Below are 110,442 nucleotides of genomic sequence, written 5' to 3' on the forward strand. Positions count from 1 at the left end.
CAGAGCTTCACTGCCACTCACAATTATTTATTAGGCTACATATTCACTCTCTATCCATCACTGTATAGCCACCCGGTCCGGTCACATCTCTTTATGTTTATTACAGTGTCCCACCTTCCCGAGGAGGATGATTGACGTTTTCGGAGAGGACCGAGGTGGGACTTGCGCGCTCCTTCTTCTCCAATCGTGGCTCGAGGGGCGGAGGCTTTCCATCCATACTCTGATTATGAGTCAGTTACCAGACATAAGCGAAACAATAACAGTTGGTGGTTACTTTGTATCCAAAACCTTCAAAGGCAAGTTGAGTCTTAGCGCGTTTTAGCGCATCAAGCTCTCGAGTATATCGGAGGTTTCATAAGAGGAGCTCAACGCGCTCCACTTTTAATCAGATTAGGAGCCTTTAATGTTCAATCCTGTTTTTTCTTCCCTACAGTAGCGGTGCAGGAGTGGCCAAAGCCAAAAGCAGCGATTCAGATCAGATTTCACCTAAACCAGCTGGGAGAGAGAGAGCGAGAGAGAGAGAGAGCGAGAGCGAGAGAGCGGTTTGTCAGTCTCCCTCCTCCCAAATCCAGAAAAGCTTACCAAGGAAAAAGGAGGAGTGTCGGGGCTGAGAGAGACGCAGAGGAATCCAGAGGAATTTCCGAGGATATTTTCTCTTCTTTTTTCCCCTCTTGATATTCAAATTTAAAAGTTGGAGGCGAGGCAGCAGGGACCGTGGTCAAGGATGGACGAGCAGCCTCGGTTGATGCACTCCCACGGGGTAGGCATGGCCGGACACCCCGGCCTGGCGCAGCATATGCAGGATGGCACGGCGGGGACGGACGGAGAGGGAAGAAAGCAGGACATCGGAGACATATTACAGCAAATAATGACCATCACAGACCAAAGCTTGGACGAAGCACAGGCGAGGTGAGGCTGGATACAAAAAACACTTATATCATTAATCAGAGAGCGAAAATATTAGCCAATGTTGTTGTGGATGAAAGGGGGGAGATAATAACATTGTGGTTTGTACCTCTAAATGAAAGCAATTACGCCCAATGAAGTGCCGTGACTGCGCGAAAGCGGAAAAAAGACACTAAAACTTGTCACGATTCATATTTGATCACCTGAAACAACTTTTGGCTTAATATTTTTTTATCAAAACTATTAATTGTTGCATGATTATTGCAGATTATGATAATCTGCTTGGAGTTTTTTCTTCAAACTGTGCAGCAGTTGGCTCTCCAGTTTCTCAGACACTTCTCTACCTTGTTACAAAGGAGCTGACATAGGAATCCTGTACTATGATAACATGTTACCTATAGTTTTGACCCATTCCACTATCAGTTATAATAAATACTGTAATGCAAAATACATTTCAGGCATGTTACAGGTCCAGTGTAACTGGGTGGATTTTGTTGCAAACGATGTTTTAAGTTTATGTTTTATTTCTCCAGTTGTTTATATATATGACCAAAATAATTAAATTCTATCACTATGGATTCAGTCTAAATATTACATGTATTTTTCTTTGTTTTGGCTCCTGGATACATTGGCCTGCTTGTTACAGTCGAAACAGCAGGACAATCTATGAAAAAAAAATATTAGATGATATGTTGTGATTTAAGAAGGTCCCACTCTGTGAATCGGCTTTGTTTCTATTGACACTTGTTTGAATATTGATCTGGAAAGGGATGTCCTGTCCTCTTTTTAGGAAACATGCACTGAACTGCCACAGAATGAAACCTGCTCTCTTCAACGTCTTGTGTGAAATAAAGGAGAAAACAGGTACGTTTATTTTTATTTTTATAGTTACTTCTGTTTGCTGGATTTCTTTTTCTTTCTTTTTTTTTTGCTTGCATTTACTAAAACAAATATGAATATTGTTAAATTTATGGTTTTATTAGTGTGGTCCTAGTGTCTTAACATAACTTTTTTGAATTTATCAATTTTTTTTAAATTTAGATTTTTTTTTGTAAAGAATATAGATCATGATCATCATGACATTCCTCTTAAATTTGCTGTAAATTTATTTGGCATAAAACAATATTTTTCTTATGATTTACGACACGCTTTCCCTGACAAACGTCACACAGCGAGCATGTAAACAGCACTGGCCCCAGATGAGGTGCTGTCATTGGACAGGAGTGTTTTCATGCCGACATTTGGGACCTTTTACTGGGGCTGGGCTTTCTCACCCCTCTCTGTCTGTTTTCCTTGGCCGAGTTTGATGGTGTTTGCTAAGTGAGCCGTTTTAAATGCAGAGGCAGGTCAGAGGGATTTTCTGTTTATGTTTGCAACAAGGGTCAAAGTCATGAAAAGGAATGTGTGAATTATTACTCACTTAACAGCAGATTAAAAGAAGAGCGGCTCACATGATGAAAGCCTGTGAATATTCTCTGAGGGCTTTGGCAGAGCGCTGGTTAACAGGAGGCTTTTCAAGGGAGGAAATAAAACAAAATATCCAATTCAGCCTTATCTCTGAACACAACTTTGAAGCTGTCTTTGAGGTTATTGAGAGAGCCTTGTCACTCTGTCTGGTCGGGCTCGTTCACAGCCGTGACAGTTAAAAATAAACACACAGCTGGTATGGAGGCAAAACCATTTTCCTTAATTTTACATAAACTCTTATTCACCGACATTTCACTCGTATGAGTCAGAGTTTGGCACAGGTTTTTCAAAACAAAACAGAAAAGGTAGAAGGGAAGCTACAGACACTTTGGGATTTTCACCACATTTAAAGGTTAAAGAGTGCTGTCTGTGTGGAGGAAGCTACAGTAAGCTGGGGCCCTCTTTCTAAATTGCAAGGCTTGGAAAAGTGAGAGAGTAATGCCTGGCTCTTTGTAAACTGTCTGGCGTCTCCCTGGGTTCAACCAGAGTTCGTTTCCAAAAAGAAGAACAAAGTGACTTGGACCTTTTCCTGGCTTTTCCCCCTGCCTCTCCTCTCTTCCCACCGTTCTTGGCAACCCGAGATTTCACAGAGCTTGTGACGAGAGAGAGAGAGAGAGAGAGAGAGAGAGAGAGAGAGAGAGAGACAGAGAGAGAAAGAGACAGAGACACAGAGAGAGAGAGAGAGAGAGAGGAGAGAGAGAATGGCTCCCCTCGGCCTGCAAATTAGGACCAAGTTTGGAAATGAACATATTTCACCACAGTTTATATTCTCTTTTCTTTTTATGTATTGAATCATCTATTTATACTCAAAGTGCTTTTGAAAAACATGCTCCACGCCACAAATCATCAAGCCCTAAATAACTGCGTTGTTTTGATGAAGACAGAAACGCATTTAAAAGTTAAGAATAACCCAAACAATTTATGAGAGAGAAACGAGCCTTAATGGCTGCCTTTCCTCCCTGTCTGCGTTTGAAGAGCTGAGCTGCGGCTCATCTTCGCCCATAGGAGGTTTGTGCAGACGAAACTGAAAATCCTTTCACTGCAGTGACAGAGAAAATGACTCAAACCTTCACCATGGCATTTACAGCCAAATGTGCTGAGTGCAGTGTATGCGAGCGGAGTACAGCCTGTAATTTGTCAGGTCTTTTTTATATTCTTTATAAAGAGTCAGCTTCTCCTTGCTTTTTACATTGTTGCAGTCAGAGTGTCTTTGAGAAGAAGTGCGAGCAGGAGGAGACGAGTGCAGCAGTTCGGATTCTGAAGCAGCCCTTCTCCTCGACCTTTTGCTGAAGAGAGGAGACATTTCTTTAGATCGTATATCATTTGTCGCATGTAGTTTTTTACATGTGTGTTGCATGTACCTCTTCACAGTATATCAGTGGCGTGTGAGTGTTGACAGCAGCAATATGGGACATTGCAGCAGCGAGGTGTCCACTGGCAAGCAGCTGACAAACAAGGCGGGAGTGCATGCCAATAGCAGCTAGAGCAGGCCTTAACTGATGACCCCACCCCACCCTGCTCCATGTATATTTGTGCCGGGGTCGGGCCCGTGTCACGACGGGAGAGTATTTAGCAAGCTTAAACAAGCTCAGGTTCGCATGGTGGCTTATGGAAAACCAACGTAGAGGTTTGTGTTACCACTTACAGACGTTCCTTTTGGCCGCCAGTGTTGTATTTCATGTTTGCCCCGACTACCGGCCCCCCAACACTCGTTTTCTTTTTCTTTTAAACTATCATCATTGTTTCTACAGTTCCTGAGAAGCACTTAGAATTTGTTTTCCTGTGCTTGCTTCACATCCTGTGAAGAGAGTTGGAGAGTGTCTTTGTTTGTGTGGAACCATTACGGCGAGGGAAGCTGGCACGTACAGGTTGACTAAGTAAGAGAAGCCAGACACCAAGTCAGTGTTTCTGGGTGTCACATTTCAGGCCTCCTCTCTCCCCCTCGCGCTCTCTCTCCCTCGCTGCGTCTCTCTATCTGCATGCCTGGGACTGTTTCGTCAGGCCACTCTGTGTCAGCAGCCTCACATTACCCCCATGCAGGCTCGGGTCAGATGGAGAGCTCCTGCATGACTAATGTGATCAGACGGATAATGCATTACACCGCTTGAACTTATCAAAGCCGGAGACCTGCTGAATCAGTCACATATTAGATATTCACAGTGGTGTTGCTTTGGTCACTTTCAAAGCTCCCGCCATGAATGCTGGGAGAAGTAGTTTTTCTGTTGATAACAGTCCTGAAAGTGAAGAGTTGTAAGTAGAGTTTCAGCTAACAGTATATTGTTGTTGCTATTCTTTTTTATTTTTTATTTCAAACATGTAAAGCATAACAAAAATAACAATATAATGGGAAAAAGAATAAATGGATACAAAAGTATGAACTTATTTATTCCTAACCCTTTATTATGTTTTATTTGGGCCAATATGATTCATCTTAAGGGTGATTATCTTTGCCTTAAAGATGCGACTCATCTGCTCCTCTCATCAGTAAATACAAACTGTTATCAATTTTTTAGGTGGACATGTAGCCAGAGCTTGAGAGCAGCAGTTACCAGATCTTAATAGGCAACAATTTAAGAAAATGGCAACCACTTTTTAACTGAAAAAAAAGGGGCAAAGAGCAATACATGTATCCCAAAAATAAATTTGTTTCAGTAGTGATATTAAAATATTGCTGTTACAGGCAGAAGAGGAAAGAGAAAGCGAGCGAAGCAATTAAAGTTGTTTGACTGTGGTGTGAAAAGTTCAACTAACATGTCAACATCACAAATGAATGTGCAAATTGATTCAGCTGATAAATTACCTGAACAAAAAAAACAAAAAAGGAAATTCAGGAAAAAAATGAGGTGACTAAAAATGGCAATAATATTTCAGTTACAGCAGCCAAAAGCTGATGCCTGGTTACCAGCCTGATGACTGCTTTTAGAAGTTAGTGTTGAGTCCTGCACATATCAGACATGTATAAATGTGTTCACATAACTCAAGTCTTCCTCAGACATTCACTCATAATCCACAAGGGCTTCTCTCAGTTAATATTTACTGTTAATACGCCGTACTATCTCTACAATCAACATCCACATTATGGTTATGAAAATCTTAACTTGTAACATAAACCTATTGTTAATTGTACGTACATTAAAAGTTTTGTGTTACTGTTAAATCTTGTAACTTTTATGAACAATACAATCTTTGTTTTTATCCTTTCTTTAAGTATGACAATTTGTAATTACTAAGGTACATTTTTGGCTTCTAACCTCTCTTTCACTTTGAACATTGTCTTTGTTATATACATATATGTGTGAAAATACACTGAAATCAAATTATTTTCATTATGGATTTGTCTGCTGATTACTTTCTTGATTAAATGACTAATCGTTTTGTTTATAATCTCAAAAATGTCCAAAGTGGCGCCTTCAAATTTATTGTTTGTCTAACCAGCAGTCCAAAACTCAAAAATATTCAATAAACAATAATATTCAACAGAGGAATCCTTAAATCAGAGTGGCTTGAAGCAACAAAAGTTTTGCTTCAAAAATGGCTGAAATTATTAATTAATTAAGTTGCAGATTAATTTTCTGATTACTGATGGTTTGAGCTCCGGTAGGAATTCTTGAAATAAATATAAAGATGCATGGTGATAAAATGTCAAATGGCTATTTATGGTATTTCCTGTAACATTAGCATTAAACGCTGACGGAGGTACCAGTTGAGCTCCCATGAAGCAGTGGATAGACTGGTCACTATGGCTCCCAGTGCTGCTGTTTTTCAGTATTTAATTGACATGGCTGTCCATGATGAGTTCAGGGGTTAGTGTTGCCTCTCTTTGTTACTCTCCTCTCATCTCCAGTGACAGATGGAGGCATTAGTCTCCAATGTGGCGCTGTCCTGAAACTAATGGCTATGTCCTTGGTTTCCCCGCGCTAGCTGGGAGACTGTATATCTGTCCCCGGCTTGGAAGTGCCGAAGCAGCAGTTTATCCCCCCATGTTTTAGTTTCCACGGAAATAAGGCTGAACAGGACTCTGTCTGTTCTCTCATAAATGACTTCAAATAAATAACTTACGAAGTTTGCCTGAGAAAATGTTGCTGGACTTTGATTTGCGAGTTTATAGGAAACTATTCCTCCACTTAACCAGACGTTCTTCTTAGTGAATATTAATAAACATGTAATATATTTCTCTAAGTAGTCCGAGCAGGGATGTGCTGATTGTGAGTTTATCTTTGCTTTTAAGTATGAGTTATATCAAACATAAATAGACTGGATTCCATTTTATCCACTGACATTTTTTTGCTTTATTCTTATTTATATTCACTACATTATCAGTGCACTTCAGAAGCAACAGCGTGTATTTTTGCTGTTCCCTGTCCTCTGATATAAACTCACTCGCAATTAGGACAGCTAATATATTATGCAAATGTTGACTGGCTTAATTGAGACATGTTAATCATGTTTTAAGAGGCTAATTACAGCCCTGTATATCTGAGGTGGGAGTTGTAATTAGCCGTGATAACAGATCTGGCTGTAGAATGGTCATATTCTGTGTGTCGATGTATGGCGAGGGAGTGTTCGTGTGTGCGTGTGTGTGTGTGTGTGTACGAGTGTGTACGAGTGTGTGTGAGCATAGCTAGGTTGTAAGGTGTGTTTTGTGTTTGTTTTTGCTTCTTCTATTTGGAAGTTGTAGCATCTGTTTTCTGCCCTTTTCAACCTTTAAACAATTGAAAAAGTTTTCCTTCCTCTTTGGCGTCTCTAGAGCGACAACTAACTATTTTCATTGTCGATCTATCTTTTGATTATTTTCTCAATTAATCGATCATTCAAACTTCTTTTTTTTTTCCAAGACAAAAAGATATTCAGTTCACTGTTATAGAGCAGTAAAGAAACCAGAATATATTCACACTTAAAAAGCTGAAATCAGAGAAATTTTACTTTTTCCTTCTTAAAAAATACACTCTGGGTGTTAAATCTATTATAAATCTATTATCAAATATAGTTGCAGACTATTCAAAAGTTGCTCACTAATCTATTAATCTTTGCAGCTCTAGTCTCCACATGCACATAACTAAGTGTGTCAATATTTACTTAATGTTTCAGATAACTATTGTTCCCTCCTAGTTCATTTTTCACCTTCATTGAAACAGCCAGAAGGACAGAGAAACGGTCTATCAGTTCACCTATTCAACAGAAATGTGAATACGTTGCATCTCTATATCTATAGTTTGTTTCCTGCACTTCTCAATCTGGTTATCTGATGCAGCAGCAGTACTGGCCATTCTGCAAACCGGGCTTTTATACAAGGCTGTGTTCTTAGTTTTCTGACAGAGATCATATTCAGATCCATTACGCTAAGAATGCCTTCCCACTTATCGAATATAAAATTGCTTTAGAGAGGAAATTTGCTCTATGGCGGAGTGGAGTTTCTTTTTTATCAGATGTTTGTCTCTGGAGCAGCTTTTAGTGTCTACAAAACAGCTCTGGTGACATTATTGCAGTTGCAATTGCCTCAGCCATTGTTTTTCTTATTGGTGCTGTTTGGATATGATTGGATTTTCCACAGTCTGGTAGAATTGCCTCACGCAGTAGGACCGGTGGCCGCGTATATCCTCATATTGTTGGCATTGAAACACCTGCAGATCTTATTACTGATATGTTCATGGGGCTCCAACTGTGTACTCCAACTACCTCTGAATAACGCTGTTAAGTCTCTCATCTTTCATCGTATTAAACCTGTTTGGTTACATGCACGTCACCCCATCCCCTCTCTCCTTTCTCATATCAAAAATGTAACTCATACGTTGAGATTTTTTTGGGTGCTTTGATGGAGGTGGTTGCCCTGGCAGTTGATAACCTTTAATTCGAGGTGTGGGATCTCATTTCTCTGGCACCCTGCCACCACGATATAAGTGGCGCGTTGGCAGCATGCTGAGGTTGTACAAAGGAACCCCCCCCCAAACCCCCACGCCTCCAACCCCAGACTTCGATGAACAGTCAAACGTAAAATGGCAAGCGCTCTTCCCTGGCTGACTTAGTAAAAATGACATAAATTAATACATGCTGCTTAAACAGGACCAAGATTAATGGTTGCCTTTCGCAGCGGCTTAGATCCACTGTCAGTCGCTGCTCGCTGCCCAGATGGAATCAACACCAATCAATGAGGCTACCCAACTCTCCCTGGATCCCTGCTTAGGATGTTAAGCGAGACACACACACACACACACACACACACACACACACACACACACACACACACACTCTGAAATACTTGTACATTCAGACACATATATCATGCAAAAAAAAACATGGATTGCACCCTCGTTGATGCAGCATTCCTGCTCCTCTCTTCAGCATTTCTTCTTATAAACTCGTAGGCATATCCTGTATTACTTCCCATACAGTGGGATGTTCAATCAGGTGCCACAAAGTCAGATGGGGAAGAGCAGTGAGGCTGATGGCTCAGTAGTGATTGGATGTTTCAATTACTGATAGTAATGCCATGGTGTAGTGAGTCATGCAGTGCAGATAGCACCATTTATTTTAATCAGGACAGGGGAGAGATGGGTGTGGATGTGTCTCCCTCGTTTCAGAGTAGTTTCACATTTAGATGCAGGGGAGTGTGCTCTCTCTCTCTCTCTTTCTCTCTCTTTTTATTTCACATACAAACTGACACACACACACACACACACGCACACACACACACACACGCACACACACACACACACACACACACACACACACACCAACAGTCAGGTGGATTGAGAGCGGAGGAGAGGTTGCCGTGGGTAACGCATAGCGACAAGGTACTCTCTCGGTGAGCTATTCTAATTTATGTTAATAAACCTTGCTGTTGCTGTGAGAGACAAAGGGGCCACAGATGAGCCTTGGTAACCTCGGCACCTTCAGTGGAAGCAAAGGCGCAGCAGACAAAGAACAATGCAGACACACACACTCTGAGAGAAAAAAGAGAGAGAAGAGATATCGAACTGTAGAGAAAGACACAAATACTGTGGCGGAGAGCGATGATAAATTTAGCCACACAAAGAGTTGTTTTTGTGGCTGCAGAATCAAACAGCCTCATGCTGGCAATCTTCACTGTGGTGTGTGGTATCTGCTATTTCTGCGTGTGTGTCAGAGTGTGTGTTGGAGGGGCAGAAATAGGCAGGCAGGCAGTCTCTTGGGATTGTTGCTGCTAATTCTGTGGGGGCCTATAGAGACACGGGGTGCTGCAGTTTTGGATCACTTCCCGGGGCAGATGTGACACCACAGGTAGCATTTAGCACAGTGGGGCGAGAGCATGAGTGTGAGCAGAGGTCAGCACTTGGCCTCGCTGCCTGCCTGGCAGTGGAAGACCATTCTAGAGAAGCAGATAAGGGCCCTTAAATCTGCTTCTGATGTAGTGTCGGCGCATTTGGCCAAAAAGGGAATTCCTCAGCTTTGGCTGGGTTTGGGAGATTGATCTTTTCGATTGATTAATGTTGATTTTGATCGATCTTTTAATGTACGCCTTTTCTTGTGGATGCGCAAATCTTTAACCCTGTTAATCTGTGCAATTGTGAAACTTTGTGTTGCGGCTTCAGCTGGTAGAGAGAGGCTTTAACTTGTGAGAACTGGACATCCACAGCAATGGATTTGTACCTGAATCTTTTATGTAAACGTTAATATTTTTAATAATGCACCAGGTTAGAGTATTCTTTGTGCATTTCATAGCATTAGATATTTGAAAATCTCTGTTATATCCTAGAAAAAATGCTATTGTAACTGAAATATTCCTTATAGTATATTAAATCAGTATCAGATTGGAATTCAAACTGAAGTGGGACTAGAACTAGAACTAGAACTATATGGGATTTTTGAGACTGATACTAATTTTACAGGGGGGGGAAATTTACCAATGTGGCAGCTGATATAGTGAGTTTTTTAGTTGGTAGGGGGAAAAAAACCGACGTTCTCTATGTGGATTGTGCACCAATTTTGCACCAATATGACCATGCAAAGGCACTCAGAAAGCTGCTTTTTTGAACAAATGAATAATATTAAACATTATTATGCATTTTGTTTTGCTGTAAAGCGTCTTTGAGTAACCATAAAAGTGGTATATATCTAATGTATTATTATTGTTATTATTATTTTATTGGCTATTTTATTTTATTGTGCTAATGCACATACAGTGTATTACATTGCTTACCAATTTGGAAATGGGAACTGTGAAAATTAAGAATAAATAAAAATAGAATGAATAGCTAATACCATTTCTAAATCACCCCAAATTGTTTTCTGCATTATATATTTGTCTATTTTGTGTAATGTCATATTGGTGCATACTGGATAAAATATATGCTGATACCGATATATACAGATATGCCTTCGATTGGCCAACATCGATCTGTTGATAATATCAGTCAACCAGTATATCGGTCAGGCTCTAATTTTTTGATGTGGAATTGAATTGATTCGGGAGATCAGTGGAGATACCAGCTGTACCCTCAGCATGTATGAATCAACAAAATAAGCAAAAGACTCAATCTAATATGGATCAAAACACTTCTTGTTTGCTCTGTCTGCAGTAATGAACTGTTAAAGAAATAGGAAGTCAAAACTGCCATTAAGGTGAGATCATTTCACTATTTTCCTGCATCAGTTTACATTATTGCAACTTGCATCATGAAAATTCTCATTAAAGTTAAATTGCATCAGAAACGGTGTTGATTTTCTCAACCACCAGCTGCTTCGACTTGTTATTATGAAAAATCTACTTGAACTACTACGTATATATTAAATGCCTCATTAGCAGACTATTATTTGTTTCAGTGTGACAGAAAACCAAACCTTATAGTCTCAATTCTGATGTCTAACAAGGTATAATATGTGAGGTATTTTTCCCAGTAACAGCGATGAGGATTGATAATGCAGTGACGCCTCCTTGCTGCTTCCCTGTACTGTAGATATCAGTATCCCAACCCAAAGAGTGAAAGCTGTGGGTTTCCTTTGTGCCTTCTGTCTGCCAGCTTGCCTTTGGCGGTGTTAGTTCTGGACAGTTAACTCCAACTGAAATTATGTTAATTGCTGTCATTTTCTTTTTTCTACTTGAGCATAATCAGCAAATTATATACTTCTGTTCATTTATTACCAAGCCACTTCTAACTGAGTTTTTACCCTTCAAAGATCAAAAGTTAGGAGGCAGTTTGCTCTTATGATGTGTGTGTATACATGTGGGTTTATGTGAGCAAATGTGTGTTAGTGACAATTTGTCATTTTGTGTAATAGTTTGTCATTATAGCAGCAGTATGGTGTCATAAAATGTCTCTGAAATGTTGGATGGATTTGTGTGTGTAGTTTTAGAACAAAAATGTGATACGACAAAGTACAACTGCTGTAATATGCATATTAATTCCCTGAATGTCATTTTTAATTGTTGAAACCAGTCTTGCACAATTAGTTAGTTAATTGATAAGTCAATCGGCAAAAAAATATTTTGATAATTGATTCATTGATAAAGTCATTTTTAACGCAAAAATGGCCAAAATTGCTGTTTTCATCATGTCGAATGTGGAGATTTCCTGCTTTTTACTGTTTTGTATCATATCACACTGAAAGCATTCACACTAAAAGGATGCAGAAAACCTCTGTAACGTCTATAACATTGAGTTTTTGGTGCCTTTGTGTCCAAGATGTCTCAGTTTCAGCTCTCTTAGGTCTTATTTTTGTTATTTTTTAGATGTTTTGGGACAGCGAATGACAGGAGCCAGTTAATAAACCAGCATTAATAATGCTTGCCATATAAAATTAATAAACATTAAAAAAGGCCCATAACTCGTCTTTCTTTGAAAATCTTCCTTTTTTTAAAATTAACTGGCTTATTAACTAAATGAATTAACTAAATTAACTTGGCACAAGGATAAATCGTCTTCTGGCACTTTCTTTTTTTAAATAAACAAACTCTAAATTGATGTTTTATGTGCTCTCTGGCACCTTATTTACATTCAGAGTACCAAAAAAAATCCACTGTGTGAAGCAATCACTATTGAGGTATTTTCAAAATTAACACTTTTTTTAGGATTAAGGAAAATGCAGAAATCCTCCCCAAAGTGTGCTCCACTTTTCCATATTGTTTGTAACTTTCATTTGTATCTCTGACTGCGTGCTGAAACCCTCCTGCAAACCCGTCACTTAGTACTTCTACGTGTGTGTTTGTATGTGTATTAATAGATAGCAACTCACTGAAAAGTGAGAGGTGTGCTATGGAAATGTCACTCACGAAAACATGCATATAAACATAAACATACGCTGTGTAGTTTTTATGTGTTTATTTTTTATTTAACTTTTAGTTAAGCAGCATAGATCCCCTCAGTGACTTAAATTACTTATTTTCAAGAAACTCAGGAGCACATATCTGGTAAACACAAGACTAAAAGTAGTATTTGTTATGATTCTTGATGTAGAAGTCAGTTTTACAGGTTTGACGATTAAATCAACTAATTAATGAACAATTGGCAATTAGATTAGACCTATTAGATGTATAACAATAACTTACATAATAATAAAATTCACGGCTAATTTTCATAATAATAGCTTTATTTTTTAAAATAGACTTATTATGCATAAGGAGTTATCCTGCAGAGGAATCTTTATTTGTTCTGTCTTATTTATTAAGACTGACTGAGCACACATGCAGCTTCGATATTTGTTATAAAAATGGGAGATACTCTATAGTTTTTTAGCTTTTCCATTAAAAGGCACCTTCACTGCAGCATTGACTGTGTGTGTGTTTGTGCCTTGTTCAAGTTCACTTTCAGCCCTGTTGTTAAAGGAGGCTTTTAGTGTTCCTTATTCATGCTTTCACCATTCGTTCACAAGATCCAAACTGACGACCTCGTGACACCACACATGCCTCAGTCTCAACGCCTCCAGGCGAGGAGCTCTTCTTCTCTTATTATATTTTATTTGGCTTGCTGGCACCACCTTGTAGCCTGTTTTATTGGACATGTCCTTCAGCACCATGTTTAGCTGTCTCCTCCCCTAAACACATAAAATTCCTTTATGTTCCTATTACTTGAGTTTATGAAGAGCGTCTTCAGCCCCCTCCCTGCCGATAAGATCATATTGATAGATTGATATTGGGAGAGCTGTAGTGTGATAAAGGCACGCGGGTTAAGAGCTTCTTGGATAGTTTAACCTTGATAAAACAGTTGTTTCAGTGAGTCTGATTTTGCCCCATCCGTCTTCATCCGTCACGGCCCCGCTGAAGTATGCAAATGAAGGCAGTAGAGGGAAGCGCCGTGTGCGGTTAAATGGGGCGTTGCGAATGTGCAGTGTACCGCGCCAACGGGGTGATACTACTTACTGTCCAAATTTAGTGTGTCTCTTCTGAAACATCCTCCCCCCGCTCTCCCTTTTTGTCTGCATTTCAAGAATATATACAGCCCTGAGAGGAACTGTGGCCTCTCGTAAAATGATTACAGCTGTGGCGGCAGCAAAGCAGTTTATGCTTGTACATGTGTTACAGTATTATAGATTTAAAAAGCTTGGATTTAGTGACTGCAGAAGAGTGTGTTATCCCGTTATTTGTGTCTTTGTGCGTGTATTTACATGTTGCAGCGGGTTTTATTGCACACTCTAGCCATACATTTTAGAATATGGCTGTTTATTGCGCTAATTAGTGAGTCTGGAGGTGTAAGGGTAATAATCTTTATGATAATAACTGTTTATGCCTCAACACTGCTCTCCATTCACAGTTTACGTTGCTCGGGCAGCTTCATTTGCCTGATTAGTTTTGTACCTACTCAGCAGCATTAGGGATGTTTTTTTTGTGTGTGTGTGTGAGTGTGTTTGATTCTCTCATTTATCTCATGTGTCGGCATATTGATTGATTCCCCTGCTCACTCATTATTTTGTTCTGTTCTTCACAACTCATTTTCAGAAAGAGGGCCAGCACTGAGGCCAGAAACAGATACCATGTCTCCTCTCTGCTGTCTGACTCGCCACCACACACATAAAGCTGTCAATCAGGAGCTTTCCTGCCTGCCCTTTGTTATGGAACGCCAGCTCTGTGGGTGGGTCCTCTGGGTGATAGATGGCTCAGAGAGCCTATCGGACTGCAAGAAGCATCCATCTCTGTCTGAAGCCTGTTAAACAAGCTTGGGAAAGCAGCCATGTAGTCCTAACCACCACTGGCCTCCACTAAAAAACCCCATTAACATTAATGAAGGATAGCTTTAAAAGTTCTCCAGTAATAGGCTTGAATTGGATTTATGAGTCAGATAGTTTGCCAGAGAGTACGTCATGAAAAATGTCACTGGCAGATGAATGGAAATGAGCATTTGAAAGGTCTCGGGACACTGTTTCAGAAAGGATTTCAGCTCAGCTTAGAAACATTTTTTTTTTATCTTGCCCCTCAATCATTTTCCCTCCAGGTCTAAAATCAAGCAGCAGCTTCAGAGTGGCTGTGAGGGAAAGCAAGGCGTTTGATGTTTTAAGTGACTGCAAAGATAAAGCTGCTCATCTTACACACAGTGCCGCTGCTTCGAGAGAAAAAAATAAGTTCTTAATACTTTTTTTAAAGGCCTTTCATCCCAGGTGGCACTGGCCATTTCAATATCTTGCAACTACCACTTTACCTGTCTGCAAGGTCCCTATAGATGGCTGATGTGAAACTGCCATTAGCCAGCCAATTCCTCAGCCACAGATTACTGTGCCAGTACGTGGTAATCACAATGTTGAAAAAGGTCTGATTGCACTCCATCCAACCTACAAAGTGTGGCATAAATGGGTTTTTCGAAGGTCTGCAGTCGGTTGTTGGTATGTCATCATAGTGCATTAGGACTGTCAGAGGCAAAATGGCAGTTTTTCAAACCTCTTTCATTTCGTGTGAATGTTAAAAGGATGCAGAAATACACTCAGACCAAACCAGGAAAACAAGGCCTCAGTGTTCAGTCAGAGCACCTCACATACGAGCTGCAACACTTGCTTCCATTTAAAAATATATTTATACTTAATATTTCTAATTTCATGCACCCCACCCCCCACACATACCCCCTATCTCTCTCTTGGTTTCTCCTTCTGTCTTCCCTCCTCTCGCTTCTGCTAACCTCTGATGTCATTAGCGTTGGAGGGAGGTTGAAGGGAGAGAGGGTTGCTATTCTTAATGAATTCCGCTGTGTCTTTGCACTCCCCCACCTAGTTAACCCTACCCCCCTCCAATGCTCAAGGTGTCAAATTAGAGCAGCTGGAAAAGGGGAGAACAAGGAGATGGACAAGGTACATCTCACCCCACCTCATTTCCTCTCTCCTTCAAATCAGCTAATACAACACGGTATTCATGAATAGTATCCATGAACAACTATGCAAAAAAAATTGGTTGGATGCACTCCACGTATTCACTTTAATGATTAAGAAGCTGGTACTGCAGTTAATAAAATGCAACTCCTGCAGCGATGCACTGAAAATATAGTTAAAGGAATTCAGCATCAGGTACTTTCGCCCTGTTGCTTTTCAGTATCATACATACTAGTGTTGGAGTAATATCTTAGCAAAAGTACCAATGCTGCAATGTAAAAGTTCTCAATTGCAGGTAAAACTACAGAAGTTTTTTAAACATAATGCATATAATGAATCGAAAGTAAATAAAGTCACTCTGCAGAAAAGCTGCTGTTAATGCTTTATTACATTTGTAAATCATACACCTCTATGGAAACAGCACAATTGTGGCTAGAAGTAGGGAGAACTCAAAAATGTCTAAATATTGCCCTAACACAGCCACAGTTACTTTTTCAATATTAAATATAGAAAAAAATAGAAATATGATATTGAAAATAGAAAAATGATATGAAAAAATGTATATGATAGACATTTTTAAAATAATTCTGCAATATATACGTCAACAAATTGCCTAATATAAGGAAGACATTAATAATAAATCAGATTAATAAAAAGGTGCAAACGAGTTTTAATATTTCACTTTAAATTAAATCTTTTTTTGTCCTTTGATTGTTTATAAAGCATAAAGTATAATTTATCACCCAATTCTTACACACCTTCATGGCGAACTTAATGTGGCAATTAGGTGAAAGACACCTAATTGTCTGATACTGAACCAGGTTAAATTTGACTTGAGGACAGCAGGAAGGTTAAGAGTTGGAACAAAGTGAAACAGTAAAAGTGAAACAGTAAATATATATATATATAGATATATATATACTGTCAGAATTAAATGTGCTTGAAGGGAAATAAACGGGGCAAAGTGTATGTTAAGAGTGTGCCTTAGGTGACTTCATTTGTTTCAGTTTGTGACTTCCTTCTATCCGCGTAAGTCCTTTCTCCACAGAGGAGGGCATGAACTTGTTGCATTCACTGCCTCGTATTGCAGACTGATAGTGGTAGTGACAGTGGTAGCATATCAGACTCTTTGGCAGCTCTGCAGGAAACACCTCTGCGTGATGTCACATCCTCTTCGTTTGGCCGGCGATCCTCAGGAAAAATCACACCACAGCACGGCCGAGCAGCCACAAAGATGCAAGCTACATCGCCGGTAGCAGTTTTTAACGATGTTGAAGTGTTTCAGGGTGGATTTTTCCCTGTGAGTCTTAGCAGAGTTGTTGTTGTCTACTTCACCCCGGCGTTAACGGTTGATAGTCCTGACTCAACAGAGAGCCGACATCCCCCCGTGGCTGTGCTTACTCACTCCTGAGCCCGGCGTTTAGTTTTCCTTGGCAGACCCAGGCCACAGCTCATTAGACTAAGAGAATGTGCCTGCCTTAATTAATGATATGTAAATATCCTTGAATTGGCCACATTTGCATATTAAGAGAGATTTGTGGAATCTGTGGAGTAATATATTTTAATTAGGGATTAATTAAAAATAATGGGAATTTCATTTCGCCTGGCAGGTTGTGTTTGGTGTGAAGCGTGCGCCGGGGCCCAATCTTTGAACGCCAAGGCAGCAACCAACATGTGATGGAAGCTCTGCTCTTCCACCCCGCTATCTGTGCTGCATACAAACATGTGTGCGTGTGCCCTCAAACACACACACACACACACACACACTCTGGCATCACATTCCTTAAGATGCCAGAGCCTTCCCAGGGGGTCTCCACAAAGCGCTGTAGCTTTGAAAGGAGGCTGGGGTGGTGGTAGTGGTGGTGGGAGGGGTGGGGGGGAGGGGGGGGGGATCCAGTTTGAACACCCACAATATGTTTTTGGGGATGGTCCCAGTTTGGCTCAATTTCATCTCCTCTCATCTTTCTGTTTTTTTTGTTTTTTCTCGTGTGTAGTTGGGGAATGGCTCTCAGACACGGAACACTAGTTATGTTGGCAATTATGTTAATGGAATGCCATTAGGCCATGATTGTGTATGAGCGAATGGGGAGAGAGGGCACGTTTTCAGAGACCCAAGTCAATGTCTGCTGTGATCCACTTCTAGGGGACGCTTTGCCAAAACATTCTCCAACATATTCTCTCTTTTTTGACTCGATACATCTTCGGTGCAGAAAACAGTTTGACCGTCATGTCAGGGGTTGCTTCTTTTCAGGCTATTTGTACTGGGTAATGATGTACTCAGTGTGTTTTTCTCTGACAGCTGGGAAAATAAATCTGAATAGAGACAAAGAAACCATCTGTCATCAGCATCGCTAATAGCACTGATAGCACGGCCACTATCACGGCATCTCCTAGGTGGAAATCATCCCCATTACCAAGCATCAAGGCTGCTTCCTGCTTCCTGATGCTCCTCTCGCAGCAGCATCACACACAAACACGCTCCCTCTAAACACGATTTTTTGATGCATTCGGTCATTTTCAGTCATTTTCGTGGAGCGGAAGGATGCAGTAAATGTCTGTTTTTCTTCGGGCTGGGCTCAAGGCGGAGAGCTCCTTTGGCATTTGTGATGTGTCGTCAGCGCGCTGATGTTATTGATCCAGGACCTTCCGAATTCATTAGGAGATCCAGCACAACTGTGCTGCATCTTTATTTATGTTGCTGCCCCCTCCCTGGCCTGCCTCTCTCTCTCTCTCTCCCTCTCTCTGCCTCACTCCCTGTCTGCCTTCCTCTTTCATCCTCCATGCATTATTCTTTTATTATTCTTTTACAGCTGCCTTATCGCCCGCATTTTGGTGAGGATAAGACCTGTCATCTTTGGGTCTTGTCTGGGGGGATGATGGGAGACTTCAAGGGGGAGGAGGAGGCGGGTGGGAGGGAGGAGGATGGGTGTAAAGAATGCCTGCTGTCCCCCTTTCCCCCCGCCTGAAATGGACCTCTCTCTCTCTCTTTTTTTCCCTCCTCTACCTTGCTCTCTTTCACTCTCGCTCTTGCTGTCTCTCTTTGTAATGAGAATCTCTCCCTAATTGAGGGAGCTGCAGCGATCTGGCCGAGGGCGGCAGGGTTAGATTGTGATACTGGCTACGTGACCGTTATGCTGATAGAGGTGGCGGATCAATAATTTAGGCCCTGACCTTAATGGTGGTGTTAAAACGCTCATTCCTCTGGAGTCTGGAGGCCTTAAAGGTGCAGAGTTGGATAAAGGCAATGAAGCTGGCTGGATGTGGAGGTGGGAGTGGGGGATGGTGGGAGAAGCAGATAAGAGGAGAGGTGGAGAAAGACGGAGAGGGATATTTGCAGTCAGCCCCTCGGTCTGTGAAAGGAGGGATCATGAGTGATGTTTTTCCTGCTTCTACATTCAGACACTCACATTGTCACCAACATTCATCCTCTTAGTATCTATATGAATGCAATAAGCTTTTTTTTTCTTTCTTCCTTGCCTGTATTTGGTATCTGGTTGTAATCCGTTTTTATAAGAAATCCTCCACCCATTCTCACTGATGCACTGAATGCATCACCAGACACCAGAAGTGAACAAAGACTGCAGTAACGAGTGGGTTTAATCTGGTTCTGGGCTTGTCTTGTGCTTCTAGCTTAAGGCCATGCACATTGAGGCTTCGGACAGCCATCGATTTGATTCTGAGGGACATTAACGTCACGGCCTCATGCGTCTCTCTCTGAATCTCTAAGACCGGACTCATTCCCTGCTGGCAGGATGCGACCATCTCAGCTCTCTCCTGCTCCTCCCCACCCACCCACCCAGCCAGCCACCCTTAGGGGATGATATATTAGATATAACCAATTCAATTTTATGCAGCCAGGACAGACGCCCTGGGGACATAAACACACACATTTTTAATACACTCCTCACCAGGAAGCCCAATGCGCCAGAGCCTGCGGCTGCCCTGGGTCTCCTCTCACACTCAATTATTAATGTAACGGCCGTAGTGGCTTAATTAAATAATAAAGACAAGCTCACTGCAAAGGAATGGGCCAAGGACAAGTCACAATGGAGAGATGGCTTTTCTAAATGTCTGATGTTGACATATATTAGGATGCAGTGCTGTAAATATGTGATATTGCAATAACGTTTGGCTATACAAAATGTCACGTCAATCACCAAATATACATTGATAGTCAATAAATCTTTTTATTGGGTCACTGCCATTGTTAGACAAGCGAATCTCGGTTTCTAAAAACCAATGGATCATTTCGTTTATGCCCCTAATAGTCATCCATATTTTCAAATTTTTCTTTCCAAATATAGGCTAAAAGCCAGTATGTGTGATATCACTGCCGTGAGGTCATGTGGTCAAATTTAAAATTTTTACAACCCTGCTTCTGATTTCAATAACTGAAACGGTCAATCATTGACTCAAAATTGAAATCATGACACTCCTACTTCTACTCTTTTGTTTGTATTAATTATGGGTGGGGCAAAAGATCGACAGAATAGTATTATTCTGATATTAAGGGTTGTAAAATATAAATATTTTCTCACATAAATTGCTGATATTGGAAATACAAATGATTGTTTTGCGTTTTAAAATAATAAAATTAATTGTCTTTTCAGTCCGTTGTTACTGAGTTAAGAGGTGTTCTTTTATTTTGCAGTCAGAAAATTAAATAACATTAAATATCTATTAATAAGTAAATAACAAACAATAAAAGAGTGAAAACTTTTTTGATTTCCTTTGAGGACACTATGGAGTTAAAAAAATAAAGGTAACAAATTGTAATATATCATAATATATCACAAAATGTTTAATATCGCAATAATATCTGAAAGTATTGTTATAATATTGTATCGTGGGGCCTCTGGTGATTCCAATCACTAATATTAAATGTGGAGTCATTTAAAGGAAAAGAGGCCATATTCTGTCTAAATTGCTTTGTGAGAGTGGTTGGCCTCGTAATTTTTTTCCCCCCTTTTAAGAAAAAAAAAAAATCATTTGAGGGAGAGGTGTAGACTTTTGGCTGCAAGTCCCAGATCTGCTCATAAATCAACTGTCTTGAGAGTCGGGTCAAACAGGGGCTTGTGATACCTCAAATACATAAAAAGAATGATTTCCTCAGATTATGGATTCCTGCCACCTCAAGGGCAAGCCAAAGGAAGCACTCTGTCTCCGATGTGATGAAATGTGGCGTTATCTTTTACTTTGTTTCATTAGATTCACTGGAGATTACACACTCTATCCTCAAAGACCAGATTTCCCAGCTTTCTAAGATGAGCGATCTTCCGGCCTCGGGGCAAAAAAAAATATTTCCAGCTCCCATCCCCAGCACCATTTCTCGGGGTTCATGTTCTGTTTTAACTTCCAATTAATTATTCAAATTCATTTTGAAATGCTGGGTTACATTTTGAGTGGCTTGTTCAAAGGCAAAAGCTGTTTTTTTTCACTAATGGCAAGTAAGCTCCGCCATTAGATTGAAAAATAGGCCCATTGTGTGTGTTGACTTGGTGGCGCACTGCGATGAAGGATTGCGACAAACTGGAGTGTTTAAATCGGCGAATTGAAATTAATGCCCTCTCAAAGCCAGGCTTGCTGACGATACATTAAAGCTAATACTCCAGTGAGGTCGAGCAAATGTTTGTTTATATACATGAAATACGCTCGGAGAGAATGAAGTGATTGGATTTTGCCCAAGTAAACACTTATATTAAAGAGGGAGACAAAAGAAACAAATTGTGATGCAATGAGGTGCAGTCGCTTTCTATGTTTATTGTTTCGTCTGTGCTTTTGAGTAGACTAATCCTTCCTGACACGTTTCATTTATGGCCCTTAAAAAAAAATTCAGCCTTTTTTTTTGCCACATACTTAGAGTATTTCTTTTTGTCTACTGACACATTGAGACACTTCCAAAGGTCATGCCTCAAGTCTGTCTTGTCACATCACTTATTCAGGCTGGTTTTATTTATTCATGCCACTTTTTGATTTTAATAATTTAATGCAGTGAAATGTTTCTTTCATACAGCTATAAAGTGCTCACAAGGAGTGTTGACGTCTCTGAGAATATGGTTATATGGCCTCTTTATACGGAGCGGACAATCCTCCATGTAAAGTGTGAGCTGTTGCTGTCAGTTGAAGCTGTAATGTGTATCGATTGAAATGATCCTCCTCCTCCGCCGCAGCCAGAGGACCTCTCAGGTGCCGAGGCGAAGAGGCAGAGTGTGGAAGAGGCTCTTTTTGTACTTTTCTTTTTTCCTTTAGAATTTAATGCCAGCGGCTGAGAGTGGTATTTATTTTCCTCAGACTCTGCTCTGCTATCCCGGAGTTGGCAGAGTGATTTTGTAGAATAGAAACATTATAGACTGTTAGTGTCAAAGTGTTAAATGTGATGTATAGAGCTGGGGGTTTCAGAGGGAGGAGGGTGGATGGGGTTGAGGAGGAGGCGGTAAGGAGGTGAGCACTGCCAGCCATAACTGGAGCAAGGTGCTCATGGGAGAGAGGAGCCATCCACCATGTGAGGGATGGCAGGGTAATGTGGCGGGAGGTAATGGCTTTTCTCAGTCCGCTGAAACAGAGGAGAGATCATTAGGGGCTGCCGTGCCGCACCGCGCCGTCCGTTTACCCCGACTCTGCCAGCGTCTCCTGTCAGAGCAGGGATGTGGAGACACTCATTGTGTTTGTCTGTCTGTTTTCTGTGGCGCTGGCAGCATTGCTCCAAAGAGGCAAGAGTGTTTGATTATTATTTTGGGCCTTTCTTACTGGGATGGATAGACGCTGACACTTTGGCTTACAGCTGCGCTCAGATATTTCTTTACCAAATGCTTCTCCAGCTGTGAAATCAAATCAAAGAGCAAGGCAAGACCTGATGACAAAAACACAACTCTGTGACTTCCCCTTTGCTGGTGTTTAATTGTGTTTTACTTCTCCACAAGCACTTCAGTTATAGGGTCATTTAAAAAAACAAGAAAGATTAAAAAGTGGTGATTGAAAGCGATTACTGCTTTGTTTGATCAAGGTTAGGTTTGACTTAATTAAAAAGATCACAGTTGTAGTCACAGATGTTATGCTACAAGCACAGCACATATCTTTTATAGTTCAAAACTCAAGTCTTAATCAAAAGAGAAATTGACTTCAGACGGAGGTAGTTTGAAAAGCGTGCAGACAAAAAGCCTTCAGGTCTCAAAGTAAACGTCTATGGCAAAATAAAGATGCCTCCTTTTATTTTCTTCGAGGTTATCGTCTGCTTTCTGTGTTTGTTTGGTTTACAAATCACTACAGCAGTTGACATTTATGTCTCACTACAGCAGGTGCGATGAAAAACATTATAACTGCACGTTTTTATCAAAAGTGAAATTGTCTTCAGACCAAACGTCTTATTTTGAAATGCTGCGTTTCAAGCTTCACACTGCTGTGTGGTTGAATTTTTGGGAATCTATATTTGTTTTCCTATATGCAGCATGAAAGTGTGGTGTTTAATTGTAGGGAAAGACAATGATGGGATGCTTTTTGCAACCTATGTTAGAAATAAAGGTGTGCTTTGTGCATCAGCGAGGAGTCCTCAAAACCGGTTAACAGCACTTTGAGCTGTCGGTCGATTTTTGCCCTGGTGAGCCTCCAGCCCGGCGTGACAGAGAAGATTGGACGTCATTAAGGCCTACACTTTCTGCTGTCTGGGGGGTGTGTGTGTGTGTGTGAAATGGGCTCTGCTGCTGACAAAAGCACGGACTGTTATTGTGTAGCTCCATCGTCGTCCATGTGAAATCTCAAAAAGGATCTCTCAGACCTGCAAATTCATCTTACAGTGTCATTCACCTGCACTGTACTGGTTTTCCAGATGTTTCTGTCTGTCCATTTTTTACGGCCTTCTGTTATAGTTGGAGGTTTGTGAGGAAGTCACATCTCTAACAAGAAGATTCTCCTCATGTCGCTGTCAAGACTCATTCACGCCGTATGAAAAAAAGCTTCAGAGAAATATGATCGCGCCTGTAAAATGGACCAATTACTCCCCATTGACAACCTTCAAAGCCCACTTTTATTGGCAGATTCAGCCAAATAAAAGTTTATTGCACGAGCGGAAAGGGACGCCGTCATTTTTGCATAGCTTTTCCAAGCCCAGCGTTTATATGATCCCCGTTATTACACCTCTGTGACATTTAAACTTTATTGAACAAGACTTTAAAATCTGTAGGCAGTATATAAAAGATGGTGGAATTTATTTCTTTCAGATGGGAGGAGAGTCCCCCAACAGTTGAGACCCGAGTAGAGCAGATTGACGTGGTTTTGTTAGATCAAATAATTGTAATGTAAAAGAGAGTCGATTTTAGAATAGATGTCTGTTCTCTTTTTATAGACATTGTCTCAATTTTAAAATAAGGCTACAACAAATCATTATTTTATTTGATTAATTTAATTAATTTCCCAATCATGAAAAAAAATGTCAGAAAGTGGTGAAAAGTTCCTATCACAGTTTCCTTAAAAAAAAGAATAAATATGAGCGATGATAGCAATAACAATAATAATATAAGGAATATGATTATATTATAAAATATTGAAGACCTAACCTGATGAAGGTCTCTGTACCAAAATGTTGTCGGAGTTTTGTTCTACTACAGTCAACCCACCTTTGTTTCCGAAATACCTGTAAACCCACAGGTGTGACAACTGCTTTTTAATCGATGTAATTGTAAAATTTGTCCATCATAGTTTGAAAAAAAATGTAAAGCCCAAGTTGACGTCTTCAAGTTATGTATTTTGTCTGAAAAACAGTCCAAAACTTAGAAATATTTTACGTTTAGGATCACAAAAACTATGAAAAGCAGCAAATCCTTAATACTAACAATTGCTTTTTAATCAAAGTAATACCAGATTTTTTTCTGTAGATAAACTGACCAAAAGTGTCACCTATCAACAATATCTGTGATCCAAGGTCGCTTCAGTTTAACTTTGAGCTTTATTTGACGCTACATATGAGCTCTATCTTTTAAAATGAAACGTTCTTTCCCGACAGGCAGACGGAGAGAAGCTGCAGCCGAAAAGGGAAAGGCACTGGGAGAAAGGTCCTGCCCCCCTCCTCTGTGTAATTAAAAGGGGGTGTCTGTCAGGGGCTGCTGCTGCTTTGTGTGGCCCCATATGTTTGGGCGCTGATACAGGGAGGATTATTCTGTTTGGAGGCCTGATAACAGCCTGTTTATAACCTTGGCACAGGCTGGAGCCTAATCTGGCAGCAGCACATCCTTCCCTACCTCCACCCCCCTAAATTTTCACAGAAAAACCATATTGGCCATTTCTTTCTCCAACTGGGGGGGGAACAGTCATGACCCAAAAAGACTCAAGTGTTTCACCTATATCTCACATTTGCATGTATGGTTCTGCTCAACTGTCAAATTGGATGTGAGTTACAGTATCAGCATCATTCAGATTCTCAATGTTAACAGGTGTAAAATTAGTGCAGCTTGCTTTGCTATTTTGGAATATCATCTATCACCATAAAGTCAGCGTGGAGCGTAAATACTGTAATGTTTCCTCTGCTCAACATATTCCTCTTTCCCCTTTCAAGGTTTTTATGTGGCTGAGTTGTAGTGAATCAGTCCTACGCTCACCTTTCCTCTCCAACTCCCGACGTCAGTGTTCCCTTTGTCGCAAACTCCATTTTCATTTTTTTAATCTACAGGCTGATTAGTTTGGTCTTTTGTTCTCGCAGTATATTGCCATCGTACTGCCTTTCACACGACTTGAGTGTGCCATGATTTTAATTCTGCCACTGTGAACTGCTTTGTGATTTTAAGTCCTTTGTGCTTTTCGAATAACAGCTCCAAATTGTTTCTTTTGAATGCCTAAATTATGCCTTTCCTTGACTAATTGCTACATGATTGATTTTATGCAATTAATTGAACAGCAGTTTCCCAGTTTGGAAGCTGTATTCTCAAGAAAATAAGAAAAAGTCCTACTGGTATATGGTGAATCAGTGTTATATTGTCAAACTCTTTATAATGAAATCTAATGAAATTCTGAAAATATGACTCTGTGTTGCCTTTTTCCGACGATTAGTGCTGGAATGTGAATAATAAGACATTTACACTTTACATTTCAAGTACTGTACTTTAACTTTTCTTTCATACTTCTATTTTATGCTACTTTATACCTTTGCTGCATGACATTTCAGTGGGAATTATTGTAATTTTCACTTCACTAAATCTCTTTATCAGCTGTTACCGTTCAAAAAGTACTACATACAAAACCTGAAATCAGCTCTTACAATATGTCGTATAGTCGTAGATTAAACTACCCAGCAGTAACAGTAACAATAAAGGGGCCATAATATGCTCATTTTCAGGTTCATACCTGTGCTTTGTGTTTCTACTAGAACATGTTTACAGGCTTTAATGTTCAAAAAAACACTGTAATTTTCTCGTACTGCCCATGGCTGCTGCAGCTCCTTTCTGTCTGAGACCCTCCATTGTAGTGCCTGTCTCTTTAAGCCTGAAAAAACACCAGTCTGCTGTGGTTGGTGAGTGTTTCCAGGTCTTTCGCATTTTTGCTCTCGCTGTCTCTCTCCTGTCCGTCATTGCAGCCTGAGGAGTGACAGATAACATCACTTTCCACCATGAAAAATCAGCAAAATAAGCTTCTATACTGAAAAAACAACAACACGTTCCAGCAGGAATGAGATCCAACATCGACAACCAAGAGATTTCCTCCACGTTATATAGCTACATGTAGCAGTGTATGTAATAGAGGTCAACGGATATATCGTGCCGATATTATCTGCCGATACTACGTGCATTTGCCGATCAATTAGCTCATTTCACTGAGCCAACAGCAGGCAAGGTTCGGTGCAACATCTGCCATTCACCAAAAGCCTGAACGAACTGATGTCAACCTCAGACGACAATAGAAATAACTGCCGAAAACCTGAGATTTTTGCACACAGGGATCCCTTTTAAAAAGCAATATTTGAAACATTGACGACAGTTAATATGAACAACCAACACTAAGGGAAATCATAATAGGTCCCTTTAAAGTACGGTATTTGACCATTCTGTATAACGAGTATGTTTACATTTTGTAAATTTTGTTTTAATAATTCCGTACTTTTCCTCGTAATTGAGTATTTCTACACAGTTTTTTTGCTACTTTTATCTAAGTGAATAATGTGAGCCACCGGAGATGACTGAGTATGAATGTGAGTGTATGAGTGTATTTGATTATTTATTTTTGGTATTTTAATCAAGGAAAAACGAGTAAATTTCAGCTCATTGCACACTTCCTGAATCACATAATTCTCTGCAAGTCTCGCCTTAAATGTCCATGTTAATAAGAGGGTTCCATCCTGGCTGATGAGTTTCCAGCGCGGCGAATAAAAGTCACTCTCGGTAATGCACCGTTCCATGGCGAGGACCCTTACCCGGCACACTGTGGGGAGAGGGAGTGCTCGGAGTGGCAGGCAAAGAGAACTGTCAACCTGTCACATTTCTCCCTCCTCTTCCCCCTGATAAATTAAAGTTACACAGTGTGCGTGTTGTAGCAGCGGAAGGCTGTGCAGAAAGCCTGGCTCCTCAGGTCTCAGGAGATAGCTGGCAACTAGGTCAGACTGATAATGTAATCCGCTGACTGGATCCTCAGCCCACTACATCCAGGGAGAAAAGCATGACAGGAAAAAAAAACGAAAATGTAGGAGGAAAATAAGAACTTTTATGTGTCGTTGCACTTACTTTGCATTAAATCTCTGGGTCTTGTTAATCAAGTTTATAAAGTAGTAATGTCCACGCAGCCTTTTGTGAGGAAATATCCTCATAACATATCCAGCTGGTGTTCATCTGTATGTGTGTGTGACTGCACACGTGATTCAAAAAGTGCAATCCATGTCAATATACCTCACACTCCTCACAGGGGAATCTTATTTACACAGATTCCTCTTTACGCGTTATCTTTGCACCACATACTGCACCGCACATCCACAACAAAATAGTATCATGCAAGTCCGCGGGGAGAGAGTGACAAGAATAAGTTTCTGCATCAGCAAGGTGCATTTTCATTCCCATGCAGTATTCCAGAGAGGCTCTGTGGGCCCACTGTGACAACTCTGCCTCCCTGCAGGTGTGGAAATGAAACAGGGCCTATAAATAGCGCAGGCAGCTGGGAGTACAGCGCTGTAGAGCAGGGGGGGAAGGAGGGAGGAGAGGGGGGAGGATTAGAGGTCCAGCTGGGGATGCAGGTGTGTATAGAGGCTGACCGACAGAATACGACTGCTGTCTCACCCCGGGGGCCGGGAGGGAGGAGAGGCAGCGGAGCCGCGGCTCCATCCACTTTGGAAAGTGAAGAACTTGAACATTATATAAAGTTAAATTTAAATATATGATAATACTGATATACCATTGCAAAATTAAAAAATAAACGTTTCCATACTAGTTTTTATGGCAACATGGTAACGTTATTGTTTGAGGGCTTCAAAATGACCTATAACACTATGATTTACACAAATTATATTATTGTAAGTTCACAACTTTGACTTATTTGTTACTTTTTTTGAACACAACTGATTAAAAAAATCATATTTTTTAATGTGCTTCCAGGTGACATTATAATAATTAAACAGAGGAAAAAAAGAAAAATCTTTGTTGACAATATTTGAAAAATAAAATCATAGTGATGTACAGCTGGAAAAAGAAACAGTCTCAAGAAAGCCCGACTGCCAAGTCTGAATGTGAAAATGTGTCTTTAGGTCTTTTTCCTCTTTTTTTTTTTTAAAGGAATATTTTTATTGCAAGTTATTGAAAAATAAGATTGCTTTTATGTGCCAAAGTAGACGGTCTACATTGGCACATAAAAGCAATCTTATTTTTCCATTTTTCTTTCACTAAAGACGTTATAGAGGTTTAAAATAAGGTACAATTATAATTTGGCAGATTCTCTTCACATCAATTTGTGAGGTGGCTAAAAAGCAAGAGAAAAATTATAAAACAAAAAAATAACATAAAAACCAGCGACCACTGTTACAGGGTTGTTATTGTCCATCACTCTGGGTTTTAAAAAAATCCTAATAACTTAATAATATTTTTAACATTAAACTAATAGTAAACAAAGTAACCTCACTTAAACAAGAGGAGCACATAGGAAACATAATGGTTTGGTGCTCTGGTGTGCAGTCCTCTAGTCTATATGTTTCTCTCAGCACCAGTTTGGTGAAGTGGTTGAAAATGAACTCGGCGGAGTCCTGATGGATCGTTTGACGCTGTTTCCATGGCTACGGCTGTCTTGACTGTTGAATGTTCGGCTGCAGACTGCGACTCTATCTGTAGCCATCCTTCTTCCACTTCTTCTTCTTCTCCTTCTTCTTCTTCTTCTTCTTCTCTTCCTCAGTATCTCAGTGCCATCTGCACAGGTTCAACCCCTGAAGGCAACATTTGGAATTCCAGCTCACAGAACAAACTGAGTGAAAAATAGCCCACATTTTTCTTCCTCTCTGCATTTAAATCAGTATGCAGTGATATGGAAATTATGGGTTATTGTGACGACACTAATGTTAGACTAAAGCAGCTGTTATAACATGCATTATATCCACTGTAGTACATTCCAGGTGATTTCATTAGGTTGTGGTTTCATCTTATGTGTGGTTTTACAATTTCATTGACTTATTTTTATGAACACATAGTATATATTATTTTATTGATCTTTAAACACAGTATGACAGGTACAGGCCTTACCTCTGCGTTATGCACTTCACTATATTGACCGAGCTGACCACAGCATCAATGCAAGTGCTGCATCTCTTCTGATTGGTGGATATAAACACAGGCTCTCATGTTGGATACAAAAAATTTGAATTATTTACGAGAACAGGCTTATTTTCTTAAATACTATATGTCATTAAAGACACATTGAAAGACAGTCACATCAGTGTTGTTGGCACTAAATTTGGGTTGGTTAATATTTGTGTTTCAAAGTCCAAATTGATATCAGTTCCTTTATCTGACCGACCACAGTTACACAGGTTAAACCCACATTGGTCTGAATGGGTCAGCATGTGTTTCTGTGCAGGAAAATCTTTGGAACTACAGCTGCAGACTCAAGTGTTAGTGAACACTGATGACAGCGTATTAACCTGTAAAACAAGCACGAACAAAATGGGTCAAACATGCGTTCAGTCGCTCCACGTCTCTTATTTGAATAGGATCTTAGTGTGTTTGGAGTGTGCTGCTGATGCCACAGGGCTTTCTGCATAGTATAGTAGTATGCTGCGTTACAGAGAGCAGTGTTGTCGTTATTTTTTAAAATCAAACTTCAGCTTTTAGGGCAGAAAATGCTTTCATTCCCGATGGATGACTCGATATGCTTTTCATGTAAATGACGTCTAGCACTTGCACGCTGGTGTTTGCATTAATGCATTAATTCCTCAGTACTATATGCTTTTTTTTAGCTGGAGGCGAAATGACACATTCCCATCAAAAAAATACTCCCCCGCTTACAGTCCCACTCCACTCAGACACACACACACACACACACACACACGCATGATTGACAGCAGGAGCTCCCCCTGACCCAGTATTCTGCTACAGTGGGACGATCCCACAGGCCTGTGATTAATGACTAGGCTTTATCCACTAGTGGTGTGGTAGGCCTGCCAGCCAGGCCACTTAGACTGCCTGGACCACTACCTCTTCTGTAAACACACTCTCTCTCTCTGCCTCTGTGTTTCTCTGTGTCTCGCTCTCTGCCTACAGGCATCGCATTGTCATATTCGTTGTTACAGCTCGAGACCTTTGTCCCAGTTTGACCCCCTTCTACACACACATGCATTCTTAGAGCATCACCATGAATTGACATTTTTTTAGCTTTTGTCCACTTCAAACACTGCAGCTTCTCACTGCAAGCATTAGTCAAATATTATTTGCATAATTTCTGCAATTGTTTCAGTAGTGTTTAGTGACCTATCATGCACAAGGAAGAGCTCTATTTTCTTAATGCACAAAAGAATTTCTGGCACTGAGTTTTTATCCATAACAAGCCATCAGCTCTCTGCTACACCGAGCAGATTGAAGAGCGGATGTTAAGAAAGAAACTAAGAAATACCTTAGTTTGTATGAGCGGGGGCTGGTCTCACTAACGGACAGTGATCCCTCACATTGTTTTTCCGTCCTGACAGCTAGGGGCAGACTGAGCTTCACCAGTTTTTTGAGCAGCAGGCTTCAGCCAAACAGTAAACCTCACAGGGATTTCCGTAGCTGTGACAGCATCCAAACAAACTGTGCACACGCAGCAAAACAAAGCCGGTCCGACTTAGTCTGCCTTGATGGGAAGCTCCCTGATAAATGCAGGGAGAGACTATATTTCCTGCTGGAGCAAATCTCTCAAGTGTTACAATATTAATGGGCCCTCAAAGCCCATCTAACATTTGGATGGCAGCCGTCCACCTGCCAGATCCTACGCTGCTTCTTTGTGCTGAAGTTAGGGGTACATTTGAGTTGAGTGTTGATGACCAGTACATATCTAATCGGGAAAAAATGCAGTTTTCCTTTCAACCAAGAGCACATAGTTACTTGATTAATTGATTAATTATTTAACTTAATCATCAAGGAAAAATGCCAAAACATTTTCTGAGGAAACATGAGGGTTTGCTGCTTTTCTCTATCTCATATGATTAGAAACAGATCTTTGAGCTTTGTACCAAACTAAAGCCGAATCTATTAGTCAAACAATGGGTTGATTGCAATAAATAATAAACAATAAATTGTTATTTCAAGAAAAAAGTGCTTTCATTTATAGCCTCTTAATAGCTAATGTTACTATATAGATGAGGTCGTACCAGCCCTGACAAAGACCTGCATGGTCAAAACATGTTTGCTTTTTTAAAGAATTTAGTCACTGTAATAAAGTCTTTTTAATATTTACATTGTGGTTTAATATTTTCTCACATTCTGGAGAATATCCTGTGAGGAATTGACACTTTTTCAGTCTCACATATGGTCACAAACTTAATATCTTTGTGTTTTGGACTTTTGGTCGGATAAAACAAGCATTTTAAATGCACCATATTGAAATTATAATTAGCATTGTTTGCTATTTTCTGAGCTTTTATAGACAAAACAGTCAACTAGTTCAGAGGATAATCTGCAGATTGAACAATAACGGAAATAATTAAAGCTGCAGCCCTTGACTAAACAATTGAAACTAAAACAAATCAAATATCAAACAAAATACTGTGATTATCAATCTGATCAATAATTTAAAAAAACATTTGCAGCTGCAATTTAAGTCTCTCAGTCTTTCTGCAAGAACCACCACACTGACTGTATGTTGATATTTTTGTGGACAACAAAAGTACTCTTTGTACTTTTGTTGCAGTGTGATCTGAATTTGTGGAAGGCTTCGGGGCCTCTGCTGTATGACTGCCATGAGGGAAGCTAAACACTGAGCCAGCGATCTAACCCAACAATCTATGAGTTCATCTCAAAATATAGGAGCTAAGTAGAGGAAAATCACAGCTGACCTTACCTGTCAATTCATATTATTCATGTGGACGGATGTGTATGCTTCCTGATGTAACACTTACTTGACCTGAGATGCACAGATACCGTATATACGTAGGTGCTCAGTTTGGATCGTATCTATATATAGAAAAGACAATCGGATCATATCTATTTACAGGAGAGGCATTGGCATATGGCTAACAGCATTATCATGCCATTCAAAGCACTCAGTGACCACTTGTGCTTTATGGAGAGGAGCATTGTCATCATGGAAGACATTGCTCCCACTGGAAATAAAATGCATCATGGGATAATCTAACCACTCAGAATCTTTTTTAATATTATAGTACGGACTGAACCATGTGACTCTCAATGTTCAGGGTAATAATAATGAACCAGCAGCATGTGTGTGTATGTATTCTATCCTGTGTGTCATTTTGTTCTCCCAGAAAAGCAAACTGCAAGCCAGGCTTGCTATCTAGCGACGTTGTGTAAAATGCATGTTCACATGTTGTCAAGTGAAGCCGAGCACAGCGAAGCAGAACCACCAGCACTATTGTCTATGAGCGGCCATATGGTGGGTGTCCTTGCGTGGTAGCTTAAGGGAGCCTTTCTCCCTGAGATGAAACAATTTTGTTCAGAAATGAACCTCCTCTCTCCGCCCTCCGTGTTCATCAGACCCTGCCCCATCAGCCACCTCTGAGACCGCACCGTGTATCACGGGTCCCAGCAGGCAGCCGGGAGCGCGGATGGCAACCCGGACATCCCAGGTAGACCTAAACAATCTCTGTCACGTGTTTGCTGCGTCTCCCCCTTGTCAAAAAGCCCACCCCTACTTGTCTAGCCCTGCTCCATGCCTCCAGATGTGGCTTAATTTACTGCGACTCTGCTAATTGCTGTAATTAAGGATTAATTACTGTTAATTACCTTCGCATAAACTCATCACCAGTCAAAGAGCGGAGCCTTATGAAATGTGCCATGCACAGGAACACACACCACGGGGACTTGAGGAGGATTGTGTTACTGGACCTCTTGTTTCATGTCTTGTCCTGGTGCGTAGGGAGGGCTTGTAGGGCAACAGTTAGGGCAGGACGCTAACTGTCATGGACCATCTCCTCCTGGCTCCCAACGCTTCACACGTCACCTCCTCACCAACTGTTGCCCAGGACAGCATCACTATGCTGGCTGTCATTTGATCAGAGGCTTGCATTTGTTTGCTGACAAATTTGATACATTAAGAAAATGTTGGCAAGATTTCTGCAGTCATTTGTAAGCAAGTGTATGAAGCCGCAATACATACTGAGAACTGACCAAAATATACCCTGTACCCTAAGCCTTAACCTTTAACAAAGAGGTCATGTTTTCGAGTTCACTTTATTTGTTTGTTTGTCAGCAGGATAACAGAAAAACTACCGGCCCGATTTAGATGAAACTTGGTGGAAGACAAGGCAAATTGATTTATATAGCACATTTTAGCAACAAGACAATTTAAAGTGGTTTACATAAAACAATAAAAGCAAAAGCAACACATTATAAATGACAGTAAAATACAATTAAAAACAGTGGGTGGAAGGGTGTAGCAGGGGCCAACAAAGAGCCCATTACATTTGGAGTGAATCCCCATCACAGGACAAATAATTATGATAAATAAAACGAACAGCTACAGCTGGCCTTCATACATGGGAAAAGTGACAGAAATAGTTGTGTGAATAAAAAAAGAAAAAAAGAAACATGGCCTGAAGATGAGTGTGAATGTTCAGTTGACTGGCTGGAAAGTTATAGAAATTTTCCAATTTTTCTGGAGCTGTTTGACCATCCAACAAGAAGTTCTGAGACATACAAGCCCCTCAGCGTGCTGACCACAACAATATGTTCTCTAGAACAAAACATACAAGCGTTTTCTGATTTATTGGCCGGATGACATTTGACATTTGTCTCTGCCCTCCAGAACTGTTACTAATCACTATTGAAAAATAAAGCATGATGTGACGATGCCATGGTTAATATTGGATTAAGGTTTAGGCACAAAAAGAACTTTTTGGGGGAAATATCACAAAAAATATGTATGCAGTGTAAAAGTAACAGAAACATTGACTTCTTCTCGAAGGTTATTGGGGCATCATTATCAATAAAAAAAAGTCTTTATGAAAAGATTGTGGTGATGCTAAAAAAAACTGGAAAGAAACAAGTCTCCAGTTGGCGTTCTGTTGATTCATTCATTCACTCCAAACTCCTCCGTATGCAGACTTGGTCGCTCTATAACAACATCAACTGACTTCCTCTTTTGCTTGCGTCATTACTGCGGCTAATAGGGGGCTTTTTCACTTGAACTTGTGGTTTCAGGGCACTTTCTGAAACAACTGATGCTGTTGTTTTTCTTTGGAGGACAGTCTTGAGTTCTCCCAGGATCAAACTCAGTGGTCTTTATTGCCTAAAAAAAGAAAACGCAGTAAATGTGAAATGATACCAAGCCCTCTCAAAGCTTGAACAAAAAGTTAGTGTGACCCGTCATTTGTGTACTTTTCCTCTCTCCATAGATGTCTTTGTCTCTCTGCTTAAAGGCCGACTGTGCAGCTCGCTCGCTCCGAGAGCTTGTGACTTCTCGTCAGCTATTCAGCCGCCGTGGTTTCCGGTGCAGCCTGGAGCTGTGAAAACTGCATGGGCTGAGCATGAGTTTGATTCAATCAAGAAGATATATATTTTAAGACACCTTAAGAAAGACTGACAGCCAGGGGGCTAATGTATTGCCTATTTTGAATAATGAATTATTTTAATGAAGGCTTTTAAATGGGGGTGCTCTGCGTTGGTGGCGGGGCGGCGCTCTGAATGGTCTTCTCCTCTGGCGCTGGCTGCCTCATTATCAGGCCAGCCCCTCAGGCCTCAAACTGGCCTGCTTAAGCCTCAGATGATGACGATAATTACCGTTATTAGGAGTAGCTGCAGGGGGAACTTGTTCTGAAAAACACCAAGCTGAGTTTTTGCCTCGCTTGCTGCCGCCACCACTGCCGCATGAGAAACTACCGATCGCCAGTGGAGGAAGCGAGAGGGAGCGAGACAGAGGGAGAAAAAAAAAGGAGGGGATGAGGGTAGCGGCCACCAAATCCGCCTAATGTGACGCCTGTCAGCTCGTCTCCCACCAGCTGTCACCACCCAAATGCACTGGGGTTCATTTTTTTAATTGACACCTCGCTTTCCTATTCCATTTCTATTTTTCGCCTTTCATTTTCCCTCCATCACTCTCTTCCCTCCATGCCTGTACCATCCACATCTCCTCGTCTCGGCCTGTCCCTCCAGTATTTCTTTGGCGTTTTTCCTTGTCCTTGGTATCTCCCATCCCCCCCCAACCAGTGTCAGATGCAACACCCAAGCTCTGCCCCCTTTCTGCACATGATACTCGAGATGGCTGATAAAACATAAAGCTGTTTTAGAGGTACTTTATGACTATGCCCTTGTGTACTGAGGTTGTACAGCTTCCCATTATGTGGTGATGGAGAGAACATTTTGGGCCTGAGAAAGTTTCCCATGAGTTCACAGATAGACCACAAATCTCGCTTTCAACTTACACTACACAACATTTTAAACAACACGACATTTAGATTAAAACAATACTTTTCACTGCATAGACTTAAACTATAAGCTGTAATTTCATAATGATTGTTTTTTTCTTTCAGTCCAAATTCTGTTCAGTAGAAATGACCACGTATAGTAAACTGGGTGTAATGTCATTAATGATTATTGCGTAAGTTAACACTGTCCCTTTTGCTTTGTGAGGCAGTATATGAAATATGGCAACAATATGGCATTTTATGGCTATTGTATTATGAATAGGGCTGTTTTTTTAATTATTTTTTATCTTAATGACTTTTGGTACCATCTGAAATAAGTCTGTAGCACATATCTGTAGCACATATTGAAATAAATTGATCTTACTAGTATTTTATTGAAGTAAACCTTTGTGGTTTGGACAACATTTTAGGGGGGGACACTGAACACATTGTGGGTTCACAGATCTTAGGGCAGTTCTACTTTTCATGTGAATAAACTTGTTTTTTAAAGACTTCTGTGGCTCCAGAGGGACCATGTGAGAAGTCTGATTTATAGAGTGAATCACAATGTTCTCTTACAGTCACTCTGGGTAGAAAACTACCCGTTGAACCACAGACTAAAAGAAAAGTACTCTAAGTTCACTCCAAACTAGTAGTTAGTCCAGCTGGTGGTGCCTTTACGCTGTTGGGTGGATTTGGTTTACTAATTATGTCCGTAAAGCAACACAGTACATAGAATAAACACCAGACAGGTCAAACCAACGTGTTGAATTCTATATCTTTAAATGTTACAGGCATGGCTCAAAATGACAAAAGATTGAAGAAGTTTGCTGATTTAACATATTTCTGCAATTCAAATTAACCTCCAGATGTTATTGGTCTTCTGCCTGACTCAAGGGACATCACTGACTCAAGTTACATCTTTGCCTGACTGAAGTGTTGTCACCTCAGAACAACAACTTATATAGTCGGTGAAAATTTTTGTACACAACTTGCCATGTTGACATCACATTATGCAGAAACATGGTGTATGACAGTAAACGATGGGTTAATAGTAAGAAACCTCATTTGTTCATCTATTAGGCATTAATTTTTGCCCACATGTCATTTGTAATATGGTTTAAGTTGTAAGCATTAGTTGCTGTCCACATACATTGACTGAGATTTGTTATAAAAGTAATTTACTAGTATAAAAGCTGATAACAGGTCAGATAAAGCAATATATTTGTGGTTAACAGCTATCTATGTGCTGTTCAAATGCTAAAATAAGACACATCTTCTTCGTAGCATCCATGTTTTTGTCCCCATTATGACTTTAAGCTCATAAACACCTTCCAAGGAGGAGGATGTGAACGACCATAATAATAAGTTGGCAGGCACTCTCTTAACAGTTTCCATTTTCAGGTGTTAGAAACAAAATTTTAGACCTCATAAAGTTTCCCATGAGTTCATGGATGCACCACAAATCCAGCTTGTAACTTACAGTTACACTAAAGAACATTTTAGGACTACTTTAAAAACACAATATTTAGATTACAACAATTGTTTTCATGGCATAGACTTTTTAGTGATGTACCATTAGTAATTCCATAATGTTTGTCCTTTCTTTATTAAAGCACAGATTCTATTCCGTAGAAATGACCGCATATACAGTAAATTAGATGTAATGTAACATAATATTCATTTAGTGTTCTCAGTAATGATAATAGCATTGCTTAGCGCTGTAGTTTACCTCTGGTGTGCGGGTCAGTGTGAAATACGTGCTGCGTCTTATGAACGCTGCTTTATTGGGCTTGCATCAAATGCAGATGAGCGCGGGATGCTGAACTCGTTGGAGGAGCGGGGAGGGGAGGATTTGTATTAGTGATACTTGTCATGTCTGCTGTAAATCACGCTGCTTTTTTTTCAGGTTCCTGGGTTGTTGTTGTTTTGTCTCAGAATGCTGTGTGGCAGGGATGAATGGTGGTGATGTTACATTATCATGTGGCTGTCGCTTTCACTCCTGCTGACTGGTCTGTGACAGGCCCACACACACACACACACACACACACACACACACACACACACACACACACACACACACACACACACACACACACACACACACGGTTGTGTCAGGAGCAGGCCTGATTTATTAACTGCTGAAACCCTAGATGACGTGTGCCCACACAATCAATACAGAGCACAGCCACTGCCTGCCCCTCTCTGGGGTCATGTGACGTGGACAAGGAAGGACACACACACACACATAAACACTCACATATATACACTACAGTGCTGCGGAGTGTATTGCATTACTGTATTGATGGGAAATGGATCCAGTCCAACATTGGCTGCTAGCTGCCAGTCAGAGGCAAGAAGGGTAAACTTTCATCATCGCTGTCAGGGACATCACTGCTGCCTTGTTTGACCGTAAATCTTCCTAATTGTGACAGAATACTTCAACATCATTAATTAAACATGTTTTCATTTAAAAGCACTCGCATGGCGCCAGGCTGGGTGCTCAGGGTAGTCTGCCAATGTGCATAGCTGTGTATTTTTCCTGTGTGTGCTCACACACACACACACATGCATAAAGTGTATGTTTGTGTTGTGTGTTAACGCGCGTGTGCGTGCACCTTGATTCCCCCTGTATGAGTGGGTGGCTTAATCGTCATGTTTATTTACACTCCTGTTGTCTGCAAACAGCAGGCAGTGTGGCGATGGGCATGAGCCAGCCCTTAAGGAAGTAAAACAGCAGAAATTAATTTAGTCAATAACCAAAACAAAGGCTTATTCTTAGAATTCCATTCATTATTCAGGAAACGGCTCGGGAATTGTTTATGATACGTATTCATTTTTTATGCCTTGCCTTTTTGGGTTTAGTGCCCCACATCTCTGGGAAGGAATTATACAAGAGCATGCACAAAGGAGAGGAGGAAGGAGGGAGGGAGGGAGGTAGGAAGCGACAGAGAGGGGGAATTGTGTCCTCTCATTGTTCAATTAAGTCTGTCGGTAATGATCAAGATGAGATGATGGCCATCTTCCTTTTATAGATACTAATCTGTGACTGTCCATGGAATAAGAGAATGGCAGAGCCGTATGGACTCCATGCCTTTGTTGCTAACAGGCTAGAAAGTGTGCATAAAAGGTTTCTGGTGTTATAATACAAGTGTTGGGAGCGTGTGATGTATTGTAATAAAGAGCCCTTCTCTGTCAGGTGATTATGTTAATGTATAGTCCATGGTTGCAGAGTTCACAACGAGCACTCTGACTGGCATTGAGGTCTAATCGATTTCATTGCTATTACTGAACAGAAATAAATAAAGCTGATGGCTGTGGTTAGGGTAATTATGCCACAGCACAGTGAATTGTTTGATTTTCCTTATTAATTGTATTTATTTAATCCATTTCATGCTTTTAGTTGTGCACTCGGGGACTTGGAGGGAATGAATAAATCACTCTTAGGCTCATTAGATTCCCCCTCTGGTTGGGATGTGCCACTATTTTGTCAGAATTAAATTGGCGAGTGTTATAATTTCCCGCTGGTGTGATTCACATGAAAAATATCCACATATTCATCTACCAGCACATGTGCACATGCGCCCACGCCCACACACATGCATGCGTCTGCTCCCCATCTGAACTCCTGACCTTTTCCAGCCGTCTGATAGCCATTGACATTTGCCTCTTGAGCTGAGCTTGCTCACGTGTTGGAGCTGATGGGAATGGATGATGTTATTGCTAGAGGAGGAAAAAAGGAGAGGGAAGGAAAGAGGAGGAAGGAGTGGGGGAGGTTGAAAAGTGGAGGAGCAGGGTGGACAAGCACCCCGTGCAGCCCCGGGAATCCATCTGGACCCCCTGCTCACCAGAAAGGTCACAGGGCGACTCAACCTTACATCCTCATTACAAAAGAGCCGTCGCTGTGACTGTGGGCTACAATATGGCTTTAATGCTCTGTCACACAACCTGTCATTTACCCTCACTGTCTACAGTCATCATGGAGGAGACACATAGGGTGTAGTATTAGATCGTCCTCCTGAAACATTTTGATAGATGCGTGGATTAAAGTGTGTGTGAGAAATGTGTTGGCAGCGTTGTCTTTGCTTTGTCTTTGTCCTTGAAGACAGTGGATGGAATGGAGGGCTGCACCTGGTCGGCTGTTTTCAGCACCTTGGAGAAAAAGCAGGACGCTCTGCTGCTTTACCGAGGGAGCCTTCTGGTGGCAGAAAGAGGCAGGGCAGCGCAGCTCGTCTTGAAATTAAAAAAACATGCTGGAACACCTCTGTGTCTTATACTCTCAGAATATCTGTGTGCGCGCAAGATTCGTGCATTCAGATATGTGTACATTCTGTTGTTTGTGCATGTCCGTCTCAGCAGGCCTGTCTTTGTTGTGTTTGCACTTCACTCTCCACACCACGGGAGCTGAGTGTCAGCTGGGATGAGCGCCTGTAGGTGTGTGAATTCAGGCAGGTTCAAACCTCCGAACAAGCGTGTAAACAGAGCTCGGTGTCCAGCAAAATAACAACACTATGCACACTTCGCTGGTGTTCCAAGCAGGATGTTAAAATGGTAATTTAGTGGCTATTTGTATGATATGGAGAAAAGCAATCCCAAACACTGCACATCTGGCAAAGGCTCAGCGATTAATTAATTTTTATTTTCAATTTACGATTTTGGCTTCCAGCAATTATGAAAACAAGATAATCAAAATAAAATGATTGCTGTGCAATGTTCTGTTTCAAAATTATGCTTTTGTTTTGTGTTATAAATCCAACCAATCCAATCCTTTCCTTTACAGCAGTGTTCATTTAATATATGAAATATTACAGTCAGGAATTTTACCAAAATGGTAAATATATATTTAGATGTTTTCAGAAAGTTGTGGGACTGCGCTACAACATATTTGATGTAATTTATTTTTATCTTTTTTATAAAAAAAATATTTTTGTATATTGGATTTATTTTTAGTAGGTTTTAGTTGATTTTATTCTTTTTAAAATAATGTTTAGGTTATTATTTATATAATTAAAGTGTATGTATATATTATTTATTGTATTTATCCCATTTAATTTAGATAAACATTTTTTTAAATATGGGTTTCAGTTGAATTATATTAAAGTTTTAAGAAAATTCACTTTTAAAAAGACAAGTTCAAGAAATGCATATTTCCAAAGTTAATGAGTAACCATGTTAAATAATTGCGATCTTAATATTGGCCAGAATAATTAAGCAGCCCTACATCCAGTTTAATGTTAGGGTAGGGGTGTTAACGTTAAAATAATTTATCTTATTGATCACAAATATAATGGTAGTCAATTTTAAACTTTTACCTTTACTATGCTTTTTTCCATATAATTGTAGTCATAATTAGTGTATCTTAATCTATGGATTTGATTTAGTTCTGGTTCTGTGATCGGCTTACCTAATTGGTTTTAGCGAGGTGTCTTCGCATTAATACACTTTGTCTAACGCGTGTCTTTACTTTGTTTTTTCTGTTTAGATAGCTTCTGACAAGATAATAAAGCCATCAGCCCGAAACTAAACATGGCCGGAGCATAAGGAGAGCAATGAAAGATGAACTCTGGTCGAAGGCTGTGTTAATTTCTTCTTCTTCTTTTTTTTTTTTTTACATGAAATGATAGTCAGAATCGATGAAATGATAGTTTTATGGTCCTGCCTAGCTGCCAGCCTCCGTGAGGCTGCAGGGTTTTATGGCACAGACTTGAACTATTAAATCGATGGCCATATTTCAGGGAGTTCACTTGGTACGCTAGAGTTAACACTCTTCCTCACTCTTAGTAGAATTCTTTTACTGTGCTACTCAGTCACATTGAACATCCATGTAAACAGGACTGTGTCTTCATGTCTTCCCTTGTCCTCCACAGTGCTCAGTATCCGTGGCACCCAGGAGGAGGAGCCTCCAGATCCTCAGCTAATGCGACTGGACAACATGCTGCTGGCAGAGGGTGTGGCCGGGCCGGAGAAAGGCGGCGGGTCGGCAGCAGCAGCAGCGGCCGCGGCGGCCACAGGTGGTGTCGGTGCCGACAACTCAGCAGAACACTCCGACTACCGGGCCAAGCTGTCTCAGATCCGACAAATATACCACACAGAGCTGGAGAAATATGAACAGGTGGGAAGGAGATGCATTTCCTCAGCTGTTATTATTGTCAATTATTTAGCTTCTTGTAGAGATGAAACAGTATAAAAATCTTTATATCACCATTACAGTGACCAAAATGATCACAGTTATCAATATTACCCACTAAGCCTTAATTCAACCCCATATAAAAAGAAATGAGCCAGGCACTGTTATAAATGTTATGTTCCCATCACAGTCCGTACTGCTGTAGCTCAGTGTTCTTGGCTCCACCTTTTTCAGCAATAGTTAAACTATTTCAATGTTTCATGACAGAAAATTTATATCAATTTTCTCTCCTCTTCCAAAATACTCCCACTACTCAGGTGATGACTACAGGATCTGTTGTGAGTTTAAATTTCTCTTTTTTGATTAAATATGTAACAAGTAAAAAAAAAAAAGTTGAGCATTATCTCGACTGGTGGTGGAGGCTAAACTTAAAAACAATGTCAGTGATGTTAATCTTTATCATATGTTACATTGTTGACATGCACAGTTATGTGGCTTGATATGATTAAACTGCAAACATGTTTACTGTCTTCTTCATGTTTACTGACACCTCCAGGGGCAATGTTTAAAAGCTTACCTGACCTTTGACCTCTTCATGCAGAGAGAGCAAGCAAATTGCCTAAATATAACACAATTATTATTTTATTTTTTGCATTGCAATAGAAATAAAAGAGATAAATACATATGATAGACATTTTTATATTGTTTTCATGATATATATCGTAATATCGTCCAGCCCTAATGTGCTTTATTATAAATATATATATATATAGAATTATGATGACATAATTCTAAATCAAGATAACTCAGTATATAACATTATCACGATATGATTACACTGAAAGATGATGAATTATGATTCTAAATTATCCCCCAGCCCTAATCTCGCACACTGTTTTTAGTGTACTTAATAGCATGTTAGCATGGAATTTTGGATGCAGCATTTCTCTTCTCGGAGAACGAATACAAATAAATAAAATTAAAATTAATAAATAAAAATATAAGGGCTTTAGACTTGGCCTTCATCTTTTTTACATGGAGTTACATGTTCTCCAAAAAAATTGTGTTTCCTTAAATGGTGAAAAAAAAAAACATGCAGCTGAGATAAATTGAAGACTCCAAATTGCACAGAGTTAAGAATGTGTGAGTGAATATTGTCTCCAAATCCTTCTCCTTGTCTTTGTCCAATGCATGATGGGAAAAGCTCCATCTGTGAACCTAAATAGGAATAACTTGGCATACACGATAGATGGATGAGATATTTTCCTGCAAATTTACTTTAAGTATAATGCTCTTAAAATCAGCTCTTGCAGGCCAACTCATGACAAGCCAAGCTTTCAGAGATGTTATCTTCAGCAGGCAAGCAGCCGTTATATCAGTCACACACCAGCTCTTTTCCAAAGACTGTAACGTCTTGTCATTCCCTCGGAAGTCAAAGCGTCCTGGGTTTGTCATCTTCTCCGAGGAGGGCTAGTCATTGCTAACTGTCACAGTCAATACACACCTGAGCATTTTTGTGTCACCACGCTACGTACACCTCGCGCGCGTATGAGTGAGTAGTGTCTGGCGTGTGTGTGCAAGCAGAACGGCTGCTCGGTGCATCACTTTGACTGACGTAACCCTGGTGTTGACAAGCAACAGACACCTTGACTCTGAATGCAGTCATATCCAGTGACTGATTCAGACACAGAGAGAACGAGGTAGACTGAAAGATGGAGTAAAAAGAGAGGGAGACAGTTTAAACCTCTTGAACGTTAACGGGACTGAAAGCCTGCTGTCATTTTAGATTTCTCTTCACTTGTCACATTTTCTCTTCCATTGAAGAGAAGTCTTTTTAATATTCAGAGCAGCGCGAGTCTCGCTGCCTCCACTGTATGACTCCACTGCTACATTTGTTTGGTGTGAAACATCGCACAGTGTCTGCTGCTTTAATTTAGACTATTCTTATTACCTCTAACGCTGCTGCTGCTGTTATACAGTCAGCACTGCTTCTGCGAGGCCGAGGCCTCCCAGTGAAGGTGCAGCCTCTCCAGAATCCAATTTCACCCTTTTTTGTTCTGTCTGAAGCTGTTGAGCCTCCATGATAGTTCTCCTTTTTATGAATCCTGTCTGTCTGTGCATCCAGGCGTGCAATGAGTTCACCACCCATGTGATGAACCTGCTGAGGGAGCAGTCTCGCACACGACCCATCTCGCCCAAAGAGATCGAGCGCATGGTCAGCATCATCCACCGCAAGTTCAGCTCTATCCAGATGCAGCTGAAACAGAGCACCTGCGAGGCCGTCATGATCCTGCGTTCACGCTTCCTCGACGCCAGGTCTGTGTGTGTCCTTTGGGCGACAAAATCTGACAAAACTATCCTTTAGTGATCATACATTGGGCTCCAAAGTCATTTTACAAAGGTTTTTTATTGTTGTTGTAGTGCTTTTAATGAGCGTTCATTAACGTTTCAGCACCGAACTAAACTATCCTGGTTTTAATGACATGCAAATAAATGATGTTTTTTACTTTATTTTTGCTTTTCCAAATTATTCTATCCAGACGAAAGAGGAGGAACTTCAACAAACAGGCGACAGAGATCCTAAACGAGTACTTCTACTCCCACCTCAGTAACCCTTATCCCAGCGAGGAGGCCAAAGAAGAGCTGGCCAAGAAATGCAGCATCACAGTGTCACAGGTAAGCTGAATAAACTAATTGATTGATCTGATTAGATTGTGTGGTCAATCGTTTGGTTATGAATCATAAAAAGCGTGACTCTGCGCCCTGAATCAAGGCCTTGCAGGATTTGAGATTTTAATTTGATTCAGGTCAGGTCAATAAGCAAAAACACAAATCAACATTGTGTGAAGGTTGTTGTTAATGATTTATTGTGTGAAGGTTGTGTTTTTGTTTTTTTCTGTTTAGAGTTTAGTATTATAATATTTTTTTTAATTAGAAAACAAAATGGAAAGCCGGACTATGTATGGTTAAAGGTTATGGAATATCATTGGGAAGAAACTGCTTTTCAGACATGAAATATTTATTTGGGCTTAATTATTTTGTTTATTGTGATTTTGCTAAATTTATACAGAAAATGGTATTGCTATTCTTGTTTGTTATGTTCTTATTCCATTCTATTTTATTATAATTGTTATAACTATATTACTATTACTACTCTTTTGTTTGTTTTTAACATGTTCAAATAAAGAGATATCAATCAAACATTAATTTACCCTAAGCTTTTACAAGAAATGCAATAGGTAAAGCTTTTGTTTTGGGGTAATGCAGGATTGTATCTTTGGTCTTTGGACCCAACACAGCGCTGTTAAACTTTTTTTTTTCTGTAATATGTGTGAGTTATCTACAGACTACAGTAAGTTTTGTTAGGGGTGAAATTTCGAAGCAACTGCCAGCGAGTACTGGCCAACTGAAAGCCGACAGGTGTTGTCACTTGTTGGCAGTCATTAAGTCATTGTCGGTATTTATCTGTAGTTTGATTTAAAAGAAAGAAATAGACCATTAATGAATCATTTCGGTGTAAGAGCCACACAAAGCACACAGCAAATATAAAACTAAATACAAACTGGCCTTTTTTTACGCTTGTAGGGAAGATTTTTCAAACCTAATGTAGCCGCTTTCATTGACTTGGAAGCTCGGTGATGCATCAGCTGCTCCACAAACAGTCTACATACGTCATGTGTTTAATGTAGCCTGCCTGTTAGAGTTAACAATGCTGTGAGTATGATTAGCTAATGCCATCTACTGATGGTAATGCACTGACTATGGATAAGTACCTCATACAACACGACTTCAGTAAATCCCTTCAAGTATTAATATTCAACTCTGAAAGTAAAATGGTACCAATTTATATTTCTTTCACTGGTTTGTTCGCTTGGCTTTAATTTGTTGGAACTTAGCGAGTGTATCTTGTCGTCGCTGTTTTGACAGGTATCAAACTGGTTTGGGAACAAGAGAATCCGGTACAAGAAAAACATCGGCAAGTTCCAAGAAGAGGCCAACATGTACGCAGCGAGGACCGCAGTCAGTGCAACCAGTGTATCTGCTCACGGCAGCCAGGCAAACTCCCCATCAACTCCCAACTCAGCAGGTGAGCTGAATAACAAATGGGTTGCATCAAAAGAATCATGAAAATATAATTTTTTTATACCAGAGCAGATAGATACATGGTCTCTTCTTACCTGAACCCAGACTCAAGATTTCAGCCTCTTGCATTGAGACTAACAGAAGGCCCCTCTCCTCCTGAACTAACCAGTAATATAATGTGGCTTTCTTGCTCTTCTTGTTCCATTTTTCCTTTTTCTTCTCTCCCTTTGCCGTCTGTCTCTCATCCTCATTTTCTCCCTTCTCCGTCTCTGTTATTGACCTCTTGGTCTTGTGGATGTTAATTTTTCCTGCCTCTTGTCCGGTTGACCCTGTGCATGCCATTAAGCTGCTCAGAGGGCAAGCGGAGTCTTTTGTCATATAGAGACTTCGCAACTGTATTGGATTAGGACCGGGTGTTGAAATCAAGTTACGCGATGGTCTCTTTACATCTGGGGAGCTGGGGTCCATTAAAGGACGAAGACGATTCTTTGGGTCTTCCTGCAGATCAATTATTACTTCCTTAATGAAACACTAGCAGCACGGACATTTAACAACAATATAATCCATAAGGCTTGTTTAAACTGGGCTTAAACAGTTTTATGATGATTATCTGTCTCATGGTTCTTGCTGGTGGATTTGTCCTTCTGAATTATGGCTCAGTGATATTTTAATGTGCACATACTGCTTCTGTAGAGTGCAGGTTTGCAGAGAAAGCTTTTTTCCATGATGCCTGCTGCCCTCCCAAACTAACCCACCTAATGCACTTTTGCTTATGCATGATCATTTTAACTCCTTTTTCTGTTCCTCTCTGTTACCTTTTTCTCTCTCTTCTCTTTCTTTGTCCTACTCTCTCGCTCTATTTCTTTTTTCTCTGCCTCTGTGTATTCTCAGGTTCTGCTGGCTCTTTTAACATGTCAAACTCCGGAGACTTGTTCATGAGTGTGCAGTCCCTCAATGGGGACTCGTATCAAGGGGGGCAGGTTGGGGCCAACATACAATCCCAGGTAGGCGCCTCTCTGAGCTTAGCCACCCAACTCTTGAGATTGCATGTAAAATTGTTCAACCACTGTCCAGTCTGGGAGTGCAGACCCCCACAATCACTTGACCTTCAAACAAAGGCTACATTTAGCCTGAAGCTTTACATTAATGTAGGAGCCATTGTCAGTCCACTGTTGAGTAGACGACTGCAGACAGTTTTGGAAACGGTGCAACACTCATCAGTGCTCCTGACAAGAGTTCACATAGCCACTGGTGCACTGAGGCTCCCTGACCTTGCCCCAGTGGACAGTGATGACCAGCACAGTGTTTCTGAGTGTTACAACTCTCACCATAGATTAAGGAACCACCACCCGTGGTGATATTCTCATTTGTTTCTGTGCTTTTGGCATCATTTCCCTCTCCTTCCATCCCCCCTTTTCTATTCAGATCAGCTCTCCAAATGCTTTAGGTCATTCATGAATATGCAAAAGGGACGACCCTTATAAGAGGTAAAGAGGTCTTCGGGGTTGGCCTTTAATTATTGAAACTCATGTTCCTTTAAAAGGGTTATTTTTCTGAACGTGTCAAGTGGCCTCGCTCTAAGGGCTGTACAGTTTAAAGAAAGCAAAGAAGAGAAAGTACAACTTTGTCTAAAGTGGCCTGCCGAGTAGAGCTTTCTTTGTGAAATCTATACGTCAGGTGTGTTTTCATGCATAACCTGACAGGCTGCTCTGCAAAAAGCTAGAAAGAAACTTCCAGTGAACATGGAAATGGCGGTATTACAATGAAACTTCTGTAACGAAATAATACAAGATGTGACTTCAGTTACAACATATTTTTATTGGCAGAAACGATGGGTAAACATGTTTTAATTACTTTTTTGACATGCACCAGTTTTTGACCTTATTCCAAAAGAGACAATATTCCTATTAAGCCGTTCACATGCGTAAGGAAAATTATTATTCCTCTAATATTCTCATTTACATGCAGTTATCAAAAAAATTGTTAATGTTCCAGTGGTTATGGACTTGTTTGACTGTGGAAAGTGTCCCTCTTTCATTCCTTCAACCACCTACCTGTTGATTTACAAGTCTTGTTTCTTAAAATTGGCATATTTGTGCTAATAGCCACTAGTTGATTCAAATGAGGGACATAAAGTCCTAATACAGGATCGTTGTCATGAAATCACACCTATTTGAACTGTGGGGAATACAGTTTCAGTGTCTTATTTGCCTTCAACAAGGAACTCTCACAAGGAAAGGGTAAAAAAAATATAAATCTTGTTAGTAGTGTGCAGTTATATGTACAAGGATGAGTTGCAAGTACTACTAATGTGTGATTTTGATGTGTTATTTAACCACAACTGCAAATGCATTACTAATTAGTGACTTAATGTTGTTTTTCTTGTTTTTCCGTCCTTTTGCAACGTCTGTTATCGAGCTTGTAATAGCAGCCAAATCATTCTGATTCGTTGTTTGTAACCTTTTCTTGTTTACGGTACCCTTTTACTATCAGACTGACCTTTCCCTGTGCATGGCTGTCTTTGTTATCCAGAGCTTTTGTCTGACCAGGCCTTTTGTCTGTGTGTCCCCGCTGTTCCAGGTGGATACCCTTCGCCATGTTATCAGCCAGACCGGAGGATACAGTGACAGCCTCGCAGCCAGCCAGATGTACAGTCCACAGGGCATCAACGTAAGACCTGTAAACAATCTCCTTCTGTCCTTCTCAACATTTTCTTAGCTGTGTTACTTTGCAGCGATCCCCCAGCTGCAGGATGTGTGTAATATTGTGTAATTCTGTGTGTACGCTGGGATGCCACTTAGCAGAGTTTGCCGAGGTTGGGCTGTTGTCCAGCTAGTTGCCCCCCTGCTCCAGTCGTGCCCTAGGTGGCAGGCAATGAGGCAGCTACCAGGCTGAGTAGCTGGACACGCTCCTGGTCTGTCGGAGGATATTAGCGTTAGCGAGACACCTGCAGTCGACAGGAACAAGGACACAGGTGTCATCCTCCCTCCCATAGCAGCTCTTACGATGGCACCATAGGACAAGTCATACCTCCTAACACCGGCGCCACAAAAAAAAGTTGCTAATTCTTAAAATAACTCTTTAACTAGCCTGTCAGAGGCTGGGGCAGTGTTCTAGGTCTCCTTGCTGGGCTGGGCGGGGCGGGGCAGGCAACACTGGAGGCAGTGTGTTAGCATGTAGATCCATAGCGACAGGCTGCGCGGGGCTGAACAGAATCAATACGACAGTCACAGGGACAGAAAGAGCGGGGCTCTGGGCTAACAGTCCAAGCACATTGGCCAGATCATTCATCCACAGGAACAGCGGCACTGACAGCCAAGCCTGCAACACCCCTCACGCTAAAATAAGAACATGGATGCATCAAGCCGGTTACAACATACAACAGGCTCAGCTGGAAACAGTTGCTCAATACGCTCTGTGGTGTGTTGGACTGATGACAACATATTTTGTTTTTGTTTTTTACAAGAAGTGCAAAACCAAACTGGTGTTAATAGGAATTCATTACAGAGATTATGAAACTCTATGAATTGGAGCATGTGTCATTGGAGTCAGAGAAATAAGTACCTAATGAAATTTTTTTTAAAAAGTCAGGATGTTGTTTAATATAACAAAACACTATTGAAGGTATTTCAAGAATCTCTTGGATTCTTCAAACCATCTTGATGAAAAAAATATTCTATGATTAAGAAAATAAAATAAATGTTTTTTATGCACTATCATAATGTCAATCTTGAGATTAATCCTGATTAATTAAGACTAAAATTAATTACTAAAACAGGATTTTTGTCGGCTAACTAAAGCTTTAGAAGTTTTTAAAACTGACTAAAATTAATTCTGCTAAGGTCTATTTAAAAAAATGTTTTCAACCTTTATTCATACAGGTAATGTCATTGAGACACTGGGTCTCATTCTCAAGAGAAACCTGATTAACATACAACAGCAAAACAACACACAGTTACAGGACATTCAACCCCCCAAAAAGTCTGAGACTAAACTAAATCTAAAATAGCTGCCATAATTATCACACTTACCAAAAATAACATATCTTCTTGCTGAATTACTACAATATAAACCAAAATAGCCTTATTATCAATTATATTGACATTTCTTTGCAATATTTAATATTTTTATACTATAGAACACATTGAGCCATCACACGAAATAAAGAAATAAAATATTATGCAGTGATGCATTTAAAAAAATAAATTAATAAATCCTTTATTTTTGTAAAACTTACAATTTACTCCGGAATTGATTTCTAGCTGCATCATTCACCCCAAATAAAAATGTATTTGAGAAGATTATGGTGATGAGTCTCTTATGGTTCTTCAATAAAAGCACTTTAAACAGAAATTCAGTATTCAAGTACAGCTTGTGAATGAAGTGTTGGTGCTTGTATTTATTTAGCCCATATATTGTTTTTTTTCTTTCTAAGATCTACTGACTGAACTCTTGTGGTTCACCTCTCCTTCTTTATCCTTGAACAGCAATTACACCCCGCAAATTGCTGGTGGGTGTTGCCTCTCTCAGAGACTGAAAATGTTGTTTTTTTCTCTCATTCTTTCTTTTTTTTCCCCCTCTTGCTTCTGAATAAGATGACAGACAGTCTTTACGCAAAATAACAGGGTTTGGAAATAAGAGGCTGCCAAAGCACGTCCCCAGCTCTCGCTAATAGCGGTGAAATTGCAATTAATGTCCTTAATGGTCTTTAGTAACCTTTTATCATGATTTGAGAAGGCCTCCATTTTAAAGAGCTATTTTTTTTAATTGTGATAATTTATTCTTTTATCAACCATCTCAGGGGTATATTCTGAGATATATGAAAGGTCTGCGTATTCTGTGTTTCATCTCTTCTGTTTATGTCACATTATGTCAGCCGTTTGCAGGCGAGAATGAAGGAAGTGGTGCGATAATATTTTTAATGAAGAGTCTCTTGAAAACGGTGTTTGTCAGTTTTTTTGTGCTCACTGTAAAGTAGCAGTTGGATAAAAAAACACTGCTATAGGTAGCTTTCATATTTTGCATTTGAATTTACAGTTTATATAGTAATTTTATTACTTTAGGGACCAAATATACAGACTCAAAGGCACTTCCATCTCAGATTGAAGCTATTTTCTACATACTGAATATTTTTTTAAAGCAATACAAATATCAGCATGACCAGAGATTAATTTTAAGTAAAAGACAAGGTGTTGTGATATTCTACACTGATGTTAAAGTCAACAAATCCCAATACCCTACTGTAAATGTTTAATCAAGCACCATTCGCCAAGGCCACGTCCTGTTTGGGAGAAAGAATTGAGTGGCCACATAAGGGGAAAAACAGAAACATGTTGAAAAGCTGCTGAATAAAAGAATAGAAACAACTGTATTAACAACCAAGGCTTTCAAACTGAGATTTGAGGCACATGAAATATAAAAAATATTCTTTCTCAGTGTGGTAAATTGCCTAATGATGCAGGTGACAGTCAGTACTGATGGCAAGGTCCTAAAATAATGATTAGACATGGCTGAAAAAAACAAATGTTTGTTTAACAACAAATAAATCCATTCAAACGATTCTGGATCTATTTTTGCCAGAGCAGTTGCAGTTCACCTGTAAATATATATTAATACCTTTATTCATATTTATATGTATGGTGGCTCTGAGTGGTCAAACTAAAGGCTCTCTAAAGGCTGTTAACAGATATGAAAACCTGTTTGAAATCCGCATGTAAACATAATTAACACGCGTGAGATTGTATTTATTTTTGGGCTATAAATACGTACTTGCAAAGGCCTTATGCTTTAATAGTTTATACACTGTTGCCCATGAAGTTGGAATAATTTTGTTTTTAGACACGATCCTCTGTTTATTCCTATTTAAATGCATCCATAATCACTTTGGAAGAGATTGATTAATAAAGTTTTGAAAATGTATACATTATATCTGTCAAGAATAAATCACATTGTCACAATCATTTCATGGAAAGAGGTAAAAAAAATATATATACATTTTCTTCCTACTTTATGAGCAACAGTGTTAATATAAATATAGTGCATTTAAAACAACTCGGTGTTGCTGGACAGCTGGACACTGTAGTTTTTAATTGCACAAACAGAAGTGAATGGCACAATTGTCTGGGACTATTTTCAGCGGTGGATTGATACACATTTGGTGCTCTAGTGAGCGTTCACAGCAGAAGGACAGTGTATGTGGGATGACTCAAAGTGAACAACCGTGCCCACGTTCATGGTAATGAGGAAACATGGCATCCAGCCCAACATTGTGACTCACTGATGTGTTTTTAATAGTTTTTGGACAACAATGAAGCTCTACGGCACAGAGGAATAAGATATATCAGGCTTTGTCTACACAGTTTGTTATGGTTTTTATGGGATTTGCCGCCAGTAAGAGAAAATCTAGAATAGTGCCAACCTAATCCTAAAGAAACTTCTTTGCTAATACTGCATCATAGAGTTTAATGTGTTACCATGAAGCTAACTATTTCCTGTCTTATCTACACAGACAAATGGTGGCTGGCAAGATGCTCCGACTCCTTCGTCAGTGACATCGCCCACAGAAGGACCTGGAAGCGTTCATTCGGATACTTCCAACTGAATATATCCATCTCCACACCTCATCTACAAAAACCATGGACTGACCTTGATATTCACAGTATTAAAGAAAGGAATTCACTGCCCCAAAGTTTGGAGAGGTACCGTGAAATCCGAACCAGAAAAAGAAAAGTAATATTTCCTCTGCTTATAACGTTGGACATTTGGGATACAAACAAAAAGTTTCACAATAAAAATCAAAACAATGCCGCAATCAATGGAGACGTTTGTACAGATTTCACATTATATTCAGAGGGCTGGGGTTACTTATTCACTCGTAATGTTTTCACTCATAATGATGAAATGATATGATAAAGAAAATAAATCAAATCATTGGTTTTAACTGAAAATACTTCATTCTACCTCTCAGCCACTAAAAAAAAGTAGAAAAAATATGTCAGTGACCATTATTTGTTTTGTAAAAATGAAACTTTTGTCTTTGCAAGCAAGAGGCACATCTTCTTACTTACATTTTGTTGTCTCTCACCTATTCTATGGTACGCCATTTAGACTTAAATATTGCTCAGTTGTTTACAATGTGTGCTTGATAAAAGTATGTTCATCTTCCCCTCTGTCTCCGACGAGTCAAAACAGAGTTCTGTCAGGAGATTTTACCTCTAAGGTAACCCTGTGAAGTATGTTATCTGTAAAACAATAAATAAATACTTGTCATCAAATCGGACAAGCTTGACATCATTCATTAAGATGGAGGATACAGCAACCTTAAAAACAAATTATTTTTCAGTCTGTTGGTTTTGGTTCTGCAGCATAATGGTCGAGTGACAGTCACAGAGTAGCAGGATTCACTGGTGCAATGAGAAAAACAGGATTTTTTGCTCTATGCTGCTCAAGGAGAACTTTTTTCTTTAAATGTACTTGAATCTTTTATATTTCTTATTGTTTTCCACCGCCACCAAGACAGAACAAAAGTTTTTGACAATGCCAAAATGCTGATGTAACCAAAAAAACTGTCAAGTCAACAGTCAGTTTTAATACGTTCTTTCATCAAATATAAACAGCATTGTGTCTTTCTCTTCTCATTTAAAGGACCAACTTCTGTTCTTTAGCTCTGGTGCTACGATCCAGTGAATAACTACGGAAGCCCTGAGAGGCAAAAACTGGTGATCAAAGTCTGATCTAAACTGTTTTCTTTCCTGTGTTTATGACTGAAGAACAGGTGGGGAAAAAAAGCTTTTACCAGGATAATAATCTTAGTATTCAAGTTTGTGAATTTTTTTGTGAAACAGGTAGAAAAAAATAGAGCAGGTGATTGCACCACTATGTTCTAAATAGGACTTAGATCGTTCATGTTTTCTTCTAGAAGAGTTTTTCAGAATTCCTTCAGGCACTCTACAGACAAGCTTCATGTATTGTGTGTTAAGTTATATAACACGACTGACATGTCTTTCTTTTTCTGCTAATCTGCCGTTTATAAAAACAGAAAAACAAAAAATAACATCCTGATAAAAATACAAAAATGCTATAATGTTTTTTTTTCCACTTGTATGACAGATACAGAAAATATTTAGGTACTTATATTAGGGAATATACGGTACTTAGGACGATTATCCTGTCAGTCTGGGTGTCGCAATGTACCTGTATTGATGATAACAATAATATTTAAAAAATTAAATTCTTATGTCATCATTATTATTTATGTGATAATATTGTGTAAATAATCCAGCGCCTCTGCAATAATTTCCATTTTTTTCTGTTCTTACTTTATTCCAAGAGAGAGATAAAGATACAAAATCTATCACATGTTTAAGATTAATTTGACTGATTGTTTTTTATATAACATATCACAATAGTACATGTTGCTCATAAAAAATAATAATAATAATATTTTTAATAATTAATAAAATATTTTTTACCTCTTTCCATGAAATGATTGGGACAATGTGATTTATTCTTGACAGATAAAGTGTATATCTTCTCAAAACCTTATTAATTAATCTCTTCGAAACATATCACAATGAAAATGAAACCATACTTAACACAGGATTATGTCTGAAAACGAAATTATTCCAACTTTATGGGCAACCTTGTATCTTTTTATAGTGAACTATTTTTGCCATGATAATAATTTTGTGATATCATGACAGCCCTACCTGACAAAACTTTTTACCTGTTTTTAAGTCCTAAACGCAGGAGAGTAAAACAATTGGATCACCAGATTTTTTTTCTCTCACTTGCCTCTCTGGGCTTCTGTAATAACGCTGTCCCATTGAAAGAAATATGAGAAGATTTATCACTTTCTACGGAAGAGAAAGTTTGTCAAGAACGTCTGTAACTGAGTTTGTTTTTCAATACATGAACCACAATCCACTTAAACAGGGAAGTCATTATGTTAATAGAGTTTTACGGTGGATCTTTTCTCCTGTATCTGCAGCACAGGTCCAGAAATGCTTCAGCATGGAACCTCTGCTCATCGCCATAAAAGAAGCATCTGGATGCGGCTGAACTGCCGCCCGGCTCTAACGAGGACACTTTGATGTAGAGACAAAGTTACATTCCTCATTTTAATGAATGGTGTCCTCCTCTGGGCGTTTATTTCCATATAGAGCATTCAAGTCAATATATTACTCTGCTGGTACTGCTTTAGCAACCGTAGAACTGACACCAAAACAAATGTAGACATTTGAATTCATGCTTGTCTCAGTACTGATTTTTTTTCAGTATCAAACATTTATGAACATTGTAAATGTTAACCATTAAGCACTAAAGAAGGGACAAGTCATTATGTCAAATAATGTGTTTTCGGAGCAGTCTAATTTTGTTTATAGACACTTTTTACGTTGTGTGGCCTATTTGTTTTTTTGTATTTTGTTTTGTTTATGGTATGCTTAATGTAGGCTATTACTTTTTTTGTTTTGTTTTTGCTTTCCTACTCTCGTGAATTAGCTCATGAACTTTCGACATGTGTTTATGTGCACCATTGTGCTTGACTTGCTTTGTTGAAAAGGGTTTTCAACACATTAAAAATGATATGTAATACAGCGAGATTATACATCAGCATTTTTTTATTGTGGAGTTTACAGAGCAAAGACATTTTCATTTCATTTTGCTCACCATCACACGGAGGCATGAGACGGTAATCACAGTCACTGTTGTGATAACTGAAAGTCAACCAAGGTCAGCGACTGCCGGGAGAAAACAATCCCTTTTATGGCTCTGTGTGTTTTCTGCCTTCCATTATGGATCCGATACAATATGTTAGGACTGCTAACATCATCAAGCTGAAGATTTTCTTCCTGATTATTTGTTTGGTCTACAAAATGTCAGAAAACATTGGAAAAGCAGGAAATCTCCATATTTGAGAGGTGGAAAATAGCATTTTCTGACATTTTCAACTGTTACTTTAACAATTAATTGGTTGTTAAAAAAGTTAAAGTCAATCAACTTATCGATCAGTCTAATTGTTGCAGCTCTACATAAACAAACTCAGACACAGGAACACATCATGAAAGAAAGAAAGAAAGAAAGAAAGAAAGAAAGAAAGAAAGAAGGAAAGAAAACATTTGTGTGTATCAAGTTTCAGATTTTTTTTACTTTCAGGAACAAACAAACTTATTCAAATCTCTGATAACTACTTTCTGAATATTCCTATAAAGCAATAACTTCAGCAACATTTTAATGAATATATAATACCTTCTTAGTTTTAAGGATAAAGCATAAGTATTGTATTCAGCTGGAATATTGAGGAACTTGTATTTCACTTGAGTCTTTCTTGCCACTTTCCGATTCTACTCCACTATTATTTTATTTCACTAAATGTATCTAACAGCTTCTTTTCCACAGAAAACATTTGATTATTTTAATGTATTTTCAAAATAATTGTGAGGTTTGTGGTATTGATTAGACAAAACAAGCACTGTAAAGATGTCCCTATGGACATCTTTACAATTACCCTATGGTAAATGTGTCGATGTTTCTCACTATTATTGTAACCAAACAATCAAACGATTAATGGAGAAAATAATGAGCAGATTAGGCCATAATGAAAATAATCAGTAGTTGCAGTCCCATACAAAATATTGAGCTTCACCTCAACCAACTACAGCAGGAAATCCTGCTTTTACATTAACATAATAATAATGTAATGATATAATATATAATAGTAGAACAGTCTGTTTTTCTGCATTGGATGCTCTTACTTTTTAACTCAAATACATTTTTCTGGCTACATTTGCCTACTTTTACTAAAATAACATTTTCAACGCATGCCTTTTACTTGTAACAGAATATTGTAAAGTGCAGTATTAGTGTTTTTACTAAAAGAAAGAATCTTCCTCCGCTATTGCCTATATTTACTGTATCATCAACAAATCCCATGAAAACACACAAAAAAAATCCATTAATATATCCCTATAAAAATGTGTCACAAATATATATATATATCATTGCATTTCAAACATCACATTTGAAAAAACAGCTTGTCAATGTAGTTTTTGGCAAATAGCATTCAAACAAAGCTAAATATTGTATTTGTCCCTCAGTGTGGCACTGTGGGCCATCAAATAAAAAAGAAATATCCCAATTCTTGTATTTAGGTCATCTTACACTCAGTTTTTGTCATCATACATTTCCAAAATGTGAAGAGAGGAACACGTCCTTGAGAGATCCTCCCTTCAAATACTACAAACAACACGGCTGACACTATCTGGCTGGACAGTTGCATGTCTGACAGAATTACTTTCATGGCAACTGAATATTCATAATTGGCCCAACAACAGGGAGCGAGGGTATGAGGGAGCAGTTGGTTGTAAAGTCTGCGGACGGTCACAGGCCTTGACTGCTGAGCGAGTGTGAAATGCCAAAGCCAGACTGCTCCCCTGCGCCTGGAGGGCAGCTGAGGAGCTCACCAACAGAGAGGGCATCAAAAACAATCTGACAAGACTTCCATCCAAAAAACATCTCCTGGCTTCGCTCAGACGCTCATCAGCATGATTATCACAACAACAGGCTGGCTGTATTGTTAATCGAGACACAAATTGTAAAGATAAGTTGTGAAGAAAATGTAATTTTTTGAGGGGATTTTGTCATGCAGCGTCGTTTTTTAACACCTCCTCATTCCTCAGGGGTGGTGACACTGTGCACGCTGATTGAAATCTAATGTTGCTGTTGACATCTGCCTCCCCAGCTGTCATTGTACCGCTGCTTATAATTACAGCTGCCGTAGAAGAGCATGGGTGGGTGGCTCAGACACCTTGTCTCCCCCTCTCAGCAGAGCCCAGCAGCCTGCTTTAATGTGCAGTGACACAACAGCCCAGACCCCCATGCTGCTGCTGCTGCTGCTGCTGCTGCTGATGCTGCTGCTGGACGGACTGACCACATGAGTCCCTGTGTGCTTCGTCTTAAATTCACTCATTTACACACTGTCACACACACATACCAATTATATTGTGCATATGAGACTTGGTGTGGCATCTGGAGCTCTTAAATGACAAGTCTTTCTTTTCTCTTGTTTAGGCAGATACGATTAGAAGATGTTTGAGAATGTTCAATAGAGTGTTGGCCTCAAAATTATGGGCACACTGAATTCGATAACAAACAAAATGATTTGATTAGAACAAAAGCAGTGTACAGAATGGGGACACGTGTCTGTCCCTCTCCACAAGATGGCGATGTTTGCACATTTGTTCAAAAACAAGTTGATGGTGGTCAGCTCTATTGTCGCTGAACTAAGACTATTCTTCTTGTTTTCTGCTTTTCCTTTACCAAAATCATTTGTTCTGTCCCCAGGAGGGATGACATAGTCTTGTCTGCCTTCCCCGCCGACCTCTCCCTCCTTCCTTCCCTCTGTGATGCAGATTTTTTTTCTGATTTATGCCTCTGTCTTTTATGACCAGTGGCAATTAAATGGGGTCTTTGTTTGAGTTACTTTCTCTTGTATTTCCATGTAACTCAACAACATTGCTGGTAGAAGCTGTTCTTTTAACTAGTGTAACGTAGGAGCTCCCATACATTAAGTAATTTATAATTATTTATAATATATTTTCCAGTCGTGGGTAAAGAAACAGCATAAGGACGAGTTCACTTTTTACTGTTTTGTCAGGTGTTCAGAGAACAACAATGCTTTACTAATAACACGCCCAAAACAAAAGCAAAGTACTTCCACAATGTGAATCCAACAAAATAAACTAGTCCCAAATTAAATAAACAATAGTTAGATTAAATTATAAGGTTTAATACATTTTGCAATAAATTACTATTACTATTTGACTAAATTGTAAATACTTAATAAAAAGAATAGTGAAACCAAAATAAATCTCATATGACATTACCTGTAGATTAAAAATATTTTACATCTAAAATAATGCGGCTTCTAAGTGTGTTCATTATGAATTCACCTTGCTTAGTTATGACATTAAAATGTTGCTTATACATTAAGGCCTCAGTAACAAGACTCCAATAGCAGGCCTACTTACAGTAACTTTGACAGAGGCCTAATTTGTGGTGGAAGAAGTACTCAGATGTCACTTATTATTTATTTATCTATTATTTACTTATTGATACTTAAAAGTTTACTCTGTTCCAATTAAAAATCCTGTATTCGCATTTCTACTCAAGAATTAGCATCAAAATATACCAACAATACAAAAATTTAAAGTAGTCTTTGTGCATAATGAGCTGCACATCAGACGTCATCTGCTGTAAAAGCTGCAGCCACGTGGTAAACAGTGAAATAGTAATAATAAGTCAGTGTTGTGGCGCCCCTGGCGGCAGCAGCGCTGTATGACACTACATACAACAAACTGATAGTTTCAGCGAGCATTCCCTCTCCCCGATGCTCCTCCTCTCTCCGCATGGTGCTAAGTCCTTCTGAAAGCTTGCACTACCACTTTCCTCACACAAGAGCCCTTTTCTGCGTCGCCAGCAAACAACATGGCAGACGTTGCCGTCCAACCCGACGGAGGAAGCGGCGGGATTGTGGTAAATAAATTAGGAGAAGAACACGAAGAATGCAGGACAAGTGTTGCATGGCGTCCTCCGACAGGGCAGGGAAAGTTTACTGCTGCATGATGCACAGGCACTTTCTGCGCATTCAGGCAACTTTGCACACCTTGTAGATGTATTTTCTGTAGGCACATGTGTATCTTAGGCTTTCAACTTTGGTGTTCTACTACTTAAAGACGGTCAGTTGTGAAGCGAGATGTTTATCTTTTCCTTCCCAGATTAACGATGACTGGCCAGGCTACAGTTTAGACCTCTTCAGCTACCCAGCTCACTACTCCGGAGATTTAGACTGTGTCTTCATTCCGCATGGCGTCATTATGGACAGGTACAACACCTAACTAACCAAACTAACCAGATCCTGCAGCTGATCACACCAAACATTTCACAGATGGATTTGATCAAGGGTTGCACAACAGCTATATGTGACTTTTGGCAGATGTGAGGGATTCTGGGAAAATTCGGGAAATATTACTTTCTGTTGACAGAACTTTTTGGATTTTATCTTAACTTCAACAAAATGATCACTGTGGCAGAAAACTACCAACAAAACACACATCACCTCATAAACAGACCATTATAAAGTATCCTGGCCACAATTCACTATAGTTTTATGTCATTATAAAAGTAATACATGTATAGAAATTTTTATGTGCTTTTGAATGGAAATGCATGGAAATACAGTGTTAGACAATCATAGTTTGCATGGAGCGCTCAACCTTTAAAATGTGTTGTCTGATGACCAGCTTTTGTAACCAAAACAGAAAATATGGTTGCCAGTTATAGTCAGTAATGAAGGCATTAGGCAGTTATCCATCCATCCATCTTTTGTCCCCTCTTGACCTCCTTCAGTCAATTCAGAATGCCGCCAAGATTACTCAGTAAACGCTCCCACATCACCCTTGTCCTGAAGTCTCTTACTGGCTCCTTGTTGCATATAGGATTCAGTTTAAAATGCTTACTCTCTCATATAGAGCATTGCATGGTCAGGCTCCCCTATATATTGTTGAACTACTTCACCCATATCTGTCAGCTCGGTCTCTTAGGTCAAACACAGGACATCTTCTGTCTGTTCCACATACCCGTCTGAAAACACGAGGTGATCAATCATTTGAATATGTGGCACCCAAACTTTGGAACTCTCTGCCTCTCCCCCTACGGTCTGCTATTTCTGTGGAGTCTTTTAAAAATCACCTTAAGACCTATCTTTTTAGACAGACATTTGGATGACCACCATGAATTGTACATATTATTTTAGAATTTTTATGTTTTGTTGTGTTTTAATTGTGTTTTAACTGTGTTTTAGTTGTCTTGTGTTCCCCTATCTTATTTATTTTCTTTTGTTATCTGTAAAGCACTTTGTGATTTTATCTGTGAAAAGTGCTATATAGATAAACTTTACTTACTTACTTTCTTGCTATTTTCATTATCTTATCCGGGGCTGGGTCGCAGGGGGCGGCAGGCTAAGCAAAGCATAAAAAGACGTCCCTCTTCCCAGCCACAACTTCCAACTACTCCTGGGGGAACCCAAGACCCCAGGTCATATGAGAAACATAACCTCCAGCGTGTGCTGCGTCGACCCCGGGGTTACCCTAACCCTGAACGTCAGCTTAATAATGAAAATGGCAGTAACCACATTAACCAATCAAACAAGACATTCATATTCTAATATTATTCCCTTGACTATTGCCCAGCTGCATTAAAGTACGCTTGCATTGTTAAAGCAATACTTGTGGCCAAAAAAAGGAAAAAATTTTGGTATGGAGCCGCTAACCTTATTTTGAGCCTTATTATGGAGATAAAACTGCCTATTAAGCCTAAATTAGCCCACCAACATTTTTAATAGGTCATAATTAGCATTTATTAATTTGATTTTGTCAGTATGCAGCAAGGAGACAAGCGCAATGAGAGGCTGAACACCAAATATCCAGGAGATTTGGAATTGAAAGCTAGCATAACTAGAAAAACTCAAAACTAAACTAGAAGTACGCAAAATTTAGAGGTTATGGCACAGGGCGTACACCGTAATAAATAAAAATGTTATAGCATGTTATAATTATATTAATTAATGAATTAATTATATTATTAATATAATGTTATTTTCTTTGATTTGGATCAAAATGTACAAGTTGTGTGAGAGTTTTCGTTGGAATAGTTTAGCTGTAAATGTGGCTCTTCATTCACTTCAATTCATCTTCTGGATTCTTTGTTTACCGTGCAACAACAAACCGATTAAAGATGATACAGGATGATTATTTTGGAGGTTAAAATTATTGGCAAACTTTCCACCAAATTCCATTGAAATTAGTCAGTTTTTGAACTGGCATGCAAACTTACAAACAAGAGTGTCAACACCATTATGCTGCAGACAGATTGTTGTGAACGACAGCTTTTCAAAGTTAATTTTTCATGTGTTTACAGAACGGAACGACTGGCTAGAAACATCATGGATGACCTGGGGGACCACGACATCGTGGTGCTGTGTGTGCTGAAAGGAGGCTACCAGTTCTGTGCCGACCTGGTGGACAGGATCAAGGCTCTCAGCCGCAACTCCAACCACACGATCCCCATGAGAGTCCACTTCATCCGGCTCAAGAGCTACCTGGTGAGCCCTCCGCCCCAGACAGCCCTCTGGTGCTGAGTAATGTGTGTGAAAGTGAAGAGGCACTCTTCATGCTTAAGATTATCAGTCATGATGGTTCCCAGGAATCCCATGACTTAGTCAGATGAGGTGTGGTATATTTTATACAACATTGTGACAGTGGTATCTTTGTTGCCTTCAATATACAGTTTTCATGTGACAGGCAAGGGAGAACAAAAACACAGACGAAGCGATAGAATGAATTGACGATTTGCTTTAACTTGAAGTAGAGCTGTACATTCATAAAGTTGATATTCAGATTATAAATCAACAATTGAATGTTGCACAGTTTTTTTTCTCTCGTTCTGTTTAAATCTGGCATTTCACCACAGTTGCAGATCAGATTAGGCTACATTTAAATACTTTGTTTTATACTATTTGAGGATTTAGATTCCTGTGGTGGCTGAGTTGTTTTGTTTTCACATTTGTTTGATCCAAACATTTCCAATAACTTTTGAGCATTATAAAGTACAAATGTCCAAATTTGTTTAAAAAAAGACAGGTATGGAAGACAAGATTCCTGTCCATAAATGTGGCAATCTTCATATAAAAAAACCACTAAAGAGAGGCAAAATAATGTAGTCTTGTCAAATAATGTGCTTTACTTTCAAAGCAAGAATCCCTTCTTTTTTTATTGTGAATGTAGGCAAGGCATATTTATTTGTAAAGCACCATTCATACACAAGGTACTTCAAAAAGCTTTACAGAGGCATAGAAATGCATGAAAAATACAACAGACATTGAAATAGACATTAAAAGCATTAGAAGTTGCGTTAAAAGCAAAATTAAAACATGTAAGACAATAAAAGTGTATTTAGAAGACGATTAATACCTTATTGAAATAACGTATTAAAGATAATTATGGTCTATTGAATTTGTGTATAGCCAATTTTTTCAAGATGATGTATTATCACAACAGTGTCTTAACACGTTTAAAAGAAAAAAAATTACTTTGTGGTTTTTGATTTCCTCAGAATGACCAGTCGACGGAGGATCTTCACATACTCGGAGCGGAGGATTTGTCTTTTTTAGCTGGAAAGGTAATTAATCATCTTATCTCCACCACTGAGAGCAGTTTGATCCTTGGTAAATAACTCCCTCTGAGTCAGGTGAAGCATTATCATAAGCTCTCCTACAATAAAACAAACTCTGACAAGGGTCCTGGAGGTGGTGGGTACTGATATCTGGAGGCCTCAAGAGGGCAGCCTTCCCTCTAATCTGCTATCTCCCTCTCCATCTCAAGGAAACGCTTCAGTGCTTCCGTGAAGGAGATCAAAAATGGCAGTTTCTGACAAACCCAGCGGTGATCAGATACCAACTGTTGTAATGTGATTGTTTAAAGGCCTCCTCCACTTTATCTTCGTGGGAGGAAAATGTAAAATCTGTGTAAATGTGAGGATAAAGTTGCTGCTATCAAAGTAGATCAGGAGGATGACAGTGGTTGAGCTGTTACAGGCTCACTCTTCATATGCTTGTCTTGTTATCATGGAATCAAAATCAGTACGTCACTGGACTCTCTCTCTGTGTGTGTGTGTGTGTGTGTGTGTGTGTGTGTGTGTGTGTGTGTGTGTGTGTGTGTGTGTGTCTGTGTGTCTGGGTGTCGGTGGACTGTTGCCAGATCTGACAGTGTACACTATTTACTATCGGCAGGGTTGGGCAGTGACAGATTACATGTATGTGGGATTATGTAATTAGATCACAAAACGATAAGTAACTAGATTGCATTTGAAAAAAAAATAGCTATTTAATTAGTTACATTATCAAAAATTACTTGATTAGATTTTAATCATATTATTATAATTAGATTCGACCAATTCTAAATGAGGAACATGTTCTAATGTAAATGATATTAGTTATGTTTAACAGTGATTTTTAAGGAAGCTAAGGTGGAAGGGAGGTTACAACAAACAAACACAGGACAGACCGGTGTTTGTGTGAAAGTATGAGTCAACATTGTTATTTGACAGTTGTGTAACTTGACTTGACTTAACTTTCGAGCATTTTACCTCATAAACCTTAATTCCAGTATTTCCGCCTGTTTCTTTTTATGTTTTAGTAGTCTTTTCTAAGCCTAACCATGTACCCTTTCCCCTCAAACATTAAACAAGTAGGTTTAGGTTTTGTGCCTTAACCTAAAAAAATCATCATTTCAAACAGTGACTTTCATCTCCAGCCTTCATAAGCACTCTAATTTAGTGAGTTGGGGGTAGTAGATCTTTAGATAGCAGGATGCCACATAGAAGAGGTGCAAGTCCTCTGAAAGCTGGGAACCTGAAGATTAATATGAGAGGTAGCACTGTATGTCAAGTTGTTCTAGTCATAAATGTGTAATAAAATTGAGATAAATAATTAATTGTTGTGAGGATTAAGAACATTATTATATGAGGTAATTCTCATGCTAATAAATTGTCTCAGAACTTTTTGGGTTGAAACCATTTGTTAAACAGATTTGTGGCTAAATTTGACCTTTTTAAAAATTTGACAATGGATTAAAAAATTGTGAAGATTGGTCATATTTGAGGGTGGAAACAAAATTAGGGTGAACTGTCCCTTTAAGAAGCGGGCTCCAGAATTTTTTTTTATGTGAAATGTGACTTGATTTCTCAAGTATCGATAAATTTAGTTGATTAGTTTTTCATTTGCATAAAGCTTATACAGCAGCATTTAAAACATCACTCTCCTGAATTAATTGGTTTGCTGTTTCTGCTCTTCACCACAACTGGTGTGCACAAGTTCACATTAAACCTGATTTGTAGCATTTTTTCCTTTTTTCCAGGTGTTTCTTCAGCTGATGGAGACATTAAGAAATGATGTGACAGACTGTCTGTGTGTGTACGTCTGCAGCTTGTTTGCATACAGTTTCTGCGTGTGTGCGTGAGAGAGAGAGCACAGGGATAAATTACTCAAACACTACTACAGGAGTCAGCAAGAGTATTTCTAAGTAATATAAATCAGCTGATCCGAACACTCACAGTCACGCAGTAATATGCCCCGTAGCCAGGCGTGGCTTAAATGCCTGCAACATGAATAGGATATGAGGTAGTAAGCTTGAGTCATTGCCGGCTGCTTTGCTCACAGTATTTTGAGCGTGCTTGTGAAATCCCTGAGCTCCCTGTGATGTACGACTAAATTTAGTCACCTGTTTGTTTCTTCCAGCGTCACATCGCTTTCTGTTACAAACTAATTGTGTGACAGGGAACATAGTTCATGTCACGCCTTGGCCTCCCTACAGTGTATCTGACAGACAGTAGATTCCCCTTTAATATATTGCTTATTCTTTTTATATTTCTCCAGGGTTTACTGTTGTCTAAATAAATCTGTATGAATAGTGAGCCCTAAACAAAGCAGCACAAAATGCTCGGCTGAACCCTTTGTTTGAAAAGTAGAGTAAAAGCTTACAGTTAGTTGTTTTTATTGTTACCCAGCTAAGTTGAACTGAAGCTTGGACTGTGGCTCATAATACACACAGAGTGGCCAGTTGTCTCCAGTTGATTAGGCAAACATTTGCAGAATCTCAGCTATTTCAGTGTGACATTCAAAGACGGACCGTAGGGACATAGATTTCCAGTGTGGATGAGGCTGACATTTTTCTGCTGCACTCTTCTGCCTGTATAATCACTGATATCATAAAACATAATAACGGCCTTCCCGATATGACGCTTGCTTTAATAATGTGGATGGTTATTGCCCATGTTTCAACACTTCTACCTTTACTTATCTCTAAAAATGAAGCTCGTAGATGATAATTTCCTTTAAGAATTGTTTTTAATTTAGTTCTCTCTTACTTTATAACACTTAAGTTAGCTGTACAGGTATTCAAAAATTCTCTTTTTTTACTGTAATTGTTGTATAATGTTTTGCTTCAATCGCTTCTTTCTTCTTTTATATTTGTGACTGTTCTGTTTGAATGTGTATGGTTTTCTCATAGTTTGCTTCCCTCCCTCTCTTCTCTCCCCAACACGCTGTCGTAAGAACGTACTGATTGTGGAGGTGAGTCATGTTTTTGCTTCTCTGTTTTTCCTCTTCACCAAATGGGCCTATTGTATTTTTTTTGCCGTGGTTGGCTATCCAGGTCAAGAGGAGCCATTTAAAGTTCTATTTTCTTCTGCAGGACCTGAGTTGAACATGAGAAAACTTTTTAATTGGGTGACCTATATTTTGGACATAAGAGCTGTTTTTATTTTTCCAACATATTCATAAAGTTTCTCTTGTTAGCATTAATTTGTAAAAGGTGCACTCGGGAAGAATTGACATTTACAGGGAAGCCATGCTTACTTACTGTATTTAGACTTTGCATGATTTAAAACAACAGTCTGTTAGAGCTCATACATATATAAGTATGGCCCGGCAGCCATTCATTGTTTTTGCCAGCAACACAGTAATGGAAATGTCTTTCTTATACTTTCCAATTAATCCTTTTAAAAGATATAATATGTAACTTTTCTGCATAAAATGTCTCAAAACAACCAGACCTACATTGTGTTATATATTTTGTTGAATTGTGCACTTTACCCCAAATATTTCCAAATTTTTTGGGAGAAATCCATAATTTAAATCAAGGTAACAGTTCTTTACTGTCGTATCCCCTTTGTTCATGTCAGCAGTGTGGCTGTCTGCCAGAAACTGTGATAAACTCAGTTTTAATCACGTTTTAAGCCACATTTTTCAAGGCCCTGGTCGTTTTAAACTTGATATTTTAATCAGATCAAAAATTTTAGTTATCAGATGTCTGGATCTAAAGTAAACAGAGGAACAAGCTAAGCAAACATTGGTGACAGCTTGGCTCTCTGTGTACTGAAGAAACAGTGATTTAAAAAGAAAAAAAGTTCTTCATTCCCGGTTTTAATCATCTGGTCTGTTTGAGACCTCTGTGGTTATGTCCTCTTATGATAAATCCTCTTTTTCTTGTTAGCCAATATATGAAAAATGTTTGTTATGAAAAAGAAACTAAGGGTTTTTTTTTTGTTTCTGTTTGATTAGACTTTCATACTTCCACTTTAAGACACTAACTCTGAGTAACAGGTCAGTGCTGTCCTGTCACAAGTGAAAAATGTTGAGTGTGAGTGTGTAAGGACGATCCTTTCTATATGAAAGGCATGTTGACCTACATCTACAGTACATGACAAAGCATAGTTCTGTGGCTTCGTTCCACCACTTCTTTAACCTCTTCCTGATGCCAGAGGTCAGAGGCATTTTTGTACAAAGAAAAAAGAAAATCACATTGGTTTTTAGATTCCCTTTTTCCAGTGTAAGTCACTTTTAGATAATACTCATAAGCAGTTATGCAATACAAGTACAGTGTGACCAACTTCTCCTTTTTTCACGTGTACTCCAGAGTGAGATAAATCTGTTTTTAGTCTTCATTTCCGTATTGGCAGTCTCTTGCTGTCTCAATCCAGTTTTTCTAACTTTCTCTCTACAGGCCATTGTAGGCACTGGAAAGACAATGAAGGCTCTACTGAAGCATGTTGAAGCCTTCAGGCCCAAAATGATCAAAGTAGCAGGGTAAGTGATAGCTGTAAACTCCTCAAAACCAAACCAGCCCAGTTGTCCTGCTTTGTGAATCACTCAGTTCCTTCCACTGCCTTCCAGTCTAGACAGAGAGAATAAGTGATGCAGGTTTCAGGCACTACTGTTTTAAAAATAAAAACCAGTCCTACATGACCGCTAGAAAGAGGTATGGTATGATAATGTCTGATTTTATTTTCCCAGATTGCTGGTGAAGAGAGTGCCACATAACTCAGCCTGTCTTCCTGACTGTATGTACCTGACCAACCCTTTAATGTGTTTATGAGTCAGTGCTTCATGCGAGCAACTGCTGCAGCTTGTTAGTCCATGAGTCAGTTGACAATGGAAGTATCTGCAATTAATGTTCCACTTTGTCTTTGATTTCAGACGTCGGCTTTGAGATACCCGATCGCTTTGTGGTTGGATATGCCTTAGACTACAATGAGTATTTTAGAGACTTGAATGTAAGTTGGTGCCTTTTTCATTTCAGACAACAGTGAGGTCATAATGTCTGGGAACACTAAGCATCGTCATATAAAGATATTTTAAGTGACGGAAAGTTAGTAACACAAGTATTGTTACCTAAATATGATGAAAAAAATGTAATGTTTTTATCACCTAACATTTCATAAATAATGTAAATATGAAAACAAAAAATAGAAATTGGTAACCAGCATCATATACTGTGCAAATGCAGTGCTTAACAAATTTATTAGACTATCCGTCATAAAAATGAGAAAACATAAGTATTTTAGAAATCTGTTAAAAGTTTGTTGTAAATTAAAATGTTATTTTTTTGGCAAATAACAAACGGATTTCACCTTTTTATACCCAAATTTGAGTCAGCTCACTGGGCTTCTCTGAGAAATCAAAAATTAATCAAGCATAACATTCAACCACTAAAACTCATTTTTCTGCTCAGGAATGCAAGTAGATCACTATAATTTGACTCTTAAGAAATAATAATGTGCTTTACTATTTTTACAGGTTTTTTTTGTAAAACTACATTTGAAAATTCATGGATAACAATAATTATATTTTACCATTAAATATATAATTTCAGTTAAAGAGCTTCTACATACTGGTGAATTTACCATTTCAGAAACATAAAATAATTTGAAAATGATTTTAGTAATTACTAACACTGTTCCTACTTTTCCGTAAGTGAGGGATTTAAGCACTAGTTTCACTACTGTACATTTTTGTATTGACTGCTTTTTCTCCTTTTACAGCATATCTGTGTGATCAGTGAAAGCGGAAAGATGAAATACAAGATTTAAAAAGATGGAGGCGCCTGTTCCACAGATGTCATCTAACAGCAAGCCTGAACATTTTCCCTGAGATGCCATTCATTTACAGCTGCTATCATGACATTTGATCTCAAGCATCCCGGGTTTTATTATAGCATTCCTTCTATTAATCTGTTTTAACAATAGACGGTGACACTTGACTGGTAACTTTAGCAGGGCATGCTTCACTGGGTTTTTAAAAACAACTTTATTCTTCATGTTTACAGAGGTGATTCTTCATTTGGAAAAAGTTTAATACTAGGGTACTGTTACTGTTTCTTTGTTAGTTTGACTCTAACACAAACGCCATCTTAATTTCACTTCTTCTTCTTATATGCAACTTAAAGAACTTGATAATCATGACCTGTATGAATGTGATAGTGTAGATGAGATAACAAAGGAAACACATCTCTTAAAATTAAAAGGGAGTTTTGTTTTATAAGAAAATTACTGATAGATTCTTACATTTACCTGTGTATACTCTGTTTTATTTAGTTTTCTACCTGTCAACGTTAGTGCTTAGGGGCAAACAAAGTAGTTTTGTAAACACTAACTGTACTACCTCTTTTTTTCAGTATTTGAGTTGTAGTGGGATAGTTTTGTTGAGTCTGTATTTGTTTTTTATAATTTAACATACCAGTAAAATATTTTTAAGGATTTCTGTTTGATCTATTACTGAAAAATGAACTACTGAAGGGAACAAAAGAGAATCCATTGAATTGAGCTGCTGTGCTCTTTGTACACACCTGTGCCATAAAAACAAAACCGTTTTTTTTTCCTGCTGGGGATTACAGTAAATTGACTCTGACCTTTTTAACTGAATTTAGCTCAGAGAATGAATGACTTGATGAAGATTTAGTGAATACTTTTTGCACATGGTGGAAAAAGTGTTCTTTACTTGAGTAAAAGTAACAACACTGTAAAAACACTAAGTAAGGGTCTTGTATTATTTCAATAACAGTTAATACTGTTTGGTGCTTACATGCATCAGTTTTTATAACCTGATCTTATCTTATTGCTCTGTTTTGTAGATGAAATATGAACCTGCAAAGAAAATAGTAACTATAGGTGACAACTAAATTTAGTGCAGGGAAAAAAATTATAATTTCCTCTGATATGTTATGAGGTATTAAGGAGGTCAAATGCAGCAATAGAAGTATTCAGATATTCTACTTAACAATAACTTGTTGCAGCTGGTAAAGTCGGGGTACATTTTGATTACCTTATATTCTGATCTGCAAAGTAACTGAAATAAATGTAGTAGGGTAAAAATATTTGCATACCAAATGTAGTGTAGTAGAAGTATATGTAGTGTAAAATGGAAATACTCAAGTATCTCAGCACTGTATTAAGAACTGCATTTGGTTAAATGTTCTTTATTTCCAACACTTTTTGTCTGGTCTGTCTATCAGGTACCAGTGGAATTGGCCAAACATTTAAAAGTTATTTTACAAGGCTTATATCCACATTAGAGCTGCTGGGAGTAGAACTGGCTGGACAGGACAGCTTTGTGAAAGTCTCCTCCCTAAACTGACCTCTGCAACAAAAGCTGCCAATCCCAAGAACAGGTGGTCCCTTATGGTGGAGAGGAATAAAGGGGACATTTGTCAGGGCCCTGAAAATCTGAGAATTTATTTTAGTTTACGGCCACAATCTGTTTAAGGACTGCCAGCGAATTTACGTTTCTAATCTGAATTATCTGCTGTGGGGAGTATACAATAAGAAAAAGATTATATACTGTGTGGTATGTGTGATCTCACATTCCACATCCACTGCCATCCACATGCCAGCGCTGCTCGACCTCCCTTTGAACCAGGACATGTGACTCCTCGTCCAAGCCTTGTTTATATGACACGAAAGCGGGCAGGGTTGTGAAAAGCCTCAAATGTGTTTGTGTTACTTCTACTTTGTCGTCCACAGACAGTGTCTGTTTGCTCCAGACTCAGTGAACTCCAGTTGAAACGGTTAAAAACACCACCTTTCACCAGCAGCGGCTTTTTTTTGTTATCTCGCACCTGATTGGCCCGCTCAAATGCAACGCCGCTTGTGATTGGCTGAGAGTTTCTTGTTGACCGAAGGTGGACTCCCAGAGAGTCGGGAACGCTGGAAGCGAAAATTTCCAGCTACAAAACTGCACCATGCGCCTCCCCTGAGTGGGTTTGGAATAATCACCGGGAAGCCGTCTGTACTCAAACTATATTACATTATGACAACGCCTGATCATCTTGGAGCTCCCACGCTATGATTTTACTTGCTTTTATAGACAACCGCCGCCGCTGTTGGCCGCTTGTAATGACGCTTCGCAACTACACAGGTAACTTTGTTTAAACTCCAGCCGTTCGTTAGCATGGATGCTAACCGCAGCGCTAGCAGCCTGTTGCCTCACTTGGTTTTGTTGTTGCTTTTACCCACTTTACAAGCTTTTACAGATAGCGTTCTCCCCGTATGTAACGTGGAAAGTGGCTACAACGTCTAACGTCGCGATTTAACTGTTTTTGTGGTGGCATTTTGTCAAAAATAACAAAGGAAAAGCTACATTTGTTGGTCGTCTGAGAACAACAGCTCGACACGCTCTGTTCGTGCCTGAGTTGACCATCGATCTTAAACAAGAGAAGTTCAAAATTCACCATCTGCAAATCACACAACCGGTGGTTTTATAATTCAGTTACAACCAGCACAGCGAACGTATCTAACAAACGCTTTATAATCCAGGTTTTTATGTGTTTGGTGTAACTTAATTTCAAATGTGACGGACCTTTATGTCGCCCTGCCTCCCGTCTGTAGTCCACTTGTTGCTGGCCATTCATTATGCAGTGCTGACGATCCACGTTGTTGTGTTTCAGGCTGAAGACTGCAAGCCTGAATAGTTGTTGCTTGAATAATGCGGCGATGATGTGGTTTGTCACATCACTGTCTTCACCACGTCCTCAAAAGGTGATAGGTGATACTCAGTTTGAGTACTTCTGTAACACTTGGCAACTTTGTTCAGGTAGAAAATGGAGTTGGGTCAAGACCTGATTGTCCAAAATTAGGCACCGATGGTCTGCTATTATGTGAACAACTGAGGTATTGATTCATGTTGGTTTACGGACGCTTGAACACTGTGATGTGCAACATCTGAGCAATGCATTTGAAAATATGCCTGTAATTCAACATGACAAAATGCAGTAACATGTTTCTCTGCCCCCTCTCTCTACAACAGATGGACTAAAAAATTCAGCAAGAATGGAGGTGTAAAATTGGACAAAGTGGAACATATTTGCATCCTGCTGGATACCTTTTGATATGGCCGTTCATGGATAACAGGATTTTAAGTGAAATTAAATGATGGCATCGCGTTGGGTTCATTCTTGTGAAGATGATGAGAGGCAACAAGCAAGATCTTCATTCTGTGAGGTAAACAACAACACGTCTCAAACCTCAGACTGTGTTAAATGGTGAAGGACATTTTTCAAATTGTGACCACAAAAGTGATTTTTAGGGGCAAGTGACTCTCTGGTTTCCCTCTCTGTTTGGTGTTGGTGGGGGAGTAGTGTGTTTGACACTTTGGCTCAGCTGTTTGTGCTTGTAACAACTCCTGCTGGATTGTTTTGCTCTTTTTCCCGGCAGCACTTCATTATTTTGGTTCTTTTGTGTTACTTCTAGCCATCAAATTTTAGATGTGTCCATGAATCCTATTTCTTTTTTTTTTTTTACCTGCTAGGGTTGATTATTGCAGATGCAGAGATCTCGGGTTTCCGTTGCAGAACAACATTTAATTAGATCTGATTTTTTAATCAAACTCGTCACTGGTTGAAGTGGAAGTGGGTGGAGACAATGGCATTGAAGCAGTTTATTCAAGCCCCGTCTTTGAGATTTTTAAGCTGTGACCCCCGTAATACCAGACAGAACACCATCTGCTCCTCTGAAAGCTTGTCGCCTGAATGAAGACCTTATGGTAAACTAGGTAGCAACTCCATACTATTTGAAATGGAAGGGTAGCTATTTATAGAATCTTAAGTTTTCTTTCATTCCCTTGATTGCCTCTAATCTAATATTCAGCTCTTCACTTAAGCCTCCCTTGTTCAAATGTGAATAGTTTGTAAATGACTGCACTAAAGCTCCTTGTGTTGTCACTTCAAACCATCTAGATGTACTGAATTTGATTTTAGATCATTGAATAGAGCACAAGAGTGCTGAGGATGCTTCAGTACTTAAAAAGATATTAAATCAAGTAATAAACTCTCTCTCATTAGGTTAGTTATCAGAACCCCATTTCATATGGGGCGGGGGGAGTGAGCACAATGATATTTTAACACAGAGCTCATTCATAAGTCATACTGCAGAGACAGCTTGTGTTTCATCCCTGTCTTTTTCACTGTCATAGCTAGAAAAAACAAACTCAGATAATTTGCTTACCTTTGCTATTATGACCATCTGGATACAGCCTCTTAACTTATTAAAAAGTTTAATGAATGCATTTAATAGCACTTTACGATTCAGATGCAGAAAATGTGCTCATATTTCCAGAAAATAACTCCAGGCAAAATACGATCTTAGCTTGTTGCTTTTATAGAAAAAAATCCCATGCATAATAGATAAGAAACAGGTTTTAGGTCTTTTTTCTGACAGTGTTGTATGGTGTGAGGGAAAACCTCAGTACAGTGCAGTCTGTGGAAATCCTTCTTTGAGCAGTCCCTCTAATAAGGCTACCACACAAACCAATTCATGTGCTAATTTTGAGCCGGAAACCCCCTGGAGTCTCTGGTCCTGGGATTTTCTGGAAATGATGACACTGTGGATTTAATGAATTTAGAAAGTGGATGTTTTTTTTAATCACTTTTTTAAATGTGTCTTTGCCAAAAAAGCCTAACAAAAAACACCTTGTGGTTTCAGTTGACGAAGATTGGTCAAAAGGTGTTCATGATGAATGGGTGTGCCTTTTGTTTTTGTGTGTTACTGTCTTCAACAGAAACTTTTTTTAAATGAGTGGAAGTGATATCCTAAGAATGGACTCATGGTGGATTAAAACCTTTTTTAAAGATGTTTTTAATAATACAATTTTACTTTGCCCTATCAGGGAAAATAATCTTTAGTGATATTAAGAGAAATATGTTACATATTTGCCCCTGTTGTCTCCCAAATGGTAGCCACTTTCATGCTTGTCGTATAATATTGTACTACTTCTTTTGGCCATTTTACAGCCGTTATGATCATTTGCCTGGTAGATGATGCTTGTACTTTTTACTAAGAGAAAAAAATATCAGCAGCGTTAACATTTTTGTGTTTGGCTTTTGCTGGTGGTTTGATTTTTCCTCTACACTAGAGTGTTTGTCTACTTTATCAGCTAAATAGTGCTTAGTATTCAAACATTTCAGCTGAATCTAGATACCAGACAAAGTTGGCTTAATGTCTTCCTCCTCTACTTGGATTCCTCTGGTCAGACTGAGTTTGCAGCACAGAGACTTTGGATTGGATGCCATCAGTTTACTTCTGTGTGATATGTCTGTTGTAGGATTTTTTCTCTTAGTCTACAATCTTTATTCTGTCAAACAATATCGTAGGATTAATCTGTGCATCTGCATGATGGGTAGACTTAGGCCTGTCACGATAAATGCTATATCGACTTATCGTTCGATATATAAAAATGAAAACGATAGTTTTTTCTGGACTCGATATATTGTCGTTTACATGCATGACTTTTTGTGTTGTTTAAAGTAATGCTGTAAATGCTTGAAAGACAGCACGAATTGCCAGAAAAAAATTATTCCCAAGCAGCCATTCCAGTTGTTTATGTTAGTTTAATAATACAATAATATAAAACATAATGTTTATCTCATTCTAATGTTTTGTTAACAGAGCCTGAAAATATATTTTATTTGTTTTGGTTGTAGTCTATTTATTTATGTTTTATTATTAATTAAAAAAAAAGTAATTATTAATTCCAATGTTTAATATTCTCAAGATTTAAAAATTAATTGCTGTGGAACACAATGTACTTATTATATGCTCTAATATTGTTATAAAACTAAAACAATATTGATACAACAATACTATCGTTTATCGTGATAGTTTCTGGGAAGCCGTGACAGGCCTAGGTAGACTTTCAGGTTTTATTCCCACAATAATTCTGAACAAAAATTGGCTTATTTAATCAGAAAAAACAAAAAATACTTCTGACTCCTTTTTTTCCCCTACAAAAAAAAATCACAATCACACTTTGGCTAAGTCAAATTAAAGGCTTTGGCATAATATTAATCTATCAAATCAGAAATGTCCATTTATATTCAATATGTGTTTGCTGGCAGATCACAAACCTACTTTAAATTCATTAATTAAATCATACATAATTCTTTAGATTTCCGAATTTCGGTCAATAGTTTATTTGCCATATTTCATAATAATATAAATTTCCCATCATTGGCCTGATATATATCTTATACATCCCTATTCATAATACCTTCTTGTCAGGTTATTATGCTCCAGTAGAACAACAGAAATAAGAGTGGAGTGAAATAAATTACTGTTTCGGATGATGGTGCATGATCCATATTTAGCCCTGTAGGGGGCTATTGACAAACAGACCCCCCCCTCGTCCCCACATTCTTGGCCTCATTAAAGCTCAGTGTTTATCTCATTTAGGCTGGCTGTCTTTTACAGAGCCCTCAGTGCAGGCATCGTATGGCTAACTGATGGCTATCGGAAGGGAAAATTGACCTTCAATTGGATAGAAGAAGTCTGTTACTTCCTGCTGTCTTATGGCTGTGTCTGTAATGTCTCGGGGGGGGGGCATAAGAGATGGGTTATGCGATTTGAGTTTTTCCTCCTTCCATGGTTTCTTTGGAATAAAAACATACTTGTCATCTTCGGTAGAAAAGCCTGTGATGTTTTCTCTGTCTTGAAAAATAGCTCACCTCGTAGCCCGAACACTGAATCATTGGAGACGCATGAACAGAAAGGGGTATCTTAGAAAGCTGACAGCTGTTTTCCTTTTGTCCGATCAACTGCTCACTAAATCTATTCCTTATGAGCTATGTGACAGATTAGAGATGTGTGGTTTTGGCAGAAACAATTGTCCCAACAATGTCTTTGATTAAAAAATGTCACACAAGCAAAAAATATTTACAGGTCAGTAAGTACTAAACGTACAGCTTTGGCAAAGCTTTGTGAGAAAAACAGCTAAACAGCTGTGTTTTTTTAAATCACTCTCCTCAGGAAACCAAAGCCAAGGCATCAGTAATTTCCTCCCACAGATGAGAGTGGGGTGTATGAGCAGCCAGGTCTCATGGCTAAACTCCGGTGTAGACAGTTTACTTGTCACTACAGCACTCATCTCTCTTAGAAGGCATTGTTGCTGGGCTGTTTATTTATTTTTAATCGGGCTTTAGACTTGTGCAAGGGTGATGCGCAGCCTTAATTCATTCAGTGTTACTGTTTTCAGCAGATGCAGTGTGGCATCCTTTAAAAAAAAGTTCCTCCTGGGTTGGTTTTTCCTGGGTAAGGAAGTGGAAGACGGAAAGTTCATACTTTTTGTTTCTGTATTAACATTTAGGATAATTAGATGATCTGTATATGCTGAAAAAAAACTTTCATTATTCGCCTATGACAAACTGTTTTTTTTTGTTTTTGTTTTTTTACAAATTAGACTTTGAGAGAAAGAATTCCAATGTACCTGTACTGACCTGTATCTGTGCAAATAGTAATAAATCTTTTAAAAAATGAGATCGCATGATAGTGGGCAGGTGTTCATACTGCTTCAATTCACTGTAGTTACTGAGGTCAGCAGCCAGTTGTCACAAATTATGAATGTAGTTATCAGTTTTATCATTTTACTCTACAATTGGTAAAATACAAATCATGTACCCCTCTTTTATAGAACCACCAAGTAAGTTTTTGGATGTTTAGACAATGATGCTGGAAGGATTGTACTGGAAAAAGTACAGGCATTTAAAAATAAATCCTGAACAGCAGCCATAGGACTTTTCTGTGTCCAGTCTGTATATTACAACTAGAAGTGTGGCATGCACAAAACACGCACCACGTGTCCACATAGTCTGAGTAATGATGCGCCTAACCTTGTCTTGCACTACATAGCTGGAACGCCCTGGTCTCACCAGTGGCCCTCTGTATCATTATCTTAGGCTTTTCACAGTTAAGTGCTTGGTTTGGATGGGATGTGGTGTAGAATTTAGCAGCCCACAGAGAACTAGGTTTCGTCCCATTTCAAGACTGTGTTGTCTGATGTTTTTAGAGCTGATGTCATTTGGTGATGTCACCAGAGGTTTTTAAACATACAGACCATGCTGTGTGGTTTCATAATTTTTGTTAAAATGAACAAGGTGGAAATTCCAGTTCTTTTTCATTGTGTACTTAGGGTCTAGATAACAACATTTGTGGTGTGTAAACAGCTGTGCATGTAAAGCCTTTCCCTTAAAATTTCTGATGTTAGTGGGTGGTATTGGTTTGCCTGCCTTTTAATCTCTGTGGTAGGGGAACCACTGATGTAATCGCCTTGCAATCTCTCAGAAAATGACCACTTGTACTCTGGCATGCCACTTAATGCGCTGGTACAAATGGTTTACCGTTTCTGAAACAAGAATAGATTTTGAAGAGCATTACACAATGGTTTTATGTCTGTGCATACAAATAGTACATTCAACATTGTGGGACTGTCAGTCATATGTCTCAGCCCAGTAGCCCTCCATGGCAATCGTCTCAGTGCAACTGTATGGTAGCCATGCATAAAACCTAATTTAAAAAGTCTTGGAGATTGTTGTATTGGTGCCATTAGGGGTGTCAAATGGGATTTAATGGCACATTTATTGTACTATTTCCTGCTGCGTATTGATATAAATTTGGTGTCCCCATTTCGATCATACTGAAGGAATATGTCGACCAGTGGAATGTTATGGCTTAATGTGTTTTAAATAGTTTTGGGGTGGCAATAAAGATCTATGTCACACACAGGCAATACTTGTTTCAAGAATCCATTCATTGTTGGTTTTGCAGTTTTGGGACTAACTGGGATCTGGTATTTTAACTTAATGTTCTCACTCTGAGACACGAGCCTGGTCAGTCCTTGAATCCAAGAAATATCCAGCAGAAACAGAAATGCCTACTGAAACACTATATCCCGGCAGCCTCACCCAGTGCAAATATCAGTCTAGCATTCTGGTGATTCATAAATGGGTAAGGGAGGCATTCATTTGTGGGCAGGAGAGAATAGCTGTTTTGATGTGCGTGTTCTCTTTCATGTGTTTTGTCTTTGTAGTTCCTGTAGTTGTCTTTTCTCCTTTATGTTGATTTCTTTGACCTGTTGTTACAGTTATTTAGAAGCATTAATAATCTGGTCTACCAGGTTTAGTCCCTCCCCCCCAATAATAGAGGGTTTTATAAAAGTGTTTTATCAGGTAATGGGAAAAGGAAACCATGAGGGAAATGTGTGTCTGGAATTTATTCACCTGGAATGTCAAGACAGTATTAACTATGCAAGTGGCAATGATAACAACGCCTGGCATGTGCCTGTCAGGAGGCCCACACCCCTTCTGTCCTCCACATCTAAAGATCAGAGGGTTGGAAATCGCAGCGTGCACCGGCTGCTAAATCAGATCCAGTTGACTGGGATTGGCTTGCCCCGGAGACATGAGAGGAGCAATGCAGACATTCCAAACATCCAGTTGATCTATTGTCATATCAACACAAGTGCTTCTCTGGGTTTGGAGTTGAATGTTTTTTGGTGGCGTGAAGGTACCCAGGACTCGTACAGACACAGACTACAGCACTGACATGCAGGTATCACAAAACAGCTTGGTTATGCATCGTAAAACCTGTTTTGCTAGTTTCATCGAAATACATGGGTGTCAGCTGCACCTGCAGCTCAGTTTCTCAGTCAGCCACAGTAGTGTTTTATGTCCATACTCTGTACAGTATGCACGTTTGAACTCCTTATGTGGTCAACAGCTTTTGGTGCCACTTAAAATACACTTTGATCCAAGAAGCTTACATCACCGTCTCTTAGAAAGGTTGAAAAGCAGAAAAACTTTTTTGCTGAGAAGCAGTAAAACATACTGCAAAGTGTACAGTAAAACATGCTTTAACTTGGTGCACACCCCCAGGCAAACCCTTTATTTCTAATGAACCATTGAGTTGTGGCTGTTAATCCTGTGACACACTTGGGGCAATTGGACAGCATTATTGTGGTTTTAAGTTTGTGTGCACAAACTGTTTCTCATGTTTGTTTTCTTTTTTGTGAAATGTGGTTTGGCTTACTCTACTCCCTGCAACAGCTGGATTAAGTGAAGGAGCTTCTCAGATTTATTTATTTCTCTTTTAATCAAACCATACAGTATTTTTTTTGTTAAGTTGGGCAACTGCATTAGTCAGACAAGTAGTTCTTTTTTATGATCGTTTAGCACTGATTACGTCAACATGCAGGTAATTCACTCTGATTTTCTGACATTTTACTCAACATATCTGCCCAGGCAGAGATAGCGTGAATGCAAGCTCATCAAATTCCTCACATTGTGGGGGAAAGTCTATGCTTCATGGGGGAGGGGTAGGGTTTGTTTGAGACAGTGTGACGAAAAATATGTTTTCTGTGTGGAAATACAAGACAGTTTGAACAGAGGCATGCCTGAAAGTCTTACTGACACAGGGAATATGATATAGGGAGACCTGAGTAAAGAGGGGTGTTGCTGCACACACAATTCCACAAAAGTGTGAGGCTATAAATAGCCAGTAAACACAGGGGTGGCTGTCCAAAGCCCTGAAGCCTGACATGCTCCTCTCTCCAGCTGTGAAAATAGGATGCCATGACTTTACTGTAAACACCAAACGGCTTGTGATGTTTTCAAAAGCCCATTCTCTAAACCATGTCCAACCTTAACGAATGAATGACACTTGGGGTTAATTTATTTTAGCTCAACTGGAAAAAGGTAATGCCTTGTGTAAATCCTATATGACTTTAGTTGTGATGTATTTTTAGTGACATGTTTTGGGGATTTTAGCAGTGGTGTATTCTAGCATTTACATTTTCAGTTTCAAGATTTCATAGCTATATTTTTCAGCACAAATGTCATAGATCTTCTCAAGTTCTGAATTCCTATCTCCACCTTTTTGTTTTTGTGTAGAATGATTCTCCAGAGTGGAGAAGCTTGGCCGAGTCACCTGGAGCGCAATACTCAACGGAAGAGGAGCCGTTCTCATGGCCGAGACCCAAAACAGTGCTTTTGCGGCGCACTTCGCAAGGGTTCGGCTTCACCCTGCGTCACTTCATCGTGTACCCACCAGAGTCGACCATGCACTGCTTCCCGGTAAACTCCAGGATTGGATTTGCTATTAAACTTGTCAGAAGCTTTCTTTAGTTTTATGCACCCAAGTATTCTTTGCTTATCACATAAGATTACACAGAGTCAACAAAAAGCCTGATACCTGAATTCTGTGACCATGAGCAACAAAGTCACTTGAGTGTGTCTGTGTTTTTACAGGAGGAAGATCATGGCCGCAGAGGTAAGCATAAAAACTTGACTGTTTCCCTTCATGCCTGCCCTTCAGCATTGCTGAGTCAGACTCTGACTTCGAATTACTCTTAATCCATCCACTCTTTGGCTCTTTTTGCTTCCTTATGCTATGAGAACAATGTAGCTCTTGTGTGTCGCTGACCTTTGTGGAGGCATGAAAGGTTTGGTCAGCACCACCTGTTTCTGTCCTGCACTGACCCACCTCTTCATATTGTTCCACTTTGTTGCTCTTGCTGCTTTTCCCCCTCACCATAAAAAGGCTGTCAGAAAGAGATGGCCTCAATTTTACTGGGTTGTGTGGGTTTGACCCTCTTTCCTCTTGTTACGCTCATACTATTCTATTTTCTCTCTTCGTAAGGGACACACCTCAAAATAAACTCCTGGCATATTATATTTATTCAAATACAAAGTTGCATATCAAATGTCAATGAAATACAATTCCTATGCAAAACACCATCCATTCCTTTTTTTTAAACAATTGTCACTCATTTGTCATTTTTTCACATAAACAAAAGCAAAGATTGTTAACCATCAGTCATGTTTCACACATTTAGTAATTGGATCCTACAGGCCCTAAAGTCTCTAAAGCTTGTGATTTTAAGAAAGTAACATAGCCCTTAAGGGTTTTGAAATATTTTTTTAGTATATATTTGAAGGTTGATTATTTTATAGGAAAAACAATCTGACTCTTTTGTTTTTGCTAAAGACAGAACTTTTATTTGAGCAGTATTATGTCATGTGCCAAAACATTACAATTTGTCTCTATTTAGTTTTCATCATGCAACACTTTTTAGGGCAAGGTTTACTAATTAAGGTTTCTCCACCCAGAATATATTCCATTTTAGTTGAGAGGATTTCTGTTTTGATTGAGTTAACTCTGTTACTGCCCATTCTCCTGTGAGGTGATATACCAGGCGCTTGTTTGTTGGCTTAGCTCTGTGTTTAGTCTGTTGCCATTTGTTGACTGTGAGGAGGCTGCTGTCCCTGGAATTCGTCCATGCGGGCAGCACAGACTATGAGACATTTATATTCCGTGGAGAGTGAAATTGTACAGGAAACCACCACTGTAATTCAATGTGAATATGTTGAGGAAGGGAAGTTTTGTATGCACAAGTCATCTCTTTGTTTTCATTACACATGGTGGAACCCCATAAATCAGTTTTAACCTTTCTCAGAGATTGTCATGTACAGTTGTAAAAGTATCACAATACTCTAAAATATGTATGGACATAATTTGATTGTAGGATTATGGGTGGCCTTGAGAAGACATTTTTCACTCTGGGATAGGGGATGCATAAAGATCAGTTTCTTTCTCAAGTGTCAAGGACAGACAAAATTCTCTTGCTGGGGTCTGAGGTAGCATTTCACCTCTGGCAAAACCTTAGTAAACTATTTTCTATCATCACAGTAAGGAACATTTCAAACACTTCTGCATTACACTGTTAAACACTTTCCCAATTGAAAAAGGGTATAAAACTGAAAAGCATCTCTTCGGCTATGAAATTAGAAATATTAAATGGATAGTAATAAAAAGCATCAGAAAAAAGTAATAGGATTATTTCATTTAGTTCCGCTTTGGCTATATGTCAATGTAAATGCCTTGTTTTATCCCACTCTGCTTTTATGTCTTAAGGCTGCTTGAAACGGCAATGATCAGGAGTTGGGTTCCGGTTCATATTTTCTCCCACTGTTAGCATGTTGGATGTATTTCTATTCACAAACCCCACATTGGTGGAACATCGCAGACACTGTCCACATCTTAGAAAAATCTCTCTTCCAGCTCCAGCATAACATATGCACTTTCTATAGTGGGACTTACTTGCACTCCAATGTACTTCTGTGCCTGTTGCTTAGAGTGTACAACCAAAAGTTTCAGGGCATAACTCGCCCTTCAATACATTGGTTCCAGATCTACGTTATGTGCATCAGTCTACATACTGTGTATTCTGTATGCTGCTGTGTGCAATGAACCATTACAGCCCTAATTTTGGAACAAAAATTGATGAGGGAAAAACATTAGTAATATGATATGGTGACCTAACAGGTAGAGGCATTCATTATTGATTACTCACACACAACACTACAGTCAGTCAAGCTCAGATATTCATGTCACATAACTGTAAAGCAGCTTTTTGGGACGGAAGCACTTGAGCTGTTGTGTAATATAACATGGAGACACAACTTATTAGAAAGCAGAGTGCACAAGTCACATGGTCATCTGCACATACACGCCAACACGTGCTTGAATCTGTTTACAGTCCTGCACTAATGATAATTGTGGCTTTTATTCAATTAAAATCCTGAATGGACGGTATATGATGTATGTACACAGTAAATTGTGTAGATGCAAACAGCAAGGCACAGACAAGCAGAAATGTTAATTCAGTTAAAGCAAACTAGAAATAAATATGTTCATTAACCACCTTAATAAACACTAACTATGACTATATCTATCCATCCATCTCTATCTCTATCTCTCTCTATAAAATTACCAAAAGACAAGACTATAACTACACAAGACTGTCTGCTTTCTTTGACTAAAATAAAATAAAATACTTAAACCCCCAGACTCCTAAAACAGGGTTTGGTTGAGTATATATGATTAAAAAAAACAAGGACATTGGACACAGGACTAAGACTAAATAAAATGGCATAAATTCACACTACTTGATAGAGACTGCTCTAAATAGCAGTTCAATTATGTTTTATACAGCATCTGCTCATAACCACATAATAAAGTGGTATTGTGGTGTCTCCATTTCAATTTGAACAGTTTCAGGGACCCACTGCCACAACAGGCATTTGCTTTCCAGCTCACACAGAAGCTTGCTCATTGTCCAAATTTAAACTTGATGTAACCACACAGGAAAGCCAGCACCCATTAAAGCAGTTTTGATTTATATTTCAACCAGAAACTAAAACACTGAAGGAAACCCTTTAGTCTGTAACTGTGTTGCTTCTAACTGAGTAAGCCAGAGAATATTAAAGAATCCTGGCAGTTGCATAATGCTCGACACAGGGGCGCGTAGGCTGCATGCCAGAATTGAAGAAGGAAAAACCTGGGATGGTTTTTAGACCAGACTGGGCTAGCCTGATCACAGAACCACATCAAAGAAATAGCATAGACAGAAATCAAAAGAAGGGAGGAGAGATCATACCTGTGATGCTGTCTTATTATTCATGAATTATTTTTTTGGCCTCTTCAGATTTGAAACACACTTAATCTGTATAATAAATTTAGTCCATAAGACAACTTGGATTTTTCTCCAAAGCATTGGCACTCAGTGAATATAAGCAATTTATTTTTGCCTGACTTAAATGAGCATCTTAATACTTTTATTATGAAAAAGCAAAAGGGTACCATTACTAAAATTGTACCTGAAAATTGATTATTTATACTAGGCTTAAGAGAAAAGAGAATAATGAGATTGTAGAACTAGAATGCCAATCTCTATTGAAATAATGACCACAATCATGTGAATGCTTCTAACAATTATATCAAGTGTAACTAATAGGATTTTTATATAATCTGAATCTTGTGATGTGATGGATCAGGAGCATAGGCTGTATAAAAGAAGTGCAAGTAGCCGCTGTAAAATCATCCATTGGTTTGTGGACAACGGTTTCGGAGCTTCAAGTTTGATATTTTGGGCATCTCCATCTTTTTTGGCAGCCAGAAGTGACCATATGGACGAGAGGGTGAAGATTGGGAGGAGAATGCTAAGTTAGTTACTATCTATCTAGCTTGGTTGCCAAGGTGCATCCTAATTTAAAGTGGAAGTGGATAAAGTTATTTACAGTAGTAAAAGACACTCCAGGGAGTCAGCTGTTCATTTTGAATAACGAGTGCCACTTGCCTATCAAGCTAGCTTGCTAGCATTAGTGTTAGCTGATGATGTAGTGTCATTCTGCCTCCTGATACAATATGGTGACGGCCATAAACCAAGAAGAAGACTTCCAAAATGCCAGATTCAATCAGATGCTTTGAAAGTCCACAAACCAATGGGTGATATCACAGTGACTACATCTCACTATTTTTATACAGTTTATGATCAAGACATCAGCAACAAGGGTCATACCTTTGTATATTCAAACCTACTTCTTTTGGGGTTGCAAATGGGCAGACCATTGCTATTATGTTCAATAATAGACCATTGTGGGTAGAGAAATCGTGGATCAACCAAACATCTTTGAAGAGCTGTATCTCTATTTCATGATCTTCAGTCTAAGGCATGGAACAAAATTTAGACCTCTTCGCTTTGACCATTGCTTTGCTATAAAGATTAATGATGTCATTGTGTTGCTCGCCCTTAAGCCTGATTTCCACCGGGCGCGTTACTGCAGCGTAACGTCAGAGTCGCGTATGACTTTGCAAATACGTTACACTTTAATCAATGAGAGCATTTCCACCGGGCGCGTAGCGTAACGTTACTGCAGCGTCACGTCAGCGTCTCTACGCGAGCATTAGGTAGGACTTCTATTTCTCCGCGAGACGCTGCCAAATCGCGTGAATCTCAACAGAGCAGATCGCACCAGACAGGAAGTCCGACTCAGAATCAGCGTAAAACACTTCCGCCCCTTTCAAAATAAAACACAATACGCAGTTCATGCAGCCTAAAACTACTTCACATCAACATTATGTTATGACAGGGGCACCAGATCAGCAACCAATCAATCAAAGGGTCTCAGAGGATCGGCGACACGGACGACAAGAGACTGATTGTTGAAGTGGAACAGCATACAATCATTTATGACATAACATATTGTTTTTATAAGGATAGATGGTCAGATCAACATATCTTTCACCTCAGAGAAGCAAAGTAAGTTGGTTTTTTGTTGTTGTTGTTTACTTTATACACACAGTTTATCCATAGACTGTATAAATAGAGTTTAAAGTTTATCACGGGATCTTGCGGTCTCCCGTATGGTCAGGATTATCGCATGATCTCGTTATCTCGCGTGTATACGGCCGGCTCGCTAAACTGACGTTCTGCTGCTGTAACGCACCCGGTGTGAATTGACAGACGCAGCAAAAACGCTGTGGAGACGTGCTGCTGCTGTAACGCGTCCGGTGGAAATCCCCAGTTAGACACACCCACAAATGTGTGGTTTTATTCTGAAGGAGGCAATAATGTGCCAAAACACTGATTTATGAATATAAACATTGCATCATGGTTATGAGTGTGCTGCTGTTGTTCATCCACAGTGTCACACCACCATCAATTCACTTATTGTATTAGTCTCCTGCTTCTCAAGACAAGACAAAGCCCTTCTGTCACAACTCTGGGGTCAAGTTTGGGTGCACTTGTGATCTAATGTTTTCTTCCCTCTTTCACATCGAGCAAGGCTGTCTTTGGCCACAAACACAGCTGTCATTTAGTCTGCTTTTTGCTGAAGTGTTCGTTTGCTGATTGAAGTTTAGTGTTTACTCAGAAATATTATGCAGCATTTTTTTAATAGTTAAGCTAAATCAAGTCTGTTTGTCTGATTTAGAGTACTGTATAAAAGAAAGCTCCATTGTACACATTGATTTAACGGTTACTATTTGCATGTTTTCAATGTGGAAAAGGCTAAGAGTTGCTTCCTCTGTGCATTTAAATATTTACCATGGCTCTTATATGCATTTCTAAACAGCTCCACAGTAAAGATTGTAATGCAGTTCAGTAGTATACCACCAGAGGGAGCATGTCTTGCTGTTGTAGTTGTATGGGACTCCTGTTGCAGTATTACATAATGTGAGTCCCCAGGATGTGATTCTGCATGATTAATCTCGTGTGTGGAGATTGAGAAAAATGGAGGCACGAGTGTGTCTCTGTTTGTGAGGTTTTCAAAGAGTTTATACTGTTTATACCATCACTGAGTAATGTAAAGCCACCTGATTGCCTGTGTATCCTTTTCCAAAGGCTTGAACACAAAGCATTCAGAAATAGCAGTTATTTTATAGTATTTTGTTACATGACTATGGACCAAAAGCCATGTTTCTTCTAAATGTAACTTCTATCACTGATATTTATCTTTTATTACGTTCATAAACTCATAAATCAGGTCATTTTAAATGCTGGCCTTCCCATCCACTGTAGTTTGTGAGCAATCGTGAGCTGACTCACTAACAGAATGTTAACTACTGGTGAAGCATTTTAGCCACTCTTTGGCTGTGCCCAGAGCTATTTCTCAGTTTATAAGGAAAGAGTGGGAGTTGTGCAGCTGAGCACACTGTCACTCTACCTTCTCTCAGTCTCTCTTTCTCTCACCCCCTCTCTTTCTTTTCTTTCCTTCGTTTTTTTTCTGCAGCCATGCAGCTGCTAGGAGACAGGAGCAGCATGAGCAAACAGGTTTCCTCTCTTTAGCTGTTTTCATCCACCTCCCTAAAACCACACCATTTTCCCCTATTGAGATTTTTTTTTCTCTCTCTGAACCAATTAATGATCAAGACTATTCAAAACTGTTGTAATACAGGAAAGGATTGGCCAAAGCACAGCCTACTCTGCTGTCATAATGTTGATTCCAGATCTTGTGACAAAACCCACAGTTTCTCCCTCATTCTGAAATGCAACCATTCTCTCTATTCACCTAAATGTCGTGAAACAATTTACTGCTCAATCTGACACTCGTTGGTAAGTTTTGTAGTTGTTGTTTTTCACATTTAAGGTTCAGCCTTCAGTATAGAGCTTCTTTGACCAGAATACTAAGTTGTTACATGGTGTTGTCATTCTCTTGCTTCATTTGTTGTAAAAAAACAAACAAAGTCTAAACTATTGCTGTGTGCTGCTTTCTGCATGTGCAATCTTCATCCTGTTAACATTTTGTGTACTTTACAGTGTATATGGTTTTATGGCTTTGCATTACATACTTGTTTTCTAAAGTATACTGCCATGTTTCTTTCCATCAGGGAGACAACGGAATAGGCTAGAACCGATGGACACCATCTTCGTGAAGCAAGTCAAGGAAGGCGGCCCCGCTCATGGGGCTGGGCTTTGCACAGGTAATAACCAGTCATCAAACAGTCAGTCTCTTAAATTGACCAAAACCTTGTAGAAATTGATTGATTGAGAGTGAAAGAACTACCAAAGTCATGACATTACAAGAAGCCAGGCATAATCCTGTAACTGATGTCATGCAGAGCAGAACACTTCCTCTAAGCTATTGCACTGACGTTTTGCAAGCAAAAGGAGAAAAAATGCATGGAGTGCACTTTTCAGTAGTGGCCCGACAGTATTCCTGCTGTGAAGCAAAACATTAGCGAGGCCATGTAGCTGTAGGAAAGTGCTCCTTCTCCCTTTTGTGCTTCTTTTTTGGGTAGATGCCCCAGTGATTTATGTTTTAGTGGATACTGGGGACCTTTAGGAACCCTTACTTACATAATTACTGTAAACTCAAATGTCAGGTGACTGATTTATCTGCTTTCTTAGACAAACAGCTTACAGTCTTTTACTACCCCCTCTGTTACTGATGCTATTACTACTGTCTTAATTCCCTTTAGGTGATCGCTTAGTAAAGGTGAATGGAGCAAGCATCATCGGGAAAGCCTATTGTGAGGTTATATCCTTGATTCAAGACAGGTGAGGTTTAAAATAAGTATATGGATGCTTGTAGCAAAGCAGTAGTGTGTTTTCCCTGTTTTAAATCTGTTTTTGTTCCCCAACAGTGGTGACTTTCTTGAACTTTGTGTAATGCCAAAAGATGAGGATATACTGCAATTGGTAAGTTCCTCAATCCCATTTAGTTTAGTTCACAAAACAAAAAAACACAGTTTTGAAAGTTTCTTGTCTCACTGTTTGTCCAGTACCACAAAAAATTCCACTATACCTTATCACACAGTGCTGTTCTAGTTAAAGTAGTTCATTTTGGGACAATAGTCATGAGATGCAGGCAGCCTGCGTATCCCATCAGAGTTTTCTATCTAGGCCTCCTAATCAGGCCAGAGCGGCCTTCCTGTCCTCAAACTGCTGCTGACACAAGTGCCGAAATGGCCCAGTTGAATTGGTAGAGCAAGCATTATCTAAAATGCAAATACAGACATATAATAGTATGATAAACACAGCTCCATCAGTATGTGTTGTGATGTGTTCAAGGCACAAATGTTAGTGTCTTCAAACTTTAAACAGTGGGTATTTTTGCCTGTGGCAGGTTAGGTACTATCTAAAAAGAGCCACGGGATGTGAAGGGTGTCTAATTTCTGTGATCATGTACTTGTATGTGTGTGATATATTGGATGGCTTTCAAAGACATGGTGTGTTCTCCTTTACTATGTCTCATTGAATAGAAATCCAACCAGGAAGGGAAGTGAAACACTTCTTTTCTCATAACCAGCGTTTGTGTAATCATGAGGTGACTGTACAGTGACATATTCTTTCCATTATGACTGAGGTCTCTGTGACTGCTTCCACAGAATCAGTTGGCTAATATAGTGGACATCAGAGTTGATAGTTTAAGAGAAGTGGCAAGTAACTTCCAAGACAATTAAAGAGCTTAAGATGTGCACATTAAATACAGAATGTTAAATTATTAATTTTAGGGGCGTTCCCCGTGGCACACCTGGTAGAGCACGTACCATAGAGGCATTGTCCTCGTAAGCGGGTGGCCCGGGTTCCAATCCGACTCTGAGCCCTTGTCTTCCCGTCTGTCTCCTCTTCACTCTGTCCTATAAATAAAGCCCAAAAATGGCCAAAAAAAAAATCTATAAAAAAACAAATTATTAATTTTAGGGCAATTATTCATCAGAAAAATATTTGCATATAAAAAGGATAAAACAATTTTGGTGTGTCTTGAGACCATGGACTGAGTTTCTTAGTAACAAAGTGTTTGACTTTTAACCCACTTACACTTCACATAATATCTTTGTCTTTCTTTGTCCTAATCATTTTCTGGCAAATCACTGGCGTGACATTTTTAATTTCAAATGCAGCTTGTGTGTGCCTCAAATAGTTCCAGCGCAGGGATGAGCTCTCATACCTTGTGCACTTAGATCCTTCATTAACCTTTTATGCATGCTGCAGACAGCTGTTCTCAGCAACTATGCATTCTGCACATCCAGGGCAGTAGGAAGGTGCTCTCATCTGTTCCATATCCATGGCAAATAGCATTAAGTGCTTTGTCAGGATGCTCAGGAATCTTCTCCCAAGGGCCTATTGTTATTTGACAGCCAGTTTATGAATTATATAATAAAGAGCTTGGCTGTTTGCTTTACCTGAAATGTTCCCTTGTGAATACTTTATGTCCAGATTGAATCCTCATAATTAACTCAATAGGTAAAGGTCAATTAATCATTTAGGAGAATGACGTCCAGCATTGCAATATCAATATTGTTTTGACAACCATTAATCTCTCTCTGGTCTGCACCAGACCCTCGCAAAAATGTTTCTAAAATATTTAAATTGTGGTGTCAGTGCTATGTATTATTTAGATGTAGCATTATATCCTGATTCAACTAAATGAAACTAATCATGTCACAGAAAAAATCCCTTGCCTTACATTTATTATCAGTTCATTTTCTTCTTTCTGATTTTTTCCTACCAATTGAATGCTACTCCACGCCTCTTCCCTGTTAGTTCCTCCTTTCCTTTTTTTCACTGCTCCCATTTACACAGACCACTGTATCTTACACGTGTGTTGTGAAATCACTGGCCACAGAACCGCACAAAAAATATCTATTAATGTAGGCAGGCAAACTGATTATCGGAGATGCTAGCAGGATGACATTACACTGTAGGAGGTAGCGCACACTTACTGCTTGGAGACAGGCAGCAGTTGCTTAGCAAAGAGATGAAGAGAGTGTACGCTCAGGGAGCAGAAAAAAGGGAGGGAACTGAACGCCAGCAAAGCAGAGGAAATACTGAACAGGGAAAAAAAACAGAGAACAGCATGAATGATGAGCTGAAACCAGGAGATAAAATCAGCTGACTGCCCTGTGTTTAGAACAGGTTGATGCTAAGGGAAAAGGAGAGAGGAGGAAGGAGTGGGAGGGGTGGGAGCTGTACCATCAGAGCTGAATGTATAATCAGCAGCTGCTGCTTCTGTCATGTGAGCAATAGCAGAGGGAGGGAGGGAGGGAGGGAGAGAGACATAGACTGGAGGCACCTTGTTCAGTTAGCGTAATATTCTGGCTGAAGATGGATACAACCATGGAGACTTAACAGCAGCATGAGAGGCAAGCTTCTGCTCCTGCCACCTTACCCAGGACAGACTGGCACAGGCAGGTCGTAACGTGGCAACCCCTGCTACATATCTGCTTCTTCATCCCTCTGTACTGCTGCTGCAGCTCTGGTATATTTTTAGCATGTCAAGCCCAGTCATTGCCGTGGCTGTTTTTTTATAATGTGTGCATTTTGCTCAGCTGGCATCTTTTTCTCTTCCATCCTGTCTCCCTTGATTTCTTGACACTCTCGTTTTCACATGCTGTAACGGCAGCGTTTTTCTCTGGAAACTACTAATCTGGTAAGCAAACAGCAGACTGGGTCCCCATTTGACGTTGACATGTTGTTCTTGCTGTCTCATTTCGTATATGTCATGCATGTCATCATCGTCATTACGGGACGTGGTCTTCAGGTTTTACATTATTGCCATTTAGATGCCGTGGTTAACTGTTAAATGTCAGCTCTGTGGTGGTGATTCAAATGTGTAGACTGTAGAAATGGCTGATGCACTGTGGCTGCAGTACCTGTTAGATTGAGCACTCCAGTTGGCATCCAGCTGGCATCTCGGAGAAGCCTCGCCCCTTCTTCATCCTCCATGCCAGATGTCATTAGTGTGATAAAGGCCAGTGACCTCTGAACTCTCTTGCACACTCATGCTTACAAAGGGAGGAACAGAGCCTGGCACTGATTGCTGTGCAACACACACAGCTTTATGTAAGATTGTAATTTGATACCAGGTAGCAGGATCAAAGTCCTCATACCTTTACATGTCTTTTTGATTGTTGTAAATGCATTATGTTACAGGTTGCAGATAACTGTAGTGACGCTAACAAGCCCATAGAAAGCTTAAGCTTTAATTGTATATTTATTGACATTGATTTGAATATTCTATGCAGTGAAGGCTTCCAAACCTTGGATGATAATCAGGCAGGCTAAGTATAGCACTTTTTCTATGAGGGATGGGCGACCTCCTGTCTGTCTGAGGTTATAGTCCGTCGGTCTGAGGTGGGAAAATGAAGACACTGATAACCTGTCATATGTAATTTTACTGTACATTTTAAGTTTGGTTTGTTCACATATGTCGAGTGTTAGATACTTGATTGCCTTATCTAACATGTATTGATCGTTACACAATCTTTGCTGAAAATGTCACAGTGCAAGTGAAATATTGAATTTGGCACAAATATACACCATTCCATATTTGTCTTATGGTCTTTGCAGTTATATAATATGTTCATTCCTTCTTTCAGTTGTTTGGTAGCAACAAACCATTGATAGGTTTTGAGAAAGACTTGAGGAGAAAGATTTCTGTACCATAAAAGTCTAGCTTGAAGCACCGACACCATTTGTTACTTTGGCTTATCAGCTGGAACAGTGAACATTACCATGAGAACTCTAAATAAGGAGCAGATGAAGACCACTGACACCCCTGAACTGCTAACGCCTCCGCTCACTCATACTGCAACATGCACTGCCCACACACATGCATCCAGTCGCATTTGTAATATCACGCTTGACTTCTCTGTAAGCATCTAGTAGCACACTGTTGAATATTACACACGTTTGCAACTGCAGATTGTACTATATATATTGTAACACTGCTTTGCTGCTCTCTCTCTAGGCCTACTCCCAGGATGCCTACCTCCGTGGTCGCAGTAGCTACAGTGGAAATGCCTGTCACATTCCTGAACCACCCCCAGTATGCTACCCCAGAGTAGACTGTAAGCCTCCGGGCATGGCCCAGACGACAGACTCAGCTGGGCAGGTCTGCCGGGGGCCAGCAGCACCTCCTGACCATGGGTATCGTAAAGAAATCACAGTGCCTCCATCTCCTCCTCCTTCTCAATCATATCCAAAAAGCCAGATGGCAGTGTGCATACGCAACGACAGTGTGAGGACTGTCGTGGTTCCTCCTGATGCAGCCAAAATGGGGCGCATGGGTCCAGCACATAGGATAGATTACATGGACCCTGTCTTTGTCAGGGGAAGACCCGGGTCGCTGGCCCAGTATCCTCACCCTCGAAAGGCTGATGTTTATCCAAGTGGTCCAGGAATGGTTCCATATGGAGGTCAGGCACCTCACTACCCAGGCAACAATCAAAACATTGATTGGCGCACTTACCAAACATACAGGGAGTACATTGACAACAAAGGAATCCATTCCCATGGTAGTCGGACTATCCAGGAGAGGCTGGACAATTTGCGAACATCAAGTCAGACAGCCTTTGGCGCTACTCATCACATTCCCAGAGGAGAATGGGGCCCTAAGGGCATACGACGGAGGAGTACGTCTCATGAAAGGTCATACCAAGGACCTCCACCTCACTTTCAGATTGCACCACGCAGTGTTTCACAGGACCGCATGAGCGGTGCAGAGAGAATGGGCAATACCAGGAACTATCCACCTCGAAGCGCATCCCAAGACGGCATTATGCACAAAGCCCGGGCACACTCCACAGACTATGTTGACCCTGCAGAGCTGGTTCGGCCCAGTGAGAGGAGAGGAGGGTACGGAAGGGCAGACCAAGGTACGAGGCCCAGCAGACAGTCTGTTCCCAGACACGCCATGCTCTACAGGCCTTCAGCTGGATACAGCGGTGGCATGAGGCCGGCACCAAACCTTTCTCTCTACCCTAAGGGACCAGATTCTCTTCAGACCCGCTCCTCACCCATGCTCTCAGACAGACACTCACATTTTGGAAAGAGCACAAGTGCTGAACATTCTCTTGTTGACCAAAGAGTTGTCGTCAAAGGAAACCATGCACCCCACTCTACCCAACAAGGCCAGAACCGGACCCGTGCTGAGACCCTGCAGGCTGCTGAGGCAGGCAGAGACGCAGCATTAGTAGGACCCAGGTCATCTTCATGCTCCACCCCAAAACAGATGCCTCAGAGGCCTAGCATCCTCAAGCCAGCCCACCCAGACTCCCAGAGTCAGATAAATGGGCGAAGCCCAACAAAGTCTGGAGTCATTCTGAGAGAGAAACCCCCCTCTGGAAAGAACCCCAGCCCTCTGCGGCACCCCTCCTACATCCTGGCGGTGACTGACGACGGACCAGACTCGACAGCAGATGTGGCGGCATGCTGGCTTCCCAACGATGCACGTCGAGAGATACGCATACGCCACCTTGGGGAACAATGTCACACCTCCTGCTCCAGCAACCTGGATGAGTCTCTGGACTCCATTCCATTCATCGGTAAGAGAATAATCAGCTGTAAGCTTTGCCGCCCAAAGTTGCCATAGCAACGACAGCAGGCAGTAGTAACGTGAGGCTGTCTGACAGAGCTGATTCTGTAGCTAGTTAAAGGGCTTCCACCATAGAGCTAAAGAAATCATTGCAAAATAGATGGATGGAAAACTGACTGTGGAGAATGTAGACGGCTATAGTTTCATTGTTAATCTGATCTAGTGTGTGTGTGTGTGTGTGTGTGTGTGTGTGTGGACGTCTATACAGGGCTGGGGAGATGTTTACAAATTTAATCTTTGTGGGAAGATGTTATTAATCAGGTTTTGTGGGATATTCAGCTTAACTGGAGCAGAGTGAAGGATGGCTTAAACATTATGGAATATATTGAATTTCTCCTCTTAAAATATTGTTTTCGTGAATGGTCTCTCCTCAGGATGGATTAAATTATGGTTCAGTATTCCCATAATATGTTTCCTGGTGATTAAATAGTTGTCATCAGTGCTTTGAAAAGCAGTTTTCAAAAATGTTTGAACTAAATCCCTTTGAGGGCTTATCAGAATGTTTTGCTTTCCGCTGCTTTGTATCAGGGTTTGTTTCCAAATCTACTGAGTTTTAATGCCAAGATTTTCAGTGTAGTCAAAGAATCTGTTGAAATCAGTTCGTGACATAATTTATAGGAACTCACAGCATGTTTATTGGTGTGCCTTAATGACAATGTAGCCATAGTTACATTGCTAGAGGCATGACTGTGTCTGCAGATGGAGGCCCTTTTTGAAATCTTGTCAGATTGAAAATATATTAGATATTTAATGTTCAGATATCTATATATATGGCCCCCTATCATCTGTCACGTGTCTGTCTACCAGTGTTTCTGTAATACTACACAATTTAGTAAAATGCAAGAGTAAGGACTCTGTGAGAGTCAGTTGTTGCTGTATTTGTTTTGGTTCTCAGTGTTACTTCTTAATTGTGGATATCAAAGAACCAGAGTGAAAAGAAACTTTAAACAAATTTGCTTTTCATTGAAAGACCCAGATCAGCTTTTTGTTGGTGGTTTTAATTTAAGTACCATGTCTCTGGTGGCTAATGTACTTGTATTTTGGGAGGACATAAAGAAAACATTCTGTATTTTGCAGGTACACAGTATAGAGGAACTAGGCCACAGGCAGCTTCAGTACTGGAAAGTTTTCGTTTGACCCAAGGGAAAAGAGTTGGTTTCTAATTTTGATTTGGTTGATTTGGGTCTTTTAACAGAAGTTACTTTTTTTTTTTTGCTGGGAAGTTGTTCCTACTACATTTTACTAAGAGTTTTTTTAACCATATTTATTTATTTGCATAGGGGTGGTCTGGAGGAATGCCTTCAGTATCAGTGAGGTCACTACACTTGCAGCTTACCAACAGTGTTTCCGCTGTTCTTTAAGTGGTCCATGTAATGTTGGTTGGCCAGGTGCAGGTACAGACAAAGCAGGCAGTGATGATGCCGCAACACCACCATTCTGGGACTGGTGCCCTAGTCCAGGACAACAGTGCCCTGATTGTGTAGGCCGCTGGGCCTCCATCAATGGCCTGTTTGAAAGCCCACTAGTCAAGCCCTAAGTCGTGTGAGGTAATTTGGTCCAATAGCCCAAATCCATCAACTTATTAGGTAAACTAAAGGGAAGTTGTATATCTTTTATCTTTTTTAGAAGGCAGTGTCTGATATTTTTCACTCCTTCTGCAGTGTTATTTGGTCCTACTTTGAACTAAATAATGTAGCACGTGCCTGTTAGAAGAGTGCTGCTTTCAGCTTTGAGAACTGCTCATCCAAAAAACTTCCCACTTGACAATGCGCTTCCTTTGGTCCTGAGCAATACACCTGCAGCACATGACATGACATAACTGTGCCCCCTACATTACTGTTGTCTTAAATATTTCAGTTTGCTGCTTGGTAGTGACACAGTTAAAACAGTCCCCTCTCAATAAACTACCAACTGTGTAATTAATGCACCACTTATTACTATGTCCTCTAGCTCCCAAGAGCTTGAATTCAACACTGCATTATCTTGGGTCCCCAGCAATACATCTGCCAAGTGTGATGTCGATCGGACTAACAGCTGTCAAGAAAATCGAAGGACAGACATACAGAAAGAGAGACACTCCTCCTTCCAGTTTAGTTTGATTAATTAAATATTTATGCAGTTTAATTTTAGATACACTTTCTAAAACCTCTTTTACTAGTTTTGTGTGAGATTCTTTTGGAGGAAGTGGCTTCATGATATTGGTGATGAACAGTTTGGGCCTGGAGCAGAACCCCTCAGGTGTTGCTATAGCAAGCTGCCCGGTGTATGGCCTGTCAGGAGAGTGAACATTAAACCTGAAGGGACCTGCGTTGTTCTGTTCTTTTCGCTACATTTATGCCTCATATGCAAAAGTGCACTGCATTTTTTTTTTTTTTAGTTTCAGCCCTTTGGGTTTTTTATAGACTTTGATTTATGCCGAGTATAGTAGAAAACATTGCTCATCTTATTTTTTGGAGAGACTAAATAAACTTGGAAGACTTTAAAGTTACTAAATGTTAACTAATGACGGGCAGGACCGTAGCTGGATAGCCAAACAGGGCTTGTTGGGGAGATGATGACATCCTTTTGCCTTTGCCCCGTTTCAAAGTTGGGTACAGGCTAGAACTAGGACAGTTGCTTTTAAATTTAGCTCCAAAAGCCCCTCGGCTGCAGAGAGCAGCTTTGTACTCTGAGCTGTTTCAGACTTGAAGTGCCAGGAGTGGGCGGTACTCAAGTGTTAAGATCTTCCTTTTCCCTCAAGAAACATGTCAGAAGATGATCTGCTCACACTCTCAGCTGTGGTGTGCCATGTAAGCCATGGGAGTCCTAGAAAGACTGTTTTTAATTTTTCCTAGATCCCACAGATGATGGCTAATGAAGTTGTCTTTGACACACAGATGTGAAAGAAAAAATGTAGCAGGCTTCATTCTTCCAAACAGAAACGTAATGTGAAAATGTAGAGCAGAAATATATGTGGTTAAATGTGACAAAATTTGTATTTTCACTTTTGTATTGTCATCATAGATGAGCCAATCAGCCCCAGTGTCGACCGGGATGCCGCTCCTATTCCACCCTCCGCTGTGATATCTGTTGCACCATCCATAACGACAGGTCCCTCCAGTCCAGGCTCACCATGCCCCATTCGTCGTCAATTGTCACATGACCAAGGTAAACATAGTTTGGTTGGCTGTGTGATGGACGTGTCAGTCAAGGCTTGGCTTTACTGTGCAGTCCTTTGGAAAGAAAAAATGACTGACATTTTAGATCGATTTGTTTAGACTATGGCTAAAAACACAAAACCACCCCTGAGAGCTTATTGTGACCCACATTAACACATTATAAGTGACAACTAAGATCATTTCTTTTTTTCACTGAATAGAATCCCTGAGAAGTGCTTTGCTGGAGTCTGATACAGCCAGCAAAACAGAGCGGTCCAAATCCTACGATGAGGGTCTGGATACCTACCAGGAGGAGAGCAGAAGGTGAATGTATACTTGGATAATGCCATTGCTTGAGTTTTTTGTCATTTGTTTTGTGTTATGGATCTGTCTGAACTGTCTCTGACTTCTCTTTTGTTCTTCCACTTGTGTAGGAGATCTTCCACTAAGAATATGCCCAGTTTCAGGGGCCTGAGGAAGGTGAGGAACTATAGGATTACTCGCAGTGTGTATTTTTTTGTGCCATTATGCAGCATTTGATTTTTTTCTTTCTTTGGACCCAGTTTTTACCTGCCCAGATAGTGGCATATAAACATGTGCAAATAGAAATCCTTCTGTAATTACAACGTTTGAAAATTCTAGGTGTGTAAAGCACAAGTTTCCTCATGATTTGATATTATAGCGATTCTTTGGACAATGCTAAAATATTTGTCTGCCACAATGCGATTTCGATTTGACAAATTTCAGGCACCTGCTTTTACACACTGTTAAAGGAACACTCCACCGTTTTTTCATATTAAAACATGTTATTCGGGTAAGTAAGACAAGTTGATACAGACCTCTTGCGTCTCAATGCGTGCACTCAATCGCCCTGGCGCGCGGAGCTACTTGGCTAGCACTTAGCTTAGCCCAGTTCATTCATTAGGATCCACACAGATGGATAGTTAGAAGCGACCAAACTCCTCCACGTTTTCCCTATTTAAATACAGCTACACGAGTAGTTAAACGACCAAGTATGGCGACACAAAATAAAACGTGGCGCTTTCCGCCACGTTTTATTTTTGATTGAGTGCACGCATTGAGACGCAAGAGGTCTGTATCAACTCGTCTTACTTACCCGAATAACATGTTTTAATATGAAAAAGCGGTGGAGTGTTCCTTTAACAACAAGAATAAACACAGTGGGAATTTCAAAATAAAGGCATAATTCAAGCTGATAAAATGTATACATTTTTTAATTTTGCATCAATAATATAGGGTGATTGATCATTAAATTGATATTGATACAGACTGATGTACTCTTACATCCCTAGTAATGATTGAAAACATTGTTTCAAGTAAGACTGTATTTTCCCCCAAATTTAGACCCAGAAGAGAACAGAAACAGAAGTGGTATTCGGTTTTGTTTTGGACATAACTGAGGAAGTAAATACTTTAACACTGTAGGTGAAAAACCTTCAGCACTGACTGGACAATCAGATTACTGCTCGACTACCAGACGGGCTTTGATGCTCTCTGTTTACCCTCACTGGCTTCCTTGGGAAGTGTTTTGAGACAGAAATGTTTTTTTTGTTTTTTTTATTGAGATGTCCTGGTGACCATGTAACTGTGACATCCCCAGTTTGATTCCCCTCGAGATCTTGTTGCATGTCATCATCCTCTCTCACTCTCCCAGTGATTCATGTCACACTCTACTATCTGTGAATAATGCCAGAGAACATGTCATGAATTCACATTTGCAGGCTCTGGACGGACATAAATCCTCGGGTGATTCTGGATCTCGAAGGGATTCTTCTTCTGACATCTTCGTCAGTTCCTCCAAAGAAGGGTTGCTCAATTTTAGGCAACATAGTACAGATAAAAATAAGGTATGTCTGTACACTCGCACATTGAATTAACACTCACATGTGTCACTAATGTTTGGATGTAAGTATTTCTCTCTTGTCTCCCCATCTCTGCAGCGTGTTGGTGGAGGAATGAAATCATGGAAGCCAATGTATGCCGTTTTACAAGGTTACAACCTCACCCTCTACAAAGACAGGAAGGACGCAGTGTCTCATGCTTCGACGCCTTCTGACGAGGAACCACTACGAATCAGCATCAAGGCCTGTCTGATTGACATCTCCTATAGCGACACAAGACGCAAGAATGTGCTGCGACTCACCACCTCAGACTGCGAGTATTTGTTTCAGGCCGAAGGGAGGGACGAGATGCTGTCTTGGATCAGAGTCATTCAGGAAAACAGTAATCCAGATGAAGAGGTGTGTTCTAGCATGAGCCAAATTAAGATTACTACCACATGATGTTCTCTTGTAGCCTCACATCCTGCTAAAATTATGGAGCTCTGGAGAAGTTTAAACACATCTGTCATAAGGCCAAAAATGACAGGGGCATCATCAATCCACCCAGTAAAACGTCGTCAGGGCAGAGCAGTTTTGGTCAGTTGTTTACAGTTGAATGTTAAACAAGAAACCAGACTTCACTATAGTTTTGAAAGGAATAACAGGCACACCCATCAGGTTAACAACAAAGTCAGCCAAAGTCTGTCTTTGAATAAAATACAATGCTGCTGTCAGTGAGATGGAGAGGATTACAGCTCTTATTTATAAAAACCTGCACAAAAGGTGTCATGGAAACTTGTTCTACCCAAGAAGAACAAAAAAACACAGGTGGCACTTCTTGGGGTGTGAGAGGAACATTTCAGCGAGCTTCCTTTCAGCAAGACCTCATTAAATGATATCTCCTGCCAATATCTGAGATAGGCATCTGGAAGCACATGATTAGGCAGGATTTGAAATGTTTTGGATAGTAAGGGTGATTGAGTGCACATATTGTGGTGCCAGCGGTGGTAGGACTGCCCCTATTGTCAACATAGATCAGTTTCACCACTGACCAAAATGTTAAATCCAACCAGTATGTGGAATATGTAAAGAAAAGGTACCTTGATCACTTTATCCCAATCATATAATATTTTTGTAACACAGAAAATATGCATGGTTTCTAATCATGTCTGGTTACTGGTCCTATTACTGCCCAATGAGTAGCTATTTCCTATTATTGCCTGGTATACATTTTAGATTAGCCAATGTTATGACTGAAATGTGTAGAGATTTGCATTTATGCATCACTGAAGGGCGCTAAAGAATATGATTATATTGGATTTACGAACAATGTCAACTAATTTACAATTTTTCACTTACATAAGAAACTAGGACTACAAGCAGTACTGAACGGGCCCTGGCAGTACACGCGTGTCGGGGCATGCTGCCGTCGGGGTGTGTGCGTTACAGGGGCCAGTCTATACCACCCCTATGAATTTCATTGCCTTAAGTGTTATAGTGTGGCCACGGTACCAAATATGAAATGAGACTGCCACCACAGTGCCACCTAGGGGCCGATCAATAAAACCTTAAAGGGTTGTCCTCAGGAGGGCATTGACAATAATTGTACCAAGTTTTGTATAATAATGCACAAACTGTCCCTTTAATCCTCATACAGTGTCTGAAGGAGGACTCTTAACTGATATGATAAGTTAGAAGAGGCAGTTAGCAATGGTGGAAAGTAACTATGTACATTTACTCAAGTACTGGACTTAAAGTACAATTTTGAGGTACTTTTATGTACATTTTATGTAACTTTCTACTTCTACTCCACTGCATTTTGAGGCAAATATTGTACTTTTTACTCCTCTACATTTAGCTGACCGCTTCAGTTACTTTTCAGGTCAAGATTTATAATGAAAAACATGATACATTACATTGTATGTACATACATACAATGCGCATGTGCAGAAGGGCCGCGCATGCGCATTGCGCAGAAATAAAAAAATAAATAAAAATAAAAAAGTTTGTTGCCTGCTCGGGCCCTAATAATCATTCGAAATACAACAGGAACCTCGCAGGTCGTTGCCTGCTCGGGCCCTAATAAAAATCTAAATCGAACTTGTTTTTAATGTAACAGAGAACTTTAACTTTTCTGCTGTCTTTACAGAATGCTACTGTAACAAGTCAGGACCTGATCAGTCGAAAGATCAGAGAATACAACATGATGAGGTACACAGGACTCGACCACATATCATGTAGTCTAACTGTATGCCAACCTTGTGTTAATATTGGTGTATTTTTTTGCTGTTTGTATGGATCAGTACGCCCAGCAGCAGGTCTGAACCCTCGCCCAAAACCTCCCGCCAGTCCCTAAGTATCAAACAAGCCTTCCTGGGAGGTAAAAACGAAGGCAAGATCCACAGCCCTCATTCGCCCAAAACAGGAGAGGATCGGAGGGCACTGAGAGGTAAAGACACCAGCTCCATTTAGTGTGCTTAGAGGGCATTTCTAATCTCGGATGGCTAATTTATGTGCATATATTTGTGTTCACTCTGTCAGATGACTCCAGTCCACCGCGGGACAGAGCTGCTTGGAAAATTGGCATTGCAGGGATCATGAGGAAGCCCTTTGAGAAAAAGACTCCAGCTGGGGTCACATTCGGGGTTCGGCTTGATGACTGCCCACCTGCACAGTCTAACAGGGTGAGTCTCAATCTCTCATTATGTATTTAAGAATACATCCTTCAGGATTTTAGCATTCAGATTATGCTCTTGGTATGTTGCTCCCATACACATAAAATATTGATTTTGCATCAACCTGTCAGCCAAAGGGGTCACTAATCCTTGCCTGGGCTCACTTTGGTTGGCTGTTGGAGACACCGATATGTATGGCACATTAATGCATACAACTCACGTCTGCTCATCTAAACAGTTTTTTTCTCAAATGCTCAAATTGAAAACGTAAACAGCTTTTTGTGTCTGATGTCTTTCTGTGTTTTTTTGTGTTGTGCAGTTTGTTCCTCTGATAGTGGAGGTGTGCTGTAATGTTGTGGAGGAGAGGGGTCTGGAGTACACAGGAATCTACAGAGTGCCTGGGAACACTGCTGCCATCTCCAGCATGCAGGAGGAGCTCAACAGCAAAGGAATGACTGACATCGACATCCAGGAAGACGTGAGTGACTGACAGTCGAGCTGCACAGTACAGTGTGCTGCTTTACTGACAACATCTTTTAGCGCTGACAGACTTGTGCAGTAAGCTCTTAACGTAACGCTCTCTCGATCTTTCACTTCTCTACAGAAATGGCGGGACCTCAATGTCATCAGTAGTTTACTTAAGTCCTTTTTCCGAAAACTTCCAGAACCTCTGTTTACAAATGGTAAGATTTTGTAAACTGTAAAACGTTTATGGCTGAGGAATGTCAAACAGAAATTGGAGTAACTTTAAGTCATCTGTGCGTTTCTTCCTGTTGCAATTCTGAGTAAAGCTTTTCATGCTCTATTCACAGAAAAGTATGCTGATTTTATTGAGGCAAACCGAAGTGAAGACTCAGTGGAGAGATTAAAGGAGCTCAAGAGGCTGGTTAGTGAATAATCTAATATGAGAAGCGCTCATTTAAATGACATTAAATTCAAGACTACCATTAATCCTGAAACTCTGTCCCCTCCTTTTTTGCAGATACAAGAATTACCTGATCATCACTTTGAAACTCTTAAATTCCTTTGTTCTCACCTCAAGAAGGTTTCTGACAACTGTGAAAAAAACAAGGTGAGGCTTGTAACAGGATCCGTCAGCGTTAATGTTGTTAGATAACACTCTCCAATCCCTTGTAAATCCAGAGTCCCTGACAGGATTATTTCATTAAACCCAATTTGTCCTTACCTGATCTGTTTAGATGGAGCCTCGTAACCTGGCGATTGTCTTCGGACCTACGCTGGTCAGAACCTCTGAGGACAACATGACCAACATGGTCAACCACATGCCGGACCAGTGCAAGATAGTTGAGAACCTTATCCAGCAACACGACTGGTTCTTCACTGATGACGGTGACGAGGACCCTGTCGTATGTGGCAATTTAATTTTCCATTCCTCCTTTTGTTACATCATAGATAAACAACTCCTATCATGGATTATCATTATGCTGTTTATTTTATAAATATGGTTGTATAAAGTTGCACTACAAATTAGTTGGATTTGAAAAACATGTGAAGAACAATACCCAAACCTGAGTTAATTCATTCATTTTTTTTTTTGAGTCAATCAATTATGTTTTCTTTCCTTTTTTAAATTATTTTTATTTGGAAATGTTAGTGAAAATAGAACACAGTTATTGTGTACATGTATTGACATTTCCGTTGTTTTCCCCTCTTTTGAACCTATAGGCATGAAAGCCTTATCCCACCCGCTTAAACACACACCTAGAGGGCCAGAAAAACTGAAAAAAGCAACAACATAAACACACTGCACATTTGTGTATGCACACCTACATCGCTCTGTATAGTGAATACTGTACATATGCTGTAAATTAAATACTGTAAGTACTGTAAAGTACACACTGTAAATATAAATGTATAAAGTATCACGATAAACATAATTGAAATGCTCTGATTATAGGGTTTACCTGTAAGAGATTAGAACTGGACATGAGCAGGCAGATGCATATATATAGGAGGAAAAACAGTTAGATTTTCTGCTAAAAATACATAAGTTGCTATAGCAGGAAACGCAGCTAGCGGTCGTTGGGCATGACTTTGAGTATGTTTTCTTTCCTCCATTGTGTTCAGTCACTGATTTTCTCTCTGCCTTGTCTTCTATTCTTGTCATTTCCTCCGTGTGCCGCTCCAGACCACAGCTGAGCAGGACAGCACAGTGCAGTCTCAGCCTGTGCCCAATATCGACCACCTGCTCTCCAACATCGGGCGGACTGCACCTTCGCCGGGCGAAGTCTCAGGTAAGTCTGAGAGAGTTATCTCTTTGCAACAGCGCTCCAGCATCACCGCAAGATTTTCTCATGGCAGCAATAATATATGTCATTAATATTATTAAAGTTTAAAATATTTGTGCAATAGATATACTTTAAGATTAAAATGTTAGCTGTGTATTTTTGATGCTAAAGACAATAACATCATGCCTATTTTCCATAATTTTAAATGCTTTGAGCAAAATACGAGTCTACCAACTTTTATTTGTGTTTCTGTTAAAGCAAGGTTTTTCAGTATTTTTTCAATGAAAACATTTTGTGCTCTTACCATTGGAAAATTATTGAAAAATACCTTGCAGTATGTTTGGCCTTCTTTATTTATTTGTTTTGGGAAAAAAGTCTGTTTTGTTTCGCTGTTGGCGTTTTTTTTTTTTTTTTGCCCAAAGAGATAAAAATTGTCCAAGTTTTATTTTTGTTCATTTCTTTGCTTTACTCTTTATTTCCTCTTGCTCAAGTCATTTTTTCTCCCTGTGCTTTACCTGTGTTGAGACGACGACTCCTTTTCTTTCAGTTCTTTTCTTCCCCTCCTCCTCGTCTCTCACATAATCCCGGCATGTTCTTTCCCAAAGAAAATCTAACAAACAAAAAGAAACGATGGAAGTTTTAACCCTTCTGACCTCTGCCCTTCTGTGTGTAGTGTGTTGTTTTTCTCCCTTATTCCTGTCCAGCACTCACACATTACCCAATCTTGACACAGGCCAAGTGGGCGGCGTCTATCACTCGATGATGTCACTGATGGACTCTGTTATGTCAGTGATGGACAGCTGGGACTGTAGGAAGAAGGACGAGTGTTGTGCCCAGTGTAGCTGCCTAGTCTGCAGAAACCCGCAGCTCTTTTAAATTTGGGCGAAAGGAGGAAAAAAGATAAAAAAGAAAGAAAGAGAAGTCGATGTTTGTCATTTTTCCTGTGGTGTGCACGTCTCATATTTAAACCAATACCCTAAATTGAGGGGATACAGAGCGATGCTGCTGTACTCTCTCTGAAAGCCCTTCTGCTGTCTCTTGTTGTCTCTAAAGCTGATCGCAAGGACAAGTAGCATGGTACGGTCAACCTCAGGTTCTCTCCCGGTCATGTGGCATAAATCTGTCATGATGTCTTAGGGTGGGGTCGTAGTGGTGGGACTGAGCTGGATGTTCCCCAGTTTACACTCAAACAAACCCACACATACAACCAGTTAATATGTAGGGACTTGTTGATGCAGAGGCATACATGCAGTCATGGGACTCCAAGCATGTAGATGTAGTGGTATTTGCCGCGACAGGTAGTTTTTTTTGTTTTTGTTTCAGGTGGCTCCTCTTGTGTCTTTTTATTTGTTGTTGTTTTTTGTCTGTGATGTCCTTATTTCAAAATCTTTGTCTTCATTCAACTACAGATAAATATTTCCACACATACTTCATCTCCTACATGATGTACACATCAATCACCAAAATGTCCCTCACACTGTCTCCCTCCCCAGCCCTGTGCTATACACTGACACACACACTTTGAACCTAAATTAGATCATTAATAGCCCATTTCCGCCAAAGGAACTCTTGTAGGAGCCCAGGAATCTTTAAAAAAAAATTTGTACCAAATTTGTTTGTCCTTGTTCCAGAAGAACAGCTTTCTGATAGCCCAAATAACTCGGAAGCACTGCCGCTCACTAGTAGCAATATTAAGGCCAGGGTCGGACATCTTGGCTGCGGTCGAAAACACGTTTGTTGAGTAAAGTTCCTAATTGAGTAAAAAAGGACTCAGAAGTATCTAAGTGGTATCCATGAGAAGAGCTGCTGGAATTCTGCTGAGAAATTAACCAGTAAAGGTGCTTTGATGCTTCCTTTTTTAAATCTCCTTTAGTATAAGGTGGACTGGAAGTATTTAAGATGTGCTTTTTGTAGTCCACCTGCTTAATTGCACCTGCGTCAAAAACATCCACGTTGCATTATTACATAGCCTTGTGTAAGTGCAGTCAGATTCTCTGTCCTTTTTTGAATTCCCCTTCCTCAACTTTTCCTTTAAGAACAGGGACATGTCATTTTTTCAGCTATTCGACCCCAGCCTTCTTGTCATGTCTGACATTACAGTAAGGTGAAGTCGTCATCTTCCTGACGAGTCATGGTAGCTCCAGACTAAATGCACACAGCAACATACTGACATTTTACACAAATTTTTTTCTTGTATTTGAAAATTTTATCTCAAATGTTGACGCCACTCTTAAGTTATTCTTTCACATTAAAATAAAAGTTAGTGGCTCCATGGTTCCTGTAAATATTTGGTGGAAAGTGGTTATTAATCTGCTTATCTTTGTTAGCTGTAGTTTGCGTGTTTTCTCTTTTTGCAAAGTGAGACAAGAAAGTTTTTGTGAACTCTTTGCTTTGCTTTTTATGTTGTTGAGAATGACAGGTTACATGGTAAAGGGCCCCACAGCAGTTAATCTAGCTTTGAGTAAGAGCAATCTTTCCGTTATACTATGGCTTGCCTGCGCCATCTGTATCGACCACGACATACACTCACTGATCTGTTCAGCTCAGGCCCCTTACGTCAGAGCAAACTCATCACTCCCTCTCCGCTGTGATGTCTTTGAGTTGGGAAAGAATGCCTACAGCTGGTTGGTGGCTACATGTGATGCTCTGTGACTGACGTGTTTGTCCGTGATGTGCCGTCGTTCCATCGATACATGAGCATGAGCCGCTTTTTGTGTCTTGGTTTTACTGCTGGGTTTTCACTTTGTTTCCTCTCACCTTTCATCTCAGGCCTCTTCTGCTGCTTTATTCACTAAGCCATATACTGCTTCGTGTAAATACTCGCCCTCCTGTATCTCTCTCTCTCTCTGAGCTGAAAATGTGTCGTCTGCTTCCATTCAGCTGCTCTCATTATACTCATCATGTCTGTCAATTTCACTCTGAGCATACTTTTAATCTGCCTCTTCTCTTTCTTTATCTTATCTGTTTTTTTTTAGCAAGACAGAGGGTTGGCAGACTTAAATTAATGCATTTTCTTTCTTTTATACAGATTCAGCATGTAGTGACTCCTCCAAATCAAAGGTATTGTCCTCTTTTTTTCAAATAAATCCTTCATTCCTTTTTCTGTGCTGTCTTCATATTCTTATGACGTGTTTTGTTGCATCCTGGTTCTGTGTCAGCAGGGCTTGTGGGGGTCAGGGAAGGATCAGTGTAGCAAAGAGATGCTGCGCTCCTCCTTCTTCGCCAGCCGCAAACGCAAGAAGCCCAAGGACAAACCTCATCCCAGCAGTTCAGATGACGACCTGGACGGTGTGTTCCCCAAGAAAGAGCTCCCGGAGGAGAGCCAGCAGCAGCCTCTGTGGTCCCCGGACAGCCGGACCGAGGAGGAGGGGGAGACAGATGAAACCAGTGAGAAAGACAAGAACAGGAGCAGCTCGGAGGAACAGCTTGACAAAACCAACAGGAAAGAGTCGCAGCCCTCTCCCTCTCTGCCTCCTGAACACATTTCCTCCACCCTTCAAAGCGGCTCCCCTTACGCTTCGCCTCCTCATTCCCCAAACCTCAGCTACCGCATGCCGGTGCCCCACCAGTCTTCTCTGTCAGACCCGCCTTCCAACTACGATGACACAGTGTCTGACCTCGGTACGATGAACAGCACCAGCTCCCAGGCTTCAGTGCCCAGAATGAGGCGGGGCAGGACGGCGGCTCTGGGTCCAGAAGCCGGCCCCAGCGGGCTGGGAGCGGAGGTTTGCTCCATCACCTCAGACTACTCCACCACCTCCTCCATGACGTTCCTGACCGGAGCTGAGCTCAGCACCCTCAGCCCTGAAGTGCAGTCCGTGGCGGAGAGCAGGGGCGGAGACGACGCGGACGACGAGAGAAGCGAGCTCATCAGCGAGGGAAGGCCGATGGAGACGGACAGCGAGAGCGACCTGTCAGTGTTTACAGTCGGAAAAGCCGATCAGCGAGAACTGCAGGAAGCTCCTCGACCCCTCCCCTCCCACAGACTCATTGAGTGCGACACGCTCTCCAGAAAGAAAGCTGCTCAACAGAAAACCGTTAGCGAGTCTTCACTGGACGGAGCTTGGAGCGATAAAGATTCCAACCGACTGTCACGCGTGTTGGGGTCAGTCAAAGGCCGCTCCACGGGCAGCCTCAGCTCCTCGTCTCGGAGCGAATTAGATAAGGCAGAGCCTGCATGGAAGCTGAAGATCACCGACAGGCTGAAGGTACGTCTGCGAATGTCCGTGGACGACATGTTTGGCGTGGGCAGCCAGAGGAGCCGGTCCCCGGAGGGCCGCAGCAAGAAGAAGAACATCAGACGCAGACACACTATGGGTGGTCAGAGGGACTTTGCAGAGCTGTCTGTTTTGGGAGACTGGTCGCAGCATGTTGGCATCGGTTCAGGGTCTCGGTCGGAGCTGTCAGCTGTGGACCAGCTGAAGCCTAAGTGCAGCTCTCAAGACTTCTCCATTAGGGATTGGATTGCCCGCGAGCGCCACCGCACCAGCAACCCCGAGGTCAGCCTGGACCTCTCTGATTCGCAGGGGGGACTGTGCAGCGCGAACCCCCAAAACCTCGGAGCCTCGTCCTCTTCTGAACATCGTCCAGCTGAGGTGTTGAACGGGGACGTCCCCATGAGTAAAAATCTGAGCCTTTCTGCCACCACTCACCCACATAAACTTACTAATTCCCAGGTGGTCCATTCACGCTTCTATCAGTACCTGTGAGAAGTGTTGGACATGTGTGACTGTGTGTTCTCCGTCTGTGAGATGTGTACGTACTTGGGAGTCTGTCAGTGTAATGTCTGTCGGTTGATTTTAGTGAATGAGCATGTTGTACAAAATTTGTCCAGAGTGTGTATGTGTGTCTGTAACTGGTGTGTGTGCTTGTGAAAAGAGAATTACTGCACACAGGGATCGTCGAGCTTGCTCATGTATAAGGCATGAAACAAAATGGTGTTTATACCTTTTTAATTTCTCTTTTCTTTTTTTTTTTTTAAATGACAAATGACTTTGGTATAGTGCAGCAGGGGGATATCCTCCCTCCTGATACACATCCTCGTTATGCTGAAGATCCAGAGGACCTGTCGCTCACAAAACAATGAGCCTGTGAAGTTTGTGCAAGGAAGTGTGAACAGTGACGCTCAAGTTAAGATTGTTTAAAGGTTTAGCTAAGTGGCTTTAAGGATGAACTGACTTTTAGAATGAATAGGAAGTAGTTAAAAAAAGTTTTTAGTATTGCAGAGGAACTATTTTTGTGTAAGATGTTACGATGTTCAAAGTCAGTGAGTCTCTCAGTAACCAAATGAAGAATGTACAGACATGCTTGCTGTAATACTGACTAAAAGCTTTAGATGCTTGTGTTTCACTCTAAAGTGTACATATCCCTATTTTTCTGTGTACTTGAATTGTGTTTTTGGTACAGCCTGTGTGCAGACTGCCTCCAAGCTCTCTGCTGTCAAAGGGGCCTTTCCAAAGGTACAAGGATGACGAGGAGACACTGGACTTATGCAAATGGAAATAGAGTTCTTATTCATCCCAGTTATGTGGTTTAAAGAGCAGTGAACAACATCCCTCTGATGCAAATGTTATGCTGTGTTTTTAGTGTTCGTGGTTCACACATCTGTCAGTGGCCGGCGGCAAAGAGGAAGATAAAAGTCGTCGTAAGAAAAAGAAAATGGGTATTAAAATCAGAGAAATCATGTTTTTTTTCACAATAGGAAGTGCCTCACAATGAGTTGTTATGGGTGCCATATTGTCTTTGTTGAGATACACGAAGATGTTACTGTGAATGACATTTTTATTGTCGACTCTAAGTCATTCAACAGGTTATGTAACAAAATGCCGAGCTTCCATTCCTTAGGCATTCCACTCTGGTCTTAACATGTTTTATACATTTTTTTTCCCTCCTGTTTTTCATTTTTTTGATTTTAACAGAACTTGAATTTTAAATATTCTTTGTAAAATAAGTAACTTAAGTGTACATATAAATGCCATGTTTTAGCTGCTTTACTTTTCATTTCCATCAGATTGCAGGATTAAAGTACAGTATTGTGAGATGATGATGATGATGATGATGCTCATGAGGCCTGTGTGGTTGTTGTGGGCGGTTTGGTACTTCTCTGAGGAGAGAGATGTCTCTGCATGAGGAAACACTTCATCGAGCTGGACCGTTGTACCAATGCTGTGTTCCTCTGATTGTTAGAGGGGTGTGCACAGACTCCTGAAACACTGGAAATAAATTTTGTCAATGGCAAATGGTTGTGTATGTTTATTGTATTTACTGTATTGTAAAAAAGCATCAAATGGGTGAATGTAAACAATTATGTAGGGACCAAATGCCAACCAGCCACAGCAATAAGTGGTTAAGAGTAACATCCTAAGGGGGTTCAAGTTGTCATTACGCATCTGTTGATTGTGCAAAACTTTGCTGCAGGGAACACATTTAAATTGTGTATGAATTCTACTATTTTATACAACAGCCTATAGTTTATTACATTTTATGTCATTCTGATAACCTTTTTATTTTGAATTGAAATAGTTCATTTGTGTTTGGCTTTTTATCAAGGATGTCAGAGTGGAAGTATTCCAGATATTCAGATATTGATTCTAATATTACACTTACACAACAAGAACCATTAACGCCTTTTGATATGTAATCTTTAATTTATGCTGTGAAATCATACAACAACCTTTTGTTGATAAGGCTTATTGGGTTTCTGACACCAACTGATCATTGAACATGAGCCTACTTTTCAGAATAATTTCTAAAATATGAAGGCCTATAGTAAGATGCAGTAGTGTTCAAAATAATAGCAGTCCAATGTGTCTAACCAGATTAATC

At 39.9% G+C, this 110,442-nt stretch overlaps 3 protein-coding genes across 8 annotated transcripts; all 3 read left to right on the forward strand.

The window, feature by feature from the left end:
* The first annotated feature begins 254 nt into the window (after window positions 1-254).
* Window positions 255-53,832, forward strand: pbx1a (pre-B-cell leukemia homeobox 1a). 3 transcript variants are annotated; one of them, XM_059344777.1, is made up of 10 exons: window positions 255-909; window positions 1,697-1,770; window positions 41,503-41,747; window positions 42,080-42,100; window positions 43,888-44,078; window positions 44,303-44,438; window positions 45,690-45,849; window positions 46,737-46,849; window positions 48,426-48,515; window positions 52,354-53,832. In XM_059344777.1, exons 1-10 carry the CDS (start codon window positions 725-727, stop codon window positions 52,444-52,446), a joined length of 1,308 nt encoding a protein of 435 aa, XP_059200760.1. In that variant the 5' UTR covers window positions 255-724; the 3' UTR covers window positions 52,447-53,832. The 3 variants fall into 3 exon arrangements, with proteins under 3 accessions (XP_059200760.1, XP_059200761.1, XP_059200762.1); XM_059344778.1 differs by lacking the exon at window positions 42,080-42,100; XM_059344779.1 differs by lacking the exons at window positions 42,080-42,100; window positions 46,737-46,849.
* A 5,385-nt stretch (window positions 53,833-59,217) lies between these two features.
* Window positions 59,218-69,494, forward strand: prtfdc1b (phosphoribosyl transferase domain containing 1b). Its single transcript, XM_059343842.1, has 9 exons — window positions 59,218-59,378; window positions 59,621-59,727; window positions 61,821-62,004; window positions 63,015-63,080; window positions 66,013-66,030; window positions 67,463-67,545; window positions 67,753-67,799; window positions 67,936-68,012; window positions 68,781-69,494. The coding sequence occupies exons 1-9, from the start codon at window positions 59,331-59,333 to the stop codon at window positions 68,826-68,828; spliced, it is 678 nt and encodes a 225-aa protein (XP_059199825.1). The 5' UTR covers window positions 59,218-59,330; the 3' UTR covers window positions 68,829-69,494.
* A 1,134-nt stretch (window positions 69,495-70,628) lies between these two features.
* arhgap21b (Rho GTPase activating protein 21b) lies at window positions 70,629-109,856 on the forward strand. Of its 4 annotated transcripts, none has more exons than XM_059343837.1 (24): window positions 70,629-71,151; window positions 72,040-72,233; window positions 79,946-80,128; window positions 80,303-80,324; window positions 87,225-87,317; window positions 87,816-87,894; window positions 87,981-88,035; window positions 92,090-93,665; window positions 96,719-96,862; window positions 97,074-97,176; window positions 97,287-97,332; window positions 98,595-98,720; window positions 98,814-99,113; window positions 100,843-100,904; window positions 100,997-101,142; window positions 101,235-101,377; window positions 101,688-101,846; window positions 101,973-102,051; window positions 102,181-102,254; window positions 102,351-102,440; window positions 102,568-102,735; window positions 103,518-103,623; window positions 106,646-106,677; window positions 106,776-109,856. In XM_059343837.1, the coding sequence occupies exons 2-24, from the start codon at window positions 72,162-72,164 to the stop codon at window positions 108,324-108,326; spliced, it is 5,409 nt and encodes a 1,802-aa protein (XP_059199820.1). In that variant the 5' UTR covers window positions 70,629-71,151; window positions 72,040-72,161; the 3' UTR covers window positions 108,327-109,856. The 4 variants fall into 4 exon arrangements, with proteins under 4 accessions (XP_059199820.1, XP_059199822.1, XP_059199821.1 ...); XM_059343839.1 differs by having other exon boundaries at window positions 70,630-71,151; window positions 106,779-109,856; XM_059343838.1 differs by lacking the exon at window positions 70,629-71,151 and adding an exon at window positions 71,631-71,771.
* The last annotated feature ends 586 nt before the right edge of the window (window positions 109,857-110,442 follow it).

Source organism: Centropristis striata, chromosome 11 (genome assembly GCF_030273125.1).
Source record: "Centropristis striata isolate RG_2023a ecotype Rhode Island chromosome 11, C.striata_1.0, whole genome shotgun sequence".
In the NCBI taxonomy this organism is placed as follows: domain Eukaryota; kingdom Metazoa; phylum Chordata; class Actinopteri; order Perciformes; family Serranidae; genus Centropristis; species Centropristis striata.

What these genes read in the sequence shown, in the direction of transcription:
- pbx1a (XM_059344777.1), top strand. Translation starts at nt 725, where the DNA reads ATGGACGAGCAGCCTCGGTTGATGCACTCCCACGGGGTAGGCATGGCC. An exon ending in AGCTGGAGAAATATGAACAG is followed by an intron (nt 41,748 to 42,079) that starts GTGGGAAGGAGA and finishes CCCACTACTCAG; the next exon opens with GTGATGACTACAGGATCTGT. An exon ending in GGGCCAACATACAATCCCAG is followed by an intron (nt 46,850 to 48,425) that starts GTAGGCGCCTCT and finishes CCGCTGTTCCAG; the next exon opens with GTGGATACCCTTCGCCATGT.
- prtfdc1b (XM_059343842.1), top strand. Translation starts at nt 59,331, where the DNA reads ATGGCAGACGTTGCCGTCCAACCCGACGGAGGAAGCGGCGGGATTGTG. An exon ending in TCCGGCTCAAGAGCTACCTG is followed by an intron (nt 62,005 to 63,014) that starts GTGAGCCCTCCG and finishes TGATTTCCTCAG; the next exon opens with AATGACCAGTCGACGGAGGA. An exon ending in CTCAGCCTGTCTTCCTGACT is followed by an intron (nt 67,800 to 67,935) that starts GTATGTACCTGA and finishes CTTTGATTTCAG; the next exon opens with ACGTCGGCTTTGAGATACCC.
- arhgap21b (XM_059343837.1), top strand. Translation starts at nt 72,162, where the DNA reads ATGATGGCATCGCGTTGGGTTCATTCTTGTGAAGATGATGAGAGGCAA. An exon ending in GGATCGGAGGGCACTGAGAG is followed by an intron (nt 101,143 to 101,234) that starts GTAAAGACACCA and finishes TCACTCTGTCAG; the next exon opens with ATGACTCCAGTCCACCGCGG. An exon ending in TAAAGGAGCTCAAGAGGCTG is followed by an intron (nt 102,255 to 102,350) that starts GTTAGTGAATAA and finishes CCTTTTTTGCAG; the next exon opens with ATACAAGAATTACCTGATCA.